The following is a 144,179-nucleotide window of genomic DNA, read 5'->3' on the forward strand; positions in this document are numbered from 1 at the left end:
TGCTGAAGCGCTGAGTGCTGCGTGAGGGATGATTGATTTGTTGCCTTGTTGATGACTGGGAGCCACAGCATTAGCAATAAAAGCTCTTCCTAAACATAAAGTGCTGCTCTCGATGCAAACCGATACCAGCTAATGAAGCCCCATCTCATTGGTGACTTACTCCTATGACATCATCAAGGTAACAGTAGGTCTGGGCGATATGGACCAAAACACATATCTAGACATCTTTTCTCAAAATAGCGCTATACGATATATAAATCTCGATCATTTTATTTCAAATTAAGTCTAACCAGAAAAAACAATTCTGGGTTAAATGTGATGATCCAATTTGATGATTACTAACAAACAGCTGAACAATGTGTGTCACTTTAGTCTTTTTCTCCTCTAAGGGACAGCATGTGTGAGTGAGTTCTGTAGTGTAAATTCTGATTTGGAACACACTCAGAAATCCATCAAACTGTGATTTTTATGCTGTTCTGAGAAGTAGTGAAAGCATCGACTCCTAAAACAAGTGTTTTAAAACACAAAAAAAAAACTCTAAAAAATATTTATATCGATAACGGCGATATTGTAATTTTTTATATCCCCAAAAAAGAATCTCGATATATCGCCCAGCTCTGGGTAACAGACGAGGGTTAGGGGCAGTGACAGTCCCAAATTAACCCCACAAACTGTTATGGGCGGGGGGGTGTGGGGGGTGTGGTGGTGACGAATTTAAGACGCGCCCACCACAACAGCACACCTGATGGTTATAACCACAGGTCACCACTGACTATAGGACAGCAAACTATGAACAGATTACCGTACAAACATTTGAATTAGTAGCCCTTGAAGTGGAGAAAAGAACAGTCGAGGAATTGAGATGCATGGCCTCTAGGAGAGAATAGGGGAGACAGAATTATGGCGAATAAAGCACAGAGGCAGGGTATGTGGTGTTTTCTCTGGCCTGTTGGGTTAGGATGTACAATCAGATTGGGCAGAGGTCCTGATATGTGTCTCAAATACACCCCCCAATGCTCCTCACGTTTCGAACTCATCAATCCTTGACTTTAAAATGAGATGTTGAGAAAAGGCAGCGCAAAAAAACAGAGAGTAAGAGCTGAAACCAGGTGTGCTTAATGTCCTTAAAATATGTACTAAATCACACACATACACACATAATCCCTTCTCATTCCACCGTGACGAAGGCTTCAAATGAGTATAATACAGAGTCTCCCTTGTCTCGTGTCAGTTTTCTTACTATTTTAAAGACGACTTCCCCTGGGAGAGGAACCACAGCCCCTGAGGGAGGAAAAAGAGAGACAAAAGGAGGGAAGAGGTTTGCAGAAAGCACACTTTGCGTGTTCATTTTTAGTTTTTTTCATCAGAGGCGGCTGATCACTTCTCCTCTGTCTGTGCTGCTGTCTGTGTCCAAGGAGGGGAGTGATGAAGGTAGGGAGGATGGTAGTGGGACTACACTTAGGGTCAAAGGTCAGATGGGGGAAGAGTTTCAGCTCTAAGTTTCTTTGCCACTCTCTCGATCCCGCTGTCCACTCTTGCTCATCTTCATCTCCGTCAACTGGATGTATCGCAGCACGTTGGTGTCTGGAGGAGAGAGGACAGAGAAAGTCAGGAAATGCAATATTTTATCATAATAGGACTTTAAAAGTTTTACATATTACACATTTTTATTCAATCACTAAGTTCTAAAAGACTTAAGCTGAGAGTTTGTACATGCTTACCATGCTTAATGGTTAAAAACAAATGTGTAAACTGTAACTTTAACATTTGAGGAATATCAGACTATATTAATAATTTATAACAACATTCTCTTTTACAATGCTTTTAGTGCAGTGTTTTTCAACCTTTGGGTCAAGACCCCATGAGTGGGCGCCCAGAATTAAAATGGGGCTGCCTGAAAGGTCGAGAAATTAGTTAAAAATAGAAATGTATTATTATTATTATTCAACTACACATCACACACAATAAATATGAAATAACTGTATCCTATACTTATACTTTCTCAAATATTAATCTAGTTAATATAAAATGTAGTATAAAAATATCTGAGGTGTCACATTTGTCTCTTTGTTCACTAACCCTTCCCTGTATTTGTAGCACACTTTAATAAACATGATCAAAAACTAATTCTAGACAAAAAAAATGTCAAGGTTTGGAACCTCTGTTTTAGTGACATCAGCCCAAAAAAAAACCACAAATGTAAATATACCCAGGATTACTTTGTCTGAAAGAGAGGGAACAAAAATAATATTAGGAAAATAAGAATTACAAATTGAGTTCAAGTTCATTTCTGTCATGATTTGAGAATTTGAGATCTATCGCTCTGCGTTTTTTGTGGATTTATTTTTAAATGTTTTTGTTGGTTTGGATTATTTGTGTGTTCTTTATTTTTCAGTATGATGTTCTGGTTCTGTTTGTAGCTCGTAGGATTAGTTTTATGTCTTGTTGTCATATATACTGTAAGTTGATTCAAGTCTTGTTTGGGCTCCTGTTTCAGTTGTATTGTTTTTAATTCATGCAATTCCTGCTTTATTAATTATTCAGCATTTGTTCCGATAGTTTCTAGTTGTAGTTTTTTAATCATTGATTGTAATGGTTCCCTATGGAACTGTGGTGCCTTTCCTCATCTTTCCACTCAGGTGTTCTTCATCATCTAATCCCTTTCCCCATTTATTAAGGAGTGGCTAATCCCTGAGTGTCTTCTTGACTCTGGCTGTTTTTGAAATTGCATACCAATGTACTACTCATACTAAGTCTGAGGTGAAAATGAGTATGTAGTGCGTTTACATTAGATAGTATGCAAAGATTGAGTATGCATGAAATACCCAGATGTATACTATATCAGGACATTTCCTAAGTATGCACAGGGGCACGCTAGTCACACTCAACCGCCCCACGATGCATTGTGAGCAGAATGTAAAATTGTCTTGGAACCAGCTTCAAGCTAAAAATCAAACATTCCCTTTTCAAAACAAAAGCATCTCTTCTTGTCTTCCATTAGTTTTTTTTTAACGCTTTTGTAAATAGGGCTCTTGTTTTGAAGTTAACTGGTAGTTTTGTCAGTAGTGGGGGGTCTCCAAAAATCTCCAAAATGTCGGCATGAAATTTGTTTTCCGCGAATTCTATGGATCAAATGACCAGATGTTGATATTCTACTTGGTCACTTTCTCACTTAATAGGCTTTCAAAAGTGGTGAATCGAAGGACATATTTAGCCTCAGTGCGCTTCAGGTTTTTGTCATTGTAGGTTCGAAATTCATCTTGGGAAACTTCGAAATATACTTTAGTGCGAACGGTCATCACCCTAATCATCCTAACTATACTTATAGTATATAGTAGACAGTATATACTCATTGTGTAGCGTATAGTACGTTAATATGCAATTTTGAACACAGACTCTGTCTTTGGATTGTCTCAGTATGTATCAGAACATATGGTTTTACTGGTTAATTTGTGAAAATTGTTTTGGAACTTCTTATTGACAAGTCAATGTAAATACAAATAACAACAATAGCCCTAAGATTGGGCCCTACCTCTCAATAAAAGATAAACAGTATATGGTTGCAATAAAGGACAGGGAAAGAATAATAGACATACTTCAAAAACAAAACAAAAAAAGAGGCATAAGTAGCCTATCCAACAAGGCTCAAAACTGGTCCTCATCTTCTTTCAAAGATGAGTCTTGAGCTGTTGTTGTGCTATTAACTGTTCCATTGATTGTAAGTGTCTGACTTTTAGTATCCATGGTGAGACCGTAGGTGGTTCAGGTTTCAACCAGCAAGTTATCATTTTTCTTGCAGTTATTGGAAGGAGATGCAGCAAAAACTTGTTATCGTGGGACAGATCATCTGGTAATATGTTCACTTTAAGTAACTTTTCTATGAATCCTTTAACTTCAGTCCAAAAGTGTTGCAAAATGGGGCAGTGTCAGGTTCTGCTTAATTATTTTATTGTGTTTTGCCCTTGTGGTCCTCTTTTAGTTATTCTGAGTCTTTGTTTATTCAGTTTTATGGTATAACACAGTATCTCCTGTGTTAACTCTTGTCTTTGTGTTTCCAGGTCTTCCTGCTCGTGTCTCCTCCTCCCACTGATGTGTGTTTGGGTTTTGAGTGATTAGCTGCCTCATGTTTTGCACCCAGGTGTGGCCCGTTCCCAATCAAGCCTCCCTCACTATCTAGCTGAGTGTTTGGACACAGTGGGACTGTGGGATCATTGTATATTCTCAATGTTACGCTCCCCATGTGCTGCTGTGTGTCTTGTTCCCTGCTTCCTGGTTTTTTTCCTTCTGCCCATTTGTGTCTTTTTGGTTTTTGAGTGCTTACGGCCAAGCCCGATCTCGTCTGATCTCGGAAACCAAACAGAGCTGGCCATTGTTAGAACTTGATTGGGAATGGGCCGCACCTGGGTGCAAAACATGAGGCACCTAATCACTCACAACCCAAACACACTGACATCACTGGTCGGTGGAGACACGAGCAGGAATACCTGTAACACAAAGACAAGAGTTTACACAGGAGATCATACTAGAAAATAGAATAAACAAAGACTCAGAATAACTAAAATTGGACCACAAGGGCTAAACACAAATAAAAACTAAATAGAACCTGATAAACAGTCCCAAAATATTTGTTTGATCACCCACAAGTCCACAGTGTCTCGAGCACATATTGTTACCCCAGCTCCCAGAATCAACAGACTTCAGTGGAGTCCTGAAAAATCGGATTTTAGTCTTCCAGTCAAACTCCTACCACATTTGACTCCCCACCCCCTTATGACAACCAGAGCAAACATTTCCCCAAGTATTATAATCCAATATCAAATTCAGTTCCCATTGTTGTTTTATATGTTGTGTATTATCAGACACATGCATTCTCTTCTGAGCTGGTCCCAGTCCTTATGTTTTGTTAATGAATTGTTGGCAAAAGTTTTCACTACATTTCCCTCAAACAGCTGGTTCACAGTGATAAGTTTACTCTCAGCCCACCTGTCTCTGCTAGAGATGGAAGAAACTCAATATTCCTACTCATGGACATGGCTCGTGAGAGGGCCACCCTTCCTCTTCATTGTTTCTGTACCTGGTTCCAGACTCTGAGTATATTTAACCCATACGTTCTCGATCTTCATTTTTTTCTGTGTCCCTGAACCAATAAATGGGAGACTGGATGTATAGCGTTATTCCCGGCATTTACTCCTCCTCCATAGAGACTCACATTGTTTCTGGAACATGAATGATCCAGGTCCCTATTGCTCATATTTGGGCAGCCCAATAATACATTTTTATGTTAGGCAGTCATTCTCCTAATCTGCACTCTTGGCCTTTTGTTCTGCCACATACATTTAGAAATAAATTTTTCTAATGATTTGAATGCAGACTATGGCACGAAAACAGGGAGGCTTTAAAGTTAATTTGTTCAATTTTAGTGTTGTAGTGTGTAGTCATTTTTCTTTAGGGACTCTGATTATCACTTCATTGGGTTTTCCTTCCCTCTCCAATCAGCCAGCATTCCCCACCATCTCTGAACTTCTGTAAGCCTGTAGTGGAAACACTAACCACTATTGACTTGAAATCTCATTTATTCATTCATTTATGGGTGCTTTTCCAATATTTGTTTCATTCTCATACTCACCTGTAGGCTCGCGGTTCTTGGCTTCACGTAGGTAGCGTAGGGCACATTCATAATCACCCAGGTGATAGAAGGCGATGCCGGCTCTATACATTGCCTTGAAGTGATCCTTCTGGTGCCCGAGCACTTTTAGACAGTACTCCTTCACTCGCTCATAATTCACCAGTTCAGATTGTAAGAGACACGCTGTAAGAGACAAAAAAAAAAAAAAGAGATATTTGATAAATAGATGCTCAATGAAATGTATCATTGCCTAAGGAAGGCAGTGAGTGGACTATGAATAGCATCTTGCAGAGCAGAGAAAAGAGAAAAAAGTCATGCAAACAGTTTGAGCCTCAAGGAGAATATACAGTATGTACAGTATATGTTGCTGTCTAAAGCTAGCTTCAGAAAGGAGAAATATTGAGTGGAATGGTGAAAAGCCAGTTTCATGGGGCATGGAAGTGCTTGAGAATTAGACAAAAGAATATCCTCCGCAAGAAGAATTTCTCTCTCTCTCTGTGTCCCTGTGAGACCCAAACAAGTCACTTTACCCGAAGCTTTCATCATTCTCTGCTTTAAAAAAAAAAAAAAGCTGTCATTCTCTAAAACCAAACATCTGTGTGAGGAGTGAGTCAGGGTCTGTTCACTGGGAGGCTGAGTCAGTAGCGTGAGCAGCAGGAGACGGCTGAGAGTGGAAACACAAAGTACACACACACACACATGCATTTGTGTGTGTGTGACAGAGAGACAAAAACAATGGCCACGTTTACATGAGAGCTTTAATTTATTTAATACATGACAGCTGGTTTTCAACCAGACTGAAATCGCCAAAAGTGGGCGGCAGAATAAAAAAAAGTCAGTCAGGATGTGTAATAATGCAAAAGAAAAAAATCCCTCTTTTTCCCAATTATTTATTTATTTTTTTTTTTCAAAAGTGGAAATGACACAGAACAATGACAATATTTGGAAAAGAGATTTGTGTTTCACATGAGCTTTCATGGCTTTCATCTAAAAGAAGTTTTTTGTAGTTTTGTAGCATGTTTTGTGTCTGAGTATCAAATACATGGGCAGAAGTTATGGCAAACGCTCATGCCCAGAAACAACCATATATTAAAAGACTAAAATCTGAGATGTACAAGCATTATCACACACAGAAACACTAAACTGCACAATTGATTGACTGGACGCACCCTTCTGAGTCATTAGGCAGATGGATGGCACGTCAGAGGAAATGTAGAGTGTGGTGAGATGCATTAGGGCGTGAAAGGGAGAGACAGACTGGCAGGGGTCTGACAAACACAGCAGGTGATAACCTAAAGTCTGAGTCATTGAGAACTGCACCAACACGCTCGAGTTCTGCAGGTTTAGTAATGAGATGAGACTCCACATGATTTCCACGACTGAAGCCTTTGCTCTCGGACATCACCCACAACAGTTTAACTCATCAGAATAAACCAAAGAAACTGAAAATCTCAACCAGTAACAGAAAGATTCTTTCATGTCCAATAATAAGGCTGTCTATATATTACAAGGTTTGGATTCTTCTTTCTACCACTACTATATTTCTTCTACAATGTAGCATTTATTCTTATTTAAAAAAAAACACAAAGACTGAAAACCAGATGCAGACAAATATATTTCAACGGTAACACTTTGCAATAAGGGCCCCTAATTAGTGTTGGTTAATGCAACATTAATTATTAATTAACAATTTAATATTATGTTAATAACCATTGAAATGTATTACCTAACATTAAATAACATCAATTTTTTAGATTAATAAGAAAATATTTCATGTCTACTGCACAGTTAATGAAAACATTAAGCATAAATAAAAGTTACATAATGTAATTCATTATAATTGTGTGTGTTAATAATAATAATAATAATAATGTAACCTTTATTTATCACCGTAGTGAAATTCTTCTCTGCATTTTACCCATTGATGGATTGATAGATTGGGGGTTAAGGAACTTGCTCAACATCTACAACAGTGACGGCCTGAGTGAGATTCGAACCTCTGACTCTCCCATTACAAGCTCGCTTCCTTAACCACTAGGGTTGAACGATTAATTGCAATTGCGATATTATCTCAATATCATAAAACACGATTTTCTAATCGCAAAGGCAGCAATTTTATTTTTATTTTTACATTTTTTCTTGCCCTGTCTTGTACTGTCCTGTTAAGTTCAGAGTGTTTAAGAAGTGCAGTCCACATGTTTACATATTTCATAAAACGTGAAGTTATTTAGATTTCTTTGATTTTATTGTTGTAATCTGTGCTTTAAAATGTACATTTTATATTTATTTAAAGTTTAAATAAATCTGAAATTGTTTATTATGAAACAGATTGATTTATTGCCTGTGTTCATTGAAAAATACATGACAAGTAATAATCGCATGTTAAATCGCAATATTGAGGAAAAAAATCGCAATAAGATTATTTTCCAAAATCGTTCAGCTCGATTAACCAGTAAGCCACCACACCCCCGTTGTTAGGTAATACATTATAATGATTAATATACTGTTAATTAATGCTTAATTGTGCATGAACTAATGCTAATTAGTTCATGCACAGTGAACAGTGCATCTAAATATGACCTAGATGTCTAAATGTAACAGATGCTACAGACCAGCAGAGTGTGAGAGTGTCATAATGGAGGTTTTTTTTTTATATGTACATGTCGGTGTTTGTGCTCCTTGAATGGCACTGACGTGTGGTGAGTGGGAGTGGTTAGCAGCACATGCTCCCTGCAGGTTTGCAATAAGCGTCATGCTTGAGAAAGAAATAAGGTACAGACACGGAATGAGATGATAGATGGGGAAAAACCTGAAAAAGCTGAGCTTCAGATGTTCAAAACATGCAACACAAACTGCTAAATGCAAACTTTCAAATCAAGCATTTGTAAGGTTGGTTTCTCTGCATGTTGCTTCAGTCTATGCTGTGTCCCCCCTGGACTTTTTCCTGCTCCTTTTCCTCCCTTTCCATCACGTAAACTGTGACCCCAGGATTCAGCTAATTTACTGCCACTGACACCCTGGGGATCAGTCTGCTGTCCATCAACTTGTAATTAGTTCTGTGGGACTATAAGGACAGCAAACCATCCCTCTCAGTGATCTGCCCTCACACATGTGCACACACTAACACATACTCATTCACTGGTGTGTGCCTCACTCTTTAACCCTGCTTTCCTTCTCTGTTACTACAATTGTCCCTTACCTGTCACCGTCGGCTCCAGTGTAAATATCAGCAGATGGAACTGAGGCTGTGTTCAAAATGATGCACTATAAACTCAATGAGTATACACTGTCTATTATATACTATAAGTGTGCTTAGGAGGATTAGGACGATGACCGTTCCCACTAAAGTATACATCCACGTTTCCCAAGATGCATTTTGAACCAACAACAGCAAAAACTGGAAGCACAATGAGACTAAAAATTGCCACCCTTGAAAGTTCTGAAAGTATTTTAAGTGAGAAAGTGTCCCTGTAGGAAATCAACATGTGGTCATTTGATCCATAAAACTCACGGAAACATATTTCATGCCGACATTTCAGAGACCCGCCTCTGTGTGCTAGTGACAAACTTCAAAACAGTTAACTTGAAAACAAGAGCCGTATTTACAAAAGGGTTACTCATGGACGACAAGAACAGATGCTTTTGTCTTGAAAAGGGGATGTTTGATTTTCAGCTTGAAGTCGGTCCCAGGACGATTTTACGTTCCACTCACAATGCATCATGGGGTAGTTGAGTACAGTGTGCCCACTGCGCATACTTCAAAAATGTCCCAATATACTGTAGTATACGTCCAGGTATTTCTCGTGTACTCCATCTTTCCAGTAGTACGTTAGCATGTGATTTTGAACACTGTGTTCATCATCAATGCACAGCTCATGATTTCTTATTTCTCACTCATTATCTCTCACTTTCCTGTTTTCTAGCTTCCATTCCTAATTGTCTCTCTGATTCAGCAACTCCACTGTAATGCTAAACGTCTGCTGTCGCTTCCACAACAATATTTAAAAGTCTCATGTTACCCAAAATCTCATATGAAAATGTGCTACATAATGAGCTGTGTGATGTATAATTCCACAAAAGCAATAAAAGCTTGTCATCAAATAATGTTTTGCTAGAAACATGTAAAGCAAATGATTCTTCTGAGTACCACTGAAGGGAAAGACTAACGCTGCTCCATATGGTGTGGATGGCTCATCATTACTCATTCTCATGGCTCCTGTTTGACTGCAAGTGTCTCTGAGGCTTTCTCAGGCTCCTCTGGAGGCAGATCAAGTATCTACACAATCACAATCACCAGCCAGGAACTCGTTTGTTACACAACTCTCATTCCTTACAATTAGTCTGCAAGGATTTAAAAAAAATATTTGTATTGTATTTTACTGGCATTTGTGCACTTGTATTAAACCCTTTTTGATAAGTGACTTTTTACTTTTAGTGTTTCTTCTTTTCATCTGTAATATTTCTTGAGCCTCTGTAAGTAAATAATTTCTCCCTGGGATCTTTAAAGTATATTTACTTCTGATTTTATCCAAACAATAACCTCCCATCATCTAATCGAATCTAATCTAATCTCATTTTATGCAATCCCATCCCAATGCATCTCATCCAATCAAATCTAATACAATCTTAATTCATGCAATCTAACTGTTATCTCATCTAATCTAATATTATCTAATGTAATGCAAAATGATCTAAATATAATATAATATAATGCACTCTCATCTCATCTCATTAAATTTTATCCCATCGTCTCATCCAATCTAATCTAATCTAATCTATCGCAGTCTAATCTCATCTCATCCAATCTTATCTCATTTCATTTTATGTTAATTTACGTCATCCCATCACAACTCATCTAATCAAAATGAATGCAACCTAATCTCATCCAATTTTATCCCATCTAATCTAATCTCATCTATGGTATCTCTCTTCATTACTTCATCACTTCTTATTTTGTTGTTTTGAGGCAGAAACAGATGAATATTGAAAGTTAAATAGAAAGTGCACTTAGGATGACACAGAGAAATTCATGTTTCACACATTTATAATTATACAATGAAAGAGTTTCTTGAGTGTTTCCTGGGCACCTAAATTCAATATTTTGTTGAATGAAAATCATAAATTACCCAAGACCATGATACATTGGGTTGTCTCACCATTTCCTAGAGGTTAACTAGAGGGGTAACGACTATATTATATTAGTGGTAAAGTGTATAGGCAATTATTACGAGCCTATGGAAAAGGGTTACATTTTATTAACACTACCCAAAGTTCATTGTATTGGCTGTCCCATCACACTGAAGTCAAACATATCCTGAGTTATTCTATTCTATGCAAAGCAAAAAACTTACGTTATTAAAGTAGAAATAGATAAGAGAGGTTCATAAATGTGTTCCGACTGCACCCATTCTTCACTTTTCCATTCTGACTCCTCATACATTGTTCTCCTATCTTAAAATAGTCGCTGACTAAGGAATTAATGATTGTATACTTAAATATTTATACCTATGAGGAGGTTATTGACTCAGTGTCTTTGCTGGGATGAAACCATTTACTGGACTCAGCAGCACATTATGGTTTTCAGAGTTTTCTCCTGGACTGTAATATAAGATGTGGGTTTTATTTGATGCCTGTAGAGAAAGAAATGAAGGGCGGTTCATGTTGCTTTGATCTATCATTTTAACTACTGTCTGCCAATTTGAATTTGTGTCCGAGGGCTAAATGAAGATCCTGGACTTTATTACTTGTAACGTTTTGAAGAAGAACAGGCTTTCAAATGCCAGATTAGTGCAATTTACGAAAGCATTAAATTGATTTGTAAGTAATATTATCTGCAGTTAAAAAAAGACAGGCCTGGTGCAGGACAATTATCTGTGTGGTGATGTCATCAGTGGACACTGTTGTTCAGGGATCTTATATCTGTTTCTGCAGCTGCTCTCACACACATCGTTACTCTGACTAAACACTCTCAAGATGGAAAATGTGATCAAAAATGATGTTTTTCATAAACGTGGGGTAATTTTTATTTTTTTTTATATTGGTTTAAAGACAAAAATCCAGCTTCCTTGAATGAGGAAATAAAAAAACTTGAAGTAATTTTTTGTATTCTGGAGTCGACCCAACGAGGTAGCCTATAGTTAAACTAGGCTACATATATAAACATATATATATATATACATTTATCCCGACACTAAACAATATGATATACATCGCGATATCAATAATTACAAGTAAAAAAATAGTATGAAATATAATGTATTTCATTTCTTTAAACTTGTGAGAACAAGTAAAAATTTACTAACTGTAATTCAAGTACCAATATTAAAAAGTGGTATGTTTAATTAAATTAAACTTTTGCTTCTATACAGGTTTTGATTCTGTTAAGTTTATTTGTAACCGCATACAGTACATCTATAAAAGTGCTCAGTATGTTTTATGAAAATAAAGTGCAATGAACTTCCAAGCTAAAATGCATTGAGGACTGAGGTAGTTTAACGAGGTTCACTGACTCCTAGTGACCTAGCGTTTACGTGCTATGCGTTTGTTAGCACAATTAAATGTTTTTTTTGTGTTAACATGATTATAAAATTGATCTGTACATTTTTTGGATCAATATGATAATCGCACTGTCAAATATTGTGATCGATTTTTTTCTTACACACTTAGAAATTATACATTTGGAAAACAATTTTTCCCTTGAATTGGAGGATCTAAACACTGTCATATGCTAGCAGTGCCATTTTTATAGTTTTCTGCACATTTTGGGAACTAATACTACACAGAGCTCAGACGCGTTATGCACACCAGATATTTATATTTGTGATAGAGTGCCACACATTTTAACGCTACATTATGACTCAGTACAAAAAATGACACGAGACAGTGGTGAATTGTCACGCTCTGTGACGCTCGGTCACAAATGTGGCCGTGCACTGTTGTGTGCCAGTGCAGATCGTTACAATACGCTACCCGGTGCCACAAGTGTGGCGATTGTTGCCAAATGGGTGAATATTTGGTTCCACAAGTACACAAATTCAATACATCATCACATCTTTAACAGTTCACTTTGCCCCCCAGTGGCATCTTGAAACGGTTAGAAATGAGGTGAGAAATTGCCTGCAGTGCGGCGTAGAAATCCTCCATGAACGCGGAAGTAAGAGAAACAACGACTTGTATTGAGGCACCACAAAGCATGAGAATCCGTGTAAAATCGCAGTGGTGCCAGTTCTTGACAGTTTTCGTAACGCTGTGTGAAGACGTCACCCCACAAACCAACTTGAATACACTTTCAGCACAAGGCACCACGATTTATCGTCACATTCGTAGCATTCACTGAAAAGTTTTTGACTGTCAAAAACTTGTCCACCAAAGCTCTGAATGCTACGCACTGTTACAAACCTTCACCAGTTACTGTAGGTTGGGCTTTTTTGCGTCTATTGCGAATGTGTCACAAATCGGAGCTCTGTGTTACCCCAGCAGAAAAACTAAAGAAATCAACCTTAGTGGGCTCTCATTACAATCCACCTTTATTTACATTTACCCATTCTGACATCATACACACTGTACATTTACCCTACTGGTTTTTAAAAAGTGTTCAATGTTTTTTTAAATGTTCCACTTTTAATAATGTAGATTTAAACACACTGAATTGTCTTGTATGAAATGTTAAAACAAACATCCTCAAAGAGGTCAGCTCTGGTCTTCGGGAGTTTTGGAATGGATTCAGATGATATAGCCCATAATAATCCCTCATTGAATATTTTGTGTAAAGTCTTTTTCTTCTCCTGTACAGCGCAGAGAAAAAATAATCTTGGCTTTGTTTGTATTTTGATAGTTTGAAAAACATAGAGTTGATTATCAGAATGAACAAGGGTTTGCACAAACTAAAGGGAAATGCAGGCTTATTTCATAATTACTTATTTCATTAAAACAAATGACTGCAGTTCCTATATGGATCACCCACCCTTGTTATTGAATGAGTAAAATCAACTCAATACTGCCTTTACCCTGCCATCACACACAAAAAAAAATAGAAAAAGGAGAAACAAGGACAAGTTTTCAATGTCAACCTCTATCAGGGCTTGGAGAACTCAGTGTGAGAGAGCCTACGAGTGAAAGCTCAGACAGCGACCAGCTTGGCTTCCTGTTATCAGGGCAGATAAATATAAACAGCAATTTGATTTATTCTGTGCTGCCCAGCCAAGCTCAAGAGGCTTTGACATGCATGCACACACAGCTTCAGTATATTCTCATTACTGGTGACTCAAGCAGGATGAATATTATGTATTTCTCTGTTGATCTGTGTGTGGGGTTGTCAGGAAAAAAGGGGTTTTCATTTTAGTTTATTCACGGCTGAAGTCTTATCTTTGACAAGCACGTTGGATTTATCTGTTATCTCACTACACGCTCAGTCTGAATCAACCGAGATTTAATTTCCGAGAACCAGCACCCACACATGCATGTGCACATACTATTCTGAAATATACATAGTGCATACAACAAATATAAAGTCATTGCAAAGCTGAATTATGATGAACTCTGAGGGTGACTACTGTCTTTGTCCCAGCCCTGACGTTATACCTTTTAGACACTAATGGAGTGTGTTGTGTTTTATTTTGTGTATTGTGTTCACCTGAGGCACAAGCAGACCCCAAATGAACAAAGGATGGATGGATGGATGGTGAGCCTGATGTGGGCAGGGCAGGCAGCTTCATTTAGGTTGCCCTGGTGATTGTATGGGTGTTGTGCAAACACCCGTTTTCAGATAAGCAAACAGTTTCCGTGAGTTTTATGGATCAAATGATTACATATATTGATATTCTAATTGGTCCCTTTCTCACTTAAAATGTTTTCAGAACTTTCAAAGGTGGAGAATCAACGGAGATATTTAGCCTCAGTGTGCTTCAGGTTTTTGTCGTTGAAGGTTCAAAATGCATCTTGGGAAACTTGGAAGTAAACTTTAGTGGGAACAGTTATCATCCTAATCCTCCTAACCATACTTACAGTATATACATTGAGTTTGTAGTGCATAGTACGGAGTGTGCCATTACAAACACAGTCTCAGATTCATGTGCTACATTTTAGTTCTAGAAAGCAACAATGATTTTACCAAGAATGAGCTCAAATTTGATTCAAGGAGCTAAAAAGGGTTACACTGCCTATAAATGATCAAACTCAACCGTTCATAAATATTCCATCAACGTGGGTTGATAAAAACAACCAGCATCTCTATACTCTCCCTTCTGGCTTCCTTCTCCTTTCTCTCCCAGATGAATGACCGACTCTTATTCACCCCTGTGACAGAGGTAATCCTTGCCTGTCAGCGCTGTGACATAAATCACGTTTCTCTGAATTGGATTTTTCAAACCAACTTAAAGTAACAGCCCCCCCCCATTCTCACATTGATTTCTAGGCGTGTACCATCACTTCCTTCACGTGAGTGTTAGGTAATGTGTGAGGAATACAGTGAGGTACAGTAGAGCAGAGGGGGGGCCGGCAGCATCCTGACAGTGAGGCAGTGCCATCTGTGACTCTGGCACTGGACAGACTCACATGAGGTCCATTCAACCACTGACATACACGCACTACAGTATTTATCCTCCATCTTTATACCTCACAGAGAGAAAAGCAGTCAGCTTCCAGGGTTCTCACCAGGAATTTTTCACAGCGTAGGTGGATCATGGGGTGTGCAAACGAGGGCGAGTCTTGAAGAGGGGTCCAGGCGCCCCCGCCCCCCACCCCAGAACATTTTAAAATTTATAACCCTCTGACAGCCAAATTTTGTGAAATAAAGCTAAAGTTTTTTTGCTACTGCCTTACTTTAAAGCCAAACGTTATTTGTTGACTTAGTGAAGGGTCATGATAAATTTGAGTAACTCATGCTTAGTATAGGTCCTCCACTAATAAATACTCAGGGACACTGTATAGACAAGAAATTACATTTTATTCAAAAGGCTGATTTGAAGACGCGCTTTTCAAATTTAAATTAAGTATTATGTGGGACCCGCAGTAATATTGAGACTGTTAAGGACACACAACATTTATATTGGATGCTGATTATGGGTTAAAAAGTGGAGGATGCACACAGTAAAGCTTTAACTGGGGCCTAAAAAAAGGCCTGACCCGGCCTGAGTCCGACAGAACACGGGCCCGAACTCGTCTGACCGGAATGAAGCAGATGTCTCTTTAAGCCCGAACCCGTTTCAACCTGACAGAATTCACATCGTGTGGATGCATTTAGAATGATCTGTTTCAAGTTATCAACATGACTAGCAGCTTCATGTACCGCTATATGCTACGTCCAGCTAAAGCACACTGTTTATATTGGACTGTGATTACGGTTAACAAAGATACACACAGGCAACATCGAGGGCAGCTAAGTGGTGGCAGGGGTACTCGGGGTCCTCAGGTAAAGACGAGAGCATCCAAGCAAATCGCCTGTACTAAATAGGCGGTGCGGCTGATGTATGTGCTTCTCGGTTCTCAGATAGTCTCTCAGATCTATGGACACAGGTCAGATAGTGGAGCCCAGAGCTCACTGTAAACATGGTGATGCTGCATTTAGTTACAGTTATGCTGTAAAGAAGTGGAACAAACTGCCAGCAGAGCTGAAGTCAGCATCAATAAGAACATTTTTAAATCAAAGTTAAAGGCACTCTTTTTCTCTACTGCGTATGACTGAGAGGGAGATTTTTGGTCATGTTGTTGTTGATGTTTGTTGATGCTTTTAAATGTTTTTACTGATGATTTTGAATGTTTTTACTGATGATTGTAAATGTTTTGTTGCCTACTTTAATGTTCTTCTTGATTTTAAGCTGTTGTCTGTTGCACTTTTTGATCATCTAAAGCACATTGAGTTGCCTTGTGTATGAAATGCACTATACAAATAAATCTGCCTTGCCTTGCCGTATGCAGATTAAAAAGAGAGTCAAAACAACATGGGCACGCCTGGAAGTCCAAGTGTTACAACGGTATCAATTACAAGAGAAAAAAACTACAGAAAAGCCTTCTACGCTGGTCGAAACACACGGAAGTGGGAAACATCACACCGTATGGGATCAAAATTACACCGTAGGGGGCCCATGTGCACAACAGCGCCGGCGAGAACCCTGTATTCTGTCTAAAACTATAATTTTCTAATTCTGATACATCCACAGTGCTTCTCCTCTTACACCTGCTTTGCTTTTCTGTTTTTATCTCATGGACTCCACCACATCCTCTAGTGACAGAGCTGGAGCGGGATGAAAGCTTTTCCACCCTTTTGTGCTTCTGTAAGCGAGCATCGACTGTTCCAGCACGTTAGCGTGGACTAACTGCTATAAATCACTTCATCTCTGACATTGCTGAAAAGCAGTCCAGCATCCAGGAATCAGAAGAGGAATGTGAGAGACTGCTTTATGTTCAGGAAGGAGTGGAGCATTGTGGCATGCTGTTTGATAATAGAGCTAAAAAAAGACAGTAATTGATATCTTTATCACTAATGGGCTCATTGGAAGGTCTTTCTATCAAGTAAGGTTTGAAAGTCAAATGCGTTGAATACAGAGAACTATTGCTGTCAGATATGTCAAAATATAGCTGCGGTGCAGCAATGGTTGGGGTCAAGCAATCTTTGGCAAAAATCAAAAATGCTGCATGAGCTGAGGCTAGAACTCATCTGTGTAAAAGACAGCAGCTGTTATAATTAATTAATAATTAATCTAAAAAACAAAAAACAGATTGCACCCAGACAGCATGAAGATATTGGTTAATTTGTTTTTACAATGATGTATTGGCATAATAAATCAAAACATCTGTGTGCATGGTTTGTGTGGGATAGTCTAAAGAAGTGCTGCAGCAAGTTTGGTGTCAACTGAGAAAATATTGTGGGAGAAAATATAGGTTTAATAAATGTTACAATTTTGCAAAATTTGGTGATTGTTACCCGTGGGAAGTATGATTTCAGAAGAAGAAGAAGAAATAGTCCATTGACCCACCATCCTGTACACGATTAATATTAATGACTTAATCAAATTCTACAACTTTTAGAATTTTAATGTTATTGCACTGTTTCCGACTGTGGACCACATAAAATGCACTAATGAACTGTTCAGCGCTTGTGTTAGCTCACTTGTTAACATCCATTAGAAGACGTTGTTCTGCAGTTCATCTTCATTTTTATCTCGCTCCGCCAGGTCTGACTCTGGCTCGAACATGTAAGGCTGGATGGACAAGTCTTCCGTTGTTGACATTTTGTAAATAACGTGTGAATAAACATTTTCTGCGCCGCTAGGCAATCGTATCTCTTCTATCAAACTACAAAAGTGGCCAAACAGGGTGGAGTTGAACCGAGTGTCACCTCTGCAACTTGGAGAGGGGGCGTAGAAAAGGGGTAGAAAAGGGGCCTGTGGAGCTATAATAATGAGGAATTCAGACCCCAGCATTGCAGTTCCGCTTTATATAGACCACAACTGTATGATTTATATGTAAAAAGGAAGGATTTAAAAGCATGATATGTCTCCTTTAATGCTGGCATGTTGAGTGAGTACTTGTCGTCCTGGCTCTTCTTGGGTTCTTAGCAGCCATCAAGTCTGATCGCTGCCAGTGGATTCTGTCACTTCTCTTAAGATTAGTCACTGGTGTTTGTTGTTTACTGGTCCGATGTTTCCACAACCTTCTCCTCTAAGCTTGGACTGAAAACTGACAACCTCATTGCACTTCATGCTCTAAGTACTGCTTCTTGTCTCTTATAGCTGGTCATCCAGAATGACCTTAAGTCCTGTTTCTTTTCAAGGTTGCACAAATCTGTATTTTACTGATGCTGCTGACATAGCAGCAGAAATTACTGGGGCTGGGGTTTCTATTTGTCTCATCACTGTTGGATAATCACAGAGAAATGATCAGAGAAACATGAGGTGATGACACATTAGTCAAGCATAAGCTTCGCAAAACACAAAATGTATACTGTACGTAAAAACAAACTTTAGTAAGTGGGGAAAAAATAACTGACATTAACATATATATATATATAAAAAAAAAAAATGTATTTCTGTATTTTTCAATGTTATTTTCAAGTAGGCTCTGACATTCTGTTGCTTTAGCTGCTTGGTTTCCAATAGACACACATTGTGCACTGTTCACATACTGTAACCCCAAGGTCGGCTGGACTGGATCATGAACTTGAGTTAGAGGGAGGGCTACACATCAATCTGGCTCTTGCCAGGTTAGCACAGTGCACACCAAGCCCAAAAAGATAAAATGTTTACCCTCAATTCTCTGGACACACTCTTGCTTCTGGTACTTGCACGTGAGCCATTTGTAAAAACAGTACGCCAGCTAAATTTTACTTGTGACTAATTAGAATAAAACACACTGCCGATGTCCGTGTGCGTAATAAATCCGTGTGAATGTCTGCATGTTTCTGCTTCCATCCATCCACTCTTTTCATATATCCATGTGTCCTAAAGGCTCTTATTAAATAAATAGTTTTGGCTTTAGTCCGGGCGGTCATCTTGGACTGTGCTGTCACCAGCGCGTCATTGCGGCAAGTTACGCATGCACAGAACAACCAGAATTAACTTAAAGTGGAATGAAGTGTTTACAAGATAGAGGAATTATTTAATTCGGAATTCAAATCGGAATAAAACAGCCACCTAATTCGGATTTAAGTTTAATTTGGAATTAATTAATTAATTTGCATTAGGAATTAAGTGTTTACATGGTCAGTTTAAAGAGGATTTAACTTTTATTCTGAATTAAAGAGGAATTAAAGCTCCCATGTAAAAGTGGCTGTTGCGGCACAAAGTGAACCACATTATAGAATGTAGAAAGTTAAAACCTGAATGAATTAGCATTTTACAGCTGTTCCTCGTCAATCTAGTACTCATTATAACCCATGATCAATTTTAACATACATAATTACTAACACTTTCACACACACACACACATAAAGAAGTGCTGACACACAGTTGCTCTCACATGTGGGACTGCATGGCTGCTTCTTCATACTGGTTCCACTGGGTAACCAGGTGGAACAGCACGACCCAGACCTGGAGCTGACTCTGCACTCAGTGGCTTGATGCTTTTTCAGCAGGTCATGCTGTTCCTACTCATGCTTTTCATTTCTAAAGCCAGTCCCTTTTTAAAGAGTGTTTGCATGCAATCTCACAACTCATAGCAGAACAACTAAAAAACATCTTATCATCCTGTTTTGTTCAATGCAAATTTAATGTAAAAAGTATTTTTAAACATGTTTTTGTAAAGATGGAAACTCAAATGAAGGACTGAATCCACTGACAGGAGCCCTTTAGAAAGAGCCTGACGACAGTTTGATGATTATTGACTAAAATACTCAGAGATAATGCAATGTTACTCCTTTACTGTTGACATGATTTAGACCTTTTGCAGTGAAGATAAAATTGTCATTATCCCAGTAATTTTGAAAAGGCAGTGGCTATCCATACGGTTGCCGTACCAATGCACCGGCATTCTATTCGTACGCAGCGCCCCTCATTGGCCAGTTTAGGTCACGTGACTAAAACTAAAACTAACCGTAAACCTAACTCTAAAAATTGTTGCGATATAGGGTTATAACTTAACCCTAACCCTAAGACGCTACGTATGTATGTAGCAACGGTGGTTGTCCGTACGGCAACTGTACGAATAGACACTTTCTTTTGAAAAAGTGAGCATCTTTATGTAGATATAGTTTTTTTTTTGTTTTTTGTTCAGTGGAACTGACAATGTATTATAACTTTTTACTTCAAATCTGTTTCAGAAAAAAAAACTGAAAGGTATTTAATGAAGTAAAATACATGTTTTTAGGCATTTATAACATTTTTTTAAAAATCACGATAACTATTAGATTTTAGTGTTGAGTTAAGAAGATTTTTTTGTTGTTAAATAAATTACTAAACATCACAACAATAATAGTTTTATGCTAACTTCAGGATATGTATAAATGTGTTTACTGTGTTGGAAAGGATTAGGAAGAAATGAACTTATAGGATTGTACTGTTCAAAAGGAAAGTCACCAAGTATAAGTAAATATTGTCTCTCTATAAAAAGCAAGGAATCTCTGTCTGTGTGTCTGTGTGTTTGTGTTCCTCAAATATCTCTACGGATCAGGATCAGACTGACCTGAGAGTTTCAACATGGCTGCTGCTTTGTTCAAGGGTGTAAAACGGATTTGTTTGGACGCCCCGCCTCCTGAGTCAATGGTGATGTCATTAGTCCTAGCTCTACAGTGATGATGTCATCAGTTAGAACATTAGAACAATGGAACATTGGTCCTTGCCTCACAGTGGTGATGTCATCAGTCCTAGCTCTACAGTGATGATGTCATCAGTTAGAACATTAGACCATTGGTCCTACTCTAGTGATTATGTCATCAGTCCTACGTCTACAGTGACGATGTCATCAGTCCTACCTTCACAGTGATGTCATCATTAGTCCTACTTCTACAGTGATGACGTCCCACCTTCAAACACAACCTGATTTGGCCCTCCATGAAAAAGCTACTTACCCTCCCACTTTTCTATAGCAATACATACTTCCTATGGGCACTGCACTAGTTACTATAAATACTACTAAACAAATTATCTTCATTCCTGTGTACGTGAAAGGAATTAAAATCTTACTTGTGTTTTTTTTACTAGGACATTGTCTACACTCACTTTATTCTGCTTTTCCACAGATACATAATCATACTCTCTATATGTACACTATATCCAATAATTTTCATTTAGCATATAGTATATATTCAATGTTAATTTGATATATATTAATATGATATGAATTTTGTTTTGTGTTCGACAAGAGAAAACAATCCTAATTCTTTTAAACAGTGAAACATTCTCACAATGTCATGTTTTTTTTTATTAAATATTATATATTATAAAATCTACTTATATACAGTAAATGTTTAGGCCTGTGTGTTCGATCCTGTCTAATCGTCAATGAGAATCCATCACGGATGAGGAATGCTCAGGATTTCCATGATGCCAAAACAATACTGATGTGAGGTTTCTTTGTTGGGTTTCTAAAGTGCGTGTGCGCACTTGTGTGTGTGTGTGTGCGCTGAAACAGTCACTCCTGTTTGAGGCAGTGGTGAGGAGAGGGAATGAGCAGTATTAATACAGCAACAGGGAAAAAACCCACTGATGGTTGCCATGGTAAATCAGGCCCCCTGTCTGTGTTAGCGGGCCACTCCTCCCCCTCCTCTCCTCTTTCTGTTCCACTGCTCCCTGATCCTCTAGCCCACATTCCTGATTCCTCTCATATTACCCTTTCACTGACTACCTTTGACTATGTTTTTGTCATTTCCACTACATCAAAAGCTTTCTCTCTTTCCCTTTTCCAACCTCCTCCTCCTTTGTTTCCCTCTCCATCCCTCTTTCCTTCACACCACAGTGACCATCCTAAAGGATGCAAACGCTGCAAACACCAGCGACCTTCCATATCTCCTGGCAGGTGGACCAGTCAGCTTGCAGTACAGGAACTGGTAATGCCGTCTCTGCATCTGACACAAAGGCAGCCCATAATTTGCACACAGAGTGAGCCTGATGTTTTAAACTGAAGGTTACATGTGATGTGCTGGTGTATGTGCCATTAATCACCGTCATCATCAATTTATTCAGGCTGTCGGCTTTCATCAGGATCTTTAGTTTATGCTTCACCACAGTCACCATCTTTATATTCTACATCAAACCTAGACAATGTGGTGTCGTGTTCAATTATTTTTTTTGGCTGTAATGATTCATTGTAGAACAGTCACTGATATCACATTAGGAGGTTAAGTAGGGGCCTATAAAATCCATTTAACTTTTTTCCAAATTATGTTTTATTTTTTTCTCCAAATTCTGTGTTTTCCAGATAATTTTTTTTTAATTCCGTTTTTTAAAAAAAATATTAATCAATTTCCGCGTTCAATGTGGAATTCCGTTTTCAGTGGTCGATTCTGTTAACGTGGATCTTATAGGGCCCTAGTTAAGGGAAGGTTGACTAAATTGACTAGCACATACAATTTTCTTATATCATGTCATGACAGAAAGAGGTTATCATTTCGGTGATTTAAAGCTTTAAAGCGCATTACATCAAAAATGTTTGAAAAAGAATCAATAATAATAATAAAATGTTTTTGTCACTAGTAAACAACCACGATAAATGGGTGAAATTGAAGTGAGATTTCTGAACCGAAAAGACCTTCCAGCATCAAAACAAGGCCATGGATGCACAAAAAACAGTAATATTTTCTGACTTTTATTTAATCTGAGCATGAGTTACAGATAGATATTCTGCTTGAAGGATTCATTCAGCAGCAGCCTTATCAATATTATCCTTATCTGGGCTGTGGCTCTAAATGTGGACTTAGGCCACCGAAACCATCATTTTGTCGGGCCACAGAATTCATCACAACACCTGTTTGTGACTACCGTCGTGTTATGACAAATTTGGTGCTCGAAACAATGATGGCTCTATGTAAATAAGGAAAGTCCATTAGCAGAAGTATTCTTACAGTTAGCTGCTACACACTAGGGCTAGGGCTGGGCAATATGGAGCAAAATTCATATCTCAATATTTTTTCTCAAAATGGCGATATTTGATATAAATCTCGATAATATTAATTCAAATGAAGTCTGACCAGAAAGACAATTCAGGGTTAAAATGTGCTACTTTTGGCTTTTTCTCCCATAAAGGACAGCATGTTTGAGTGAGTTCTGTAGTGTGGCTTGTTTAGAGGAAGGTCTGGGTTAGGACGCGCTCAGTGATCAACTAACTGAGCTTTACATGCTGTTCTGAGAAGTAAAAGCAGCTACTCCTAAAACAAGTATTTTGACACAAAATAAGCTATAATACTGTATATACACCTATTGATATATGCAATATTAAAATTTTCTATATCGCCAAAATAGAAAACTTGATATATCTTGAATCTCGATATATTGTCCAGCTCTAATCTGCATGTGCGAAATGTTATTACAGTGGTTTTTACATCAGTGTGTTCGAGTCCCTGGAGTTATGAGAAGAAAAATCAAGGAGTGCAAGAGATTTGAAAAAATATATAAATATTCAAAAATGTCATTAGCAAAAAATCTCACTTTATGAACAGAATTACATCTTTAGTAGCCTGATCAAGGTCCACATCCTTTGAGCTAATTCTGCTAAATGATGAACATGGAAAACCAAGGTGGAACATACAATATGTAGTGGGAAGAAGTGACTCAAGTGCTTTCTGTTTTCTAAATTAAAATTGCCAAATTTTGTTGATTATATTATTCTCTCAAATCATGTCTTTAGTCATAACCACAGTTTAGGGTGGACCAGGATTAAAACTACCAAGTGTGGGCAGGAGTGATGTGGTCGTATCATAACCTGATCATTTCATATGAAAGTTGTCTGGTCATTGTCCTAAAACACACATTTTAAAGCTTATAGCATTAAAAAAATATTTAGTAATCATTTGAATTACTGACGAAAGAACAGGAATGCAGATTTGGTTGCAATAATGCCAAACTGGAAGGATCAGACTTTATCTTGACTATTATTATGGCAATTTTTATATTCATCATCATATCGTCAAATGTATGTTCATGTGTACAATTTGTCATGTTTTAATACATGATGACTCCATTACTCTTTGCACTTTTGAACAGCTGAATCATGTTAGATTAAACAGTACAGATCGTATTGTACTCAGTGCAACACAGAGTCTCTGCTGAAGGCCAAAACTCAAACTCACATGCCGATATACACGAACGCACACACTATCAAGGATAGATAAGAGTGGCGCCCAATCTTCCTCATAATATACACGTCTTCATCATCCTCAAATGTTTCCACTGTTGGGCATCTGACTCCCTCCTTCTCCTCACCTCAGGGTGGAACTTTTTTTGTTATCTGTATAAAAGCTTCAGCTGTGAAACTGTTAGTTAGAGTGGGTCTTGCCTTTTTTCTCTGCCACGAGCCTTTTGCCTTTCATTCTTTCAGGATGGAAGCTTCTTTTTTACTCCTTTTTTCTTTAATTTTATAATAAATCTTTTTTATAAAATCATCAATAGCTCGCCTGGACTCCATCATTCAACCAGAGCAATAAATCATGTCTCCAAATGAGGTCAACCGCAAATTTGCCGTAACACTATGATTATATTATTTTTTGTAAATAACAGGTTAGAACTTAGATAATACATTTGAATAATTTCGTTTCATTTATTATTGAGTGAATAATTATTGTGGAGGGTGGAGTGTGGTTCAATGTATGCCTCTACAGTGCAGTGTGCAACATTAGACGACCAATCATAAGATCTAACAATGAGCTTGCTCTAAGCTTATTGGCTACCAAAAATAATCAGATTCTCTACAAAGCTATAAAAAAAAAAAATCAGTGTCAAATGACAGTGAAACTCGATAACGCAGCAGTCAGCAGTTAGTGTAGACAGAGGTTGCTTTGCTTTGGCCCAACACTGTCTTAGAATCAGCAGGAAACGAGTCACAAATACAATAGTGAACATTTTATGCTCAGGAAACAAACAAAAAATTCAACAGATCGTCATTATTAGGCTGAAATTGATTAATCCAAATGTTCGATTTTTTTCCCTCTCAAACTGCACTAAGTGCACTGGGCTGCAAAAGTCATTAGAAAAGGTCTGTCCTATAAGCAACTATACCAGTGGTTCCCAAACGTTTTGTGCCCAAGGCACAATCTGAAGGCACACCTATTGTGCAAAATAGCCTTTAAAACACGTGTTATCACTCCTATTATGTACAATATCTGTAAATGTGCATAATTATTTACTAATGCCAAATAAAGTTTGACAAAGACAACTAAATTACTCATGCAACATTTATTAACAAAGTACTTTTTTTTAGGTATAGACTTTTCCTCTGTATTATGAAGTGAGTGCATACAAAGAAATAAATTAAAAAATAATTATTTTTGTGTAGTTGTATATTGGAATAATTAGGGTCCTATAAAATCTGTTTTATTTATTTATTTATTTTTAATTTCTTTATTTAAGTAGGGACAATACATATTAATGAACATTCAAAAAAATGTAAATATGCCAGATTGTAGCCAACGGCTAATTTCCATCTGCTGTCCCTAGACAGGCTGATGTAATAAAATGTTACACTTAACAATAAGACATGGCAAGACACAAAACAATATATAAAAAGATTACATACAGGACAAAAAAAAAAAAAAAAAACATAGGGATCATAGAATACAGCAACATTACATGTTAAATGGAACACTGGGACCAGAACAACTACACACAAGAGAGAAGACAGGATGCTGTCCAAATCTGGTCGGCTCTGATTTTAGGAGTCAGTGATGATTTGCGTAGTTTTTTGGCAGTTTGGTCACTGTTTTGTGTGGTTTAGTTGGTGTTTAATGCGGCCAGGATGGGAAGGGGGGCGGACGGTGCACCTAATGAGGGGTCCCCAGAAACATTTCCCCATAAAACAATGTTCCTTGCCTCATGGTGACGGCCTTTCATACTGATTCTGTCCATTTCTGCATTCAACAGTAGATTCCGTTTTCATTGGTCGATTTCGTGATTCCGTCAGTGATTCCGTTAACGTGGATTTTATAGGGCCCTAAATAATAATGTATGGTTGTCACAAAAACCCATGGCACACCCAAACTTGCCTCACGGCACACGAGTGTGCCGCGGCACACCGTATGACTACTGTGATGTAACTATACTAACTATAGCAATGATGAGCCGACATGTGACATTTAGCTCACAGCCTTACATCGCCTCACATCAGAGCACAACACAGCAGCATGAAAAAACAGCGTAACACACTGAGGAAACCAGAGACCAAAACAGTCACTATTGCAACTACGCATCATTGAAGGGTAAAACTAACTTGTCGCACATTCCCTATTAGTGAATGAACAATCAAATGCGGAGAAGTAGTCATTTGAAAAATGGGGCCCCGGGCGTCCTTGTGACAGATTTGGGGTAATGGGCTCCATTTATATATTGGCATGTGCCAATGATTCGGTACTGTCAATCGTTGTAATATTTGACTAGCAAATTAATGAGAAATCGACTTTCGTCTTTTGGGGCCCCTTGGGGTCCTCCTGGGCCCCAAATCAAAAATTGAGCTCCGAGCGTCGATGCATACACATCCATAGATTATACCTACCAAATTTTAGCGCAATCCGTTCACGAATAACAGAGGAGTAGCAATTTTAACTAGTGTACACAACAACAACAAGAAGTAGAAAAAGAACAACAACACTAAAGTGAGTGGCGTTTTGAGTCCGATTGCCCGGCCTAAAAAACACTGTGATTAATGAGTTATATGATGTAATTTACCTTATCGTGGTTTAAACTGCACTGGTAAAGCTTTTGCTCACTGGCATCCAGTACAAAGAGTACGCAGCCTTACATCACCCCTCTCCAGTCCCCAGACCTCAAATAAAATGTTGATGTTACAACACAGTAAAGGCCTGAAACTATCATTTTAAAATGCAGTAACACAAATTCCTGAAACAGGGTTTGTAACCTTAACTCATTGTATTTTTTACCTTGTTTGTATTTTCTCAATGGGACACATTATTAATGTCAAACAATGAATCAAGATGAGTGTGGCACTAAATGTTAGTTCCATAATGTGAAAGCTTCTTGTCCATATCTGTATCATGGTTGTACATGTGTATATTTGTATTGTTATTATTGTTATTATTCTACTGCAATGTGTGGACTTGTATTTAATCCTTATCTAATTAATTAATTTCCAGTCTTTTACTAATTACGTACATTTTCTATTTCATTTATTTCTTTCTTTGTTGGTGTTTCTTCTTTTCATTTGAAGTATTTCTCGAGCCTCTGTGACAATTCACATTTGCAGCAACATAAAACAGGACCAGAGTAAGAACAAAAAGAAAAACTAGCATATTTATAGTTCAAAAAGTAGGTTTAAACTGCACTGGTGAAGCTTTTGCTCAGTGGTATCCAGTACAAAGAGTACGCAGCCTTACATCACCCCTCTCCAGTCCCCAGACCTCAAATAAAATGTTGATATTACAACAGCAGAAGCCTGAAACTGTCACTTTAAAATGCAGTAACACATTTATCTGAAAAAGGGTTTCTAACCTTAACTCATTGTATTTTTTTTTTGTTTTTTGTTTTGTTTGTAATTTCTCAACAGGGCACATTATTAATATAAAACAATTAACCAAGACGTATGTGGCACTAAATTTTAATTCCATATGAAAGTTTCTTGTATATATTTGTATTATATTTGTACATGTATATATTTTTATTGTTATGATTATTATTATTTTTCTACTGCAATGTGTGCTTTTGTATTTAATCCTTATCTAATTAACAGTACATTTTATTTTTCATTTCTTTCTTTTGTTCTAAGTGTTTCTTCTTTTCATTTGTAGTATTTCTTGAGCCTCTGCGACAAAGCAATTTCCACCCGGGATAAATAAAATAATTCTGATTCTAATTCTGAAAATGGGCCAATAATAAAATTCAAGTCCATAAGCTGATGCTGTATGTATGTGAACTCGGTGATCGACCAACAGCATCAGAACCAGCTCTAAAATGGCTCACCTGTCAGGCTGTCGTAGCACTCTATCTCGGTGTTTTCCACGGCTCTCCGCTGGTCCTCGTTCAGCTTGGCCGTGGTTCGGTTCAGGAGACTGACCTCAGAACCCGCCGTCCCGTCCACCACATGCACGCCTTTCAGCTGCAGCAAAGCCCGGTGATACTTCCCGATGGCTTCCCGGAATTTCTTCTCCTTGTAGCAGCGGTGACCCTCCACCTTGAAGTCGATGGCTTTCTGGATCTTGGTCTCCATCTCTGAGACTCCGTCACTGGCGGACGCCTGCAGGCTCCGTCCGCCGGGTTCCGGGTAGCTCTTCAGGCTCTTTATCGGGTGCTGCTTGGCCTCCATGTCTCTCAGTGGAAGCGGCTGGAGCAGGCCATGGTGCTCGGACATGAACGCGTGTTTAGTCGGGGAGGACTGGAGCAGCGTGCCGTGCATTAAAGGACGAGGGATGCAGTGGTTGCACCGGAGAGAGACGACGACGACGAGCCGAGCGGCTCCGAAACACGTCGGCTTTTATCAAAGCTCGCGGTGAAGCGGCATCCTGCGCGAGGACGGAAACAGAGCACTTATGCTAGCGCACGAGGACAGTCACTGATGCTCTCCTGTAAATCACTGTGGGGAGGCACGCGCAGCATCAGCACCACAGACAGCGCACTCACGACGCGCGGCATTGTGGGAAGAAAAAAAAAAGAAAAAGTCGTGAGGCGTTGCTGCTGCTACTGCAGTCTAGATTTCACTCACAAAAACATCCAAACCTTTCTATTTATCGCGTGTAACCAGCTAATATCCAACCAACTGTACGGAATCTGCAAATGTGTGTGAATGGCAGACATTTATTTACATGTTTATAGAAGGAAAAGGGGTAGGTCCTAAAGCCAGTTCACTACAGCCTTACAAAAGAAAAAAAAACAAAAACATTACGTCACTGGTAATGCTTTCATCAGATTACGAAAATCAAATAAAGATCGCCTAAATCTCTTCTCCTTTAAATTCATATTTGACAAAACTGTAAATAACAATTAGACTAGAGCCGATAGTAAAGAAGAGAAGCACAACAGGAGTCTGCAGCGCCGTGGACACATATGGATAAGCCTGAGGGAGAGTGCCCTCATGGGGCAGGAATGTTCATTACACTAGTGAGATGCTGAGTGGTTGACCTGAGGTGCACCACAATCATCACCCTGCAGAGGATGCGATTATAGGGATTTTCCTTTGTTTTCTTTTGTTATCCTGTCTGAACAATCGTTTTTACGCTCACCTCTACTTCCCAGTATAGTTTTCAGCACTGCATCTTCTCTTTTAAATGTTTTGGTTTGTTGATGTTATTCTTATTTCATTAAACATCAATATCTACAATAGTATCTACAATAACTAACATTTCCTGCAAACTGGACTTCAGTGACCATGATGTTATTTCTGTACATATTTATTAACAGTCATAACAAGTAACTTTCCTTCAACAAGGTCTCAAACGCTACCAGAAAATGTCGACATGCTAGTATTGTTGAAAAAGAACATATCTGAAATCTGGGTTGTGCTCTGGTTTGATAGTTTTTTATTTTTTCTGCCCAGGGTACAGTATATAACTATGCTAAAAGCTAGTCAAATAAAAACATGGTTATTTTTCAAACCGTTATTTATATTAAAAAATGTTTTCTCTTTACTGAAATATCATATAGTGAGCACAGTATTGTATATCGCCTTTGAAAAGTCTATTGGCTCAACCCTATTTTCCACCATATGATCTACAGCAAAGTTCAAAGCAACTTGGTGGAAGTATTCTAATTACTTTTTATTAATCAAACCCAAAAGTGATTTTCAAACTTTTAGACTTGCTGGTATTTGATCACAAATCCACATACATTTTGCTGCATAATTCCTAACGAAACCCTGGACTAACCATGCTGCTTGTTCCATGGACTTCTTGGGGAATTCCTATCCCTGCGACGATCATTAGCAAGGACTGATAAAGACACCAGCTTTGACCATAACCCTGAATGTTTTTGAGTATACTTTAAGACTGCAACTCTTTAACGGGGCTTTTTGTTTTATTACAGATTTAAATTAGACTGTTATCACAGGTTCTGAATGAGCTTTGAGCAGCAGTCACTGACATTCCACATATTTAGAGCGCTAAAAGAAGAAACACAAATTGACTGCAGTTTGATCTCTTATTGTTTAATTCTTATTGAAGAATTATTTGTTGAGAACTTTTCTTAATACTTGAAGTCAAAATATTTCACTGTTTCTTTGATTTTCTTTTAAAACAATGAAAATGACTTGATGGAAATGTCACCATTTTAAAATATTTACAGTGTTGCCAAGATGACTAACACAGGTAGTAATGACTCTTCATGGTGGGTTTACTGCAACCTGCAGGTCTGATGACATAAGTAAATCCAAGTAGAAAAATATTCATCAGACCCCAAGTTTTAAAAACCTATACATTGCATTTCAAATTTAAAAATAATTTAAGGATTCATGCAGTTAGAAAAATGTCCAAAAAAAAAAAAAGATTTGGCAGCAGCATCTTAATATGTAGAAAAACGGGTAAAATAAAATAAATAGCGCCTTTATGGCACCTTGTTTGACATGCCCATGCCTTAAATTCAAATATACTCTAAAACATTTTTTTTTTTACAAAATGGCAGATATGAAGACACAAAATAGCTTTCTGGTTGTGCAAAACAATACACAAATACACTGAAAGCCCTAAACTAAAGGCTTAGACACAAAGATAAACTTATTTCTTTTTACGTTAGCAAGACTTACCCCTAAAAATGTTTCTAAACTACATTTTTTATTTGATTTTAAAGCTGCACTCTGACAAAAAAATGAACATTTGCAGACTTGGATGATGTAAAACAATATTAGAACACATCCGAAAAAAAAGGGCCTAGTTGAAAGAGTGTGTTAGGTGTTCTTGCTGCCCAGTCTCTTAAACACACTGACAGCCTTAGCGTCCATCTGTGGGCCCACAGAGTCCACACAGACCACCCCAGTGCTGCTGCTGACCTTAGAGCTAGCGGGTCTCAACCTCCCCTTGGGTCGGGGTTTGCTGCTGGTCACTTTGTTATCCTGTGTGTCAGCAGATGGAGGTGACAGGGGGGTGACTAAATGTATAGTGGGGGGCTTGCCCAGTCTCTGAAGAACACTAATTTTGGCAGGAGGAAGCCCGTTAGAAGAGGAGGTAGGACCGTCACTAAGAGGTAGTTTGAATTTTCCTCCCAAGCGCCGTAGAGTGGTCGGGGCTGGTTTTGCTGGTAGCTGCTTTTTCTCCACGGAGGGAGGCCTCTTGAGGACTCCAGCATACTGGAGGACAGATCCTTCTCCATCACTCTCTTCCTCTTCACTGTTGTTTCTAGTGACAGTTTCTGCCATCAGTACATCTTCAGCTTCATCCTCTCTGTCCAGTCGACTGAAGACGCCAGTCGGCTGCACCAACAAGCAAAATAAAAATGTTATTATTTTTTACACTTGACTACGAGAATCGACTGTCTAGCCTCACCTTGGTATTGCTCGTTGTCGTTTCTGTCTTTGATTCAGCTCCAAGCCGTGCAAACACAGAAGTGCGATCAAATCCTTTAAGAGTGAAAGTGAGCATGACAGACACATAGCCAAACTTTAATTAGGTTTTGAAAATACAAATTAATTAAAAACCATTTAATAAAAAAAAAAGTTAAAGCAAATAATGAGACACAGGCCAGAAAATAGTTTGATCTACTAAAAATATTTTTCTATGAGCAACCTGAGTTGAAGCCTTAATAATTAGGTATTTCCTCGACAATTTAATTTAAACCAAAGCATCTAAAATTGTGTTTAAAAACAGATAAATTCTGCATTCAAACTATCATAATAACCATTGCTCTCATTTTGAGTCTCAGTAAACATTACAGCATTATTCTGTTACCTACAGTATTATAAATGATTAAAGTACTGATGCTAATTTAGCTGTAAGATTAATGCCACACTGTAGCAATGGGATGTGTGTAGGTCAGATGTATCAATACATTTGGCAACACTGCACTGGTTTTTCAAGTATTTCCATCATACATTCAAGCTTTTCCTGATTTCTTTTTCTATAATATGACATTACATATTTCAGTTAAATATGTATACAGTTTCAACAAAACAACAAATTTGTATGCATACATAGATGTATAATAATAAAGGGCTCTATTCTGCCATGCGTGTAAGTCCAAAAAGCTGTGCAGCGGTGCTGTTTTTGGCTGTGCGCTATTCTCTCACTGTACTTACAGTAAGTCAGTCACTGCGCGCCTCCATCCCAGTTGCGTACACTGGGTGGAGCGTCCCTGAAATGCGGGCGTTCCCATTCAAATCTGGCCTTACGCATATTCTTCCATCTGCTTAAGTTATTTTCCTTTTACGCGCTTCAAAGCATGGAATAAGTTCAGCGTCCCAAAAAGGTGAAACATTATTTTGCACTAGAAATATGGTCTTAGTTACATTTGAAGCCACACGGACTTGTGCGTCATGGAGCAGCAGCTGTGATCACTCAGCTGCTGCTGCGCGATTAATTAAAACTCTGACAGACGCAGACTTCTGTCCACGTTGGTCACAGTGATGTCCAACTATTTTCATACTATGTCCAACGTAAAGCCACAGTTTCATCCACTACATGCGCATGAGACGATGGATACCAGAAACTGTTCTCACATTTATTTAAATAAGGCTCATCTTTAGTTCGGACTCGCTCACATTAGCTCCATAAGTCTTTAAACAATTTATATTGAAAACTGCGTATCATGTAGGAAGCCACTGGTTCTGTTTCACTGCAAACATCTCTGTCTACTCTGGATTAAAGCAGGACATTCTGCGGGATTATTTCTTCATCTCTCCAGCAGCGCAACACACTCGGTCACACTTTAGAGCAGCTACCGTATTGATGACAGATGTTGACTGATGTGCTGATCTTTTGTGAATGCAGCAATGGACGAATAAAATCAGGCTTTAGTTAGTATGAGGGGAAAAAAGGAGAGATTTTAACTGTGACTCGGACAGAAAAATGCAGCCGATCCTCAGTCACACTGCAACAATTTGACCAAATCAACCATTTACATTGTTTATCAATGAAAGCGTTTCAAGTTAAAAGGGCGCTTTATCATTTCCACGGGTTTCAAAAACATTTACAAGCGTTGGGGAAACTCCATGTTTCGTGATTTCTACACAGTCCCAAAAAAATAACATCATCGCCTCCTTTGCTTCAGCCCGCCTTCATTCACACGCTACGCACTTTTGGGCTCCTTATGCGCAATGGGCGTGTCAGCAGCCTAGACCGGAGAATACACACAGGAGAGAGATGCGTAACTGCAGGTGCGCAAAAAAGCGCTTCAGTCCAGATGGGAGAATAGACCCCAAATTAAATACTCAACCAACAAATAAACAACAATAGATTAGGGATACATCGGTGCAGTTACATCTTAACGCTGACTACGATGTTGAAATAAAGCTTCTCCATGGTCTCCAGAAATTTTTAAAATTTGTATTTTTTTGTATTTAAAATATATATATATATATATATATAGAACGGACGTCTGTAAACAACAAGAGCAGCAGATCAGACCTACCTTTCTTAACCTGCTGGGCCATGATGCGGCGGGTACGAGCTGTGGTGCCCTTGGGCATGTTAATGATGTACTTTCCTTCAATCTCGGCCGTCACACGGCGTCTCTTCGCAGAGGGCAGCCCCTTGCCCTCATCAGCTGGTTGACGTACAACTAACAAACAAAGCGATGGATATTTTAGAGAGGCAAACAGACTGAGCTGTGAATTACTGAGTGTGGTTTAAGCAAAAGTTTAAAAAACCTACCTGCTTTGTTACTCTTGCTAGCTTGCATGTTGGACACAGTGACAGACAGCCGGCTGTCGGGTCGGCGAGCGGGTGTAGCTGGTGGGGATTCATGGCTAAGAGCGTTGGCTATCATACGAGTGGCAGCTGAAACAAAGGCAGAGACCAAACCTTTTTGTTTCACTGTTTGTGCTCAAATCTGTTGAACGTCTCATATATTAAGGGTGAATGTAGAGAATTTTCATTACAAAATAAGATCATATATAATACTAGAGTTATTTTCTATAACAGTCCATGTAGAGCTGAAAAGGCATCACAGCTGCCTCAGCCACCATTTTGTTGGCATATATTTTGTCAAAACACCCGTTTACGACTCTGGGCATGAATGGCCGCCACTGTCTCTTACAAGCGAGCCATTTTTTATTCCACTCCAGGCTGCTCTAGAAGGTATTTTGAATAAAATAAAATTACTCAATTAAAAATCTGGTATTGTATATGATCTTTTGATAGAGTTTGAATCAGAATCAGAAATACTTTATTTATCCCAGGGAAAAATTACTTTGTTACAGAGGCTCGAGAAATATTACAAATAAAAAGAATAAACACTAAAAAACAAAAACATTCATAATGAAGCAAAAGACTGTTGATTAAATAAGGATTAATTAATTCCACACATCACAGTAGAAAAAAAAGTTTCAAATTAAAATGCACTACAGATTACCTAACTGCGACAAAATTAATACTTGACCACAATCACAATTAATGCAAAAATCAAGAGCTAACTAATCAATACCTGGATAAACAATGGCGAACATTTGATGGATTTAATTGTAGTGGTGATACTAATTCATTTCCCTCTTTGACATGATAATATCTTACACGAAACAGAACTTTAACTGCTCCGTGTCATTATTTCGCTGGGACAGTGACTCACAGCAGCAATCACCAGAGACTCCTTACTGCTGTCTAATTACTGCAGACACTCTACATTATGATACAGCTGATGACTCATTTGGCCCCTGGCTGAGCTGAATGGGGACCACACTGCAGTGTACCTCCAATAAAGTCACAAATGAAACTAAAGCAAACAAAGCTCAAGAAAAGAGATCAGAAGAAAGGCTGGAAGAAAACATGCCGCAGACTAGCGGCTGCACTACGATCTGAACACCCATTTAAAAAAAAATGTGGAAATATGGTGATGTTTTCTAATTTATAAAATGTACGGACCTAAATGTAAAATATAAATACTTACGAGTGTTGGCTGTTTTTCGGAGTTCAGCTTTAACAGTTGTCTGTCCTGAGGAAATGAGCTCTGTTGCCATTTTGCACATGTCCTAAAAATAAAATCAATGCTTAAAATCAGAATCAAAACCAACTAATACAGAACATTGAATTAAAAAAACAACACAATAACATGAATGCGTTTAACTTCATTAGCAGAGAGATCATTTGATTTGACCTTGATTCATCAATTAGATTGACTGTCACTGCACAATACTTAGGGATGGGCAATATATCGAGTTTTCTATTTTGGGGATATAGAAAATTACAATATCGCCTTTATCAATATATGTATTTTATTTTAATTTTTTTCATGTATTAAAATCCAGCATGAAAAGCACAGTTTGATGGATGACTGAGTGGGTCATGACCCAGACTTTCACCTCAACAAGCCACACTACAGAACTCACTCACATATGCTGTCCCAAACGTGGCACATGTTGTGCAGCTGTTTGTTAATAAATGTACATGTGACATTTTGCATCAGCAAATTTAACCCTGAATTGTTTTTCTGGTGAAACTTTATATGAATTAAAAACAAGAAGACAACATAGTCGTCAACATCCCCCAACAAATTGGTTGTCATTATAACTTACAACCTTTTCCTAAATGTCCTAAATCTAACTTAAGATGCACACATAAAAAATATTATCACATCAGAATATTAAAATACTAACTATCTTAAACATTTTCTAAGAAAAGCTGTCCCCTTTGAAGATACCTCAAACAGAGTAAAAAAAAAACAAAACAAAAGTAATAACTCTGGAAAAAATAATTGTGCGCTTTTTATTTTTGAACTCCATCAAGGTATTGATACCCTGAAGCCACACACCAAATTTGGTTAACCTAACGTAAACAGTTACTGAGAAAAGCCCCTTTAACTCAGACGGATGGATGGAGCTCAAACCTATATCCCCTTCCCATATTTGTGGCGGGGATTAATCGTATATAGCCATTTTGAGAAAAAATATTGAGATATGAATTTTGGTCCATATTATCCAGCCCGAACAATGCTTTTAAAATTTTGAATTTGTCGTTGTTCATATTAGCGGGTAAACAAATAAATAAACAAAGCACCACAACAGTGTAACTCACCTGTCTGTACACCTGCTTGGCATGTTTGAGAATGGCAATGATGTCCCCAATGACAGTGATGCCGAGGTCCACCATGATGTCTTTACTGAGGTCCATCAGCATGTTCTTCTGAATCCTGCATCCCATAAACACAGCATCGCGTTAAAGGGGAGGATGAAGGCAATGTAACAATGTGAGTGAATTGCATCAGGCTTTTACGTCACCTGTTGTCCACAAAGGAAACTGCATACGTGACCGCGAGGCCAGCCGGGATTCCAGCGTCCTTAAAAAACTGAATCCACTCTGAGGTGCCTTTGGATAAAAAATAAAAAAGGTGCTGAGCGAGTCCTAACCAGTGTTGTGCTACTTACTGAAAAAAAGTAACTAGTTACCGTTACTAGTTACTTCATTCACAAAGTAACTCACGTTACTATTTTGATTACTTACACCAAAAAGTAACTTTTGAGTTACTTAGAATTAAAGAATGTATTATTTATTTTGGGTCATTTGTGTCCGTACAGCTTCATATCAGTGCTGTAATAATATAATAATCCACTGTTGATCAACTGTGCCCCTGTACTAACATTGTTTTGGATAAAAGCCTCTGATAAATTCAATGTTATTGTATCCAACACTACAGTTTCTAATCATTTACATTCACAGTACTAAACTCTGTACAGTATCAGTCTTTACAAGCACCAATCTGACTGAAACACTAAGTATTCTTTCAATACCTGTTTATTTACCCGAGACCAGCAGAAACTGAAAATTTTACAAGTAATTGTGCAATAAATAACAAAAACTGCTGTAAAAAAACCCATAAATGATGTGCATATAAAGCACAAAACAGCTGCTCCAAAATTAAAACAGTAATTTTTCAGCCTTAGCACAGTAATGTAAAGTAAGCTGTGCTTATTCCAGGTGCACATTCTGCTGTTGAAAATGCTTATGAAAATAAATGTGGAAAAACAAATTCACAGCATTTTTCTCAGCAACACAATGCTAAAAAAATCAGGCTAATAAGCTGCTGTTAGCGGTGACTCAGCAGTAGTGACAGGCTGCTTATTTACAACAACATATTGTGCAATAGTTTGGCTGACCTGTCCCTGGATAACAGTCACAGTTTATTAAAATCCATACGCTGTTGTTTCGGTGCAGAGGCTTCCCTCATGTACACCATTGCGGTGTTAGCTTAGTTTCAACGATGCATCTTTTGGAGACAGATTGGTAAAATAATACGCGTATTTCCACTCTCAGAAGCTTGTCCTGCTCTCGCATTGACTCGCCATGATTGGCACGTGATGTAAACAGAGACACGCTGACAAAGCTTCTACTTCTGTTTTACCGTGGTTGGCACGGCGTCCCGCAAAAGTATGTAGTGCCACTGTACACAGGAAGTACACTGCAGCTAGCAAAGTAACAGACAAAAGCACCATATTGTAACGGTGTTATTTCTTCAAAAAAATATTGCGTTACAGTACTACTTACTGTCAAAAGTAACATTGGTCCTAACCTAGTCCTGCCGCTAAACAAGCCACACGACAGAACTTACTCACATGTGCTGTCCCTTATAGGAGAAAAAAAGGCAAAAGTGTCACATGTTGTGCAGCTGTTTGTTAATAAATGTACCTGTGACATTTTTCATCATAAAATGAAAGCCAGAATTGTCTTTCTGGTAAGATTGTATTGCGTTAAAAACTATTGAGATTAATATCGTATAGCGCCATTTTGAAAACAAATATCGAGATATGAGTTTTGGTCTATATCGCCCAACCCTACCAAGAGCATGCTACTGTGAACTGCTGCCATTTCTCTGTGCATTTCTCCTGGACAAGGCGTGTCAAACTCGTTATAGTTCACGGGCCAAATACAGAACAGTTTTATCACAAGTGGGATGCAGATTTTGAAAGAAAACAAGTAATTTGAACATTATTGTGCCCTAGTTTGCACTTTTGTTTACATAAAATATAAAAATATGTAAGAAACCGACCATATCCAACAATACGTGAGAAATATCAGTCGAAACAGGATCTTCATTTTAAATATGTGATCAATTTTTGTTTAATTAGGGGAAATATTATGTCGTAATTTAAGGAAAATGTAAGTATATTGTAAAAATGTTGGGTTTTTTTCAACTGTTTAACATTATAAATAAGCTGTGGCTATGGATACATTAAACGTATCCATAGACTGCCACTCTATGCATACATAGCGCCCCTCATTGGCCAGTTTAGGTCATGTGATCGGTGCAGTTGTATTTTAGCGCATATTTATTTTTAGCTACCTCGCTAAACTCTAACCCAGGAAATACCTTAAAATGTTTATTTTTGTCGGATATGTATTTTTAAAGGTGGAATTTGCCGTGTTAAATATGTTAAAATGTATGTCAAAAGTGGGACTCAAACCCATGTTAGCGGAAGGAAGAATCCTTGAATGCGGCGCCTTAGACCACTCGGCCATCCTGACACGGTGAAAATAGGCACATTACGCTTCTGTAGAAAAGGTCCGGAAACTTACCCATAGTCCCGGGGGCTATTGCTACGTTTAATGTATCTCTAGACACTTTCTTAAAAATAACTGTAATCATGGGAGATAAGCACCGGAAAATCTGTGAGCCCCTCCAAAAAATGTTGGGTTTCATTTACACAATGATTCATGTTTTCTCTGTCATTTTTACTTTCTCCTGTGGGCTGCATTGAATGCTCCAAAGGGCCGGATTTGGCCCCCGGGCCATCAGTTTGACACATGTGTCCTGGACAATTTTTTTCAACCATCTTGGTGAGATTCAAATATTAAACCAACATTAAACACCTCCTTCTGCAGCTGAGAAAAACTACAATAAGCAATGCCTTGGAAAAGCTACGAGCTGCACACTGAGAGAATGTATCATTGCATAACAACTGTACGTTCTCATGATAACAGTATCTGGCAAGATTTAGCGGTACATTAGACTCAACACCATTCTGGTTGAATGCTGCTGAGGGTCTGGGTATCATTGGATAATCCCAAATTCATCTGTAAACCAAAATTAAATAACCGTTTTTCTTCCTCTCCTTTTAAAACAAAAAACGTTTGGTAGTATTAGTGAAAGTGGTCAAAGATTAGATCCAATATTTTATATTACAAAGTATTTATATCTTTTGACATTTCTATGAACAAAAAAAGTGCCACAATAACAATTAGAAAAAATATCAGGCACATTTAAAATATTGTATATACAGTAACTGACATTATGTAAAATAGTACATTAACAAGTTTTAAAATCATAATTACAAAGTAAAATGTTAAAATCAACATATATGCTTGTTTTTTTTAGACAACAGTCGCAACTATAGCACAGAGGAACATAGACATCACCTGAGCAAGTTACTCATTGTGTGTATTCACATCATGCAAAGGTCCCTTACTGTAAATGCTACTTGTCTCTCATTCAAGGCATAAGCCACAATAAAAGCAAATTTCAATGTTACTGTCACCAATAGAGACAAACAGTCAAGCAGATGAAGTGGAATTTCAAAAGATGTCATGGTTCGCCCTTTCTAAAATGTATAAATATTCATCTAATATCATCCTTGTTAGTGTTTGAATCAAGTGTTAGTCAATATATTTAAAATGTACAATATGTCAGAATTTCTCCTACCACTACTTGTTGTCCCCTCACACAATATGCACATGGTGACATGGAGCATTACTTCCAGGTTCCTTGGGAAAACAATGTCAGAATAATCCTGTCTATAATTCAAAGCCACACTGTTGCAGTGTCCTTTTAGCCTCTTCTGTGTTGTGTTAATGCAGACTTGACTCATACAGTCAATTTCCCATCTGTGAACTTTGACCAAGGTCTTTCACTGAGTTGTTACAGTAATTTAATTTCCCATTTAAAGTCAGCGATACATTGATTATTGCTTTAAAGCATATGAATGTGCATGTCCAAAAATTAATTTTGAAAGACTATGTTCATTTCTTTTAGTAGTTTGTTGAACAAACACTCTTCACAACATATAAAATTATTTCCTCTTAACTGATATACTCCAAATTCTGCTGACTCTAATACTTTTGGTTGGAAAAACACTGAAAAATAAACAACCTGCACTCGGCCACTAACATCTTCTTTATCCTTTGTCTGTATTAAATTAAACTAGACAGAAAGTCGGTTTGGAAATACATGACTCTGATTTGGAGGGGAGTACGTTTCAGAAAGAGAGTTGTCCCCTTGTGTATTGAAGAACTTAACTTTAACTCCCACATTGACTGTTGTATTGGTTACTATGGTTACTGTTTGTGTTCCTCCCTGTGTTAAGTGTTTATATAATGTGAGTCCATGTAACAACTGCACAAGCTGGGGACAAGTATTGTGTCTATACTCAACATTTCCTGGACTTCATGAATGGAATACAAATGTCTAGTTAACTTAATATCAAAGTACACACACAGAAAAAGTATCTTGGCTGTCCTGATCTGGTAACTCAATACCAACAAAATTCATACACCACAACACATTTGTCACATTACGAAATGTCACAAACTATCCTCAAGTACAATTACAGTCACAAACCATTTCTCTTCCTGGGAGACCTTGGGTGACCTTGGTTCCTGTGGGTTGTTGCTACAGTTGACCTGCTTTTGTTTAGCATCATTGTAGGGGGCGTGGTTAGGAGAATTAAGTGTAAGACACAATTTGTACCAGCAAATGTCGCCTTTCGGTAAAGGTGATACTCATTATTGGTAGAAACTTTCACGGGATGTTTGGTGTGTTGCTACGGAGAGCACATAGGCCCTACACCTTTTTGACTGCTGTATGCCATGTTATGAAGTAATAGAGATTTATAATGGATTTGTTTTATGGTTTTCTTGTTTTTTGTTTGAAAAGGAGAGGAAGAAAAACGGTCATTTAATTTTGGTTAACAGATGAATTTGGGATTATCCAATGATACCCAGACCAGACCCTTATGTAACTTAAACCAGCCATTAGTCAACAACATAAACTGCTATATGACTTATTCATTGTTTGCGGACGAGCTCGTTAAAGCCAAACAGAGAAAGCCAGGCTGGACACAAACTGGTGCAGACAGCTGCAGGTTATTTATACCAGTGATGAAACATGTGGTGGCTGCGGGTTGAACTGAGCCTCACAATAACTGCCAGGACCAGAACTAACCCGGACCCCGATGGACCAGGCTGAGACGCCTCAATTAGTCACATATTACACACACATCAGCACGACATTAAAGCGACTAAATACATCTCATGAATCACACTGACTGTCATTGAACACAGAAAAGCAAACAGTCCCCGCGCTCTGTTAGCGTTCACTGTTAGCATCGTAGCGCGGTGAGGGTGAATGTTTGCCTTCTGTAACCCCACAAATTAATAGCAATTAACGATTGAGTCCTAAAAAAGATGGATATTAAAATTGAAAAGCAAATACTAATCAATTCAATGAATCACCTTCCATGCCATTGCTAGCCGGCAGGCCTTACCTGTTGTTACGGACGCCATGTTGATAATAAATGCGACCTGACGTCACTTCCCCCTGTCGCTACGTGTCGTGACGTAGAACGTTCAGAGGGAAGTGTCAGTGCCAAAAAAAGAAAAAGAAAAGAAGTGTCAGTGCCTGTCAGTACATACCATACGACGTTTGTTAAATATTTTAATAGTACACATTTAAATATGTTACTGTTTTGTGGTGTTTTTAATTGTTAATTTATCCTTTTTTAAAAAAAAAAAAAAAACGGGTAAAAACACAACATTGACAATTAAAAACCAAACAGAAAATAAGACAAAAATCCAAAATAAATCGGAATTTATTCAAAACAAAAACTTCAGATTTTTTTATTTTATTTTTTATAAATAGCTGGGTTTCAACTTTTAAATAGTACACGAACTGCCGTAACATAGGTCAACCGGACTTCGCGCACTTCGCGCATGCGTTGAAAGGATCGGAAACGATTGGGCACTGACAAGTGGTCTGCACTCATCTTTTTTTTTTTTATTTGTTTGATGAGAATGGATGTCTTTTTTCTTATAGAAGTTTTCATAAAATCATGAAATAATTTCCATTAACATATAATGAGTTTAATTAAATTCTGAAGGCCATTCCTTCAGGCACAATTTAACTTTTCAAAGGTCACCTAAAGAATCAAATATGCAAACCAAAATTCCCTTTAATGTTAAGTGGTGTAAAACTAACTGATAAAAAGAGTAATAATAAACATATCAGAAAGGAAATAATTTTTTAGAATAAAATTACACCCAGAGGCAAACATTTTGAAAATATAAAGTAGGAAAAATAAGCTTGGTTATGCCCCTTTCAATTTTGTATATTTAATAAAATCAGGGAAGTACATTTAAAAATTTTGCACAACATTAATCCCTCTAACATGAAATGCAGTTTTTGTTATAATGAAGCTAAAATGATTTTTATATTTGTTTGACTATTGCCCATATACGTTACTTTTCTGGAATGCAAATAGAACATAATAGAACATAATAGAAATAACGCCAAAAGATGTTATTTTTTATCTTTGAAAACAAAAATAAATCAGTCACTTTCATCATTGGTCTCATAATCTTAATTATATATTCATAAATCAAAATTCTCAAAATCCCTTACAAATTTTCAACACTGAATATATTTTGGTCTATGAGATTTATTTTCAAACTCAAGTTGCTTATTTGTTCTATGCTTTCTTTTTAAAGTGCAATGACACAATAAACTGAGTAATTTTCAGTATTGAACTAGAAAAGGTGTGCTGTTCTAAAACCTTTGACCAGTAGTGTATATGTTATTAATAATTAATTTTTGAATTGTCTGAAATGTTAATTGTAAATGTTGGCCGCTAGAGGGCGACATAGACCGTACTGTACATTCACGCCAACGCTGTGTAGCCTTGATAGAATGTTCTTTCTCTCAGTGTGATCTTGGGATATTTCAGAAAACATTTATAAAGGGTTTTCTTATCTGCCTTATCTTAAATATAGGCAAGGATTTAGTATTATTAATTATTTTAGCTGAAAAAACTGATTCCGTTTCCTGTAAGCAGAATCATTAAGACAGGGCTTTTATTATTTAAACTTAAATCAGTATGTATTCGCACATTTATTTATTTGAACAAGAATACATTCTCGATTAAAACTTACTTTTAAAGAATTCAAAGTCACTTTATATTGAGGTTGGCCACATTTTTCCACTCCCCAAGGTATCATGTCTTGTTTAAATTGGCATTCATATTTTAAAAATACTATTTAAATTAGATTTATTTTGTAAAAAAAAAAGAAGAAAAAAAAATGCAATAAGTCCCAGATCCACATGAAAAGTTTGAGTGAATTAACATGAACGGAATTTGTTTACACGTTTTTATAATAATTTTAATAATTAACCTACATAGTGACATAAGTACAAGTGTACTTTCTTGTCACAATAATATGGGGAAACATGACAAAGTTATGAAGAAAAAATAAATAAAAGTCCAGAGATTAGTAAATAAATCATTCACAAAGAGGAGACATGTACTTGATACTATCATGTTTATTAATGCAGTTCTTCACAAAGTGGGAATAAATTGTATTTGGTCAAAACATCTTTATAGACAGACAGATAGTCCAGGTTTACCCATCGATAAAATTCAGAAGAAAGACCTTTATGTAAATTGAGCAAGGTGAGGAAAAGGGACTCAAGGCAAAAAAACATAAATAAAAAAATAAAAAGTATCTCAGAGGATCACAGAGCTTGGACTGCAAATGCCAAGACGGCAGCTCTGTCACATTTGAATCCTTCAGAGAAAATACACAAATATGCATTCGGATACAAATCACATAAATAGTGCTTTTTTTGTGCCAAAAAGCATGCAACCTTGTTTTAAAAATATTTGCATTAAAGTTCTAAAAGGTGCAGCTTTCAATGCTTTCAATGACTTGTTCATCAGGTGTCATTGGACTTTCACTAGAAATAAATCAAGCCATTCAAACACTTTTTTTTTTCCATATCTTTTCACATCCCATTGAATATGCTACACATCTATTTATTTGCACAAATTAGCAATTAGAGGCAAATAATTGGCATATAAGTAATGGCTTTCTGCACAAAAGGAGCTTTGCTGGTCATTTTTCATCAATGAAAATCCTTTTTTTGGTAAACTTTTTCCTGTTTTTTTTAACGACAAATGTCTAAAGGATTTCATATGTTTGAAACATAAAGCACAACAATTAATACTGTAACAAATGTGGATAATCAAAGCAATACATCATCACACTGGATACATAGTAGCAGTCAGTTGATGCTTTGTGATTTTGCTACATGATGTTCATCCAAGAGGATAATAAGTATTGCATTTCAGAAACAGAACAATATGCAATCAGAGTCCATATGGGACGTGTGGAAAAATAGAATTGCACAACAAACATTGTCATAGAAAAATAGGAAAAGCTCTCATAGCCATTGTACAGTACAGTTAATATTTCTCCTTTTTCTTTTTATGTCACCTCTACCAGTTCATTAGCAACTCATGACTGATAGTAAAACATACAGAGAAACTTCAAGTGAATCCAAAGCAACATGATCAGATTTCAAATGTCAGTTGAAAGTGTTTTGTGGTCATCAGGGCCAAGGTAAAGTGAGAAAGCCCTCCAACATTAGTTTATCGCACTTAAAACAGATGCAGGAAGTCATTATTCAGTCTGAACTTGAGCCCTCCAAGCTTCAGCTGCTGACACATTACCGTCACTGATTTCCATACAGTAAAAATAACTATTATTTTGCAGATCTGAAACCTCCACAATGTGTAATCAATGGACCCCTTTTGATGATAGAGTTTAGTAGCACCGCAAAAAAACCGTAAGAGAAAGATTAGATATGTTTAATGCTTATTCCGAATACCAGAACACATCTTTATCTGCGTTTGGAGCGAATTGGAAAAAAGCAACTCCAAAGTCTGTACAAACAAGGTCCTTATTCAACATGAAAAGAAGAAAGTCAATGAGGTCTGCCCAATAATCTGAGCACCAAGAGCCACAGTATATATAACAAGCATTGATACAATTCACTCTTTCATTCTTTTGAATAAATATATATTTTAATCAAAAATAGATTTTTATATCCAGGAAACACAATCACAAGATATTTTTCTTTAATAGGGCAACACATATTCTTGAATACGAGAATAGATATACTTTAGCGTGATGGTCTCATCAATCAAAGCATAAGCTAAGGATATCCTTCAAAGGCATCGGGATCAATAACAATCGATTTTGTCACCTCGGAATATGTTCACAATGGAAATAAGTACATATAAGGGGTATGAAATGCTTTATCACTTAACAAGCAGTTGAGTATTTATGCAACATGTAACATTTTAATATGTGTACATTCAATAATCAGAGTTGTACTTTTCTTATTTTGCACATAAGGCCAAGTGTCAGTAGCTCTGGGACAGACCTCACAAAGAGAAAACAAAGAGGGACAAAAAAACATTGTACTGCAACCTTCTAACGTCCTCCGTATAAACATACATAAATGTAACTTCGATTGTGCTGTTTTTGTTTTTAAAAGCATAGATAGATACACAACAGAAGCTGCAACATTGTGCTTCATTTATAAGTAACATGTACTTCATATGTTATATAATACGTCTATATATATTTATATATTATTCGATATACATGTTATATATGTAAGATGTGTATATATATATATATAATCTCCAATAAAAAAATATAATTTTTTCCTCTTTTTTTTAAACATTTTTATCATGTTCTTCATTGACAAAAATATCCCATTTAAATCTGCAGACATTCATAATACATATTCTTTCATACATTTGTTATCTTGTAAAAATGTGTATTTAGTGCACAACATTCCAGGAAAGTTGCCAAATGAAAATACAATTAAAAAAAACAATAATATTAATGAAGCAATACAATGCTATGAAGTCCATTAGTAATACTATGCTACAACAACAACAACAACAACAACAACAACAAAAGTTTAACCCATTGCAACAATACAACAAGAAACAAAGGTCAATTCAAAACACTTAAACACACATGAACACAAACAATAGAATTTATAACAGCTGTCACTCAAACACACGAGGAAAACTAACTTTACAAATTCACAGCCAGAGAAAAATACGCTCACTCCACAACAGCATCGTATGATCTCCCTCTCTGTATTTTGGTCTTGTTTTTGTTTTTTTTTTGTTTTGTTTTGTTTTTTTTTCTTCTCAACTCTCCACAACAACCTCCATCAATAAAGAAATAAATGGGCCAGGTGTCAGAGTGGACACACTCTTAATAAACGCACCCTCGCTGCTCCTCTGCTGAGAGAATAGGGGGCCACACAGAGACCACCGAGCCCAATATTTAGAGGTTGGTTGATTCAATACAAAAAAAAAAAAGGTCTCTTGCGTAAATAAAGGCATCGGTTTATGTCTGACTGATCTTCTTCACCTCTCAGGCTTAGTGTGCTGCAGCAAAGTGTCTGTATCTTCACTTTACAGACATGAAAGCAATGATGTGATGTAAGCCCAGGCTAATGAAGCTCAATGGTAGCGTGGGGTGGTTTTGTATTGAGCTCATCCTTCCACACAGGTAGCAAAATAATTCAGTCTCCTTTTTGTGCTCCGTATTTGCCATTTGGCTCCATCTTTCATATCAATGTTTGTTCTATCATCTTAGATATCAATGTTAGTGTTGGTGTCATCTTTGATGCAGCCTTTGTCTGAGTCGAGTCGTGTTGCTTTGCTCTTTCTTCATTCCAGATTTCTGGCACAAAAAAATATTTTCCCATCCTCACATTTTTACCAGCCTGACAGAAGATTTTCTCTTATTTTTAACTGTGAGACGAAACACGGAAAAAAACGGCTCAGCGAAAGACAGTGGCATCCATCTTGCATTTTATGTTCACTGAATGTGCGTCTACTCATCTATGTGCGTATATGTTTAGTATTTAGCTGCTGAGCAACGTGCTCCGAGTAAAGCTCTTCTGCTCTGATGGTGTTGCATTCATGTCGTGTGAAAAGGGTGTAAAAGGGGCTATTGTGGCGCCGGCCTTCACTCAAGGTCCCAAGGACTGCAGGGGGTCTTCGGGCTCTCGGGATTCGAAGACTTCAAAAGAGAGGGAGAAACATAGAGACAGAGGAGGAAAAAAAAAAAAAAAACAAAGATGGTAGAGACGAACCTCATCACATCACAGGTAGGCCAACGGCAGAGGAATAGTGAAGAAAACATGAGGAGAAAGCACACATTTAGTAAAGATTGTGATTTCCAACTTGATACGTCCAAGAAGCAAATGAAGAAGCGAAGGGAGGTCGAGCGGATGAATAGTTAGAGACGAGAGAGCGGCTGGTAGTTTGTCACCACAAGGAGGAAAAAAAAACACAGAGAAAGTCCCCCCCCCCCAATTCTGATTAGCACAAATACAGTCAGCAAAAGGAAGAAGGCAGAAAAGGATGATAAGATGAGAGCAGCACTGAAAAAGTAGCAACCGACAGAGGGAACAAGGAGGGGGCATTTGTGCTTGTCGGAGTGTTATGCGAAAGTTATAAGGAGACTTTGTAGGTCAGAGAACTTATTGTGAATCAATCATCAGCAAAAATAAATATATATTTTTTTAAACTAGATTTATATACACTGCTTTTTTTTGCTGAATAAAAATGCTTTCATTGTTGCACTTTTAGGTTTGACTTGGTGTGCAACTCATGTATGGCTCCTTTGTTAAAATAAGCACTTTCACAGAATGTGTAAACCTAAACCAAATCTGTTAGAAATGATTGGCTGTTTGATTGTAATTGAATTAGTCTTTCTGGTATTGAGCCTTTAGTCGTCTCAATCTCCTTTGGAGTTAAATGTGATAGTTCGTGTTTGTCGGACAGTCAGAGTGCCAGCAGTGAAGGTGAGTTCAGGGAATCAGATGACTGCTCGCTACTGCTGTTCCGCTGGTTGGCACTGACCCCGCAGGCTCCCTCTGGGTAGGTGAACACAAATGAAGATGTGTATGAGGTGTTGTAGCTGCCAATGGCTGCATCGTCATGGTTACCACCACCACCACCACTGCTGTTGACCATAAGGCATGGCCCACCAGGTGCCGGCTCGCTTGAGCCATAGAAAGAACTAGAAAACTCTACCTCCTGCATTAATCCTGGCTGGGGCTGGAGTTGCTGTTGCTGAACCGGTGGCTGAGACTGTGTGGGAGCAGGATGGGCAGAGTAGGCAGGGGGCAAATAGAAAGAGTCTTCCTTCACAGTCAAGCCCACAATGGATACGGGATGTTGTAAGGTCTGGGGAGGGAGCTGGGACTGAATAGGCGGGAGCTGCGACGTGCCCTGGGATGGGTCCTGGTATTGAATCTTGCAGTTTGACTGATGGGCCACCAAGACAAATTCCAGGCGTTCCTTCTCCTTTTGCAGCTCAGAGATTTCAGCCTCCAGCTCAGCCTTTTCCTCCTCCAGGATGTCTGTCTCCTTTAGACATAAAAAGAAAGTTGAAAGAAAGATGGGGAATGAAGTAGAAGGTGGGAGGATAGTGTAGAGGAAGACAGGAGATATGCCACAGAAATAGAGACGAGGCATCTACTTTAGTTTTTGATGGGGTGGATTTATCTGTCCCAACAGAAATCCCTTCACTCCTTGTAGATGTGTGAGGTGCATTATAGAATAGCTCTTTAATTAGTGAGTGAATACTGTGTGCACATTACTGTCTCAAAAGCACCATAATTGTTTTAACTGCCGCTAAACACTCTATAAAAACCATCCTGTCTTTTACAAAAGCAAACAGACATGTATTATCTCCCCCACAAGGCTACTAGAGGTAACATAAAGTATGTTATTAGGATCATAACTCATTCTTGCTGCTAAAACAGGACGACGCTCACCGACTGCAGTCTGTCCGTGAGTTCTCGTCTGCGGTTTCTGCATTTTGCAGCAGCCAACTTGTTCCTCTCTCGACGAACGCGCCTCTTTTCTTCCTCCTCAGGTGTTAGCTAGAATAAAAGAAACACAAGTTGGCATTAGGACAGGATGATGAAACTTTTGGCAATTGTTGAGGGGCTGGGTTCCCTTTTTTTTAATTCAGTGGAAGAATAGATGTCTTTTTGTCTTTGATAAATTATGTGAGTAATTGGGCACCAAGTTGTTTGTGTCACCTTTACTTAGTTATTAGATTCACAAATACCTTTTTACTCATTTATTTTCTTGAAAGCATTGTAAAAACTACTTAGAATGAATGACTTGAACTCTAATCTACACATGTGCAAGATGCAAAAAAACAAACCATTTAAGCACACAAACTTACTAACACACCAACATCTCCATCTTCACTCACAGACTCGTCACGTGTGCGACGGTTGCGGGTTCTGGACTGGCGTATAGGACCAGGGGCTGGCCCTGGGGTGTCTGAATCTGGCGGAGAGAATCCAGGCCCAGTAGAATAACTGGGCCCTGGCATGTCAAAGGGATCAACCAGTGACACTGGCTGGGTCATGGTTGTTGTGCCAGTAGTGCCACTTTGTCCAGAGGCCTGGGAAGAGACGAGAGTCGGTTGCACCAACCACTGCAGGTCCTGGCTGGTTGTGATGGCGGTGACAGTGGGCACAAATGAACCAGGCATCTCACCTCCAGCACTATTTCCTGGCCCGCTACCCGCAATGCTCAAGCCAGCACCTGTTGATGCACACTCCTGGCCAAAGGACACAATATATTAAAAGGTTTACTTAGGATTTCAGGATTACGTTTATTATTTCTCATAGAGTACTACAGTAAAGGTACAAGACATGTAGTTGTGCACGATCAGGCTTTGATCTGGTGAAAGGCATCTGTACCATCTGATTACCAACTTTTGTTCTTTGGGCATAACCTAACCCCAAATATACACCCTGGGCCCACACTATGGCTGCTCTCAGGGTATGCCTTAGAATGCAGAGAAATGTCATATCCATGTAACTAACAATATAGGAAATAATATTAGAATAATAAAAAGTAACCAATGCCTCTTTACAATTTGATTTGACCCACGACTAGGAGTAATAATACGTTTGTACAAATAATTCTGCTGGTGTTAGATGTTGAAGCAGGAAGACATTTATTACATACACACAGTAAAATACACGTATTATTTGATATGATGGTAAAAGAACATATACTGTAACAGAACTAAAAACAGTCAAAAGAAGGACAGCGTTAAAGAAGTTAAGATTGTTAAACCTGTGTACATTTTTTCTTATCAAGAGATATCTGAGGCACTTCTGTCAGTATGCCCCAGGGCAGCTATGGCTACAATGTAGCTTACCACCACTAGTATGATTGGTGTGAATAAATAATGGTTTGTGTAAATCACTTTGAATCTCCCCAAAAAAGTGTTATATAAATCAAATTATAATTATTATCATTTTTATAAGAAGCTATGAACAGATTTACTGTAAATGGGTAGCCTGAAACACTCGTTATCCCAATATTTTACTGAAAAGACAAAACATTATTTGGTGTTTATTCTCAGTGAACCTTTTTTTTTTTTTTTTTTTTTTTTTTTTTTAAATGATTGCATTTGTTTTTTTATGCGTCACGTCCAATATGTTTCATTAAAAACCAAATCTCTGGCTTTTCGTATTCACTTGTGTCTTGTACATTTTAGCGGGGGAGGTTCAACTTGGTTAATATTCATGACAAAGGGTGTTAAAGACACCGAGGCAGACCGCTCACGAAGCACATTCTTCAACCAATCACATCTCTAGTTGAGCGCCTACTCCTCCTCCCCCGCCCCGCCCCCGGTGTTCCCCTTGGCAACGCGACGTACCGCTCCAAAATAGAACACGTATTGACGTCACGGTACGGAGAGCATTGGAGAGGAGGGGGCGGGGCTAGCACGCTGACGGAGGAGACACCGCGAGCCTTGTCATCCGTTTTTTGCAGCGTGTTGCAAACTGAGCAATAAGTTAAGTTACTCAGCGGGAAATCCATAGACTATATTTCAAATTAAAAAGCAAAATGGTGATTTACAACATAGACTATTGCTATGTAATGAAATGCAGTTCGGATTTGGTGGATTTACCCCAACATAGCGGTCTCTAAACTCATTCCTAGTGTTTTTCGAGCACTTTCAATAAAAATGTCAACTCACCTGCGGAGCACTGGAGGTCGGCGGGCTCCCGAAGGAGTCCACGGAGGAAATGTAGTGGGATTCTATTGATGGAGACGAGCTTCCACGGGATCCGCTGTCTGGGTCACCGGGAAACCCTTGGTACATTTCCCCGGAGGGACCAAGAGAAGACACCGGGAGGAGTGCGGTGTCACCTGCAGCGACACACAGGGTCACTATAATATATATGTATAATATATAATAATATATATCTTAATATGGGAAACAAGTCGACCAGATGTTGTCTGTAGTTTTTTAGCGGTAAAACTAACCTCTTAAAGTTAAAGAACCCATAAACTCCCGTCATAAAGCGTTTCTGTCATATATTTTAAAGCTTTAAGTGAAAATTATAGTAAATGTCATCATACCGGTGGGAATTCCTTTACAGTTTCCCGGTAGTGTGCTCTTGGTGTCCTGCCAAAAGAGTTGCATGAAGGCTTATTTAGTCCAGTTCCCCCCGTTCGAGAGTCCTGGTGTAACCGCTGAAAAAGTCCCTTTTCTGTTAAATCCTCAGAGTTCTTCCTTATAGTTGAGCGAGTTTCAATTGAAAAAGTAAGTTGAGAGAACGCAGGAGGACGATGCACAGAGGCAGATGCACTCCCATGAATGAATCAATGAGTACAACCGGGGAATTTCTAGCCTCGGGTTTCCGCTGACGTACATGCCCATATTTGGTATAATGTTGTGTTTGGTATCCTTGGTGACGTTGAGGGATTCCCTCTCCCACTGAAATGGACCAGCAGCTAACCTCGCCGACGGATGGTGACGTTTTTTTTTTTTTTTTTTTTTTTTTTTATAAATCATCACATGTAAATATATTTCTCACCGTCTGACAATTTATAAAAGGATATCTGTGAAGGTTTTGGAAAACATGAAAATATCAAATGAATGCTTTATTTTGTTTTACTTTGGTTTTGGCTATCTTTATATAACATTTTTTTTTTTTTTTTTTACATAATTTCAGCAATTGGGGTAAGTTTATATACGATGGGAAGCGTTGATCTGAACTTTCATTGTTTTTTTTTCTAGTCTCCTTTTTTCATTGTTTTTTTTCTAGTCTCCTTTTTTCTATTTTTATACAGTATTTTATATTAACTAGATTTACATTTGAGAAAGGTTTTCAAATATTAATTGTGTGTGATTTGTAAAATAATAATAATAATAATAATATATATAAATATTTTTTTTTAAATTAACATTGGTTCCCTACCCCAAGGTTGAAAAAGGCTGGTCTACGCTACCTTTATTTATTTATTTATTTACGTCACACATAAACGTGAAGAAAGCCTTGAGCGACATAATGCCACAAGATATATTTGTTTTTAGGCTATTAGCTGTATTTACGCAACATTATGTTTGTCTGAGGGCGGAACCCTGTCATCTTAGGCAATGTGAGGGAAATCCTGTTGAAGTTTCTCAGGACACGCCCACGGGATTCCTCAGCTTTGAGCGCTCCAGGTCTAATGATAGGAAAGCTTTGAATTTAAAACTCCTCAAACCTGCTTTAACGGCAAAGCGTAACAGGCTGAGAAACACACATAACACCACCTATAGTAACCTGGCTTTGCGGTATTTGTTATTTGGTAAAATAAACCTGATTTGTGATTGCCAAGAAAACATTATGTGTATGTGTATGTGTATGGTAATGTATATGTATATATATATATATATACACCCCCTTTGTCCGAATACTATTAAAAAACTACAGAGTATAATAATGGAATAAATAAATGATAACACACATTTTTAAAATAATTTAATTTAGTGAATAAGTGGAATGAAACAGTACCGGTCTCAATAGTAGATTTATTTCTATAGATTTGATCATTTCCGGTGATCTCCTGTCTGGTTTAAACCAATATGATCATATTATGTTCTGATCAAGATCATTTTCATCATCAATATTATGATTATCACTTTTCACAAAAAAAATAAACTTTATAAAACCCAATTTATTTTTCAATCCTTTCACTTGTACATTTTCCACTCTCTCTCAAGGGCCCCCTGTAGCGCCACCGCGTACCGCTCGGGGTACACATACCCCCATTTGAGAAACACTGAATAAATTAACATGACTACGTAAACAACCGATAATTATAGGCAGCAGTGACGGTAATCGGTGGCTGTCATTGCTAAAATACCCCAAACGTGTACAAGTGATTCATTATGCCTACACACGGGCAGTAGGAATGTTACCGGTGGGAGGCATGGCGTTGGAAGGCCAAATTCGGGAAGATTATGGGTGGCAAAAGCGTGAATGAAAAATTCCTAAAATACAAAAAGCCAACGTTTTTGAATAGTGAGGTCATTAAATCAGTCACAGGGTGATGCTGTGAAAGGCCAGTAGCTGCTGCTGCTTGTGTGTGTAGAAGGTGAGAAAAAGAAGAAAAAAAAAATCAAAGGGAACGTTGTAGATAAGTTATTAGTCAGTGAGGCGACGTCAGAGAGGATCCAACGAGGACATTTTGTCCCGTACAGGCTGCCGTTACCGGCGCCGTGCCGCTGATGACTAAACTCATTCAACGTAAGAAGGTATAATAATGATAAGATGAGGGTAACTGTGGCAGCAAAGCGGTTAAAGCTTGGTCAAAGAAAGTATGAAAACAACAAACTACATACTTAAAAATGCAGAGATAAATATAAAATGACACGACGGTAGGACAATTAAACACTATATAAAGAATGACTTGTTCTCAATGTGCTATTAAAAGAGGCAGACCATGTGCCGCACACGAGTTTGCTGCTACGTGTGTGGCGTTCGGTCACCATGGAAACGCCGTTGCCTCTGACGCAAAGACGTATAAAAGGACGGACTTTTTTTTCTTCTCTCTCTCTCTCTCTCTCTCTCTCTCTCTCTCTCTCTTCTCTCTCTCTCTCTCTCTCTCTCTCCCCTACTAACGCCGCTTACCAAAAAAAAAAAAAAAAAAAAATGTTATGTCGCCTAGCAACGAGTTTCCGTGGTAACCCACAGGGTGACAGACAGCAGCACACAATATGGCTTCCGGATTCTTTCTGTCTGAAGAACACAGCGACTGTGGTTGTAGTCTCAGACTGTTTAGACGGAATAAAGGCTGTTGTTTCTGAACGTTTGTGAAGTGAGAGAGAAGGATATGAAGAAAAAGTTACCGCTGACTAAAACACGGACTGGTTTTAAAACTGAGACCGAGCCAGAGAGAGAGAGAGTATATCAATATGTGTAAAATTATGTACATAACCTGGACTTTTACAACATTTATAACTTAATTGTAAATTGTGTTCTACATATAAATATAGTGAAAGCCTAATTTATTATTTTATTTTAATCTTATTGTTTTGCACAAATTATACAACATTTAATCTTTTCGTGTGTACATGGTTCTCACACTTGCTTTGGCAATGTAAACCTGTTTTCTCATGCCAATAAAGCTGTTTTGAATTTGAATTTGAATTTGAGAGAGAGAGAGAGAGAGAGAGAGAGAGAGAGAGAGAGAGAGAGAGAGAGAGAGAGAGCTATAGCTACTGGTTGAAACACACAGAAGACAAATGACTTCATACTCTTTGTTTTTCACTTGTCTTTTCTTTATTGAGCTGCTCCTCAAAGATAAGATGTCCGAATAATTAAACCTTTACACAAATGGACATTTGACAGTATTATGTATGGGCTTTTGCAAAGTTTAAGGATGAGGACTTGGTAGCATATATTGGCAGATTCATTTAAAGCAATATATCAGTATTTTACACCATTGTGTTTGGTACCCTGGGGTTGCCTGGGGTTAAAATGGGGTCACCTGAAATGTCTAATAAGTGATACAAATTTTTTCAAAATTATTGATTACATTTTTTCTTTTTTCTTTCTTTCTCTCTCTTTTTTTTTTTTACAAATTAAAAAAACACACAACCTTAAACAACTGTATTATATACTTTCACTTTGTCAAATATAAATCTAGTTAATAATAATAATAATAATAATAATAATAATAATAATAATAATGGCATGGAGCACCAAAGAGTGAATGGCAGTCCATGTCATTACAATCAGAAACCATTGCTTTAAACCAAGGTAAATAAGTACAGTAAGTGATGTAAGACATACTCCTTAAAGTTTAGTCTCTGTATTTCACCAGTCTACATTTCATAACGCCGAGTAACTTGGTGAGGTTACGTAAGAGTTATTTTTTTTGTAAAATACATTTAACACGTTTGAATGCTTCACATTTCTAAATCTTAGCGTCTACATGGAGACTGAAGTGAGCTGTGAAGTCAGAGCTGCAGTCCTTTCTTGAGATTGTTTACATGTTGTGGTAGCTTAGACTGCTGTCATGTAAAATATAGGGCAAACAAACAAACACAAGCAGGGCTTTCTAAGTCCTCTAAACGTGCTTTTGTTTTGCTTGCTCCTGTCTCTTAGCATATTTTCGGGAAGCCACTAACTTACACTGTGCTCATGAGGCCAGCCCCTGTTTCCTTTTGGAAGGCGGGCCATGTTTGTCTGGTCTGGCCCAAAATAGTGTTACCAGGCAACGATTAAGCCAGTCCCAGTTGAGAGTAGACATGTTTACACCCCTTCTGGCTTCATGTTCCCACAACATTGCATAACTTGCAGGCTTTCCCCAATTCACAGAGTCATTTGATCAGTCTCTCTCCGACAGCCAACCAGACTGTCTCATTCTCATACTGTAATTTTTCCCTCAGCCACTTAACCGCTTCAGTCCATAGTCTGTGTTGCTGTTAACTGTTACCACAAAACTGCAACCAAGGGTTGTATTGCTGAAAACAACATTACTGATCTTTCATACACTTTGTTTTCCTTTGCAATCTCAAGAAGTATTTTCATCTAAAGTCAGTCAATCTTAAAAAGAAGTGGAATCTTACGCATTGTTAATATTGACACTTGGTTAAGAAATACTTGGGTGTGTAAGTCTTGTATCTTGTATTTCTGACTGATTATCTCTCTGAATTTTTGAGCAAGTGAATCCAAACAGAGATTAGTTCCGTTATTCATACAGTAGTTCTGACATTTAGACATAAGCTGTTTGTGTTCTATGTGACAGTGTTCTTACATGGTCATGTTAAATGTTTTATTTAGAACTGCTTTGTCTTTTAAACCCTAAAAACTAAATGATATGTGGGTTATATGAAGATAGTTGAGGGTGGATGGATGCATGGGTTTTTCATCTGTTCACAGCGAAAATAAAATAAATGCTGAATTTTATTATTTTTGCCTTATTTGAGTTAATTCAGATGTTTTCTACTTGCTCATTTGCTTGCTGTTATTCCAATAGGTTTAATCTCAAGAAGTATTTTCATCTGAAGTCAGTCAATCGTATGTGGAAAAGTTCAAACATTACAGTTTTAAACATGACCTGTCTATCCTGTTTTGACTTAGATACATTTTATTAGAATTGAAAAGTAGTACACAAACGTCATAATTTGTTTGCATTTATTTGCCACTTCATTTGTAATCTCTGTTTGGATTCAGTTGCTCAGAAAATTCTGGAAGGCATTCAGTCAGAAATACAAGATACAAGACTTACACACCCAAGTATTTCTTAACCAAGTGCCAGTGTTAACTGTGTGTAAGATTCTACTTAGAACTGACTGGTTGGAGCTTTTATTTTAGCCAATGTCGTGTCATCCATCAGATGAAGGAGCAACTTAAAGTTATGCTTTATTGAGGCAATTCGAGAGTATTTAGCACACAGAACTCTGTGTGTGGTACTTTTCTGCTCACGTACCGATCTCCATCTTTACTGTATTGATTCAAGAAAGATGCGACGCCTGTATTCTCATGGAAACCACGTAACTTGTCATTTAAAAGCCAAAACAAATTCCCATGACCTCCAATGAGTGTGTGAGAAAGCTGGTTTATATTTACACTTGTGATTTCCAGTTTTTCTTGTTCTTCTCTCTAATGCGCATACAAGTGTTTACGTTTGTGTGCTTGTGTTTATATAGTGTAATCCCTCTGGCTCAATAGGACAGTAACGAGCTTGTGTGTTTACATGAGCTCACGCACACGCACTGAGCGCACTGAACTTTAAATGCACATTCATCCGCGTATGCGTCATAGACTCGGCTTTCTTTCGAGCCAAAAGAAGACGAAAAATAACACACGTCATTCCATTTTAGTTAGCATAGCACCATCAGTGCTTTACATACAGTATAAATGTCCTTAAGACTTAAATTAGCATGTAAGGCTATATTTGACCATGGCACTGTACACCTCCACTACATTTAGGCCCTTGACAGCACTTGATGACGTGGCCTAAATTAAAAACTGCTTGTCAGGTTTGTTTGAGCGTGTTGAGCACATGTGGATCACGTGATGAAATGTTTTTACATTTCATTTTTAGAATAATTCATTTCTATGGTATTGGTATCATCCTAAGCTTTGAGAGGATCAATGTAATTTTTTGTTTTTGTTTTACAGCAATACATGCCTCTAAATACCACTTTTATAACTACTTACAGCATCAGAGCAATCGGCTTCATTTGTTTCTGCTGTAAAAGCATCCATGAACGTCAGAGCTGAGTCGTAGGGAAAAAAAAAAAAACGTGGATGGCTCTTTTTGTATCTGGCACTGCATGGAAGTCAAATTCCTAAAGTTGAATGCAATCAGTGCTTTTATAGTATTCCACAGCTCCCAGTGACTCAGACACAAGCAAGCGAGTCAATTCTGTCCTACTTTGAGCAGGCCTGCTGCCAGTCAGGCAGTATTTTTGCCACAAAAAGGAATAGATTTAGGCACACGTGTGAAAGAGAAAGAGAATTGAATTCAAGCAGAACAATAGCTGAACGTAAATGTAAAAACTATACCCATGTTGGAACATTAGGGCCAATGTTAATGGGTTCATTTGATTTAGTGTAAATCAAATTTTTAAATTAATTCAATTAAAAAAAACAACAACAACTTTAGTCTTTAAATATACTACAGCCAGATACCTCTGGGATCCTACAATTGAAAGAGTGAAAAAGCATAAATTAGTTCTGTTATTCATAGTTCTGACAGTTATAGACACAAGCTGTTGTTTCAGTTCTATGTGAGAGTGTTCTTACATGGCCATGTTAAATGTTTTATTTAGAACTGTTTTGGCTTTTAAACCATAAAAACATTTAGTTCCTCTTCAAAAGCGAGCAATACGTTACATTCATAATAGAGGATATTTGGACCCCCCATAGCCACTATTCAAAGCAGAAATTGCAGCTTTTCAAACAAGTAAAATAGCATTTAAAGCACAACAAAAACTTCTCCCTAAAAATATTCAGAAATTGTTGATTGAAAAAGCTGAGGCTTATAACTTAAGAGACAAAATGACCTTTTGTTCACGACACGCACGGACAACAAAATAAGCTTTTGTGTGTCGGTAAGCGGTACCAGGTTGTGGAACAGTTTGTGTGTTGAAATAAAATAAAAAAGTCTGAATTTAAAGCAATTTAAACATAAATACATAAAGTTTATCTTCTCGAAGCAAGTGTTAAAGGGATAAAATTGTAAATAGGTGTGATTTGTCTATGTGTGGACAGGTGAATGCATAATGGATCACATGAATTGTATAATTATATAGGTATATATCAGTGAACTGTATGTCTATATATATATGTATGTGTGTATATTTATAGTGTAAATAGGTGTATATTATAAGAAGATTATATGTAAAGTACTACATATACGTATATACTTCCTCCTATTCCTTTTTGAGCATGTATAGCTTCATGAGCAGGATTTCGCTTTTTGCCTTGTTTGATTTGTTTTAATTAGTTTTATTATCATTTTTTGCCCCTCATTGTGAGCTACACTGCTATTGTGACATGTTCAAAATAAAAAAAAAGGAAAAAAAGAAAATGAATAAATAAATTATACATGGTTTATATGAAGATAGTTACAGAGGGTGGATGGACGCATGGGTTTTTCATATGCTCACAGCAATAATAAAATAAATGCTGAATTATGCTGAAATGTTTTCTACTTGCTCATTTGCTTGTTCTTATTCCAATAGCTGGTTTAAAAAAAACTCTTTTTTCCCCTTTGCTTGTAATCCACCGCTCCTTATTTCCTCCATCTCTCTCACACAAAGGCTGCCATACTTCATTTTTTTTAGGAACCATTAAGTGGGAAGAATAAAGGGAGTGAGTGAGTGAGTGGGCAGAGGAGAGGGAATGATTGAGGATATGGAAGGACAGAAAAGTGTTTGTTCCCTGCTCACTTCAGGCCAACAAACCTGCCAGCGTGCTCTCCTTCATCACCCGCACCTTGTCGGCCTTCTCCTCCTACACACTGATCACTCTTTGCTCCTCAGCCTCCTCCTCCTTTGCCTTTGCTCTGGTGCTCTTTGCTGCATCACTCTCCTCCTTCCTGTAAGCTGCCTCTCCATTACCCATTGCTCTTTCATTTCCAGGACCACACTTCCTGCCATGTTTGCTTCTTGCTTCGGTGATCTTGGATTTCGTAGAGGGATCCACGTCCTCCTCCACTCTCCCCCACGTGTCATCCCAGTTGTTAACACATGAGAGAGTTGTTGAAAATTCCTCTGAGGACACACAGGTGAGCAGAAATTCAACACATGACATGAGACCAGGTTTGGGGTCAATTCTGATTGTAATCATGTAATTGTAAATTAATTGCAAGTATGGCATAATTATAATTGTAATTGTAATTGAAAATATTTCTTGCTGTGGTACTCTTAATTGAATTATTCAGATGATTTACTTTATAATTGTAATTGTAATGGAAATTCTTTGAATTCTGTCACTTAAAATTTAATTAAATGCAAAACCTTTGTATCAAAATTTCCCGCTATCTGTCTGTTCTCATGAGAATCATTTTGCAGTTATACATACAGTATATATAAAAAAAACTGAAATCAAAGGGTTTACTGACAAAAAAAAAAGGCCCAGACGCCCACACCAAAAATATTCAAACCTATATTTTCATTGATTAGGAAGCCTAACAAGGTAACCCAAGAGATGAAAAACCAATTGAATGATGGATCATATTTTTTTTGTGTATTTCACAGCTGATTTACAACATGGGTCAAAACTGATTTGTTATTATAAGAGATGCTAACAGAAAGCGAACACAAGAGGAAGGTAAAGTTTTATGGGGTGATTTATTAAAGGCTCAGTAATTGTGAAGAAACGTGATTAAACTTTAGTGATTGAGGACGTAACTGTAATCGACTTCCAGGGGATAAATAATAACGTCATCATAACTGAGATGTAATTGAACATGAATAATTGAAGACGTAATTGTAATTGAAAAATGGAAGTGGCCCCAACGCTGCATAAGACTTGCATCATGACTGGGAGCTATGAGCTTGTTCAAGCTTTTTTTTAATTTATTTTCTTTAATTTACAACCTGCTATCGCTTAAAGTCTAAAAATAACTGTCTCTTAGTAATGTACTGTAATTAAAACTGCCCTTGTACCTTTTTACTAGCTATGCCCTATATTTGTTCAAAAGATATATTATGACAAAAACCTCCACTAATACTAAGACTAATAATCTTTACTTGTGTGTCTATGATGGACCACTTAGTAGAAGCTACACTGCTAAGGTTTTACTAGTTCAAGAGGTCAAAATTATAATTGTTAGTCGATTAGGCCAGAAGTCATGGAATCCTGAAATCTGCAGCATTTGGTGTTACTATCTTTCAAAAAGTTCAATCATTAAAGGTTACACCCCACAATAATAAACAAGATTTAAAAAAACGACATATTTTGGCATCTTTTTTCCAGGACACACTTTTTTTTTTAAATTTTTTTTTTTCAATAAAAAATAAAATAAAATAAAATAAAATAAAGATCATTTAGACACCATCCTTGCACTTTAAATTCCTCTTGCATAATAAGTAGTATACATTGTGTATACAGTATATACATTTGTCAAATAATTTAAAATCTTTAATTAGTTCAGGATTTATTTGATCATTATCTTTAATACATTTTGAGTTTCAAAAAATGTAATTACAAATTAGTTTAATTCATTTGAGTCACATGTTTTAAACATCCATCCATCCGCTTGATCCTTTTTTTAGGGTTGCAATGGTCTGCTGGTGCGTATCTCCAGCTCTCATTGGTTGTTAGGTGGGGTACACCCAGGACAGGGCACCAGTCCATCGCAGGGCAGGGTTTAGGTTGACTGACAACAACTGGCCATTAAAGCCTATCTTATTTGACCTATATGGTCTTGGTAAATGGACTTGATTTTATATAGCGCTTTATCACCACACTGAAGCAGTCTCAAAGCGCTTTACATATCAGCTCATTCACCCAATCACTCTCACATTCACACACCAGTGGGACAGGACTGCCATGCAAGGCGCTAGTCGACCACTGGGAGCAACTTAGGGTTCAGTGTCTTGCCCAAGGACACTTCGACACATAGTCAGGTACTGGGATCGAACCCCCAACCTCTCGATCAGAAGACGACCCAGTACCACCTGAGCCACGGTCGCCCATGGTATATCATGTAATATTACACAAGTAGACCACATATTATTATAATAAAATATATATATATATATCGAGAATCATTAAACATGTACATGTTGTTAAACTTTCCTTTGTGCCAAAAGATGATCGTCACATGAGGGTTACCATTTGAGAGTGACGTGGGAGGGTCTCGGATATGGGAAGGACGTACATTTTGGAAGCATCATCAGCAGTGTTCCTTCAAATCAGGGGATGTTTCAGCCTTTTTAAGACTAAACACCTTCATCAAAGGTGGCCAGCCTGAGCTTGCGTCCCATAACCGTTTCCCACTCTCTCCTGTGTGGAGCTCACGAATCATGTTCTCACACTATACGGACCGACACTCTGATACGATCTGACTGCTCACACTGTATGTATACTCGACACGTCGGTATCTTGTTTCTGGAAATGCAGCGTACAAATTAGAAGAAGAAGAAGAACATTGAAGCGTTGCCATTAAAACAGACGAAGAAGAAGAACCCGGAAGTGGAGAGACACTCGCAAATCTCAGCAAAAAGAGCTTTAAAAAAGAAAAGATGGCGATGTGATGGACCAGGAGCTGACTGGACAGAAGTGGGCAGTACAGTTTGTCAATTTTACAGCAGTCCTATGGTGTTCAGGCATGTGCAGTGTGAGAGTTTACGGTAAGCCGGTCTGTAGCACTGCTTCAACTGTGAGATACTGTCACGAGGAGCGACTGGATTTCAAACATGCTTGATTTCCTTACGACCATACGATTGCTGATCGGGAGCTGGTCGTGAGGTGTTAATCACTTCTCGTGACCCCATGTATACTACACACGACACACGATTTAGCAGAGACTCGGCCTGATCCCAAAAATAGGCACACGAGTCAAAAATCGGCTCAAAATGGGCCAAAGATTGCACAGTGTATGCCTGCCTTAACACTTGGTTGGTGCCCTTTGATCTTTTCCTCTCAAGGAAGTGTCTCTTTGATCACTTCCTTTGAAGTTCTCTGATTCCTCCACTGGCATTTCTGATTTGACTGGTTACTTCGTAAGAAGTACTGGTCAATGCGATTCCCTTGCCTCTGGTCTCTCAAACAACCTCCCAAGGATAGACAACTATATGTCAGTCTTATTTCATTAGTTTATATCTGTCACTGTTAGATCCACAGGCATTCAAATTCTCCCGAATCATGGCTCTCAGTTATCAGAATGATCATTACTATTGTACAAACCTCATCCAAAGAAATGTGCATAGTCATTTACGGACCAAACCAATGACCAACATTAGGAACCCTAAAAATGAAAAATGTTAAGGAATCTGAAACATGCAAAATACTGTAAGGTTACCAAAGAAATATTACATTTATGTAACATTGCTGTTAGTCAATCTTGACCAACCGGGTCAAGACTGTCAAACTGTAAATAGCAACACCAGTGTGCGGTACAGCGAGAAGATTGAAAAGGTATAGTGCATCATGTAGATTAAAATAGTGCATTTTCAATGTGAAGCGGCCCACTGAAGGCATTCACCACTTGTAAATAAAACACGCACAGTAAAAACACCCTACGTCAAATTCCAGCACACCCTCTCGTCCTAAAATACCACAGCTCTGACGACTGCGATAGTGCTGCTCATCAAATTTATGCGTGAGCAAGCCCAGGCTAAATTTGCAGCCGAGGAGCTTACTTACGCAATCCTCCCTGGTCTCCCTCCTGTCTATTCAATGGCCTATAAAAATCTCACAGCTCCAAAAGCGTCTCAGCCTCCCTTAGATCCTCAGATCTCACCTCTACTCTTTACACTACAACTCAGACATAATTCCTACATCCACCCCCACCACCCTGGCACAGAAATACCAGCCAAGACTGTCAGAGCCTCATCACATCCCACAGGACAGCTGAAGGCGAGAGAAGGAAGCAGGTGGAGGGATGAGAGTAACTGCTGCTGACAGAGACAAATTAACAGAGAACATGAAGACTCAAATGCAGAGCCAAGACGGACGCTGTTCATGGTTTAATCCTGGTGGATCGAACATAAACTACCTTTAATTTGATGGATGAATGTGTGTGAAGTTACACTTTCAGTACTACGCATGAATTTCACATACAAATCAAATGTGATAATTAGAAAAATTAGAATGAAATGGAAGCAAGGGACACAATTCTGAAACGTTGATTTTCCCCCAAAATGTGCAAATCACTGTTGATTGTATGTGTTTCCAGCAGATATCAAAACAATGGGGTGCCGATTGGAAAGTTGCGCATGCTAAAATAAACAGCAACTTTTTTGCAACATTTAGCAACAAACCATGTTTAAAAAACATGAATTTATTTATGTTACTTTTAATCAGATTTTCAGCAATAATTGTGAAATTTGTGATATTTACTGTTCTCATAAAAATACAATGTCAATGTTAAATCTAAATGTTAAATCTAAATGTTAAATCTTAATGTTTAATCTAAATCTAAATGTTAAATCTTAATGTTTAATCTAAATCTAAATGTTAAATCTTAATGTTAAATCTAAATGTTTAATATTAAATCTCAATCTAAATGTTAGGTTTAAATTTAAATGTTAAATCTAAATGTTAAATCTAAACCTAAATGTTAAATGTTGAATCTAATTCTAAATGTTGAATCTAATTCGAAATGTTGAATCTAATTCGAAATGTTGAATCTAAATGTAAATGTTAAATCTAAATCTAAATGTTCAATCTAAATGTCACAGATGAAACTAAATATTTAGCTAATATGCAAATTCACCAGAATTACCAAAATAAAAACTCTTTTAGACTGGCTTTTCACATTAGATTTAATATTTTAAAAATGTGTAGATAAAAAAACGTGGTTTGTTGAATGAGAACTTGCTGTTTACTTTAGCATGTGCAACTTTACAATTTGTGCCCCATACAAAACAAGTGATTAAAACTTTTGAAATGTGCTTTTCTTCTTTATTGTTTTACTTTTCTTAAAGCCACCGGGCACAGTGGTGTGGCGTTACTCCTTCTGCCTGACAGCAGGGAGTCTCTGGTTTCTATACTGTGGTGGATGTGAGTTTGCATGGTCTTGTGGGGGTTACTTATGTTTAGATAATTTGAGGTTCTGTATTGGCTCTAAGAAGTGAAATTATATTGTCTGTTTCTGTGTGAAAACCATTGATAGACTGATGTCCTGTCCTGGTTGTACAATATGTAACAGCTGAGCCAAGCACAGACATTGGCTATTTAATAGTCAGATTTATCTCCAGTCATTTGAAGCCAATACATGACAAAATGTACAAAGAGCTGGATTTCTTTGTCACACAATAAGGATTAGGATAGTTAATCTGTGAGGAATAATAAAGAGGAAGATGCAAACAGACCCAACAACAGAAAGCTATAAAGTCCACCATCAGAGCAACCTGGGCTTCCATTGCAGCTCAGCAGTGCTGCAGACTGATTGCCTCAATACAACACTGCTACATGTACTGAGTGCTTTACATCATCTGTTGTCCAACATTATTGTGTTTGAATTGGGTTAGGGGTAATATTCAAATTCTCTCAAATATAATAATACATTCTATTTAGTGGCGCCTTTCAAAGCAGCTAAGGTCACCGTACAAACTTCAACAATAAAACACATTAAATACTTTAAATTTGAAGTTATAAAAATGGTGGACAACATAAAAAGATTGTGTGTAGTTTTTCAAAGGGAGTATGCAAGATGAAACTGATGGGTTTTAATTTTGGTACTGAAATACGGGTTTTATTTATTCAAATTATTTAATTATAATAAGGGTTGTAATTGAAAGAAATACACACTTTAAATATGTCATTGAGTGCCATTAATTGCCATACCAGCGTGCCATTGCCTGATCCCATTAGATCTCTGAAGCTAAGCAGGTCTGGGTCTGGTTAGTAGTTGGACGGGAGACCACTGAATTCCAGGTGTCACGGTGGGGTGGCAGTCACTTCAGTGGTATCTGTCTTTGTGTCCTTGGGCAAGGCACTTCACCCACATTGCCTAGTATGAATGTAGTATGTTGGTGGTGGTCGGAGGGGCCGATGGCGCACCTTGGCAACCTCGCCTCCATCAGTCTACCCCAGGGCAGCTGTGGCTACAACAGTAGTTTACCACCACTAAGTGTGGAGTGAAAGAATAATCCCTTAATTCTGTAAAGCAACTTTGAGTGTCCAAAAAAGTGCTATACAAAATTGATGCATTATTATTATAATTATTATATTGGTGTCATTTCTTCAACTGAATTACTAAAATAGATATTTCTATAATATTTGAACTTAATGAGATGTATCTGGGCTTTATGGAGGTGTAGTGGTCCACACCTTCCTGGAAGCTTGCTGTGATGAGTTTGCATGTTCTCCCTTGGTGCTCTGAATACGTTGCCTTTCTCTCACGATCCAAAAACATGTAGTGGTGAATGAATGTGTGAATGGCTGTTGGTCTGTGGCCCTGCAACAGAATAGGAAGGGCGTACCCTAACTTACACACCAAGTGAGCCGGAGATAGAGACGGCAACCCCGAGTGCAGGAAAAATTGGGTATGGATAATTGGTGGAGATGCATCTGTGAATAAAAAAACAGGTAGATGTGAACAAGATGCTTGACACCACAAGTAGAACTCTCCATCTGCCCTGTTTCTGTTTCTCCCTCCCTCCTCTTTTGTCTTCACATCTCTCTGTTACAAAGTGAATGGATGGTTGCCGAGGGCAACCTGTGTGTACTCACCTAACGAGGAACAGGAAGTGGTGTATGAGTAAAAGTACTATTATTAGCTGCATGTGTATAAAAGGACATTCACTATATAGTGTATGTGTATGTGTGCCAGGGAGGAAGAGGAAGTGCAGGCTGTGAGACTGAGTTATCACAGAGAACAGTATGGGGGAGAAAAGTGTGGGGTAGATGGAAGGAGTCAAAGAACATAGTGATGGAGGGGGTGAGTGCGTGTTGACGCTGTGCGTGGCGTCAGTGCGATAAGAATAGAGGTTTTGCGTGTTGCTGAGACATCACCCTCACACCCTCCATGGGGCAGCAGGCCCAGTACTCACTCTGCATGTGTGTCACCCAGTGCATGTGTTCACACACGTTTCCACAAGATGATGTGTGCACGGGTGAGTAAACTTTCTGGTTCGCAGAGATTGTGTTAAGCCATGTAATTACATATTGTGTGCTTATGTCGTATACTCCCACATTCTTAGGAAAGTGTTGCTTAGTTTGAAAGAGCACTTCAGAGAAAATAACTGAATTGTAGACAAACTTTACGCTTTCAGATATGTTTATTGAATGACAAATTCACCTTTATGCTTGATTACTCATGTATGTAAAAGACAGGAAGTCAGTGCGCTACCACCACTGCTATTCTCAAACAACACAAACTTTTCAATTGGGAGAACATGTTAAAGTATGTAAATCTGTCTTTTTCAAAATCACCCATGGTCTGTCCTTTCCTCCACCTAATCAATTTGTAAATATTAGAAATGCAGTAAATATTAGAAATGCAGTTAGAGAAGCCTGCACCACCCCAAAGTGAATGAGTGCATTTGGCCAGTCGTCCTTTGCATTTCAAGCTGTCACTTACTGGATTGTATTACCTGTAAATATTAGGGACACACCCACATATATAAAGTTCATTTAAAACCCTAAGAAAATTGCTTTTGAGTAATCCGATCTGCAATAATCGAGCAGGGTCGGGCCAGATGTGTGGTGTTTCGGATGGGCTACAAAACCGCCGTTGTGGGGGCCCTGGTAGCTTTTCACCAACCAATTAGAAAGGGTTTGAAAAAACTGCTACTTGACTTCAGTCAAAGTCAAGTAGAAATAACCCTAACCGGTTGGATGAAATACCGATGAAGACCGGACGTTAAATTACAATTCAGAAGCAAATAAGAAAAGGGTGTTTCTGTTTTTGAAGGGGGTGTACCTGCTTACAAACTAAAACGTCACTTTTTGCTGTTGGCCGGATGATATTGCAATAATCAGCCCTGATAGTCAGGAGTTCTCTTGCATTTTATTTATTTTTATTTAAAATATACATCAAACAATAATGAAACTGACTTATAAATTTTTAGGAAGGTGAATTATAACGTTTTATGCTGTTTTAAAATGTGACATTTTTTTTTTTATTGTGCTAATGTTGATAGAGTTTGTTTTAAAGGTGACTTTTAACAGTTGTCCAGGCTTGGACATAAGATGAAAAATAGCCATTAGGCTAACTCATTACATTTACTGTAATGTTGATGAATGTACATTGTCTCGGTCATAAACTAAACTAAATAATAATAATAAAATGTAATGATTCATAGGCATGGTAAAGCAGCTAGTACTACCTATTTTCATTTAATGTCTGTAAAGGTTCTTAGTCATCCAGCTCATGTTAACTCTGGCAACTGGACTGGGAGTTTTTCTTACAAAGGTTTTGCCTCTCATTCAAAAGGCTTAATTAGTTCTGAAACTAGTTGGAAGTCCATGTTTTATTGTGTAGAGTTGATTAGCCTTCATGAACCTATTGTGTAGCTCAACAGACATTCTATGGTCTATGGCAGGCATGTCAAACTCCCTTGATCTCAAGTGGGCCGCAGATTTTAGGTGGGAATAAGAACAATTCTAACATCAATTGTGCCATATTTTTTCATATCAGTCCCTGTCGGATCTTCACCTAAAAAATTATTGATTTTGAAACCAATTTTTGTGTCATGTAGACACATTTTGTGGAATTGTTTGTAAGAAATTGGAAGATTTGTGGAGAAATCGAGAGTTCTTTTCCACATTAAAAATGACTGTAATCATGTGATATAAACAAAGGAAAACTGCAAACCCCTAAAAAAATTGAAGAGTTTCATTAAATTGGTGAATTTGGGATATTTTACTGTCTCCTGCAAGATGAATTAGAAGCTCTCGGGTTTGATACATGTGGTCTATAGTGTACATTAGGGTTTATTCAAGTACGCATTGAAGTAAGTCAGGACTATGTGATCAGACCTGAATCTCAATGAAACAATAAAACATAGTCATTTGTTTTGACAGGGAAAGATGATGGTGGGGAAAAGGTAAGATTGAACCAGTGGAGGCGGTGTGATCCTTTGGGACCTGATGTATCAACAATATCTTAAAAACCACCAACCTACACTCCAGTCCAAAGGTTTCACAGAGCAGCCAATAACATTTAAAACACCAACTCACTGTCACAATGAATTCTTTACAAATCAGTGAGAATTACTAATTTTGGGTTGCTTGTGATGTAGGAACTTACTCCAGTTTACTGAAGTTATTCAGCAATGACTGAAGTTATTCAGTCATTGCTAAAAGAGTTTTAACAAAAGGAGAAAAATGAGGGACTGGTTTTACACATTTTGCATTGCATAGTAAAATTAATTGTTTAATCCAGCTCAAATTAAAGAAATTTGCTAGAAAAACTCAACATCAGAATTATATGAATTAGTTAATTTCAATTTGTAATTGGTTTTTATCAGGGTTGGGGTTAATTCTAACTATAATTGTGTAATTGCTAATTAATTACAAATCATGACATAAGTAGGGGGCCAAGCCCGCGGGGCCAGGGAACTGCGTATGTACAACCGCGTACATATCAAAAACCTACTTTTTCGAATTCCTCTTTGGGGTTTTGTCCAGTCAGCGTGAAACTTAGCACGTCGAGTCTTCATTTGGACCTGATCTGCAGTTCAGCAAAAAAATTTGTTCGGGCAAAATATTAATGAGTAAAGTTTTCTAGCTTCCTATAAAAGCGCGAACTGTTGCATATCTCGGTCAAAATAATTGCTAACACCACCAAAACTGAGATCCATGGTTGGCATGACCTTGGGTCGCTCCTGGGACTGTATCTCGAAGTTAACTGCATTTGGTCAAAGTGGGCGTGGCTTATTACTACATAACATACAAATAAACAAACATTTATTTCAGCTGAAGTGATATGTTGAGGGCTGTGAAATTTACAGGGTAACCATAGAAGAGCACACAGATCACCCATACCAAAAAGTGCACCACTAGGTGGCGCTATAATGGGTGCAAACGCCTTTTGGCCTGTAACTTTCACACTTTAAATCACATCTTCCAAAACTTCATATTCACCTGTTCACAGCAAATAGCACGTTGGCCTGTGTCCTGACGCTCGCCCCAAGCCCGTCATCCTTCGTGACGTACTTTCACGGGCTCCGCGAAACCTGGGGGCCGAGTCGCTCGGGAAGGCTTGGCCCCCTTTCATAACTGCTTGCAGTTCTAGTTATATTTGTAATCATAATTGAAAAACATGTTGCTGTTGTAATCATAATTTATTTGTAATTGAGTTCAGATAGTTGGCTTTGTAATTGTAATTTGACTTTGCAATTGTAATTTGCATGAAAATGTACAATGTCATTAAAAAACAAACTGTGGAACCATGTTTTATGGCTTACACTTATGTAGTAAACAACTATTAAAATTGATTGATTGATTGATTATACTTTATTAATCCTCGAGGGGAAATTCAGTTAAATATGTTTCATATCAAGTTTACCTGTCAGTTCCATAAGGACCATTTTACTATTATATAAAAAAATTTAATCCAAGGGTATACTGACAAAAAAGGCTCACACGTCCACACCAAAAATATTAATATCAATTTTTCAAAGATAAGGAAGCCTAATAAGGTAACTAAGGGAGGAGAAACAAATTATGTAAATGGTAGATAAGATTTGTTAGTGTATTTTACAGAAAGCTTTATTAAGTTATTCATTAAAGGCTCGGTATTTGTGATTAATTGTGATTGAACTTTAGTAATTGAGAACATAATCATAATTGACTTTCAGGGTGAAAATAATAATTGTAATTTGAATTGTATTTGGAAAAAATGCAGGTCAACGTAATCGTAATAGAGTTGTAATTGAACATGGATAATTGAAGACATAATTGTAATTAAAAAATGTAATTGACCCCAACCCTGGTATTTATTATATAGTTCCTTCCTAATTAAAAAAAAAAAAATCACTTTTTTGGGATGTGAAAATTAAATCTGTGTAATAGGTGGTTATATTGTAATGGCTGTTTGGTGTATATGTGTGATAATATAATAGCAACAGGTCAACATGTAATGATTCATAGGTAAAGCAAGAATGCAACAATGACTCAGTAAAAATGAACCGACTTAAAGTACATTACAGTTTATGAAGGATGGTTGTTGTTGTAAATAAAAGGCTCATTTCCATCCAAATGGAGTAAAATCATCTTCAATCACACCATCACAAACTGAAGCAGCCACTATGGAGATAAAACAGAGGGTAAATAACTGGGTTAAAACACTGAACAGAAAAAAAACACATGGAGTCATAGTTAGGTCAATACTCACAGCATCTCTTCCTCTTTCTTTCACCTCTTTGTTGGTCTCAGACTCAAACAGAGCTGTGAATAAAAAGGCACCCGTGCATTAGGGTTAAAGGTTATTGGACCTGGAAAGCATCCTGATGGTATTTAGTAACAGTTTGAATTCATACACATTGTTTTGACACAACAATTTTCTTATCCATCAATATGAAAAGATGTAGTGTACTCCAGGAACAGGTTAAAAAGCTCCTGATCGCAGAGTCGTGAGATGTTGTTTTTGTAATAAAAATACTTGTAATATTTGAACATTTACACATTATAAAAAGTAGTCCAGCAAGTGTAAATAAATAAATAAATAAATAAATAAATAAATAAATAAATAAATAAAAAATAAATAAATAAAAAAATAATTAAATAAATAAATAAATAAATAAAAATAAAATCTGATAAAAAAAAACAACAACCAGCCATTGCATTGTGTGATAATATGAATAATACTGACTTTTAACAGAAACTCAAATAGATTTTCACACTAAAATCAACCTGGTGGAGGTGATCCACATCTGTAGCCACAGCTTCTTTAGTAGGCAGGGTAGCTTGTTGGTTTTAAATTCATTTATATTTTTTAAAGAGGTGATATGGGTGAAGTGAACATGGGCTGGAACCAATATCCAACTATTGTGTGTTTGTTAGTGTGTGTGTGTGTGTGTGTGTGTGTGTGTGTGTGTGTGTGTGTGTGTGTGTGTGTGTGTGTGTGTGTGTGTGTGTGTGTGTGTGTGTGTGTTACCGATAAGCTTGCGGAGCCTGGTGACACATGACACAAAGCCATAGAAAGGCAAGTGAAGCTGTCCAGATGCAAAGCGCTCAGTCAGCATCTGAACCAACTTGTTGTCAAACTTCATTCCTGGAAAATAAAAAAAGAAGTAAAGTGCGAAACCAGCCAGAAGTGCATACGTGGGCGATTAGTGCTCAGGGGCCACATGCGACCCTCGCTCTCATTTTTGTGCGGCCGCCAAAATATACGCACAAAATGACTATGAAAAACAATGCAATAGAAACACACAACACAACAAGAAAAAAACACAAAATGAGAAAAATATGAAAAATGACGGAGAATTTTGCAGTGACAACAAAAATATAGAACATGATTCATGACACACAAAATCACAGAAAAAAAAACCTCAAGACAACAACAAACTTGCACAAAATAAAAGACACAGTATTCTATTTCCTACACAAAACTATAGCACAACATAACACAAAGGGCCTGCACTACAAAGCTGGATAAACATATCTGGGTATCTCTCCATTAGCGGGTTAAGCCAGCAGTTTCCAACCAGGATGTGTGGGTGATCACATAAAAGGGGTGGAGTTTGCTGCGTCTGACCAATCACAAACATAGAGAAACCCTATAGAGCAACTCACATTACCATGAGGAACAATTCTTAACGTGAATAATTCATATCCATAATCCAGGCCAAAAGCAACACTTACTAAAGCAAAAGCAGAAAGGAATGCTAGCAGTACATTGTAGACTAATAACACGCAAATTTGTGAGATTATGCAATATTAATTTATTGGACAATAAATGGACACATCGATCAGTTTCACTTGTGTGTTTCTATTCATGTATTGATGCTTCATTCATATCGCTCAGTATTAAGCTTTATTATGAGGTGGGCATTATTTGTATTTTATACAGCCTACATGTATATCATAAAATACAAGACTCTCCCCACTTTGCGTATAGCAGCACAGCTGAAGCTCTCAGCTTTGTTAACAATGTGTATATATTGTATATAAAGAATGAATGAATGGGGCTCCATTAGTTGACAAACACAAGTCAGTCCTTCACATGAAAATCTACATCTTTTCTATGGGATGTCATTGAGTAAATGGAAGCATCACAAGTATTCTTTCTCTCCTGTCAGCTGATCTGTTTTCCAGAACTTAACCTTCCCCCGACCAGGCAAGCCGTTCAGCGTAAGTTACCAAGGTGATTTACCCCAGTAAGAAGTTAGCCAGTGTTGTAATACAGGATACACGGAATACCAAAACACACAGAACAACAACACACAAACCAAAAACAAAATGACAAAAACCCTTTGTTCTTTTTTGTATTAATACTGTAATTAGTCATTATTCTAATTCACTGTTTTTCAACCTTGAGGTCATGACCCCATGTGGGGTCGCCTGAAATGTCTAGTAACTGATTAAAGAAAATTATACAAAATAAATAATGAAATAATAATGAAAATTTAAATTATATTTTTGTAATTTAAAAAAAATATTGATTCAAAAACTAATAAATAAAAATGTCTCTGGGGTTGCCAGAAAGTTTGTTGGGAACCACTTTTCTAAATGCTGATAATATGGCCTTCGGATCAAATATACAGTAACATTTTTGGCCTCTAATGTCACCTTTTTAATAGTGTGTGTGTGTTTGTGCGTGGGTCAAGCTTACCAATGATTTCCAGTGCAGCACTGAGTTCAAAGGGGCTCATGGTCCCAGAAGAGTCTTCATCAACCTGAAAAAAGATAGACTAAAAAAAGCAAGCAGGATCTGTCACACCCTCTGTTAATACACACAAATACACACGTACACACACACACACAACACCTGCAGGTTGAGCAGATTAGTCAGCAGAGCTTCTGCTTGGTCACGGCTCACAGTGCATCGCCCTGCGGTCTGTCAGCAGAATTAAGGTCATCTCAACAAAAACAGAAGCCACAAAGTCATGAGGACATGTGATAACACAGAACAACAGCAGAGCTGTAGAGATTCAATCAACAGACTTTCCAATTCTATTGGAAAGTCTGAACTGTAAGTGAATTGAACAGTTTGAATCCAAAAAGCAATGAAGAGAAGGATACTTCTTCTGCAAAGATCAGTTGTCTGCAGGTCTCCAGAGGCAGATGGTAATCTTGAACGAGAACTGCAAAGTTGAAAAAGAGGTGTTAAAACGGTTTGCACTGGGTTTGATGCGAGAAAGTTTTACCTCTTCAACAAGTTCATTACAATAATACTGTCTGACGGTGAGCTTCTGTCTAGACTAGTGACCTCTGAGGCTTCAACCTCTCCAGATACTGAGGGAGCATGTCACCACTATGCTCCCCTCTAGTGGCTAGAGGAGATAATAAAAGCAGCAGCAACAACACCAACCTGCATTCAACAAGTTCATGGTCTCTGAAGCATTCAGCCTGTCATCCTGCAGCAAAGACAGAAGAGTGTAGATTAAAAAAAGTTCATAAACACATTTAAAGTAAAGGTTAAATTAGTTTTCTTACGGGACCAGCTTTCTCATCAAAGGTTTTATGGACTCTAATTCGATCCGCTGTGGACAGAGGAGCCACCATCACCTAAGAGACACAAGCCATTAGAGGACACGATCAATCCTTTATTTATCGAATCTTCTTTTTTTTTTTAATAAGCAAGCAACATGTTTTATTAAGTCTGAACTCACAGGGAGGAAACCAGATGAGCAAATGAAGTCATGAGTCCTGAAACACAAATATCACAAATATTCAGCTCCATATGTCATACTTTTCCCACTTGACTACTGTCATTATTTACATGTATTCATTCTATTGTAAAAGCACATGTATCAATGCATCAAAATACAAAAATGTATATGCAATAGTTGGCGATTCTGCTTCATACCCAATGGTTATTTGTTAGGGACCAGGCAGCGTCAGCTACCGGACACCGTTTGTTATCCTGAGTGCAACATTTGTGCAACTTCCACCAAAATGTAGCCCCAATACTGAAGAAAATTTGGTACATTTAAACCTGTTGCAAAATATAAAGTCTGTTACTCCGTTCTTATCAAAAACTGTAAAATTTATTTGTCGTAACTACTTTTTACAACACATTTTCATCAAAAAAAGACATCATTTTAGATCATGTCGATCATGTTTGGAAAATATCAGAATGTTATTTCAGAAACTGAATTTTTTACAGAATTTTAAATTTCACTCTCACATGAACAATTAGAGTTAATACAAAAATTGCATTTTTAAACATCAATTTTAAGGCCAATTATTCATTGTTTAAAACAAACAATCAACATCTCCATGCTGAGTAGGTGCAATATGTGAATTTTTAGATTTTTGTCTTAATAACTACATTTTTGACAGCCGTGACTGGCTTAGTGAATTAATGAAGCTACACGTGACATTTTAATGTTCTAATTATCACAGTGACATAGTTATGTGTTAATTAATACATTAATTATTTACTGCAGAATTATTTCTTACTAATTAACTTAGGGATACAGAGCATTGTCTCTTTCTCCAGAAATTGGGAGTTCAAGCTTCAAATGATGTAAAACGAACATTAGAATGACACCTTTTTTCCTTCTTCCTACAATATAACATGTAGTAGAGGGGTAGCCCTCTGACTGAGGGGTTGTGGGTTAGATCCCAAGGCTGTGTTTTTATGTCGAAGTGTCCTTGGGCAAAACACTGAATTCTAAGTTGCTCCTTATGTGGCAGCTCTGTCCCATTGATTTGTGAACGAGCTGATCTTGTAAAGCACGTTTCCGTTACTTTGTCATAAAAGCACTATTTTAATCTAGTCCATTTTAACATTTACCGGTACTCAGAATTGCCTAAAATTGTGTTTCTGCTAGAGCTCAAAAACATTTTTTGTTGTCCGTTTCCCTGAAGACTCTTAATTGACTTTGGTATGAATGTGTATGCGTACGAGTTAAGAACACGGTAATGGTTGTACTAAATGTACTGAGTGTAGAAACCACATGTAGGGAACACAGTGTCATCCTGTTAGTCAGAGGAAATCTCAAAAGCGTACGTATGATGGTTTAATGGAAAAATACTCTTGCTGGAATATATGGAGCAGTGAATAAGAAATACAAAGCTGTGGAGTTTAAACTTTAAAGATGCATTTCTTTCTTACCCCAGACTGTTTCCAGTCTTGGAGAAAATGCGCACAAAAAAATCTCCAGGTTGGTTGGGTCGAAAGGTGGACGCAACAATAATGTAGTTACCCGGATCCAGATGAAGCTTCCTCCACGAAGCCCTATTAGACAAAGTCAGTTAGATCCTGCTTCTTATGATCAAACTCTGGTAAAGTCTGGAGAGGAGTTAATCATAATGAACAACAGATAGAGCTTGAGATGACTCAAGCAACCTGCAACATACACTGCACTACATGTATTATATAAATAAAATAAAAAATAATCTTATAGGTGACAGTTTTGGGAATATTCCAAAATAACAATATAAATAAATGTAAAACATAAATGTAAATATTAGCATCAAAGCAAAAATAATACAATTAAAAAGCAACACCTACACACACACACAACTAGAGTTGCAGAATTCCTGATATTTTCCAAGTCCTAAACTATTCATGGGAATTAACATGATCATCCGAAATATCAGCATCAGTTATTTAAAATGACTCCCAATTTTCAGTTAATTTCCATAAAAAAATTCCATGAAAATTTATTTAATATATATAATTAGGGATGTAACGATTCACTCAACTCCCGATACGATTCGATTCACGATACTGGGTTCACGATACGATTCTCTCATGATTTATTTTACAAAATGGGACTGTAGACAAATTTTTTTTTGGGGAAAAAACTAGAAAATACGGTACTATTATCCTTTTATTTTTCATTGTCAAAAGAATTCCTTGATAAACTATTCAAAACAATGCAATTTAACTAAAAATAAATCTTGAATTAAATAAAGGAATAATACAAATGAAAATGAAGCCTATTAATTTAAATTCTCGTTCTATAATAAACAATGCAAAACTGCATAATAGTTATTTTTCTTTTTAAAAGTGCAACTGAAAATGTATTTTGTGCCTTAACAATTGGACTTTAAAAAAATAAAAAACCGTGATTGCAATGATTTACGTCATATTTGTTTGGACCAGCAGAGGGTGCTGGTTGGCATGCAGATATCTTGCAGTGAAGAAGAGAAGCTATGCTAGCAGACAGAGCTAATAGAAAAACGTGACTTTTACAGATATTCAAGTAATATTACAGATATTCTTTCGGTGCTAAAGGGGTAATGAATCATTTATTAACATATTTAAGAGTAGAAGGCGGCCAGAAAGAAAGTATTAGCAGACTCCGCCCGCCGCCTACACTCTGCTGGTTAAAAAAAGTACTGCGATTTAATTTTCAGAAAATCCATATCAACCGTGATACCTATGAATCGATTTTTAACTGCCTTACGATTAATCGTTACATCCATAATATATTTTTGAATATTCACAAAATTCCCAAGCTTAAGTTCCAGTGGAAATTTCCCACCCTTTTCCAACCCTAATTACAATACAACTCAGTTCACATGATGCTAAATACAACATCTTCTAATCAAATACAAAGCAAATAAATACATTTTAAAAAGTTTATAAATAAATGAATATGACTATAGCCTCAAAATTCATTATGAATTTGAATCAGTTAAAGTTTTACAATGAAAAGGAAAATCTCTTTTAACTGCAGTGAGGAACAAAATGACAGAACCAAAGATAGAAGGCATCTGAATGGATTGTATGTGAACGTGATCCTGTGATAAATTGGCATTGTGTCCACAGTGTGCCTGCCTTAAATCTGATCTGAGCTGGGAAATGCAGGGTAAAACAAGTTTTCATGAAATATAGCTCGTCTGATTTATTGATGGTTTATTGCTATACCTCTTAGATTTGTACTTCCCAGATCGACCCACGGGACGGTTTGACATGAAGAAGCTGCGGTCCAGACACATGTCCTGCAGCTGAACAGAGACCACATCAGTGAGTTCTGACAATTAATGATATGAGATGATATTAGAGGTTTACCTCAGACTGAACCTAAAGGGAAGAGAAGGACAAAGACAAGAGTGTTTATCAATAAACTGAATAAATGTGGTGCATTTGGATCTGAATAAGTGACAAGTCTGTTTCTGACCCGGTAGATGTGGAAAGCGATGTACAGGAAGTGGATTTTATTTTTCTGTCTACGGTTTTTCTGCAGCAGCTCCACCAACACTGTGCACTGCTTAGCTCTCTGCTTCTGTTTCTCGGTTCTTGTGCTCATCTCCTCATCTTCCTTCCCATCCTCATCCTCATCATCCTCATCCTCATCGTCGTCGTCCTCTTCCTGGTCCGGCTCATCCTGCTCCTGGAGAACCAGCTCAAACTGGGGATTTTGCCAGAAGGTTTCTGAGGAATAGAAAAGGTACAGTTTAGATGATCGAGACAAACTGAGCAGGTGCTGACTGTATGATTAAAGGAGTCATAATCTAACTTCTGTATCTGCGGCTGCCACCAGCAGAGCTTCCTGGTATCCAGCATCCTTCATGTTCACTAATGGTCCAGGTAGCTGGCTTTGCAGAAGCGTTTTCCTCTTCTAGAGAGTCAGGATTAACGCTGCAGAGCTCTACGATGTCAAAGAGGCTGCTGAAGTTATCAGCACTGATCCTGATGGAGTAATCAAAGTTGTATCAGGGTTTAAAATGCTGCCAGGTTTTCATCTCTGTGATCTTTCATAAATACTTTACCAAAACTCTCCATCTTCTTTTGATTTGAGCTCAATCCTTTCCTTCTCCGATTCGTCCACACCCTCCCACTCTTTTCCCCTATGGTCACCAAGAAAACCTCAGCTGGTTAGTCTGTGATTTGTTGTTATGTTTTTGGTTTGACAGACAGAAATCTCCTTCACTTATCACTCCAGGGGCCGCGGGATTCAATGAAACCCCAAGGATTCCTCAGCTTGTACAGCAAAACTTCCTCTGATGCTTTCTTCACCTAAAATACAAGAATCCTCACATGAAGTATTTTAATTAAAGGGTAGTTTCTCTTTTTTAACTGTGACATACAAATTATTTGTTCAAACAGACATAATCTTTATTTATTACTGACTGTAAGCCTAGAATTTAATTGCAATCGTAACACATTTTTAAAAACCGTGTCTTCCACAGTCCATAAACACTCGTTAGGTTGGTTGGCGTCTCTGGGCTTTAGGAGGGAATGAATGTTCACACATCCATTCACATTCTATTCCAGTCCTACACTGCCATGCACCCAATGTGAGATGCTTTAGGTACCAGTAAACCAGATGACATCACTTAGTTGGTTTTAAAGATGATTAAACCTGACGCACTAGCTTCAATCATCTGAACACTATTGAAAAACTGGAAAACTCAATTAAAGCTACATTATGTCCGTTTTTTGGCTTCATTTGGTAAAAAAAAATCCATTATTACCTTTGAGCATATTGGAATTCAAAGTGTTCTGAGTGGACACTAATTTTACATCTTCTCTTGGCCCTGTATAAGACGTTTAGAAATCCAGGGGCGTGACGCAAATTTTCAGCCAATCAAAGATCTTTTTACAAAGTGCTCCATGAGCTGTTTCAGGGTGTTACTACTGGCTGCCCGACTAAAGTCGATGCGCGTTCATGTTCTCTGTAGTGAAAGTATGGTGGACAATGCAGCAGGAGAAGTCCTCGTTGCGGCGTTAGTTCACAACGGTTACACAGGAAAGCAAGCAGAAAAAGGAAGGCCCACGTGGAGAAGCAACAGTTTAAAGGCACAAACATACTCAGGCGGGAACAAACTATTCAGAGGTCCGCTTTGAGTTCTCACGAATCCTCATGACTGCTCGGGGTCTGCTCCACATACTGGGTTCAGAGGGAGAGTGAGAACAGATGGGATAAATTGCATTTAAACCTAAGAGAAACATATCTAAGGTGGAGAGAACAGACGCAATTAATTTAAATTAATTTTGCAGTCTGGATGCCCGAGTGGTGGTTGTCACATTGTGGGTAGGAGCTCACAGCAGCAGCCTCTGTTCAGAACAGTAACTATAGTGATACATTCATGTCACTAAAACAACAGAAAACTCTCCAATAACACAAGATAAAGTCCCTACATTTGTCACTAGTTTCTATTGAGAAAAAAGTCACTAAGATCTCCAAAGTTGTGCGCTTTCACGAGAATACGGTAAGGGACGATAGGGTTCAAAACAGGGAGGGGAGGGTGAGCGTGGTCATTTCTATACAAGTCTCACAATTCTATATATTGCAGCTTTAAAGACTTCCGTCCAGCATTGGATAATTGTTGGAATCTCTGTCCTGCACGTCTGTCTCTCTCTGTGATACAGACCTTGTCGGTGTCTGTGATGGCATAAGCATGGCCCTTTATCAGCCCAGTGTCTGTTACTTTTCCAACCTCGAGGTAGTTCTGGGCCTAGAAAGGTTAAGAGCAAACTCAGGTGACTTTATTTAGTATTTTGTTCTTGCCTTGTGTGGACACTTGGCGGTTTTCAGGGCTTATACCTGGATGAAGCAACTGAGAAGGCTGCCTCGGTTCAAGGCTGCTGTCAGAGAGCGCCAGCAGACCCGAGGGGTACGAGATGAGACGTTCATTGAGTATGCGATGCCTCCTGTAAAATCCTCCATCCCCTCTGAGATGTTGCCACCCTTCAAGCTCCCATAGGACCCCATTAACCTGCACACAAGAGGTACAAAGTCTCACTCTCTTCACTGGTTTTGCATTTCTGTCACATCACTGTTGCTACAATCCCACACTTGTCAGATGAATTGTGGGTGATCCCAGACATTAAAACTATTAACACTTCAAACATATGCTGTGTGTTGCTACTGACTTGGCATAGGCTTTCTCCACCAGGGCGCTCCAAAACTCATGGCGGGTGTGAGAGTAGCTGAAGAGCAGACGGCCTTGGCGTACTGGAAGCCTGTCATCCACAACCACCTCCACCCACTCGCCATACTGCCAGAACTGCATGGAACAAGTGAGAGCATTCAAAGATGGAACGGTGAGAAAAGAGCAGGGTTGATTGCAGTAAGTGTGAGGAAGAGAAAGAAACAGGAGACTCTGGGTAATTGTATGTCTTCCCTGAATTTATTAGGTTTCTGTCAGTCAAAGTCAATGTTTGATTCTGGACAAGTCATCAGTCAATAAATCACAGGGAGAGACACTCAAAAAAAGTGCAAAATGCTTGGCTCAGCTATTCATTGAACTACCGTTACTGCTGTCAACATATGCTGTGTGAAGTACCTGTATGTGTGTGACTCTATGACAACAACAGCTGTCAACAGGCCTACACTGGTCCTTCATGGCCCTAGGGGCAGTGTGTGTGTGTGTGTGTGTGTGTGTGTGTGTGTGTGTGTGTGTGTGTGTGTGTGTGTGTGTGTGTGTGTGTGTGTGTGTGTGTGTGTATCCCAGGAGTGTTGTCTGCCTGCATGTCTGAACTGCTTGCTCATCATCCCGTCAGGTTTACCAAGATGAGTTACCAACGTATCCGCTCTGCCTGTTCAGTCATGTCATATTCTCACTAACAGCCTGTGGAGCTTTGAGAAAAAAGCCATTTGTTTTTATACAGGTTTGATACCAGTGGTAATTTTATCCTTAGTTTTCTTTGGTTTTAGTAAAAATGCAGTCAGCAAAAATTAGGGATGTAACGATTAATCGTAAGGCAGTTAAAAATCGATTCATAGGTATCACGGTTGATATCGATTTTCTGACAATTGAATCGCAGTACTTTTTTAAACCAGCAGAGGGCGCTATCCGGAAGTGTTGGCGGCGGGCGGAGTCTGCTAATACTTTCTTTCTGGCTGCCTTCTACTCTTAAAAATGTTAATAAATGATTCATTACCCCTTTAGCACCAAAAGAATATCTGTAATATTACTTGAATATCTGTAAAAGTCACGTTTTTCTATTAGCTCTGTCTGCTAGCATAGCTTCTCTTCTTCACTGCAAGATATCTGCATACCAACCGACCACTGTGTTACCACCGCCCTCTGCTGGTCCAAACAAATATGACGTAAATCAGTGCAATGACGGTTTTTTTTTTTTTAAAGTCCAATTGTTAAGGCACAAAATACATTTTCAGTTGCACTTTTAAAAGAAAAAGAACTATTATGCAGTTTTGGATTGTTTATTATAGAACCAGAATTTAAATTAATAGGCTTCATTTTCATTTGTATTATTCCTTTATTTATTTAATTCAAGATTTATTTTTAGTTAAATTGCATTGTTTTGAATAGTTTATCAAGGAATTCTTTTGACAATGAAAAATAAAAGGAAAATAATACAGTATTTTCTTGTTTTTTTCCCAAAAAAATTTTTTGTCTACAGTCCCATTTTGTAAATGAAAAAAATCGTGAGAGAATCGTATCGTGAACCCAGCATCGTGAATCGAATCGTATCGGGAGTTGAGTGAATCGTTACATCCCTAGCAAAAATCTATTTTTGTGTTATACATGATAGATTTTGCAAAATGATTTTTGTCATGGAAGAATAAAGCTAATCTCAAATAAGATTACTGGTACAACATTAATAAAACACTGGTGCTGTGGGAAACTGAGACTTATGTAGCACAGGCTAAAAAGTTGTAGAACAAGTAAAAAAAAATATGTGGTAAGCAACAAAGTTAATCACTTTAACCACTGAAGACCAATTCTGCCACAACTGAAAATAAATAAATGAATCACTGAATACCTGAATATTTGCCATAAATTCTATTTAATGCAAAACATATTTATTTATTATGTTTTATGTATCTATTATTTTATTTATGCATGCACATTCACACACACACACACACTTATATGTAATTCAGATGAGGTAGTTGAGTTGTAACACCACTCTCTGCCTTAATAATTTAAAAAAAATCATTAATAATAGTTTCCATATCGTTGTCTCTAGGTTGTAGAGTCCGTTGATGCTGTTAAAATGTTGATATTTGGCGGCAACTGAAATGTATACTTCTAATTTGTACTTCTGCATAGATTTCATGTAATTTAATGTAATCGTAAATCCCATAATGCCTATGGTTTGATTGATTAATCTTACATTTTCATACTACAAATAGTTGGTTAAAGTACCAGTATTTCTTTTGAAAGCTTTGCTCACAAATATCATGTTATCATGGTTCCATTTACTTAGCTCCTAACAGTGTCTTTCTACCTCTCTTTCCAGACGATACATACCCTAAAATGAAAAATCCCAGCATATGGATCGGACAGATTTTGATTGGGTGGCACCACCTTCACAAAGAGGGACGGGTGCATGGTCAGACATGACAGGGAGGCCAGCAGCCAGCAGTTACCTGAGTAACAAGGGACACACAAGAGGGAAAACTATTACTGTTTAAGCACAAATACTTGAGTACTTCTTGTTCCTGAGGTAGGTTTTACACACACAAGAATCACACAGTAAGACACATTCCTCAGAGTAAGACACATTCCTCTAGTGTTCCTTTGGAGATGTGACTCCTCCTCTTAGCATCTGTGTATGATAACACATTGTGTTATGTATTATTATTATATAAAAAAAAAAACAGATCAAAGACTTGTAAGAGAAGAAGATTCAAAGTGATGTGAGGCTGCACACAACCTGCGGCACAAACCAGCAACTCAAAAATCCCAGTGGTGCATGGAGAGTTCTGCAGAAAAACAGTTCAGAGTTTACCATTAAATGGAAAAAAGCTTCAAAGTTTCAAATCCATCTTGGGGTGAATAAACACGTGTGGTTGGGGGAGTAAGACCCCCAGCAGATCTGAGGTGTCACTCTTCATTTCCTCTTGATGTTGGGCATTTATGGCTGTGTCACGCAAAACTTAGTCATCATATTTCAATGGGCACAAAAACAAACAGGAAAAACGTGAACTATGTTAAGTTCCTGCTGTTAGTAAAGTAGACTTATTATTTCCAACGTGTTTTACAATAACACTTATTGTTGGTGTCCTCGTGCACTCACCCAGTTGTCCCTGACAGATGTCAGTGGTCCCAGTGGTGCCTTCCACAAACACAGCATTGTCATAGATTTCCTTTATGAACAAAGTCAAGACAGAACAACATGAAAAGCACACACACAAATAATACTTATCACTATGTATTCAGAACAAAATCCTGAAGAAGAGAGTTCCTCTTAGGGAGTTATTTTCATGTTTTTTCTTGCACCGTCACTAATAAGGAATGGGATGTCAACAAGTACACAGTGTTTCTGCTTGTTTCACAGCCACACCTGGATAATTCACACAGATACAGACATTCCTCTAAATGTACTACAACAAGAGCAGAAACAAAACACAGGACTTGGAGGACATGTTGTTCTGATTATTTTCTTTTTAAATCAAACTTACATTGAGGTGATTATTATCACTTCAGCATGAAACAAAGGAATGACACCTACCTTTGGTCTCTTCCATTCTGTTGCCTTTTTAGGATCAGGATCTTCTGGCATGCCAATGGACTTCTGTCCTGCCTCAAAGGTCAAGTCAGAGAACAGTTCTCCAGACTTGAGATGTTCCTCCAGGAGAGTCTTATAGTCCTGGTCCAAGAACTTAATGGGGTTCTCAATGGAGCCCAGAGGTGCCTTGTTCTTGACGGTGTCCATGCTGCCAGAAATACTGGTAACAGATGTTAAAATGTGAACATCAGCTCTTTAAATGCAGCTGGAGGCCCATAGTTCACACCCACCAGAGGAGAACCTCCCCAGCCTGGTCATGCCCTGAAAGGTATGCGGAACACCTGGGAGCTTTGTCAGAATAATGACAGAGCCAAGTCTGCATTTGATCTTCTTTTAATGTATTGTCCATCATTACAGCTAAATATGTGGTAAAAGAAGTGTCAAGAACATACAATAGCTGCGGGTCCTTAAGAAGTTATGCCCGTCAACAAGTTCATTCCCACTTTTTTGATTTCACTTGGGTGAGTTTGTTTCACTTGGTGGAAAATTACACCCAAAAGTAGCACAATGGGGCATTTCTACAAAATTCTAGCTCCTGAAAGCCAGTGTGTAGACAAAGCCGACACACCGGACCAGGGCCACAACTATACGCAACAACCATACTTGCGCTAGTAATATTATTCCTTTCTTAGTCACATAAACAAAATATACAAAGACTGATCGAAACATCATACACAACAGTGACAATTAAGAACCAAACAGAAAATAAAACTGTATGGAAGATCATAAATTCTGCCATAATTTAAAATAAATAAATACCGACATATATGCCATTAATGCTATTTCTTAAGGTTTAAAATGTACATTACATTTTTAAACTGATGAATAAGTCTCTTTCTCTGTTCTGCTCATGATTTCTGCCTAATGCGATGTGCAAAACTGAACAGGCTAAAGTAATATTGCACACTTTCTCTGGGGCACAGAGCAAATTCTGTAGCTTTCCATATTTGATGTAAGTTTGCTTTAGTGTCGTGCATAAATCTGTTTTGTTCTTTTTTTTCTTACTTAAACTGGATTCAGAATAAAGTGTTCACTGGTTTTCGTCTGTCAGGTTGGTAGGGCTGATGTATGGCTCCCTCTAGTGTTACACTAGGGCAGTTCCTCTGGAGAACACAATGAAACCTCAGAATCAGAATCGGTTTTGATTGCCAAGAACATTTACATATACAAGGAACTGGGACATTGAACAGTCCATATGCAGGGTGAGAGGGGTCGGCCACGATCTTACCTGCACACCTCAGGGTTCTGGAGGTGTACAGGTCGTGGAGAGATGGTAGATTATAGCCGACCAGTCTCTCTGCAGAACGAATGACACGCTGCAGCCTGCACTTGTCCTTTGCTGGGGCTGCAGCGTACCAGACTGTGATGGAGGATGAGAAAATGGACTCAATGGTGGCAGTGTAGAAGTGAGCCATCATGGTCTTTGGCAGGTTGAACTGCTTCAGCTGCTGCTGGAAGTACATCCTCTGCTGTCCTTTCTTGATGAGGGAGGTGATGTTCAGCTCCCACTTGAGGTCCTTTGCGATGATGGTCCCCAGGAAGCGGAAAGATTCCACAGTAGATCATAAATCATCTACATACACACATGAACTCTTAGTGCTAAGATGGTTGATTACAGACTCAGACAACAAGCAATGGATGCCAATGCATTAAAGAACTACTCAACACAAATAACAAAGTCAGCTCAACTGAAAGACTTTATGTAACTTTTAATAGTAGAAATCAGAGGCAATTTAGCAGCTGGATAGGTGATTAAAAGCACTTGTTTAACAAACTGTAAGTGGTTTTAAAAGGTTAAAGGCATCTAATGGTTTTGATCGTGGCGTAAACTTACCTGGTTTAACTTGTCTCCTTCTTCAGCTGGAAGTCATACGTGAATCCAAGGGCGGACTGGCATATGGGGACACTAGGGGGCCCGGTGGGCCTGCCGCCAGTGGGCCGCTGGGTCGGACCATGAGAAAGAGAAAAAGAAAGAGGGAATAAAACCTGTCAAGTATCCCCTTTTGGCCGGGAAACTCCCATATATTGTCCCGTATTAGTATTTTCCCATAATTATCCCATATTTTAATGTAATATTAATTAAAAGATAAATGAATAAAAACATTCCTCTGCCTCTAAACTGAATGCTGTCACTAATCAGATTAGTGCAGACAACAGAAACAAAACACAGAAACAACTCAGAAGAGATATGGAAAGATGAAGACGTTCCGTCATAAAAAACAAAGAACTCGTGTAAATACCTTGGAAAATGGGAGAGTTTACCTTAAAGAACAGCAGGAAGGGACACAGTTACACGTTTTGTAAGATTTGTAACTGAGATTTTAGCGTCTCCCACAACATTTCAATGTCAACAAAGGTAGGCCTACCAGATTCTAATCACTTCTAATCACTCCCTGGTGAGTGCTATGACAAAATCCATCCACCGTAATGTTCCTGGTCTACTTAGGAATAACTCCATACCCTCCAAGGAACTGGATTATAGGGAAATTCTCTTTTTGTATTTTTTCACGGAATTTCTTCAGACATTGCAAATGTAATATGTTGACAATTTGAGTGGATTATTGCATTTTTAATACTTGTTCTGGCATCAGATTTCCTGAAGATGGCGCCATAATCCAATATGAGCATTGGCTCCTGTCATGGTATTTTCTGCTGACGTGAAGTCTTCCAGACCTTGTCCTGCACGTTTCATATGTCTCCCTGCTCCAACACACCTGAAATAAATGATGCAGTGGCATCATGCAGCGTCACAGAGAGTTTGATAACAAGTTACCTATTTATGATCAGCTGTGGTGGACAAGAGGAGCATTCCAACCATGCAGAACAGCCTGTCCTGCATGGTTTGTCTTGGGAGTAGATGAGGCCTGCACAGCCACTCCCTCGCACTGAGTGACAGGAGGGGGAGGGGCGAGTTTGGCTCAGCTGAAGGGGCCCAGTCAGGGAATTTGCGACGGCAAATTGTCACTGCAACTTGTCATTTCTCTGTGCTCTTTGTGTCAAATTTGTTGGCCCTCGGGTGGCTCCTGGTGGCTTTGGGGGACCTCAGGCAGCTGCCTGCCTTATGGCAAGCTACGCCTCTGAGGACAGGCAAGAGAGTGCAGCTGCTGCAGCTGGACCCCTTTCGACCCTGGTACCCCTGCCTTAGAACAGTTGAAATAAGTTCCATTGTGCACAACTTCTTCCATTTTTATGTTTGTTTTCACCAGTGCATGTTGTAACCAGTGTTAGGAACGTTAATTTAAAAAAGTAATTAGTTATAGTTACTCACAACTTGTTCAAAAAAGTAACTGCGTTAGTAACTAAATTACGCTATAATAATAGTAACTCATTACCAAGGAAAGTAACTATTTGAGTTACTATTAAAAAAAAAAGAAGTTGCTATATGTCAAATAATTCACATTTTTTAATTGTGTCATTGTGAGGTGCTTCATTAATTTTGAGTTGCTTACAACGGATGTGGACAAAGTCTTCACTCCTGGATATATTGAACACTTCACATACACGTTCTTGCCTTTGACCACAATTAACTTAAAGTACTTTTTGTATCGTCACCTTAAAAATGTCAACTTTTCATCAGATTGCTCCACGCTCGCCATCTCTGCTGCTTCATCAAATCTGTAGTGGTTTTGTGTGTGTGTGTGTGTGTGTGTGTGTGTGTGTGTGTGTGTGTGTGTGTGTGTGTGCTGGCAAGTTGCCTTAGCCAATCATAATCGCTCACCTTGTTTTTAACCCTCCTCCTCACAACAGCTGAGTCAGAAGCCGGGAATGCTTTCGGATAAAAGTTTATTCAATCAATGCATGTAACGTGCCGCATTTAACGTTCAGAAACGATAACGGCGTTATAACGGCGTAAAAAGTAATTAGTTAGATTACCCCGTTACTGAAAAACAAACGCCGTTACTTAACGCCGTTATTTTAAACGCCGTTATTCCAAACACTGGTTGTAACTATAGTCTGTAGATGTACAAGCATTCCTAACTCATGTGCAGGAGATCCAACAAACCTGGTGACCATTAGAGGTGGAATCTGTTGTTTTTTTGACAGTCATATTTTAGTCATCACCATGGGTTGGCTGGACTTCAGGAAACATATGGGGAAAACAATGAAGGATGTTTTAAATTAGTTTGTTTTTTGTTGAGCAGGGGAATTGCTTTGCCCGATTTGTTGGAGTTAAACCAACAGGTACTTTTTAAGAGGTTTACCTATTGTTAAGGCAGAGATTCCCAATATTTATGACCCAAAATTGGGTCGCACACCAGTTTTCAGTGAGTTGTGGTAAAATATACTTTGCTTATTTATATTTTGAGGTGGTTTTATTTTTGAAGCAATGCTGACTTTGTACTATGAATATTAAGGACTAAAATTAAAGCTGATATCCAGAGTTTCTGAGAAATCTATGTTTATGTATGTTTCTTTTGAAATTCGAAAAAAATACCTAACTCGTCTTTTACTATGGTTTGCTGCCTGTTGTCATTCATATAAATGAATGTATGTAAGTCCCTCCTTCATCCTGTAGACCTCTATACAAATGGAAACGATCGCCGAGTGCGCCCAGCCAATAGGCTTCAACTTCCTGGAGAATGGGGGGCAGAGGCAAGGCTGACAGACGAGCAGGAACAAGCAAGGCAGAACAAAGCAGGAACAGGAGCCAAACGAACAAAGGTTCTCATTGAGAGCTCTGAGTAGTTCAACATTCTGGCCAAGACTGAAGACCAGGGTGCTGCCTTCATGGGGCTGCTGATTGCCTCCTGCAGAGGGAACTTGGTGGCAATCAAGCCACTCACTCACAGCACCACTAAAAAGAAAAGAAAAGAAAAGCAGGGAAACAGCGCCCCTAAGTGGTGCTAGAAGTGGAGGGCGTGACATTCGGTGAAGATAGAGGCTGAGAGCCTCTTCTTCTTTCTTTTACGCATCACATTGTTGCTGCATGGAAGCCAGCGCGGAGCCAAAGATCTCCTCCAGAACAACGGGCATATTCAGGATATCTCCCTTATCACTCTCGGATATCGATCAAAATACAGTTTGGATCTGACAGGACAAGCACATGTTTTTTTTTTTTTTTTTTAAGCATGTGACGTCTTCAGTCCTGCTATGTGCACAATTTCACCTCAGACACTTTAACAGTAGCATAAGAAAAAAACATGAATGCTGTTGTTCAGGAACAACTGGCTTTATTGCACCAGTGTGTACCTCAGTAATAGTGCTGTTACAAATGAAAATGCCTGTATTAAATATTTGTCACATCACTCTTTGATGTCCCGTCTGCGTTCTATGCATGTTGACACGAACACAGCCTTAAAAAAAAATAACAATAATAAAATCACAGCCTCCAGTGTTGAGGAACGATGTTGAAGCTGCTTTAAAGTACCACACATGTCCTAGCCGCTCACTGTGAATATAAAAGAGGAAGGACAATCAGTTACCTTGCTACAGCTGTGCCTTAATGTCCTGCAGAAGCATTCCCTGAACCGTCCTCCCATGTCCCTCCCCCTCCATCTAAACTGACCCACACAACACAGTATATTAGTGATATAATGAGAAATCATAACATCATATATCCATCTTCCATCCTTTCATCCATATCTATATCTAGGTTTTACATGAATAAACTTAAGACAGTTAAATGAAACACTGTAGCTTCCTTAATGCTAAACAGAGGGACAGAAAGGTTACCAACATTGTGTCAGTATTTAATTTCCTTAATAACAGCTTTGTCATAGTTTTAGTAAATCATTTTAATAAACTAAATTAGGAGTCAATGGTTGCCCTACCCTTGAACACCCTCACTTTTAAAATTGCTAATCCACCACTGAGTCCCGACTAGTCCATTTCTGGATTGAAGAAGCCTTTTGGATGTGAACTGAAATGCCTTCAAGAAAAACTTCAAGCCCAGTTGCCTCAAATACCAGACCCAACACGCTGAAAACCTTTACAGATACTGTATGTAAAAGAATAACCTTTGATAATCAGTTACCAAGAAAGTCGTAGCTAAGAGATTGATGAACATGATGTGCTCAGTGTTTCATTGAAGCCATTGTTTGACTTTAATGAGATTAAACTGTGAAGCAATCAAAGCTGAATCTTTACAACACAGTATGTGTTGATAGCCACCGATCACGTTTAGCACGTACAATCAAAGGGATATTAAATCAATGCTTAGAAAGAGTAACAAAATATGTGATGAACACAGAGAGGAAAAGCCAGCTGATTACTATTGAAAGGTTATTTTAGTAAAAAAAGAGGAACAATCTTCTTGTCTTTAAAAAAAGCTTCCTTGTGCAACTTAGGTTTTTATGGTTCAGCTAAACCGTTTTTTTTAATTTCTAATCCCCTGCTTAGCACCCAGTGTAGCACCGACAGACCACCGCGACCCTAAAAAACAGGAACAAGCGGGTCTGAAATGGATGGATGGATGACTATATGTAAGGGAGTGCTATATAAAAAGATTCATTGGTAAAACATGACCATTTAAAAAAATAAGTGCAATTATTGAATTTATATCATGTTCAAATGAATAAAGCTTAAATGTGTTTTCCTGTTGAGATTAGACACCACTATTATTGCCGTCATTTGTCTGTAACTCTAAGGCAGTGGTTCTCAACCTTTTTTGGGTTGTGACCCCATTTTGATATCACAAATGTTTGGTGACCCAAGAGACATTTTTTTTTTTCTTTCTATGATCAGTTTTTGATCATGTTTATTAAAATGGGTTACAAACACAGAGTCGCCAGGATTAGTGCAGTGTCAACTGTGCCACTTTTATATTGCATTAAATTTGAAATAGAGTACAAGTATAGGATATAAAAAGAAGAAGAATTTAGAACAAAGTTAAATATATCTTATTTTTTAACATATAACTAGACATTTCAGGCAACCAGATTTTAATTCCTGGTGACCCTACATGGGGTCCTGACCCCTAGGTTGGAAAACACCGCTCTAAGGTCAACTCTGCAGATATTATGGTAATAGATCTTTTTTCCCATCACACCTCAGACAGAATATGTGAAAACTGTTTTTGTGTGTTTAGTTTAGTCCACAACCGAGGATATCTGGTGCAATTTCACCATGTTTTAAAAAGCATTTTTTGTGTGTGCATATTTTCAAGGAAGGTGTGAGTTAGTTTAAAAAAAAACATCCTGTTCTTCATAGGAAGTGTCCAGTGGAACATTTTACCAACCACAGTGAGGGAAGCCTCCCAGCTTTAATACTTTTAATAGTCATTTAAAGCAGTGGCTCAGATCAACCCAGACTTGTGACTATAATTGACTTAAACTATTATTTTTATCCTATGGCCTTGTGCAATGCCTCCGTATTACCTACGCACTACAGCACTTAAAAATATTTTTTCTAAAAAGCCCATCATGTTCATGAAATCATGTTCAAACTTGTGAACATAGTTGATTAAACTATTATTATTATTATTATTATGCACCTTAGGGCCATGTGCAATGCACTATAGCACTTTAAATAAGTTATTTCATTTTTAGAAGATAATGAAACTCAATAAAATGTAAATTCATACGTAATAACTTATTATTCGATACTCTACCCAGTTGGTATCAAAATTGAACACAGAGATGAAAAATTAAGTTGCTGTATATGTTCATCAGAAGATATTGATCATTCAGAGGACAAATTGAGTCAAAATGATTTGCTTCAAAACTTATTTATTATTAGCGTTTTTGCACATTTTCACTGAAAAAAAGAAAATACAGTGTTACACACTGTCATCATAAAATCAAGTGCATCGAGTAACCATTGCAACACATTGAGAGCATTGTAACCACTGAAATATTGCACAATACACAAAAATATTGATTAAAAAAAGAAGAGAAAAAAAAAGAAAAATTATTATTATTATTTTTTTTTTTAATCAAAAAAAAAATCGGCACCCAAAAAATTGCGATATATGGTGATTTTTTTTTCACATCCCTATTAACCTTGTTTTATTGTTAAGAGTGAAATTTTTTACATCAGCCTGTCTCGAGACAACAGATGGAAATTAGCCTATGGCTAAAATCTGACGTATCTACATTTGTTGTATGTTCATTGATATGTACTTTTGTACTGTCCCTACTCAAAAAAAAAAAAAAAAAAAAAAGCTTGGTTAAACAAACTATAGAGTGATGAGTATATGCCTGAATGCCAGGGGAGCCGTGCACTGTGACTGTTCTCACGGGATGGGGTGCGTTGGTGCACCTTATCCAGGGGAATCCTCCACACAGAGGGGGCTTTAGACTGTCTAACCCTTCTGTCTGACCCCTGACACGTGCTCCGCTGGGCCTCAGAGCTTTCTATCTGCTGCTGTCTGCCTATGCAAACCCCCTTTGGCAAGATTCTTTCAGGTCTGGTATATAAAAAAAAAACAAAAACAGCAGGACATAAACATGGCACATGTTATCCAACATCTGGAAGAGCGTGAAATGAGCCCAGCTGAAAAAAACCAAAAGCTGACAAAGTGTAGCTGAATCACAGTGTAGCCATGTAATTATTACACTTTATTGAATGTGGGCCTACTCATTAAAAAAAAACACAATGATGACCAATTATGACTATACATTTGTAGGCGTCGCATAATGGCTAATAAACACACAATGAACAGGGTTTACGCATGGGCAATTGCAAAACCTGCATATACACCAGCCTGATCTTTTCTGTAAAGTTTTATTTCAGAACCATAGCTAAAAGAAAGCAGCCAAAGGAACAGCATTCATCCACAGAAGATACCCCGGTTAACCCAGTAGATATTTAACAATATTAGGCTAAGATGTTGACTTCTGGAAGACAGCATGAACATTTGTACATGGGGCTTTTAAGTACCGTATTTTAATATGTGCTGATGACTGAGAAATAAATCAATGTTGCAAATTATTATTCAACTTGATGCATCACAATTTCACTCCTTCCATCTTCATTCCAAATTCTGAGTGGGAACAATATTGAAGTTATATGGGGGTTGTCGAATTTCATCAAACACCATGATGGTGGCCATATTGGATCTTGTTCTATATTCAAGATATAGTGTTTTAAGCCATTTCATCACAATCCTTGTCCTCAAAAACCTACATTTTGCCAAAAAGATCATGTTTCTACCTCAAACAGAACCAAAGATTGAAATTTGCTAAATGGATGGCAGCCATTTTGGATCTTGCTCTGAGCATAATTTAGGGTCTTTTAGGATATACAGTATTATTTAATATCATTGAACCTGAAAACCTGTAATTCACCACTGAGATCATGCTTCTATATCAAATAGAACCAAAGTTATGACAAAATGGCCATCGTGGATTTCTTGATTTTGAGTGGGAACTGTTGGTTTGCCAGCTTGGATCCCATTAAAATGGGTTTAACTCAAAAAACATGTACAAAATGTCATGATTTGTTTCAGAAGTCAACATCTTTTTGACATATCTGCTGGGTTAGGTGTGATGATGTCGTCTGTAAAGTAAAAATGTAGAAACCCTCTCCTCGCTCAGAGAATAGCTTATGTCTTAGGTCTTTCTGTCTATAGCAAACAGTTGCTTTGTTAAAAAACATTTTCAGCCAAATCTTTAACAATTCAAAACCTATTTATCATATTAATTAGGTTGAAAATGTATAGATTAGATTAGATACACTTTATTAATCCCTTGCTAAGGCTCCGTCAGAGAAATTATATAAAAAGAAAAAAAAAACAATACGTGCAAAGGATTTCAGTTTATTTACTTCAAAAGGTAATGTCATCATGTTCCTAAACTCTGTGATTAAGATGGCAGTTTTGTGATGTAATTCAGAATGTATAAAAAGAAAAATGGGAGGTGTTTGAGATTGGAGGCAGACGATGGATGGGATGCAACGCGACTACAGCGGCACATGGTATGAGAAGTAAACCATTCCCGTGTTGGCTTTACAGATGTACGATAATCATTTGACAGCATTACACTGTCATGTGAGAAGCATCAGATTATCCAACCAACAGGGCAGCAGCTCAGGCCAGCGGGAATTATCGGCCACATTAAAGGGATTGTAGATGGTCGCACACCAACGTGGGGAATGCAGAAGGATGGCAGGGAGAGGTTCAATGTAGGAGGAGGGTTGTAGGTCGAGATTAGAAGCTTTATTTTTCATTTTGCGTGCATAATGTCCTCTGTCATGATAAAACCTCAGTTAAACCAGAAACAGGGCAAAGAGGGTCTTCAGTTTATTACTGAGAAAAACAAGTTAAACTTTCAACTTCTTGTCAGTATGAAGACTGATTTTACTACTTTTCTAACAGTCTTCTTTAATCTCAACAAATGCCAAAATGACTTTAAACCAGCTCAACAGTAAACACAAGCTTATTGCTGTCAATATAGGAGGCCTAAGATATTAAGACTTTTATGAGAAATGCATTTGTGGATGTACTGGGGATTTACTGGGCTAAATCTTTAACGTGGGAAGGAGAAAAAATACCAATGCCTATGAAGATGTGACTGACAATCTTTGGATGTCACAATAAAATGCAATAACCACCTGTGGACAGGACATGAACAACATATGGGCAAACAAGTAATGCTTCTGTTTATGTACAAAATAGTTCCTTTAAAAATGTCCACATGGGATGGCAAAAACTGTTAAATAGCTCAACGTCTACAAAAAAAGCATGAATAAACTTTTTCCTACACATGTAAAATATATAGATCACTGAGAATATATAAAGAAAAGAAAACCTACTTGTACTTCCTTCTTTAATAGATATACCAAAGAAAACCGTTGATGTTCTAACCCCAAACCATGTCCATACGAGCCCTGTTCCTGGGATTGTTATTGTTGATGAAGTCAGAAACTGTCCAGCAGAGGAGTTTGTTTGTTTACTTTTAATTTGTTAAATGATAGAACATTTTTTTAAATAATCATCTTATAAATAACTTGTAGGTGTCTATATGTCTGTTTGTGATGGGTTTTTTTCAATCCTGATTTAAATTTAAATTTAACAATAATAATAATAATAATAATAATAATAATAATAATAATAATAATAATAATAATAACAAACTTTATATATAGTGTAAATAAATAACTTTGAAATGACTTTTCTCACTTCATTGTATCCATCTGGAAGATCTCAATACAACAAGTGAGATCACACCCCTCAACACCCTTTTTTTGTAAATTTGCTTCCAGAACTTGTCGACCTCTGCTCTCGTAAGGATCTGTTTCAGCCAACACTACTAATGGGAACAGGACTAAAAATATACAAGTCTTGCACACACAATGTACTAGTACAGCAGTTAACAGGCCTCTGAGGATCATGTCAGTTACATACAGGCATACTGGGTTTACATGTACGCAACACTTGCAAACTGTGTAAGAGAATAATAGCTATAACAGTCGTTTTCAGATTCCCATCAGGCAAAAACACGTGATTAAATAAATATTTATTTTTTTATTTATAATTATTATCTTATTAAAGTGATAACATATTGGCTATAAGATACATTTAAGACTATAAATGATATATACCTACATCTGCTGCCTCTACTTCCTGTAAAGTGTATTGTGTCTTAGAGCACAATGACATTTATCTACATACAGGAATGTAACAGACAAGCAACTTGTTCTCAAACTATGCAAAGTTATTTATATGCACAAATCTGGGAGTATTAAGACTCAAAATCAATTCTCTGAAAACCTGTTTTAATTTATGTATTTTATTTATTGTGTTTTTTATATTATTAGTGTAGAATTGGATCACTCCAGCACAAAGATAGTAGGTCTAAGATCAGCCGGCCATGTTCTTTTTATGTGGAGTTTGCATGTTCTCCCACATTGAAAAACAAACCAACTGATTGCCATATTGCTTCTTAAAGTGTCTAGATAGGCTCATAGGGGCGAGTGTGTGTGTAGGAACTGAATAAACGAATGAATCATGCATGCCATCGATTTGCCACAACTTTGTCCATGAAAACACCAGAAATGTGTTGGGAAGTCACTTTGGTGACTTTAGTTTTTGGAGGCAAACATAAGGAATAACAGTAAGAATGAATTAAAAACACTTTTAAGCATCATTCCATGGGACTACACATGCCATAATTCAATGATCAAAACTTTTCCGACAATGTCAACAAACATGAAAATGCATTGATCTATGAAGCCTACGTAAATCCAGCAAGTTCTTTTTGAAACATATATTAAGGTTTTATTTATTCAGACAAATGTTTTTTCAGGATATTTACTTTGATGTTTTGACTGTCAACTGTCAGTCCTCTTCAGTGGCATCTGCTGATCGCTTTGATGTTTCAAAGAACAGAGCTAGGTTTCTGCCTCAGCTCTTTGTTGTATGAAGTTATCCACACAAAGAAACCCAGTAATCATGAAATGAGTAGGAGGTAGAAGATAAGAGACAGAGAGAGAAGGTTGGCTGGAGACAAGAGTAAACGTGAGCTCCTGCTTGTTGTACAGTATTGTATAACTTTCAAAGAAAGGCTGAGGATGAAGGGGGAGGTAGGGGGGTGGGTGTGAGGTGAGATGGGCGTGTTGATCTCAGCAAATCAGAGTCCTCACTGGCTCAGTCTGGCTTGTTCTGCACAGGCCTGAATGGTCCCTGTGAAGGTCCTGTGTGCAGATAGTGTTCAGCTTGTGCTTTAAACCCCTCCCAGTTGCCCACACTCATATGCCTGCAGTGTACTGTACCACAGCTTTCTAAGTAACCTCCTGCATTCCTCAGAATTACTTAGAACCTTGTACATACAGTATGGCATCTACAAACTTGTCCACTCAGGATTTTCAATTTAAGATGCAGTATATGGTTCTGTTCTAACAGTGTGTGCAATACATACCAAAAAAGAAAGAACTCCATCACTATGCAACTGTAGTTTTAAACTGTAACTTGAGGAGTTCCAGGGTGTGAATAAGGAAAAGAAACAATTCAGTAAACCGACAAAGCCTGAAATGAACTCAAACGAATGCACTGATTGTGTCTAAATTCTTCATTCTTCTGCTTTCCTTTACTCGGGCCTGACTTTTTCTTTAGGAGTCTTATTTTTGTTTTAGAGATATTCAGGGTTTTAAATTAACACCCCAACCCGCCAATTGCGGGTAAAAATTAACTTCGGCGGATAACATTGTAGCGTTACTAGCCATTTTGGCTGGTGAAGAATGAAACAAATACCACTGCCTCTGTTTGAATTGGCAGGGTGCGGAAACGATGCGACAAGTCAATGTTGCCAGATTGGTCAAGAAATTTGAGGGTTTTTGTGTGTGTTTAGATTTTTAAACGTAATGTTTATCTGGCAACACCGCTGGTTGTACTAATCCTACATTTCCCATGAACACTATGTTTTGACGTGTCATTCAACAATTGGCTACGTGCTTACGTTAGCGTGATTGTTATGGTTTGGTATTGGAGAAAACAAACGGAACGGCGCAAAACAAACAATAGGGTCTGAAATGAAGTTGTAAAATGAGTTAGAAAAAAACAAACAAACATGCAGTGATATTTATCGGGTGTTGAAAAACCTGAACTGCAAAACAGGAAGGCTGCTGCCGACACGGGGAAATTAAGGTGAAAGAGGATCTGTAAAGAAGAAGAAATTGAGGAGTTTTAATACTAAATGGATGTATTCGACCATTTGTTCCCCTTTAAAATGTGCACTATACAGTTTGTGGGGAGTGGGATTTGTTTACGTTTAGATTACTTCCAGGGATCCAATTTTCATCTGAGTTAAGTTTGTTTATGAAGTTATGAGAATATACTTTTCTGACACATCCAAAGGTCCATATTGCACCTTTTACGCATTGCTACAACATTGTTTTTAAATTAAATGTTTATATGTTCACCATTTTAATGTATTCCTGCAATCCTGCTGGTGATCTAAAGAGTTCATTTAAAGCCCTAGTGATATTAGAAATAAAGGAATGCGAGTTTGAGCATTTGTTGATTCTCATTAATATTTTATAGTTTATTGAGGTTGTAATGGTAATGGTATATGCACATTATATATATATATTTTATAGAGGCTGATATAGATGATTATATAGGTATATTTCTCCTCCCTGCATGCTTAAAGCTCTGTGTTTCCTCTTGTTTTTCCTGCAGACATGTTCACAAACATGTCTCGTTCTCACAGGAGATTTTCTCCACTAGTGTCACATAACAAACTTCTTGCAGGTGTCCTGAGCTGGGAAAACCTTATTCCCTTTTCTCCGTTATGGAATTAGCCAATAGCAGCCTTTCTGATCAGTTTTTCTTTTTATCCTACAAGAAATCTGTTTAGCGACTACCACTTCTTCTCTTCCACAAGAGAGATCTGTACCATTTTTGTTCATGCCAGAGCTCTGGAATTAACTCCACAAAAGATACTTTAGTCCATCCTGACTTTATTTCATCAGACATATATTGTATGCTCGAAGATTTCCATAACAAGTACAAACTGTTAAAGAGAATTCAAAGGTGACGTTAGTAGGAGCCTCTCTAGAGCGGCAGCAGAGGAAAACAAGTGAAAACTGTTCTCGTTGTGTGCTATCAATCATTCCCTGTCTGATACAGGTCCTTTTTTTTTTTAATACACAACATCAAAGCAGGTCATGGATATGCACTGTACTGCTTTGTGTGTAGGTGTATTTCTTAGGGCAACACATTTTATCCCTCACTGATGAAAACAGGCTAAAAGACACGGCCAATATCAAACTACCGGTACTGACGATACAAAAATTGAAAGAATGATCCTTTATCTGTATATAAAGTGCTCTTCCTTCTCCTGAGATTAGAAATTACCCAAGAAAAGTAAAACAATGCCTTTAATTTAATGTTTAGCCAAGAAGCACAAAGGCACATTTTGGATATCTCCAAGTGCAAAGGGTTTAAAAACAAAAGATCACACAAGTTAACTGAACTGCGTCTGTAAATACATTACCTATGAATGCAAAACATGTGCCTCATGTGAGCACAATGCTTCTTTGAGAGGAAAAACATACTGGTGGAGAAAGTGGTGAGTATAAAAAAAAAAAAAAGAAGGTTTCCAACACATGGCACAGTTTAAAGAGAAATGGAGGGTTGTGCACAGAACGTGGGACGACAAAAAAGATGCATTGCTGTGTGAAACGATCTTGTAAAGAGCTCCATTATTTTCCACACTAAAGCTCGTGGTTTTGAATCAAAGCATACAAGTCTGTAATGTGTCGATTTATATTCATAACATTATAAGCCGCCCGTAATACCTACAAGAATAAAATGTAAACAAATAGTACAAATTAAAGAAGTCAGTGAATGGATAACAATGAAGACACCTTTTAATGATTACATGATATTGTGAAATAAATTACATAAAAGTTAAACTCAAGAAACATCATGAAGTTAACCCTCCTATTATCCTCAAATATTACACATTTTATCCTTGGGGTCAATCTGAACCTGGGGAAATTTGCCAAGTTTTTGTGTCAGGCACGTTTTTTTAATTTGTTGAATACATAAATAACCACTTAATAATCAAATGAATTCATTAGAATGAATTTATCTTGAATAGTTTTCATACAAATCACTCACACAAATTTACTGACAACACTGATGACCACACGGGTATGAACCTTATTGGTTGTGGCGATGATATGACCTTTCCAGGGATGTAAGGTCACACATGGGTTACACGCAGACAGACAACTTTCACATAGCTAAAACAGCTTGGGGTCAAATTGACCCCAGAGGAACAGAAATGGGCGCAATATGTGTTCAGCACATTGAAAAAAGATCATCATGATATCATGAACTTAGGAAAAGTCATGAACTATTGTATAAACATTGAATGGGGTCAAATTGACCCCAAGGATGATAGGAGGGTTACATCTTTCCTTCAAAAATCTGACCTGCACAGTTTGATGCAAATCTAAAAGTCGAAGGTTCTAATGATGCTTTGAATTGTGATGATAGTAGTTTCTGGCACTTGAATTCAATTAAAGGTCAGCCTGGAAACTGAAGGCAGGCGGTCGTAGACATTGACAGATGTTAAGTAGACCATGTGAATGTCATTACACCGTGTAAATCTGTAAATTTACACGAGGAAGCTCCTCGTGCTCAACACAGGCTCACAGATAAAGACAGGGTTTAGGAGTCAGACTCTTCAGTCATTTCAAGATTGAGTAAAGCCTTAGTTATTTGAATGTAACAAAGGTCTTTTCTCAACTTTTGTTTCCCATGCTGCTTATATAGAAGTTAAAGCACACTGTGAGCATTGAAACTGGACAAAGAGTGCTTCAAGTATAATATAGCGTTGGACTGTGACTGTAAAAGCTTTTTTTTCTCCAAACATTTCATTTTAGAGATGTTGATTTCATAGTTCATTAGAATATGAATCTTAAGCAGGGGTGGACTGGGACAAAAATTCAGCCCTGATGTTTTCTATCCAAACCCCTACATTATCAGTGACACCACGTAGAAGCCGTTATTAAGTCAGTAATGCTCAACATGTGACTCTTCATGTCTTACTTTTAATTATTATTAGCCCAGAAAATCTTAAAAGGAGTATGTTTTTAACCCCTTTTTACCTATTTACATCTTGCAATGTTTTTTTGTCCCATTCTTGACCCTTTTCAAAAAGTTTGGAGTTTTTTTTTTCAGATTTCAGCTACCTTTTGCAAATAAATATCCCTCTTTTCCTATTTGTTGTCCATTTTTGCAAGTTCTTTTTGACACTTTTATTTAAATTTTGTTCTTTCTTCACTTTTTTTGACCACTTTTCATTAAATAAACTAACTTTTGCCCAATAAATACCACTTGTTTAATTTTTCCCTTCATTTGCCTCTTTTTGTTCCACATTTTTGCCCTTTTTCACTATTGTTTGCCACATTTTACCCATTTAAGCTTCCCTGGTTCCTCCTTATTTGCCCATTTCTTGGCCACTCTTTAATGCTTTTTGCCAATTTTAGTCACTCTACACTCTTTTCTTGCCACGTTTTTGCCACTTTTGGACCATTTTTGGCCACCTGTTATCATGTATGCCTCTACTCGCTGATAAACAAAAAAAAAAAAACAAAAAAAACGCAGCGGACCGGACTGGCCCACTTCGGCTGTACGGCCCACCGGGATGATGCCCATTATGCCAGATGTTCAGACCACCCCTGGTCTTAAGTGTCTCTGCAGCCATTCCCAAAGCAGTGTCTTAAAAGGATTTTAATTAGATTTGAATAAAGTTTTACTCTAATTAATCAGCAGGTTTACCATATTAGAATGTGATGTTCAGGTCTGGATAAAGTAAATGCAGCATGTTGTAGTTCAATGGGTTCGTGGCTTGTTGAACATCTGCATCATTACTATCATGCAACATTGTCTTGAACTATAACCCGAGGATTTAAAAACAAAAATTTCCCTGAGGGGGAAAAAACACAACAGATTTTGAAGGCTTCATTTCCTTGCTCCAAAATTTCTTTCCCATTACTGTGCAGCATTGACTTGTCATCCTGACTCAGCTATTTTCCCCCTCATCTTGTAGCTTTTGGACATGCCTCTCTTTGCATTTATCTTGTGGTTTGAGGAAAGATCCTAAAGTAGAAAGAAGGATATTGTTGCTTGCAGACAGGCAAAGTCTTGTTTGTGCTTCAAGTCTGCTTGATGACTGTAGCCAAAGCCAAATAATGGACAGGGCATTACTTTATCTGCACAGTCATTGCAGGTATTTGGTTTCTTGTCTTTCTCCTCCTGTAGAAATTTCAGGGGTTTTTTTTAGCCTCATTGACTTGCGCTTGTAAAATTCCTGAAACCTGAGAAAGCTCTGCTTCTTTGTCCAACATTTGTTCTTTCCAGGTCCAGACGCCACGTGACTTTCCTATTTGTGCAGTGTTTTCAGGTGCGCCAACAATCTGTGATCTCGAGCTAAAGGGAAAGAAAAAGTCATAGTCTAGTTGTTGTTACTTAAGACAGTGTAATCGACAAAAACTATGGCGAGAAGTTTTAGCCGAGAAAATGAACACTGTAAATATAAAAAATATATTGTTTATTCATTCATTATCTGAGCTTTAAATCTCTGTTAATTTTGTCAAGTGAATTTGTTGCTATAGGAACTAGCCATCTGACCGAGCTATCTCTAATGCAATAACTGGACTTCTGCATATAATTGTTCTGTAGCTGTGGCAACATATTGATGGCATTAAAAAATACTCTTGCAAGAGGACAATGTAAGGTAAAAATGCTTTATACTTCTTTGTCGGATTACTATATATTTTTTGTGTATAATAACTGTGATTGAGTGATACCATTTCCAAATAAAAACATATCTTTCTGACTATTTTACAAATGATTTTGTACCTATAGAGAATACAGTAAATGAATGTATTCAGGGAGTGCAACACTAGACATCTATGTAAGAAATTAACAGCTCACTTTTACTAAATGTTCCTATTCCAACATATGCTAAACAATGGTTATATATCAGTTCTTTTCAGATTTTCAGAAGGAAAATGTAAGTGTGACAATCAAATATCAACGATGAATGAATAGAGAATATTTCTCATAAAATGGTTGATGTTTGCATTGCTTAGCCTCGTCATTCAGAACTTGTCTATTGTTCGTATTTATCCATAAAATTGTGTCCCTACATCATGTGCACTGAGCGTGTGCTGTGTGTTTTTAAAGATGGGGCCCTTTGCTCGGTTCACCCAACTGACGATGGGACCTTTCTCACAGAGCATTTCACAGAATCACAGCGATTCCTCCAATCACTCACACAGTCAGAGAGAACAAAGAACAAGCTTGAAATAACAAACTGGCCTCTGAGAGGACAGCTTCCTACCAGCCTGAGCAGTGGCCCTGTGGGTATTCTTTGCTGTTAAAGGTGCTTTTCCCACAGGTTTCTGCCAGTGGGACGCCTTTAAAAAAAGACTGTTTATTGTTGAGTGTAATATAACGCCCGTACACTAAAAATTGAATCCCTTCACCCGACTGTAGGGCTTTTGTACTCCTGCTGACTTTTCTATTGTCACACAGTTTTAGAATCAACCTTTCATTTTCACGCACCACTTTTATTCTCTAAATTTGTCCTGAAATGTTTTCGAAGTGATTTCATTAATCCAGCAGAGATCGAGTGAGAAGCGCACGCAGAATCCACAAAAAAAGGCATCGTTCTCATTCACACTTATCAAATATTAGGCCGATATTTTTGTTGCAGTTTGTTGTTTCATGTGCAGTATACGCTCTGATGTGCAACTGTTACAAAAACTTGCATCCTGTGTTGAGTTGACACTTGAGAAGAGAGCAAATAAACTCACACAACAGGGTATCGTCAAAGTCCAGCAGCGGCGTCCACAGCTGTGCACTCAAAGCCTTTCTACCTCTGCTAATGTGCTCCACTTTACTGCAACATCCCAATAAAAGAGAGTGTTCTGGGAGGAGATAGAAGTAGCATTCATTCCACTTTGTCATGGCTATGAATATCACCATCCTTGATTGATTATTAGAACTTATTTCAATATTAACAACACTTAAAGCTGCAAGCTAAAGTTTTTTTTTTTTTTTTTTTTTGTTATTTGGTCAAGAATCCATAATCATCTTTGAGCATATTGTAATCCAAAGTGTTCTGAGTAGACAATGAGTAAATGAGCTTTAGAAATATAGGAGCGTGACCTTGGACTTCAGCCAATAGGAGATCTTTCTACCAACAGGGCAATCCCATGAGTTATTTTAAACATTAGTATTAGCTGCTCGAGCTGCTCGTCAAAAGTCTATGTGCGTTCAAGATCTGAGAGTAGGGAAAGTATAATGGCAGATATTCCAGCAGAAGTCTCCGTTATGGCTTTTGGCACAGCGGTTACACGGCAAAGCAAGTGGAAAAAGGAAAACCGAGGTGGAGAAGCAACAGAATAAAGGCACAAATGTGTTCAGAAGGAACAGACTTCGCAGAGGTCCCCCAGTGCGGCGAGCTGCGCGTGATCTGCTTTCAGTTCGTGCACAGTCTGCCCCACATAGCGAGTCAGAGGGAGAGAGAACATAGACGAGATAAATAGCTTGTAAACCTAAGAGAAACTTTATCTAAGGAGGAGAGAAGACACGTAATTTATTTGCAGTGTGGATAGAGTGTGTGTCTGCTCTGATCAGCTGGGATTGGCTGCAGATGCTGGTATGTGAGGAGCGGCTGTTACTGTGAGACTCTTACTGTCCTCACAGCAACGAGTGATATGTGCTTTCATGTCTCTAAAACATCAGAATACTCTCCAAAAACACAAAAAAAAGTCCCAACATTTGTTACTAGTCTCTATGGAGAAAACAGTCGCAAAGCATTCCACAGTGTGCACGTGCACGCAAGCGTTCAGAAGAAGACCAGTGAGTTTCATTCAGGAGGGGATGCGGGAGTGTGGAGCGCCTCACGATTCTACAAACTACAGCTTTAAGGGGCTGAGAATCCACACGAAGGACAGTCAGAATTGACTGAAGTAGGTCTAATATCCTTAAAACACCCCATAAAGGTTGAACAGAAGATGTTCTCAGTGAGCAAAATGAGTTTCTTGTAATACTGTAAATTTTAAGGACCAATTCAGTGATATTCCTGAATCAAGTTAGTAAATACTGCTTGTTTTTTTTTTTTGTTTTTTTTTAAACATTGAACATACATTACAATATGCAGGCACAGTTGAACAGTCCTACTTCTTGTTTTATAATATTGTAAATGTGTTCATTTATTAAGCAAAAATTCTGAATCAAGTAAAAAAAAATACTGCTCTTCATATAATATTGTACATTTAGTTACTTATTCAGTAATCATTTTGAAGCCATTGATAAGCATTTTAAATGTATCAAACACTACCCTATGCCTTAAGAGGGATATTGTTGTCTTTATAACAATAATAATAATAATAATAATAATAATAATAATAATAATAATAATAATAATAATAATAATAATAATAATTTGGCATAAGCACCACTGTTTGGCTCAGTGTAACACCTTTATAATAATGCTTAAAATACATAAAAGGCATCTGAAACGAATCGATGCAAACATTGTGATATCAGCAAATATCGTATATGTTGTTGTCCAAAGAACAATATTATATCGTCTCATCATCAAACTTGTGATATACAAGACATTGACTACTATACATAATCTATATAATTATTCACATTTAACCTTATTTAACCTTTGTAGAAGCAGAACACATAAAAGAGATATTTACAGAGATGAATCATTGATAAATTAAGTAAACAAATACATTTATGATCATGAACAATAGATTTCACTGTCAAAACATGAACAAATAATAAGCTTAGATTTATTTATTTATTTTTTTTACTGTTAAGTGGTATTATGGAAAGCTGTCACTTCTAGACTTATAGACACTTCTTTTCAGCCTCAACCTGCATCTTTGATATACCATAAAAATTCACATTTTAGTCGATTGTACACTGAGTTTTGCCAGGAAACCCAAAAACCCAGAGGACACATCCTTGACTTTAACAATAATTAGGCAAATAATTTAAAAAGTTGTCCATGTAACTAGGTGTTAATAAATGAAAAAATAAATAGTACACTTATATTGCAATGTTGTGTGAATAGTTTTAAGGTTTGGTGAACAGGACTTTGCTGAGCACAAAAAACTGACTTTTTCAACCTTGGGGTCGTGACCCCATGTGGGGTCGCCTGACATTACTGATTAAATTTGTATTTTTTGTATTTTAATTATTTTTTTAACTTAACACATCGCATACAATAGACATCAAACAACTGTCTTCTATGCTTACATTTTATCAAATATAAATCTACTTGAAATAAAATGCAGTATAAATATATCTTGTCACCTTGTGCGCTAATCCTGGCTTCGCTGTATTTGTAACACACTTTCCCTGGGCTCGCCAGAAATTTGTGATTTCAAACTGTTTCACTGCTGTAGTGTGACTAAATAAAATCATTTAATTTGATTTTTGTCTTTTTGTTTTTAATACTTCTGTTTTTATAATGTTGCTTGGTCATTTGTAAATCATTTTGGTCACCTGTGGGCTGTTTGAAAGCACTACATAAATAAAAATGACATTACATTTTAATTTCCTTTGTTATGCCAAGTGCAGAAGAACAGATGAAGAGCCTTATCTGTAAGCAGTAAAGGAAATTAGGCCAGAGAGACTAGATTAGGATAGTTGGAAGGTGTGCAGATGAGAGATATAGTGAATTAATGTCCAAATATAGCCTGAAACTGGAAAGTAAAGCACCAGCTTTTAGATTTCTACTCCCCTTAAGGTTCCCCCAGATTTCACAAAAGTTCCTGTCCAAGACTTTCCCTAAATTGGAAGGATAACTGCGTTTGAACCCTTTAGTACATGAATGGGAATAACGTTCTGAAGTTTTTTTTAGGAGAATTTTGAACACAGTAGGTATCAGTACAACTAAGTTATTGTAGTCTGAACATAAGTGTACAAATATTTTCATCCTAGCTTGGTTAATTTGAATATAAACAGATACAATTATGTAATGTGTATTGACTTGAAAACAAGATGAGAGCAGAGTATAAGGTGTTACCGACATATAAAAAAATCTTTAAAAATATATGTATTTTTTTAGGATTCTACAGATGTTTTTAGCAGGCAATGTCCAGACCAGAGAGCAGTGGCCTAATTTTCTTTTGGCACACCCTTATATGGCGTTTTTTTTTTTGTTTGTTTGTTTGTTTTTTATACTAAGTACTTGATATTTAGATTATTGTTATAATATTGTTATTATCAAAATAATTCATAATGCTTGCATAGTGGTCTTCACCACGGTTTACTAAAGAGAAAATATGAGCAGAATATTTTTATTTTTTTTATTTTTTTTTTGCATTACATTTAATTTTTATAAAAGGGTTTCACATACACATAAAAAGAACAACGTAAATAAAAGTCAATTTAAATATACATCTTAGTAACTGGTTCAAAATACAAATTCCTAATATTATTAGAGTAAGGCATTGCACAACAACTAGATAAATATAAAAGGCTTAACCTAAATACATTTAAAAAATAAATAAATAAAAATTAACAAACCAAACAATAATTGACCTTAAAGAGCTGCAGCTTGAAGACTTTGGTGCAAACCGTAACTTTGCTACAAAAAAGAGCAATAAAGCAATGAATCTCTGTCTGTCTTTGTGTCTGTGGTTCAAATAACGTTGGTGAACGTAAATTAAAGGGTCGCAAGACATATTTCCTACGGGCACTGTACTGGTAATAAATAAATAAATAAAAAACCATATTTGATCATCTTCTCATCAAAGATAGTCATGTTCAAAAGGCGTAAGAAGAAGTGTAAAACATTTCTAGTCCTACCCACTTGTATTAATTATTTAATAGTAGAGTGAAAGTAAAAAGTGTCCCCCAAATATAATACTCAAGTAAAGTACAGATACTACAAATAATACTTGTCTTTGGCAAAGAGACAAGGTTAGTATAGTTCTAAACTGTGCAGATGAGAGATACAGTATAATGATTAATGTTTAAAGATCTGAAAAGCCTTTAGATTCCTGACTAACGAAGACACTCATTGTTTCATTGTGCAGTGAAGGCAGTGTTTGGGTTGCACCCATGGGCGCACCTATTACCTACAGCCAGGTCACACTTCTTCTCAGGTGTCATGCAGAAATCCAGCCCCCATCTGTGACGTCACACGGGGTGGGGCTTGCGCTGCTCAGTTGATAAGCAGGATGCAAACACTGGAACATTGTGGAAGTCGGAGCGCAGGGAATTTCCTGCGCGGTTTACTTTATTATTATTATTTTAAACTTATTTATCAATTGTATTAACAGAGCTTTATATTTACTATTTGGACTTTTATGACAGTTTGAGGAAAGTGTTTGGACTTTTAGGATAATATTTCAGAGTAGTTTTTTTTACATTTCTAGAATGGCTGAGAAAATAGACATGGAGGAAAGTAAACCGCCCAACGGAGAGGCTCACCCGGACGAGCCGATGTCCAACGGGCTGAGTGGACCCCGGCATCCAGAGCCCCTGTCCCAGCGGGTGATCCGGATCATGAGGGAGAACATGCTGGTCATCCTCACCGTGGCCGGGGTCATCGTCGGCGTGCTCATCGGGCTCGGCGTACGCAACGTGGACCTCACCATCACCCAGAAGATCTACATCGGGTTCCCGGGTGAGCTGCTCATTCGGCTGCTGAAGATGATCATCATCCCGCTGGTGGTGTGTAGCCTGGTGTCCGGGGCCGCCAGCATCGACCCCAAAGCTCTGGGTAAACTGGGCGGCTGGGCCATGCTCTTCTTTCTGGTTACAACCCTGATCGCCTCCTCCATCGGGGTGGTGATGGCTTACATCATCACACCCGGAGCCGTGTCCGTCACCAAGCCGGCAGGCCTGGATGAAGAGGTGCCCGCACACAAAGAGGTCATCGACTCTTTCCTGGACCTGATCAGGTGAGCCCACCCTCACCCACCCACCCCTTCTCCTACTCTCATAAGTGTGCCATGTAGTTTTCTACCATCCATTCAAACACATATACTACTTTAAAGTGGACACAGAGCACAGATGTTGTCTATTTGTTCAGCAGTGTGTGTGTGTGTAAACTCAGTAGCTAGTTGCATCAGCTCCTTTGTGATGATGATGATGATGATGATGAACGCATTAGTCATTAATGCTCCACGCGTTTCCCCCAAAGAACACACACACCAACTGACACACAGTATTTCATCAGAAACTGACCAAGACTTCATCCTGTTCCTGTTTCCTACACGTGGTCAGTTAAGAACACGTGTTCCAACTGTTTCCAACACGAGGGGGACAGACTGTGTTTGTTTCCAGGGCTATTACTATTATTAGTGGAAAAAATGGAAAATATTACAACCAGCGAATACAGGCGATTTATTATGACGCCCATTCCTGTCAGTGAAGAAACAAAACAAAAACAAAAAAAACTAGGAAAAGTAAAAGAATATTAATAAAAGAATATGCTTCCATTTTTTATCATTTTTTTTTTTGGAAGGAAAACAACTACATTTTAAATCTAGAGTAAACTTACATTCAACATGGTTATTTCTAGATATTTGGGGGAAAAAAGCTAACTTTAGTGTTCAACAAATGGAAACATGAAACACATTTTTTCCCCAAAGCACCGCCTCTCCATTGAGCATATTATTACTTTACAGTGGGTAGCCTTACGTAGACATGCAGACAACCCACGGTGCTGTTCATACGTTACCGGAAGTCTTATGACCATTACTTGCAGACAAAAAGTGGCTGAACAAGCGATACACGTGTACAAATTCACAGTGGCAAGAAATTCAAATCCACTTCAGAAGGTTACGGTTAGGGTTAGTTGGTTCGTAACGTAGTTTAGGGTTAGTTAGTTTGTAAAGTAGTTTAGGGTTAGGGTTAAGATTAGTTAGTCCATAACATAGTTTAGGGTTAGGGTTAGTTAGTCCGTTACGTAGTTTAGGGTTAGTTAGTCTGTAGCGTAGTTTAGGGTTAGTTAGTCTGTAACATAGTTTAGAGTTAGTTTGTCCGTTACGTAGTTTAGGGTTAGTTAGTCTGTTACGTAGTTTGGGGTTAGTTAGTTTGTCCGTTACGTAGTTTAGGGTTAGTTAGTCTGTAGCGTAGTTTAGGGTTAGTTAGTCTGTAGCGTAGTTTAGGGTTAGTTAGTCTGTAACATAGTTTAGAGTTAGTTTGTCCGTTACGTAGTTTAGGGTTAGTTAGTCTGTTACGTAGTTTGGGGTTAGTTAGTTTGTCCGTTACGTAGTTTAGGGTTACTTTGTCCGTTACGTAGTTTAGGGTTAGTTAGTCTGTTACGTAGTTTGGGGTTAGTTAGTTTGTCCGTTACGTAGTTTAGGGTTACTTTGTCCGTAACGTAGTTTAGGGTTAGTTAGTCTGTTACGTAGTTTAGGGTTAGTTAGTCTGTTACGTAGTTTAGGGTTAGTTAGTCTGTTACGTAGTTTAGGGTTAGTTACTCCGTAACGTAGTTTAGGGTTAGTTAGTCTGTTACGTAGTTTAGGGTTAGTTAGTCTGTTACGTAGTTTAGGGTTAGTTAGTCCGTTACGTAGTTTAGGGTTAGGGTTAGTTCGTTCGTAACATAGTTTACGGTTAGGGTTAAGATTAGTTTTTCCATAACATAATTTAGGAATCTACGTATTAATGGCAAACAGAAGTACTGGCTAATGAGGGGCACTACGTACGCATGGATATCACAACAATTACGTATAAATACGTAGCATGTCCGTGCCTTGGTTGCCAACCAGCGTAAAACTACACAGAAGAAGAAGAACGTAGTTTAAGAATCAACGTATTCATAGCAAAAACAGAAGTACAAGTACGTCGCGTCTTAGTCACGTGGCCTATCACGTGACCTAAACTGGTCAATGAGGGGCATTCCATACGATTCTGAAACAAAGCATTTAGCAGGTACAGTACATAGTACTAAATAGATTGTTTCATACATAAGCTGACCCCATGAACTGAAATGCACCTTTTTTTGTTACTGTTCTCAATTTGGGTTTTTAGGAATATTTCTATTCCTCGCAAGTGATAATTAGAAGACAGTAGTTTATTGAGCAATAGTACTGTTAGTTTGTGGTGAATTTGTGCAACAAGAAATTGCCTAAAAGGTACGAGGAAGGTTTTTCTTTAAAAACATACCAACATAGTTATAAAATATGCTTGTTCATGTGGTCGTCCCACTGGGGGTGAAGATGAAGGGTCATTAAACGGTGGGCATCTGTTATCTCTGTCAACAGCAATCCAGTAGATTACATGTTGTGAAAAGTTAGAGAGCTGCACCTCCTGCTTTTTGCAGATTTGATTACACCAGCCTGTCTAGGGACAACAGATGGAAATTAGCCGTTGGCATGTTTACATTTTTTTGAATGTGCATTAACTGTCCCTACTTAAATAAAGAAATGAACAGAATAAAATTAAATAGATATTGCCACACGTTTGCGCTGAATCTCGTAATTTTTTAAAAGGGTTTAGGAGAAAACAAACATGTTCCTTCAACACCTAAAGATCAAAATGTGCTTAGACGGTTCACGCTGTTCTTCTTTAGTGTGCCTAAAGACGGTTAGGAAATGACACTGTCATGACACTATAGCATGATTGCTAACATGCCACACATTTGCAAGTCTTACATAATGCTCTGTGCTAAGTATGGTGTTTGGTTACAGTTGCTGCTCTCTGCCTGGCCTCAGTGGACAACACCTGTTAACATCACAAAACAACTTAAAAAGTCTTGATAACATTTGAACTTGGTCTTAGTTGGTGTAACAAGATTACATTTACTCCTTAGCTGTGAACAGGTAAAACTATTTTTACCCTTTTAAACATTCCGTGGTTGACCCTGTCCTGCTCATTATTTATTCCCCTACCATTGGACTGTTGGCTAATGCACATTTTCACACTGTGTGTTACCCTAATAGGACAGAATAGAAAGCCCGTGCCTCTCATTAAAGCGAGTCTGCTGAGGTGGGGGTCCTGGGGAGTTTTGACACCAACGGCGTTGTTGAAATTACTGGAGGAATTGTTCATCAGAGTGTGTGGTGTGTGTTACACACTGACAGATACACGTCAGATCTGATTTTCAGTACTTAACATCCGTGTTGACATTCCTTATCTCCTGTTTGTTTTCCTCTTGGAAAACTTATGCTCTGGGATATTAATAGTGTTTTTTTTCCACCCTACACGTAAATTTCCCTTCATGATGATTCATATTACTTGAGTAGACCGGGTTGATTCCTGTTCCTTCAAAGGTTATACTTTACATGAGGTATATTCATTATTTAAATGTAGACAATCAGAAATACTTTATTTTTCCCAGGGGGAAATTACATAACGTACATAAATACGTAAAATACTGTTAATTAAGGGATAAATACAAGTGCACAAATTACAGTTGAAAAAAGTTAGTTCGATAATAATAATACAAATGTACAAATATAATACAGATATATACAACAATTAAAAAGTTGTCAGTAGAGGTGTCCCGATCCGATATTGATTAGAAAGAATACATAGAACACAGATGGATTTAGATTAACTTGTGACTTGAACTTTAGTTTTTCAATCCACCCTATGAGTAATGTTTAATGTCTCAATGTTTACCTTCTTAGATCTGATGAAATATTTCATTTACATTTGCAGCTAAACATAGCTCTTTAAATACCTGTGTGTGATGGTCTGACTGCATTTATTCTTCTAAATGAAACAGAACCAGGTATTTTTTTTCCTACACACGACAGTAACAGGATGCTGCAAAGACGTCAGAATATGTGGCAAACTTCCATTTCCAGGCAGTCATGACAGACTATCCACACCTACGTAACAGCACAGTGTGCACACCTTGTTTACATTCCACACATTTATTGTACCTTTGTTGCACAATAGCCCAACCCACTCAATTCATGTGTGTGCCAGGAATAAATGAACAATCAATATGAGGTTATAACATGAGGTTAGTTTGGTTTTAGTGTGTAGTAACAGGGTTGGGGTCAATAACATTTTTTCAATTACAATTACATGTTCAATTACAACTCAACATTACAATTACAGTGACCAGCATTTTTTCCAATTACAAATACATTCTCAATTACTAAAGTTCATTTACAATGTTAGCATCTTTTATGTAAAATAAGCTAAAAATACTAACTATCATCTAATTTGTTTTAGTTCGGCTTCCTTATCCATTAAAACATTGGTGTTCATATTTTTGGTTTGCGTCTCTAACGCTTAATTTCATTTTTTTAAATTGTAAAAATGATCCTGAAGAGAATGAGAAAAGTTGTTATGAAACACATATTTAAATAATTGCTAACTATGTATGGGTAAGCCATAGAACTGTATGGTTCACCAGTTTTGCATTTAATTAAACTGTAATGAGCAGTTTTTGTAGAATTTCCATGAAATTTCCATAGAATTACAATTACAAAGTCAATTATCTAAACTCAATTACATTTAAATTATGGCTACAACAGCAACAGATTTTTTTCAATTATAACTACGCCATAATTGTGATTTATAATAATAATTGACCCCAGCCCTCGTGCATACTTTGGATTGGAGGCTGTACAAAAGCAGTACACAGCATTGGTTTTAATCTGAGGCTGTCAAAACTAATTCTAGAATTATGCAGCAAAGTCAAAGACCCACATTGTGCTTTAATCTATTTTAATTTGGAAGATGTAAATACACATAAGTATCTAATCCCAGTCTGCAGTGTAGCAGTGGTGCTGTCGTTCAGCGACCATTCAGCCTGTTCCTGTCACATGACATGTAATCCTGATGCACTGGGCTTCCATTGAAAGGAGAAGGAATGGTTACAAAGAGCTTAGGAAGTTAATACCTCATTACTTTAAATCTATTACCAAGCACTGATTACACCCGTATGTGGGCCACAAGGAGTTCATGCGTTCTTGGGTTTATACTGGTAATGTGCACTTGGACTAATTCATGTGACATTCCCTATATATTATTACGTAAGTGTATTAATATACTTTTTTCACCTAAGTAGAAGCACACCATTGGCACAAAGGGGGAAAATGTAATAGATTGTGAAATTTTCTCAGCTATTTCCACGTGATTAAAATCACAAATTTTGTTTAAATGATCACCGACAGGAAGCAAAGCATAACTTTAATCCCAATCTGGGAATGTCACAGTGTTATGATGTGAATGTGGTGCTCAAGCATCTCTGTAAAAATGACTTAACAGGAGCTCGTCTGTGAAAAATCAAGGCCTCGACTAGGGCTGGGCAAAAAAATTGATTTAATCGATTTATCGAATTTGTAGATAAAAACGATTTTTATTTAGCAAATTTTTAAAAAAAAATATTATTATGTGTTTAATTTTTTTTCCATCACAATTTTTTTTTTACTTTTTCGTGTTGCGTCCTTGTGGGTTACTTACCGTAGCGCGATGTGAGCCCGCCCCTTCTTTGTTTACATTTGTTTACCCTTTGAGTAGGCTACTGTATATTTGTGCCACAGGCATGTTTAATGTTTTATTCGCACTATGCTGAGATGCGAAGAGAAGAGTTAATTTTTTATTTTTTTTTTAATTGTAATGTTATATGTAGTTATCTGATTTCTTGTTTTATGCATTTTAACTCTTGAGAACAATCACAGCAATAAAGTTGCACTTTTGATAATATATTTGATGTCTGCAGTCATTTTTAAGTGCATTGTAAAAAAAAAAAAAAAAATCGAAACTCAAATTTTTCTTTAAAAAATCTGGGATTTTTTTTTCAGTCTAAATCAGGTTCAAAACATACATGTTTTCTTCCTCTTTGTTAATCTTCATTGTAACACAGCAGCACAACTGTTTAACACCACTGTTTAGTACAATAACAACACTGATTTAACCCCGACCATATTCCTTCATTTGTCATTTGCACATTGTTGGTTTTTTATGTCGCTGTTGTTTTGTTTTAAATTTTATTTTATTTTTATCCATCCCACAGTTGAATACTTGCACTATTATCCAATGTGTGAATTTCCCCTATCGGGATCAATAAAGGTTTATTTTATTCTATTATATTTTAGAAGTTTAAGTGATTGTGATTTTTCCCTCCACAGAAACATCTTACCTTCTAATCTGGTTTCAGCTGCCTTTCAGTCAGTAAGTGTTTTAATTTGGATGTTTATGTTTTTGAACACACATGTCCTGCAAAATCAAAATATTTGCATATGTATAAAACTAATGTTTTTTCCCCCTTTTTGTCTAGTATGCAACAGCTTATAAGTTGGTCAAAATAAATGGAACAGATGGTAACTACACAGTAGAGAAGGTGAGTGAAGTAAAACAATGTGGTTGTACACATTCCAGCTAAAGACAGATTACTTATTGTCATACTCCTTTATTCTAGTGGATAAAGGATATTCAGTTGTTCTTCTGTGTTTGTCTGTTGGTCAGGTGCCCATCGGAACAGACCAGGATGGCATGAATATTCTGGGTCTCGTTGTGTTTGCGATTGTGTTTGGCGTGGCGTTACGGAAGCTCGGCGAGGAAGGAGAGATCCTGATCAAATTCTTCAACTCTTTCAATGAGGCCACCATGGTGCTCGTGTCTTGGATCATGTGGTAAGGACACCCACATGTTAGCAGATTAGAAGTGTGTAAAAGCTGCTGCTCGGCAAAAAGGCTACATTGAACTCGCACAAAATGCTTCTTGCTCAGGGGTGTCAAACTCATTTAATTTCAGAGGTCAAATACTGGAAAATGAGTAATTTCAACATTAATGTGCCCTAGTTTACACTTCTAGGTATAAATTACATGTGAAATATGAGGCAGACTATAGCCAAGCATTAATTTCACTTTCATTTCTTTGATATTATACACAATTTTTCAGTTTAGTTGAATAATTTGAGGAAATTTGCAGGATTTTGAGTTATTTTAATTATTTTTTCATCAATTTGAGATTAAAAAATGATTGTGAGTAATTGTGTATCCATGGATATTTGCAGGGGCTACAATACTTACAACTGAATTATTTTCTAATTTACACAATGATACATCTTTATTTTCTCCTGCAGGCCTAATTTGATGCTCTATAGCAGGGGTGTAAAACTAATTTTAGTTCAGGGGCCAAATACGGAGCAGTTTAATGCACTTCAAGGTGTAAATGGTAAATAAAGAATGTAAGGCAGACGATATCCAAGCAATAAGTGATGTCCTTGATTTTGAGGGGGATATAGGTTTGAGCTCCGTCCGTACAGGTTAAAGGGGACAGCTGTTCTCAGAAACCATTTAATAGGATAACCAAATTTGGTGTGTGGCTTCAGGGTATCAATACCTTGATGAAATTTGAAAATGAGAACTGCGCAATTATTTTTTTACGGAGTTATTGCCCCTGTGCTGTTTACTCTGTTCGACGTGTCTTCAAAGGGGACACCTTTTCTTAGATAACGTTTAAGATAGTTAGTAATTTCATATTCTGATGTGATAATATTTTCTTATGTATATATCTACAGTAAGTTCGATTTAGGACATTTCTGAAAAGGTTGTGAATTATAATGAGAACCAATCTGGAGGGGAATTTGATGTTTTGACTTTCTCTTGCGGGCCGAATTGGATGCTGTAAAGGGCCAGATTTGGCCCCCGGGCCTTGAGTTTGACACGTGTTCTGTCTGAATCTGTGTTATGGAAGGTTTGAAATGTCTGGTCTGTGTGCTGTGTCTGCAGGTATGCACCAGTGGGTATCATGTTCCTCGTAGCGGGCAAGATCGTGGAGATGGATAATGTTGGCGCGCTGTTTGCAAGTTTAGGGAAATACATTGCGTGCTGCATGATAGGGCACCTCATCCATGGTGCTCTCGTGTTGCCGTTGATATACTTCATCTTCACACGGAAAAACCCCTATACCTTTCTCTGGGGGATATTCACAGCCTTGGCAACGGCCTTTGGAACAAGCTCCAGGTAATAAACCGCCTCCTCTATACTCCCCTGACTAAACGCCTGTGTTCTATTAGCTTCTCACACATGTTCTGCATTCTCATTCTATCGTTCCTCAGCTCGGCCACGCTGCCTCTCATGATGAAGTGCGTAGAGGAAAACAACGGCGTGTCTAAGCACATCAGCCGCTTCATCCTTCCCATCGGAGCAACAGTAAACATGGACGGAGCTGCTCTCTTCCAGTGCGTCGCTGCAGTTTTCATCGCTCAGCTGAATGAAACCTCACTAAACTTCATCCAAGTCATCACCATCCTGTGAGTATGAACGCCAATAAAACACAGACTGTCTATTAGGGGTGGGACGCTGCACTGAGCTCACAATATGATACACTGCATTGATACGATCCGATATTTGAAAGATAAAAAAGTGTTTTAGATGAATTAAGGAATTTATTCATTTATAATTGTCATATTTATCAAAATGAAATGTTTGGCTTTTCAAGTTTCAAACTGAATATAATTTTTTTTTTAATATGAATAGAATAAATGTTGATTTTTTTTAAAGGGATCCTTCTCTATTTTTACAAATGTGGCCTAAATAAAACCTTTGAAATGTCCTTATTAGAAGATCTATGCCTAACAAAACGCCAAACCATTTCTTAACTTTTAAAAATGGAACAACTTTACCGTTTGAAATGACATCATCGAGGCCATGGAGTTCTATAGGAGTGAAGGCATTCAGAATTATTTAGTTACTTTTTCAGTCAAAATGACAACTTGTGCTTCTTTGTGTTCCTATGAAAGTTTTTAAAAAAAGTCCATGTAAACCTCTTTTGTTTACCAAAATTTGATAAACAAAATCTGTGATCTGAAAAAATCTGACAACAGTTAAAAATTCTAACAATACTAGATATTACCAGCAACTCACAAAATGACAACATAAACACACACAATAGGAGAAAACTATACAGAATGATAAAAAGAACAAATTCCACAAAATGACACACACTAAGAGAGAAAAAGAAACAAGATCACTACAAAATACACAAAAATAACAGAAACAACCGAACGACACCCAAAACACACACACAGAGAATAATTTAGATAACACCAACATCACACAAAATGAGAGAAAAATATACTGAATAATAAAAATAACAGACAAACAACAACAAAATGACACAAAACACACAAAATTATGGTAAAAATGATCTTGACTAGAACATTAACTGAGTTTTGGTCCCACACCAGGTGGAAGATGACTGTAAATGATAAAAACTATTAAATAAATCTATTCAGGAGGCATTTCCGTTATCATAGTTAGTTTTAATTAGTTTTCTAAGCAGAATGTTGAAGACCCACTGTTTTAGAACAATAACGATAGAGGTTAAAGAGAGTCGACGTGTGAAATCCTAAGAGAAAAACAATTCGGTCCCACCCCTAGTGTTCATATAACTTTCTGTGTTGTTCACTGGTTTATAACAAGTGTTTGTTCTGTGTCAGTGTAACAGCTACAGCGTCCAGTGTGGGAGCAGCAGGTATTCCAGCTGGTGGTGTGCTGACGTTAGCCATCATCCTGGAAGCTATAGGACTTCCCACAAGTGACATTTCCCTCATTCTGGCTGTTGACTGGCTTGTGTGAGTACAAAATATTAGCCTTTTTTTTTTTTTTTCTTTAAATTGTAGAAGAAGAGTACACGTCAGGGTTGGAGCCAATTACATTTTTCAGTTACGGTTGCATTTTCAATTACAATCCAATTATGATTAAGGCAACCAGCATTTTTTTTCAATTACAATTCATTTTTATCCTCAGAAAGTCAATTACAATTACGTTTTCAATTCATCACAATTTCTGTGCGTGAAATAAATAACCTAATTAAGGTTAACCTTTCTCTTGTGTTAGCTTTCTGTTAGCATCTCTTATGATAACGAGTCCTAAATCATAAATAAAAACTAATATCTATAATCTAATTTCTTTCCTTACATAATCAATAAAAATATAAGTTTTAATATTTTTTTGTCAGTATAGCCCTCGATTTAATTTTTTTTTTAAATGGTAAAATGTGGGAAAGCTTGATATGTGTAAAACTGTACATAGAACTGTGTTAAATTCATTCATTTTCATGGAAATTGCAAAGTTAATTATCTAAACTCAATTACAATGTAATTACATTTATGACGGGAACAGATTTTTAAAATGACAAATTTGTGATTACAATTATAATTGACCCCAACCCTGCTACACGGTAACTGTCTAGGAGGCGTGAAAATTCAAATATGAGAATGACTCATCCATTTTGTTCCTCTTTAGTGACCGAACCTGCACCGTGCTGAATGTTGAGGGCGATGCGTTTGGAGCAGGGCTCCTGCAGCACTTTGTGGACCGTAACTCCAAAAAGGACGGCGTGGAGCTTAGCGAGGTCAGGCTAGACAGTGACCTGTCGCCTGCTGCGCCCGAACACTCGCCGCTGATTGAGAAAAAACCTGCGAGGGACAGAGCAGATGACGGGAAGTCGGAGTCCATTATGTAAACCATGCTTTTGCATTATCAAGACTTAACTTTTCACACTCCTATGAGCTGTGAAAGAAGGATGAACTTGTATGAGGAAGGATGAATCTGCACACCAAAAAAACGATATTGAACACTCTTCAACCTCAAACTGTTTTCAGGGGAATGGCTAGATACGCACACAGGATTTTGAAAGCACATGTTACCAACACATAATAATAATAGTGATGTGTCCAACTTTGCTGATCACTTAAAATTCAGAAGTTATTGTATAATTTGGTTGTTTATTACTTTAACTGATCACCTAATGCTTTTATGCAATTTTAAATTCTGATTCTGTTCAAACTGATCTTGATTTGTCATCCTTTTTAAATGTTACATGGGTTTATTGGTCCATTTCTAATGTTGTTTGGGATGCTTTCACTTTAGTATTTGAAAACACTGGCATTAGTCTAACTTTAAAGGTAGACAAAGACCCGAATAAGTGTTTTTGTCTTTTTTACAGATTATCTTGATTTTTGGACTTTAAAGTGAGCTATACAAAGTTTTTTTGTTTTTCTTTTGTGTCAAATGTAGTTTCCTTAAAGTGTAAGTACACCCTAAAACCACTTTTTTCTGCTGAATGTAGCGTTTTTAGTTGTAAATGCCCTCTATGTGTTGAACACCTGCAATTGCATTTTAATTTTGCTAATAGCTGAGATTAGATCAGTGACGTCTTTCTGGAGCAGTTGCATCGGTTGGCTCCGCCCCTCCTATAAAAGATGGTAGGAGGGACTAATTTTCCTCTTCTCACAGCCCTCAGTTAGCATTGATTGACAGCTCCATTTGGAACTATGCAACGCTGTGGGGGTGGGGCTGCTAATACTGGGCGTGTCCTAAATAATCTAAGAGCAACGCCCATAATCAAGGCATTTTATTTTTTTCCCCTAATGGCAGGTCAGCTGGAGGTGTACTTATACTTTAATATACTGCATGAAATGCATTGTCTACAATGTACAACAAAAACACAAATAATGGTACCTTTGATGATGTTTATTTATTCAGTAGTTCCGTTAAATATGCTACTTTACTGGGAAAACGCAATATGGTTTTCTCTTGAATCTACATTCACATATTGAAGCACTCGAACCAAAAACTGCAAACAATCTGCAAATCACATGACGATTATTTTCTGTGACTTGTTTCATTGTGTTTCCTTGTGTCAGCCTCTTACATACAGATGAGTCTCATAATGTTGTGTGTTTTAGTTTTTTTGCGTGTGTAAGTTACAATCACATGTCAGAGAGCAGTCGGTGAGAAAGTATAAACTGATATTTTAGGTAAACAATAGGAAAACAGTCAAATACACTCTAAGCCTTATTTTATTGTCTGTATGCAAGGTTGATAATTTTGATACACAATTTATATTTATTTCTTAAATCTAAATCCAAAGATTTTGTAGGCAATTGTTTCCTAATAGCAACTCCTAAATGTTCACTTTATGTTTCTTTAAATCAACTTCATTGGGGCTTTAAAAAGAAAAGGCTTTAATTGTTTTTGCTTTGAACAAAACATGTGCTTTTATTGAGATATGGATTTTGTTGTGCGTCCCACATTGTATGTGTATGTGTCATTGTGTTCACATTAACTACGATTAATACAAGTTGGGTTATTGGTGTATCCAAACCTTTTAAACACTATATTTTCAGTTACCTCGGGTTTACAATCAAGCTTTCCGTTTCTTCTGAGGTCTGTTATAAACATTTTACTGGATGTTATGGTTCAATCACGTCTTAATGTTCACTCCTTTTTGTCCTTCATTTTTCCTGATTTGTGCATATGTTGTTACATTGCCTTGAAAATCCTACACAACAACAACGCCTTTGTCAGGGTCAATCGTAGTATCATATTGGGGCTAATATGAATGTACTGTTATTAGGGTTTAAGCAATAAAGGCCTTTTTTTTTTTTTTTTTAAATTACTCCGCTGCATCTTTCGTGCTGTGACTGAATGTTTGTCTTGAGGCCTCATCACAGTAGCCATTATCAGCTGTATCAGTGGTGTCGCGTTACAGTCACCTTCAGATGGAAGTGCAGCAGCACATATGGTGGAGACATGCTCAGAATATACAAGGATCCTTTACATGTTTGTGTCCAAAAATAACCCCCACAAGTTACAACCCTTGGTATATACCAGGGTTGTGGTCAACTACAAATAGGTTTTCAATTATGATTGCAATTACCAACATTTTTTCCAATTACAATTATTATTTTCTGCCTTAAAGTAAATTACAATTACGTTCAAATACAATTTTACTAACTTTTATTTATATAGCGTTGGGATGATTGCATGCATGAGTATGACGTTTTATCATCTTCACATTTATATTTTAGTGCATTTATTATAAAATCTTATGTAAAAGCCCAACTAGTGACAATTGAGTTGGAATTTAGCAATAGCTATTAGGGATGACCTGATACAACGTTTTCACTTCTGATACGATACCGATATTACAGTCTTGGGTATTGGCTGATACCAATCCGATTTGATATCAGCACAAATCTTACATATGTTTATTACTTATTTTGTTGTGTGGAATGTTAGAAAAGGTTTGATCAAGTGATGTCACTCAAACAGAGAACAATAGTCAGCAACAGAAGGTATGAGAAAAACTGACCCATTTATTATTAACCAATTGGTTACATGTTAACCTTCAACATAATATTTACAGTATTCTACAACTGAATAGATATAATATACATCGCAGATTTTAGATGCGGTCCGATAAAATCCAATATTCGTTTTCTGGGTGATATCGGACCGATATCCGATATCAATATGGGGTCGGGACACCTCTTTGTACAAAACGTCAGTTACATTCACAGTATTGTTACTCTGTAAAATTGTAATTACAATTACAAAGTAAATTATCTTAACTCAGTTACAAGTGAATTACGATTCCAATGGCAACAGATTTGTAAAGTTACCATTACGATTATAATTACGCCAAAATTGTAATTAATTATCAATTACGCGATTACAATTATAATTGACCCCAACCCTGGTATATATCTGATTTGATTATCAGGCCTTTTATGAACACTGGTTGCTGTATTTGTTTGTGAATGTTTAAATCTCAAGGGAAAACAATAAGAACAGCTGCACAGCTTCCATTCCACCTTTGCTTAGACTCCAAAAGCTACTTTACATACATGTGTTGGGCTGGTGAAAGACAAGCAAGTGACGTCACATTCCAGTTAATCTGCATTGTTGACAGTCCGCACAGTCATCATGACTAAGGGCCACAGTAACTAAAGCTCAGTGAGTTGTGCCATCTAGTGTTGAGCAAGGTTGTAACATATTCATCAACTATGCACAGCATTTATTTAACAAGGAATGACATGGTAGCAGAGGTGTAAAAAGAGTACTACTGATGTATTCTACTCAAGTAGAATTACTGGTACTTGATTGAAATTGTACACAAGTACAAGTAAGTTGTACATAAAATACTCAAGTACAAGTAAAAAGGAGCTCAATTAAATATTACTCAAGGTAAAAGTTACTAGTTACTTTCACCCCCCACGTTTATTGTTGGTAATAAATCCTGCCACTGTTTCATTGTGTACAGTAAACATCTCATGTATAAACTTTATAAGGAAGAGACCAAATCTTGCACAATACTTCATTTATTTCCCACAAAGGCATCTGTATAAAACAAAAGGTTTGTCAAAATTCAATTATTAAAAAAAAAAAAAAAAAAATATATATATATATATATATATATATATGCTGTAGGTATTTAAGTATTTGCACATTAACTCTAAAACTGAGAAAATAACCAGCATTTAATGCTGCTTTGGAGCAGTGCATTATGTTTAATCTGATTGATTGGCTATTATATAATGTATTTGATTCTTGTCTGGTTATTTCATTTTTTTTTATAGTTTCACAATGTCCGTTGATCATTTTAAAACAAAAAATAGATAATTTACTCAGTAATGGTTGGGTGTAGAAATTTAAAGAATTACCTTACTTCTTTTAAAACGTACTTGAGTACAAGTACATTTTCTGATGTAAAAGAAAAAACACTCAAAAAAGTACAATTACCCATGAAAGCAACTCAATTACAGTAACGTGAGTAATTGTAATCCGTTACTTTCACCTCTACATGGTAGAGTGTCTTTTTTTAGGCAAGTGTAAATAGCTCAATCCTATTAACTACATTTCAATGTTGTTTTGATTGAAGTTATCTTTTTTTGTTTTGTTTTGTGCCATATTATGGGTAGTACATTTGTGTTTTTGTTATTCAATAAAAAGGGTTTTTTATTTTTATTTTTCATGATTGAACAATGAAAAGGCACAAGTCTACCTCATCATTAAATCATTTAATGTTTGAGTTCATACATTTTGTGCAGTTCCTATAGCTCATTAGCCACAAAAAAAAAAAAAAATTACAAACAGTACACAGAACAATATGTAACAACTCAACACCGATGTCTCGGTCTGAGTTTGTCTCCGTGACTGCTACGTACTTAGATTACCTGTGCTAGATTAGCCATGGACAGAGATTGTTGTACTGATTTTAAAACATGTTTAAAACATCGCATCAGTCGACCAAAATAGCAAAAATTCAAATATATGCGCACGCATATATGCGCACATACAATCTCAGTACGACGTGAACTCAGTACATCCACATCATACAAACAGCTTATACCCTGATTTAAAATGTATATGTATTGTATGTATTGTTTGTTAAAAAAAAAAAGAAAAAAAGATTGAAATAAAATAATTAAAAATAAAAACAGCTTATACATTTTACAGAGGTCTAATGTTTTGGCAGCCTTTCATTAAGTAACTTGGCAATACATTTAAAACCAAATTCTACATATTTCTGGAAGAAAACAAATGAAGGGCTTTTCTAAGTATATTTAGAATTTAGGGATTAAAAAATTTTTTTATTAAAAACTAAAGTAAGCCTCCATCACTGCGACTTCCTGTCCACTGACTCCGCCCCCTTTACATGCTTCCATATATAAACCCCAGCTCGCCCCCGAACCCCATTCTTGCTCAGTGTCTGAATCTTAGTCATCAGTCGAAGGACAAGCAAACAAAATGGTGAGTAGCTGCTTAACTGATGACGCAGTTGCTGAAATTCCTAGTTTTTCTTTTTAGCTTTTCCTATTTTTCATTTTTATATTGAGTGGATAAATTAGATAACATGCCCCTTCTTCTTCGAGACCTCAACCGTGGAATATAAAGCGTATACATTAAAGAACTACTTTAAGTATGTCGACTAGTTTTAATACAACAATTGCGTTTAAGGTTTGTTTGTTTAAATTGCGACGTACAACACGAGCAGTTAAGGTTAAAGGTTGGAACCGGTGCAATAATTTACAAGCCGTTACCCCACCACCGCCCTTTGCCTATAACCCTTTGTTATATACACGTGTCCTGGGTAAAAGTTAATTAATGTATTTTTTACAATGGCTACATTCCTAATGACGTGGTGTTGTAGGATAGATCTCAGGTGAAAGTTACTGTGGCTGAAATGGGGTTTTTAAAATACTAGTGGTCAGTTACAGGAAGAATGACTCGGCAGCCATTTTGCAGCAGTTTTTGCTTATGCTTTGTGCTATGTGGCGGGAAGAAAAGGGCGTGTCACTGGCTGATCTTTTCAAACGCCCAATCATTTGAACGCATGCGCGTAGACTGCGTCATTTCCGTCACTCGCAATCCTTATGACAGCTCTTAAAGCGTGATATTTCAATGTAAATCGACCGTAGGAGGTTTACAAAATGTTTTATTAGTACTTATGTAAATATGTGGCTGTATTTATGTTTTTTTTTTATTGTTTGAAGAAAAAACACCGTTAGACGAGTGCTGTGTTGTAGCCTAACTGCGCCCCCTGGGGGCACAAATACTCCATGTACTGATATGTGGAACTACTCACCCTGTGGTATCACATTGAATAGATATGTATTATTTGAACACTCTTTAGAGCTTTGTTGTTAACTGAGCACTTGATAGAGACTTATAGTAATTAAATGTAATACATTATAAACAACGGTTAAAGCCAGTATAAGTTCAACATTAACAAACATTTTATCTCTAATTTAATAAAGTCAAAAGTTTTATTTGCCAAGTGCAGTTTAACACAAAAGCTAGATATTAAAACTGATAAAGTGGTAAAAATTTCGTGTTTCAAATATAATCATCACATTAACAAAATATACATACTGATCAGAAGACAATGACAGTCAAAAACCATACAGAAAATGAAATAAAAAAACTTCAAATCTTGTGCTTGAGGTGTGTCATTTACATATTGATTTTAGTTATTATTTTATTCCCTATAAACAAAAAGCTATGACTAAAAAATGTGACTAATTTTTCTCTCTTTTTTTTTTTTTTCCTTCAGCGTGAGTGTATTTCAATGCATGTTGGCCAGGCTGGCGTCCAGATGGGCAATGCCTGCTGGGAATTGTATTGCCTGGAACATGGGATCCAGCCCGATGGCCAAATGCCCTCTGACAAAACTCTCGGGGGTGGAGACGACTCATTCAATACCTTTTTCAGCGAGACTGGAGCAGGCAAACATGTGCCCAGAGCCATCTTTGTCGACCTGGAGCCTACTGTCATCGGTCAGTTATTTTAATGGCCATACAACTTAAAATAATGAAGAAACCTTTATAGATTTGTACAAATGTATTTTTACAATATATTTTAGTTCTGACAGAATTAAATTGAATATATGTTATATAATATGTATAATTATACCGCATATAACTATTAAAACATTACAATTTCTAGTCAATAAATAATTTTTTTGTCTTTTCCAGATGAGGTCCGTTCAGGAACATACCGTCAGCTGTTTCATCCCGAGCAGCTGATTACAGGAAAGGAAGATGCTGCCAACAACTATGCCCGTGGGCACTACACCATTGGGAAGGAGATCATTGATTTGGTCCTGGACCGCACTCGTAAACTGGTGAGAGTTGGTTTAAATTTGGCTGGGTTTGTGTATGGTTTACATTTCTAGTTTTAAAACTCTAGTTTTAATCTTTACAGGCAGATCAGTGCACAGGCCTGCAGGGATTTCTCATCTTCCACTCCTTTGGTGGAGGCACAGGCTCCGGTTTCACCTCCTTGCTGATGGAGAGGCTTTCTGTTGATTATGGTAAAAAGTCCAAGCTTGAGTTTGCCGTCTACCCAGCACCCCAGGTTTCCACCGCTGTAGTTGAGCCTTACAACTCCATCCTGACCACCCACACCACCCTGGAGCACTCTGACTGTGCCTTCATGGTGGACAACGAGGCAATCTATGACATCTGCCGCAGAAACCTGGACATCGAGAGACCAACCTATACTAACCTGAACAGACTCATCGGTCAGATCGTGTCCTCCATCACAGCCTCTCTTCGCTTTGATGGCGCTTTGAATGTTGATCTGACTGAGTTTCAGACCAACTTGGTGCCTTACCCTCGTATCCACTTCCCTCTGGCCACCTACGCCCCGGTCATCTCTGCTGAGAAGGCCTACCATGAGCAGCTGTCTGTGGCTGACATCACCAATGCCTGCTTCGAGCCAGCCAATCAGATGGTGAAGTGCGACCCTCGCCATGGTAAATACATGGCCTGCTGTCTGCTGTATCGAGGTGACGTAGTACCAAAAGACGTAAACTCTGCCATCGCTGCCATCAAGACCAAACGCACCATCCAATTTGTGGACTGGTGCCCCACAGGCTTCAAGGTGGGCATTAACTACCAGCCTCCAACTGTGGTTCCTGGAGGAGACCTGGCCAAAGTGCAGAGGGCCGTGTGCATGCTGAGCAACACCACCGCCATCGCTGAGGCCTGGGCCAGACTGGACCACAAGTTTGACCTCATGTACGCCAAGAGAGCCTTTGTCCACTGGTACGTTGGAGAGGGAATGGAGGAGGGAGAGTTCTCAGAGGCCAGAGAGGACATGGCTGCCCTGGAGAAAGATTATGAAGAAGTTGGCACTGACAGTGTGGCAGAAGAGGATGAAGAAGGAGAAGAATACTGAAGGGCTTCATCATAACTGCACATTCCAAAAGTTAATTTTTCATCTGCATTGATGTAATAAAAACTAAAGTTCTGGAATGTCAGATGTGCTTGTAATCATTTGCAGCATTCTCTAGTGGCTACTCAAGTAATTGTTTCTTGTAAATATTCACGTTTTAGTAAAATGGCCTAGAGTACCTAATTTAAATAAAGTAAAAAAAAAAAAAGGTTGTACCTGGATAGCAAGTTCTGTGTATTTAAATTTTCAATCAAACTTTAATATAGAGCAAATCTCAAAATGCTAAAAAAAAATAAAAATTTAATTAATAAAAACCGTCACTTAATTGAAACAGAAAATTAAACCAGTATTTAAAGCTGAAGCTTCCAAGGCTTTATCCTGAGAATTATGACACGGCTTATTAATTATAAACACAACCACTGCCCTTTAATAAATATTGATAAATCATACACAACTCATTGATTCCCAAAAAAGATACACACTTAAACTGCTTTGTTAGAAGATGCCAACTTTAATGCACGTCAGGCAAATTTTTTTTAAAATGAGTCACGATTGAAGAACTGACAACAGTCAGGATGTGCTTTATAATTAAAATTGACTTTCCCCCCCCCCCCGTCCAAACATTAAAACTACAAAAACAGATTCAGAGCAAGGCAACAGTTACAATAAATAACACTTGTTAGGACAAAGTTTTAAAGTTATTCATTGTGCACAATACTTTAAAACTTGCTGAACATTATACAGCTTTTAAACAAAAACACTGAGTTATTTAAACATCTCACAGCCGTGTTGTAATAAATACATGAATTGATAACAGTGATAGACTATATGGCATATACTACAGAAGATATTCAGCCATTACTAACAGGCTGAAAATGTTGCTGTTAAAATATTTAAGGGTGTTTGGATTTGATATTAATATTAGCAAAATAAACCTAAATAAATGGAATTATATTTTTCTGCACTGATACAACCACTAATTCAGCACCTGTATTCATTTTAAGTTTTTATTGGATTTATTGAATACAATTTTTTAGGGTCTTCTATTTTTATTTTATTGTAAAATGTTCTTATGTTCAAGGTTATAATTTTTTAAATAATGGTTCAGTTTCTCTCATACCTACTGTTGCCATTTTATTTTCTGTTTCAGTAATATCTCTTGATCAAGCATTTTCTAACAGTGCACACTAGAAAATAAGCAATAAATGTATGTATGATCTGTGGTGATATTGTATCGATATCAGCCAATATTCAATGCAGCAATATCAGCATTGTGTTGTAAGTAAAAAAAAAAAAAGTTGTTTTTTGACAGCCTAAAAGTAATTTTCCCCAACAGAATTATAAGGCTAACAGAATAGTTAGTTAATAAAATTAGCCAAACACACACACAAATATGAAAATTATACCAAAACATTAAAAAGTCAAAATTCTGAAAACCAATGATTAAAAACATAAGAAATGGTTCCTAAAAGCCTGTGACACATATATAAACATGTAACTCAAATAAGGAGGTATTCATAGTGTGACCGCAAACATTTAGGGGTACATGCATGTATAGACTTTGGACTTTCAGGAGCTTCTGTCTCCATCTATAGGTTGTTGATGTATTGCTGTCTATTGATATAGTTTGAGGAACTCCCTCCAGGTCCAGTTCTTTTGCTTTTCTTGGCTACGTATCTTAAGTCTTTAAAGTAAATCATAATTTGCTTCTGTCAAGCCTTTTTTTTCCAGGATTGGGGTATTGCGGGTTCTCAATCACACCTTCCCCAAACTTCAGTTCCAAGAAGGACTTGTGGTTGTTGGGGCCATATGCAGTTATGCCAGCAAACTGCATTGGCACAAGTGGCTGCAGGAAGTGTTCTGGGAATTCTGTGTCTTGTTTATGCTCCGTCCACGTGTCTTTGGTCATGATGCCATTACGAGAATAGAACGGCCACAGGTCTACATGCAGGTGGTTGGCCTCGCTGTACTGAACTCTGTAGAAGTCTCCCTCCACGGCACGTTCCCATACATAGCCATTAGCATCCACCAAGGATCCTGAGTCCAGGTTCTTTAGGTGATCACAGTTGGGTATATCATCCAGGTAGATACCTAGGTCAACATCGTAGTCCCATGGGATGATGTCCTGATGACGGGCTGCACCTAGCAAAGTCCCTCCCTCTAGCCAGTACCGCACTCCTGAACTCTCCAAAATATTTATAACATACTTAGTGGTTTCTCTGAGTGCTCGGAGACAGCATGGTGGTGTCCAGCGATCCAGGTACAGATAGTCCGGCGTGTTGTCCTGCACGGTGCTGAAACAGCGCGGAGTCTCTTTGCTGCAGCCGAACCACTGTTCTTTTCCATCGGACATCACAAGACGCTTTAGACCGAAACTCCGCAAAAGTTTCCCTGCTGCTTCCTTCAGTCGAGTATCAGCTTTCCATTGGTTGTGGGCAGAGCTGAAGAGTGGCCGATGGTTTGCAGATAAACAGGGGCTTTCAAGAAGTTTCACTTTCCAGCCTCTCAAAGCCGTTTGGACAAAGAGAGAGGAGAAGAGTGGTCGCGCCAGGGGCATGGAGAGATTAAAAAGATCCTCAGTGCGAATAAGAACAACTGCGTCACCCAGCAAGGACGTGCACACACTCCCACTGCTACCAGAAGCTGCCGGGGAATACGTGGCTGTCCATTCCCTAAGATTGACTCGCAGATGGAGACACTGCACTGCAGATCGAGCCAGTACAGGTGCAGCTACCAGCCTCACAGGACCCCCACCCTCACCTTCCAACTCCCTGATCAGCCGCTCAATAGCACGGGGGGGCTCTAGCTCCACGCCGTCGGGCACCAGCAGCACAAACTCTGTCTGCACGTGAAACTCCGGCCTGTGCGTTTGTGGTGGTTGGTCAGGACTGGGGGAGAGGACCAGAAGTTTCGCCCCATCTGGAAGCACCAACGGAGGGTACGGAGCCTTATCGGCGATGGCAAGAAATGGAAGATCAGGTCTTTGACGCAGGAAAGAATTAGCCACATCACCGACATAATTCTCAAAATCTTCAAACTCTCGTAGAACAACAGTCACACGTTGGCCTCGGCCGTGGCCCTCTGCTCCACCTGCCCCAGGGTCCCCACCAATGCCTACGAGAACCCCAAGACCTGAGGCCGGTTGGGCACCCCTTCTCGTGCTTCTACTTAGTTCTTTTCTCTTCTCCATCATTTGCTGTTGAGCTTGGGACACATAGTAGAGAATGAGGAGGTTAAGGATGATAGCGCCGGTTAACAGAGCCTGACAGAAACTGACACGCATCGTCACTCTTTTCCTTTCTAGTTTCTCCTTAGCGACAAGTTAGGTTCTTATCAAGACAGCAAGTAGCAGGAGTTGACTCTCCATCCATCAAAACATAGGACAAGCTGAAACGAGCAGAATTAGAGCGTTAGCAAGTGTCAGAAGAAAATGGCCAACAGACGAGAAGAAACAACTGTGATTACGTCAGAGTTTGCAGCAAAACTTCTACATTTAATCTGCTTTCCCTGAACAAAACAACTCATATTAGCAGAAAAACCTAAATAAGCAAAAACCCACAGAAAATGTGAAATCATAAACAAAACAATGATCACAAATAAAATGTATGTAGATGAGATCAGTGGTTCCTCACCTCTTTTTCTTCGCATTTTTTGTCAAATCATTTGTACTCCCTTTATATCATAAGTACCCTCTCAATAATTTCAGATCTCTCTTAAACCCTAAATGTGTCTTGAACTTTGGTTCCCTAAGGCTTAATATAGTTGAGCTCTCTTAGTTAAACTACAACTTTAGTGTGATTACTTTAATAGTAAGTACAGAAAATACAGTCTCATTTGTAAAATGTAGCTAATTATTGTCTCCTATTGTCAGAAGTGTTAAGAAACGACCTCAACAACATAAAATAATCCTGTTTCAATAAATTCTAAGAAAATATAGTATTTTATTGAACAATAGAACTGTTAGTTTGTGGGGAATTTGGCCAAAAAGGAACTTTTTCCTGATTATTTTTAAATTAATTGTAAAAATTTTCTGAGTACCCCCTGGAATGTGCTCCGGTACCCCCAGGAGTACACGTACCCCTGTTTGGGAACCACTGGATTAGAACAAGAAATAATACAATTTGGCCTCGACGGGTAATTATCAAAATACCTAAAAAACTACATAATCGAGGTCAAAAATAATATGATAGTATACATTAGGGGTACAGTCACCACATAGTGTGTACGTTAATTGTTTATCACTAAAACAAAACATTGTGCTACATTCAATAAAAAAGTCAGCCTCTTACCTTAATAAGAATATAATAACATAATCTGAGGTTATGTACATTAGAGCTGTGCCTCTTTTAAACAGGGTAAGGGTTATGGACAAAATAGAACATCAAAAATAAATAATAAATATTATCATTTAAGATTAAAAAAAAAAAAAAAAACAGTTTTTTTTTAAAGTTAATAGTAAGTTCTACAGTTACGAGCATGAGCATATGCATATTTACGAGAATAAATACATTTAAAAATGTTTAATGATGCCATCTACCACACTAGCGTCATGGTTATTTATGACAGTTGATTCATTAAGCATAATATCACTCACCACAGTGTTTTATTCTGTGTAGGACAGGGTTATAATGATGATGATGATAATGGAGGACCAGCCCACCATGCAGCGGGTTTACCCAGGTAGCATTGACGTACACCGCAGCGACTCGGCGGTTGTAAATACACGTATTTGCCTGCATTGTGAGCCAATAAATATGTAGAGGACGTTGAGATAAACTAGAATATATTTTAAGTTAAAAATATGAATACCGCTACTTTGATGAGCATGTGGGTGTTACATTATCTCTTTGCGGAGCCTTAACGCAACCAACCAGGCTGCACAGATGTAGCATGAAGCAGCTACGGGGTAAGCGTCAAATGCTCTCAGCAAACACAAGCACTTCCGGTGTGTGATATTCAAAATAAAAGAGACATCGTCGTCATTGTTAAAGCAAGACAAAAAATTATAATGGGCAATTCATTGGTTACCAAATGAGGTTATAAACCACAGATTAAAAACTCCTCGAAATTATTTCGACTTTAAGAACACCAGAAAAAAAGTTGGTCCAAAATTCAAACATTTATAGGGATGGGAAAAGGCACTTCCAGAAAAGTGTCTTTCATATGGAAGAAACCTGGAGACTGCACAGAAACTTACAATGGATGCAGAAAAATGGTGCTAAAAATGTGTTGTGTCCAAATTTGACAATTTCACAAAGACGTCTTACACAATCGTCTTAAATAATTTAGACAGTCAGCAATTTTAGTGTGCATATGTATATATTCAGTTTTTATTGTGCAATGTCCTTTCTTGCACAATTGTTTCCCTCTTTCTCTCTGTATTCTTCCATTTTTTTTTTTTATTGCGCTATTTATTTATCTGTTTAATTTTCGGCTGCTACTAAAACACTGCAAATTTTCCCTTTCTGGGACAAATAAAGGTTGTCTTATTTAACATATATCTCTGGTCTTTGGAGAGAGCAGACGTGTTTTCATTCGCTCCAATAACACGACCTTGGCTACAGCTGGCTACAGCTGAACAGCCTGAAAAATTGGGCCCAAGACTGAAAGAAAATGGTGAAAAAACCGCAGGGAGGCCCTTCAGAACCCAATTCGGGTTTGGAAGAGGTCAAGGAGATGATACGCGAGGGTCTACGAAACCTATCTGCCGAGATAAAGTCGTTGGAAAAGACGCTGGAAAACTCACTGGAAAACCTACAAAGCGAAGCAAAGGTACTGAAAGAAAAGAATGAAAGAAATGCTGAAGAGATAAAACTGTTGAACGCCAGGGTTGAAGAGTTGGAACAAAAGGAAAGAGAGAAAGATGTCATCATCACAGGCCTAAAGATAAAACCCAGGAGTTACGCGAGTGACGAAGAAACAAAATCGATTGAACAACAGGTCATTGACTACCTGGAGTTGAAGGACATTGTCCTGAACCCTGACAACATCAACTCCTGCCATCTCCTGCCAAAGAAAAATGATAACAGAGCTGTAAAAATAACCTTCACGAATAAGAAATTCAAAGGACAACTACTGAAGCAAGGAAGAAAGCTGAAGGAAACGAAGGTTTTTATTAATGAAAGCCTGACAAAAAAAAAATGCAAGCATCGCATGGAAGGCACGCCAAATAAAAAAAGGAGGAAAGATTCTAAAAACGTGGACAAGGAACTGCAGGATTTACATCACACCACTGGGAGAAGAGAACGGAAAACCAATCCTCATCAAAACGATGGAAGACTTGGGAAAATACGAAGGATCCACCTAAACAACAACATTACTGATGGTAATCGTGGATATGGACCCAGATCTATATAAACGCTGAAACAAAACTCAGACTGTGATTATTTTACGGAGACTGAATTAAATGTGGAAACCAAGAGTAAAAAAGGTCTGTCATTTATTCATTTCAATTACTAGGTGGTGGGGTGATTAAGGATTACATTAAATTTAAATTCAAAGTGTTTATTGTCATATGTGCAGTTACAAACACGTTTTCCTGTACAATGAAATTACTACCTTGCTTATGAACTAAGATATAATAATGTGTTTATACAAGTTAAATCTAACAGTGGAAAATACAACACTGCCAATAGAACTAACAACAGCTGGATTAACCTTGATGTAGAGACAAAACAAGCTGCAAACTTGTGTGTCCAAAAGAGACATTCCCGAGTGGTGACATTATGGATGAAAAGGGAAAAACCTTCCAAACACCTTCGAAAGAGGAACTATTCTTGAACTGGAGGAATGCTAACAACGTCTGGCAGGGAACAAGGCCAACACAAACAACGATAAAGAGGAGGAGGAATAAAAAAAAAAAAAAAAGACAACACTGACTACAGATGAGAATACACAAAAAAGGACTGTTCAGAACAACTCAAGAATGTTTGACCAGAGAGACATGTAAACCCATGTAAATTTGCGATGACATGTAAAAAAAACAAAAGTGAATGTAACCATGTCGGAAATAAACTGAATAATAAAAAAAAAGAAATAATAATAATAATCTTATCTTATCTTTTCTTATCTTATAACATCGAACAGGTCAGAAGAGCCAACCGAGTTAGACATTTGTTCAGACCAGCATTATTTAGAAATTATTTGCAGATTTTCACAAGTAACAATAAAAAAGGGTAACAGGTTATGGATCATAGCCTGATTTCACACAAAAAAAACCTATTGCTTTTTTTTTTTTTTTGACTGGCGTTTTACATCAGCAAATTTAACCCAGAATTTTCTTTGAAGCATGAAATATCGCATATTGCCATTTTGAGAGAGAGAGAGAGAGAGAGAGAGAGAAAAAAAGATGTGAATTTTATCCATATCGTCCAGCGGTAGTTATGTGCTTGTCTTAGAGTGAGTGTTTGAGCCAATCTGTTTCAGAATAAACATATTTTCTGTGCAATAACTTGATGACTGAGTGTGTGTCATTTACAAATTCACAAGATGCGAATAATCGCGTTTAATTACGGTCAGATTTGAAATTGAGTGTGAATACATTCAATTGATTTTCAGGTCTAAATATAAACAAAGGAAGTTAAATAACACCTGATTTGTGTTGACTTTACTTCGTTCAAACAGCCCTGCTCACAAAATGGCAGGAAGTTGCGAGCCTGAGCTCCGCCATAGGTGTGCGTTCACAAAGCGCGGCTCACTTTTTGCCACCGTCACTGGGATTTTCCAACTAACACCAGGAGGAAATTCCTCCGCCAGGAAAATCCAGGTTATATAAAATAAGAGGGTCATATGCAACGCTTATTATTATTCTGAGTAAACCCCATTAATTTATGTGTTCACATTCTGGTTTTCTTGATGTGGTTTAAGAAAAACCGTAAAAATGGGACATTGTTGAGCGAGCGGAGCCCGGTGTTAAGGACGTGAGTCTTGGAGGTGTTTTAAGATGGAGGAGCCACAGAGGAAGTGTAGCCTTGTAGCAGCTGAATAGTAATTCTGCTCCATGTCTAGGGAAAGGAAGAAAGAAGCCTCGCTCGTAGTGAAGTGCAGCTGACCTGCTTGGGGTGGACGCGGTGGGGCTGTTTGTTATTATTTTCCTTTTACATTCTGCGTGTTTCTGACTGCTTTAACCTGGCGAAAGTCTAACTGGGTAAAATGGAGGCGGACAGGTCCGTCGGAGGACCAAACCCCAACTCTGGGGGCGGCGGAGCGGGGAGAAACCCGAACGGGCCCAAAGCAGCACCGGGGCCCGCGACACCAGCGGCGAGCACCGGGGCGATGGCAGCGGCGGCGGCGGCGGCGGTGGTGGGTGCGGGACACGGCCTCGGACCGTTACAGCCCCGGGAGCAGCAGCAGGACGGGGACTCGGGAATGACGCTTCCTGGGATTCTGCACTTCATCCAGTTCGAGTGGGGACGCTTTCAGGCCGAGAAATACCGCTGGGAAGCAGAAAGAGACGAACTGAGGGTAAGAATTCATCATGAACACCGTGTGTGCAGCTTTAGAGCAGATCATCTAGTGCTGGAGCGTCTGTGTTGTGGCTTTGTTATTATTATACTCATTCCTTCTTGTCAATCTGCTCCAACATAACACAATGCTAACGGGCTAACGGGCATTCACGCAATGGATTTATCAAAACACCATATGTATCAGCTTATTCACATCAACTAACTATGGAACACCGTTTACCCCACTAAATAAAATAAATCACTACGGCAAGTCAAAATTACGAGTTAGTAAAATCATATTTATCAGGTAAAAAGAAATAGTTAAGAGTTAGTAAAATCGTAATTATGAGATACAAACCGAGCATTTGCAGCAGTCTACACACACTGACTGCTAACATTCTTAATTACACTTTGAATAATAATTAATTAAAACGCGTATTTTGTCTGTTTTTTTTTTGGTTAGTTAGTTCTCAGAATTCTACAGTACACAGTATAGAAAATAATAGAAGTATATCTTTATTGCAAAAATGATTTCTTCACATTTTTGTTTCTTTGCAAATATATATTCAAATAATTTTCTCATAATTATGACTTTCTTTCTCATAATTATGACTTGTCATAACATAGTTTATTTTTTATTTTTTTTTAATTAAATCACTACAGCAAGTCATAACAATGAGTTAGTGAAGTCATAATTTTGAGATACAAACTGAGCATTTGCAGCAGTCTACCCACACTGACTGCTAACATTCTTAGTTACACTTTGAATAATATTTAATGTAAATGCATATTTTGTCTTTTTTTATTTTATTTTTTTAGATAGTATAGAAAATAGTAGAAGTATATAAATCTTAATAAAGTCTTCAGTGCCAAAATGATTCTGTCACATTTTTGTTTTTTTGCAAATTCACATTAAAAACACTTTTCTCATAATATTGACTTTCTATCGCATTTCAATTCAACTATCGGATATTGGATTCAGAATTCCGGATTTTTCTATGTATTTCATTTTATTTTTCTCCCCAAAATTCATTTTTTATTTATTCTATTCAATTGTAGAATACTGTAGATATTATGTTGAAGGTTAAAATGTATGTAACCAATTGGTTATTAATAAATGAGTCAGTTTATCTCATACTTACTGTTGCTGACTATTGATCTCTGTTTGAGTAACATCACTTGATCAAGCCTTTTCTAACATTCCACACTATGAAACAAGTAATTATTTTTTTTTTTTATTAAAGAAGGGAAAAAAACGCTGCAATATTGGCATCAGATCGGAAATGAAAAAGTTGTATCGGGACATCCCTACTACTTATGATTTTCTTTCTCATAATTCTGACTTTACTAACTCATAACTATGACTTGCCATAACAGTGTTATATTTTTTTAGTGGTGGAAACGGACTTCCATAACGAATCCGTTAAATCACTGAAAATCTTTGTTTTCATCCACATTAACCGTCACAAACTAATTTTATCACACATTAGACCCAGACTCCGTAGACCACAAGATCTGATAGCAATAGGACCACAAAGACGAGCTGGTAAAAAGTGAAATTTCGACGGGATGCTTTCTGTCTTTTCAGTATTTATTCAAGTATGAAGAATAGAAACGTCAAAAGAATAGTCAAACAATGAAAACAAACCAGGAGCTTTCATGCCTTAGATCAAAAGATGCTGTGGTTGGGAAATGATATTGTGGGTTTCTAGTGAAGTTACTGCAATAACAAATATTTTGACACATGAAGTTAAAGTTTTAACGCAGGACTCGGTCGCTGACAGCATTATTTATTTATTTATTTTTAGTTTAATACTATTTGCCGTCTTGAAAAAGTAGATGATGGTTATTTTTTGGCTTTTATCATCTATCCTCTGTCAGCATCCTGTTTAATACTTCTGGAAAAAGAACAAGTGATTAGATTTTGTGAATGATCCGCATCAATCCATTGAATCTGGATTACTTGAAAAACAAAATAAAAAAATACCAACCTGTCATCATTGGCGAAATTTCAAAAATTCCTATTTCTGTTCATAATTGACTGACGTTGATACAATTTGACTCATAATTCACTTGCATTTGGTTCGTCTATCACCTCACCAAGTTTCATACAAATCTGGATGGAAACCACAATTCTGGATAAACTAGATAAACAGATTTTCCTCAATATCTTTGTAACGTTTAGGTGACAATGCAATACGGGGGATTGTTCTGGCATGGCGCAGGTCTGCACGCCACTCTCTGAATGCTTTCTAGCTGGATATGTGACACGAGAGCTTGTTCCAGCTTACTCAGGGCGTGAGGCTGTGTACGCCCCAGACAGTTTGCCAAACACAATTAGATTCTGTGTTAAAGTCAATTTAGAGACTCGCGTTAATCATATGAATTACACTGTTTGGAGAAGATGACAGTTGTTAGAGAAAACTAATGGATTCCACAAACATTGAAACTACATGGAACACCAGGATATGAATGATGGGAAGCGGTAATGCTGATAAAAAAACAAGGTCTACACTGAGATTATTGCTTTTTTGAGGTTTTGACAGATACTTGGTGATAGTTGAATTAAAAATGCACATTTTAATATAGAATTATACATTTAGGTTATTTTTACTTTAATAATATAATTAGATAGTAGCAACTAGGGCTGAACGATTAATTGCATTTGCGATATTATCGTGATATCTTAAAACGCGATTTTCCAATCACAAAGGCTGCATTTTTTTTTTTTTTGTTTTTTTTTCTCCTTCTTGTCCTGTCTTGTACTGTCCTGTTAGGTTCAGAGAGTGTTTAAGAAGTGCAGTACACATGAAACGTGAAGTTAGATATGTTGAAGAGGTAAAGCCACAGATTTGTTTGCTTTATTGTTGTAATCTGTGCTTTAAAATGTATATTTTATATTTATTTAAAGTTTAAATAAATCTGAAATTGTTCATTATGAAATACATTGATTTATTGCTTGTGTTCATTGAAAAATACAAGACAAGAGGCCCTTGAAAAAAATAATCGCATATTGAATCGCAATCGCAATATTGAGGAAAAAAATTGCAAATTAGATTTTTTCCAAAATCGTTCAGGCCTAGTAACATATGTATTTTACTTGTCTTTGTTTAAGGAGGTCAACCCCTTCTTATTGGGTTTATTTCTAAATCTAGTTTGTAGTGAAGAACATTATTTTTCATCTGTATGCCTTGAGCTTAACATACTCACTGGAAAAAAACAAACACATCGCTCTTTTTTTTTTCTTCTTCTATCTTTGCCCTCAACGCAAACCTATTTAGCTATAAATAGAAATAGGAACTTGATAAAATATGGATGAACAATAACAAAGCGGCTGCTTTTATAGCCACAGTGAAGGAGTGGGAATGGAAGGCACAAAGTCAGTACGCCAGATACGGAACGCTTTCTGCTGAACATTGTCTGGTTTTGTGGGATCAATTAGCATCGTGTCCTGTTGTGAGAGAAAAAGTGGCAGGCTGCAGAGTTGACCTAGCTTACATTTCCACACCCACAGGGCACAGGCCTCTGGCTTTTGTTGCAGAGCTCCCAGCATGCCAGTCAGTTTGCCCTCTGGCTAAATTCATGACTCTCACAGTTGTAATCTGCACAGCCAGCTATTATTATTTGCCATGTGGATAATTATTGGTTTATGGCTAACAATGATAAATGTGTGAACTGTTCTAAAGCAGTAAATGACAACTATCATCTTTCCAGTGTAGGACTATATTACGGATGTCGTTGTATTGTGACTGTGCCGGATGATATAGCACATGTGCTGTCTGTGTATGTGTTGTGAAACACCACCTGTGGTATTGCGTCTCCTTTGAGAGGCTTGGAATGTAGACTTTTATTACTCGGGGCAAGGTGGGGCATCCCATTCAAACACAAAACAAGATGTCTGTCATTTCTTTTTATTGGTTCTTTTCATACTTTCCTTCATTAGTTTTACCATTGTACTTGAAATGATTTCCTGCTACATTACCACCAAAACTAGTATTTCAAAGGTTCTCCCTCTTTTCTGTATCTCTTTACTGATGGATACAGCTGATGATTAAACCAAGATTTTATTGTATCTACATTTCCACTTAGGTGTAACACTGCTCTCCCTTTTTATATCCTCCCTTTAATAAGAGATTTCTTACCCTTCCTTAGGGAGGGCTGGTGATGGTCACAATTAACCAAATAACAAAACATGCATTGCTGTCTCATAATGATTGCACTTCTTGTAGTGTTGACCTTTGACAGCATGTGCAGACAAGAGGAAAGAAAGAAGAAAAAAAAAAGTAGCTTTTGACCTTATTTGGTGTCATTTTTTTCTTATTTAAAAAAAAATGTAATTTAATAGAAATGGCTCAACCTGGCAACAACAGTGCTGACAACACGCCCCCATTCAATTTTGTTAATGACAATTAGTGAAACATCTTATTTTATTTTTTGCATGTAAAACTGTAGAAAATTCACTTGCATACATTATCTAGCTTCCAATTTTCCATTTCAGTGTTTCCCCAATTGGCTTTCTCTAATTTGATGTCATTACATGTACACTAAACTTCCCCTATTCTTGCCAGAAATGCTTATTAGGGTTTCAGTTAATGGTTGTTGATGATTGTATTTTTGTCATGTCATTTTTAGAAGTGGGATTGGAACCAGCATGCTTGACTTTTGCCACCTTTTTGCACTAATTCACTTCCTGAAATATCTATATGACACAGGACAACACGTTAACTAACAACCACACATTTTAAGAGTAAAAATGTCATTAAAATGTGTAATATTCTTCTTTCACAGGTATATTCCGTGTCCAATAGCTAATGTATTTTCATTTCAGGAAGTGAGTTTGGTGATTTCCACTTGTTTTTTGCAATCGTTGGAAATCGAAGCCCCAACATATCGCACGTCCATTGTGTCCCAGAGTGCTGTTCTTTTCTTTTTCTCTTTGTTAATATATGACATTTGTCACTTTTGTGTGTGATATGTTCATTCAAAACCACTGCTTTGGCTCTACATGTCATACACACACTCACAGTTCATTACACTGTCCCAGATAAGTTAATTGCTCTGCTTGAATAATCATAGATTTTCTCAAAGGAACATGCGGATGAAAAGATGGTAGTTAGTTTCCCAGTGGTGAGGTAAAGCTGTCCTCTCCAAAGAATACAGTAGCAAGCACAATAAGGTCAAAGCTAAATGATCAGATTTCATATCCTACAAACAAAACAAAAAAAAACCTCATACAACATCAGTAACACTCAACAAAGTAAGCCTCCTGTTTTTGGGCTTACTTGTGTGTGTATATGAGTTAAAACGCTGGTTTTTGTTGTGTGTTTATTTGGGTGTGTGTACAGTACCTGGGCAGCTTTGTGTCTAACATATCCCAGAAGACAATGTGAGAGTTTGATGTTTTTGGCTCTCGTGAGCAACTGTCCTTTAAAAGACGGGCAGAAGCTTTAAATGAAAGCTTTAAAAAATAAAAATAAATACAAATAAAAATCTTCTGAGAGTCATACAGGGAGGCAGGGTGATGATTATCTGTGTTTGCAGACAGGGCGTAGCTTGTCTGTGTGTGAGTATGGGTAGTAACACGTGCTCAAGATATAATTTACATTGTTCGCATTAAAAACTGAGCTGTATTAAATCACAAGTGCATACTGGTTCTCATTATTATTATTATTATGATCTTTTGCAACTCTGGTCAAAGGATTTATTTAACTCATTGTTTATATGATTGTGGCATAGCTGTTGCTTAATGGTTGGCTTGAATGGGAGTTGGAAAAAATGAAATAAATCCGTGCGGTACTGGATCGATTAAAATCCTAATTGTTTTGATGTTTCTGAGGCATTTCAAATAATGAACAGTTGTTTTTCCACTCTTTAGAAAGTGTTTAATGTGGTCAGTGAAAGTGATGTTTTAGTACAGCATCTCAGACATTAAATGATTGATGATTCATTCACCTACAGATGACCTCATATTCATCTGCTCCTTGTGTCTGTTTATTTCAATCGATATGATACAGTCTCTTCTGGATGTGAGGGAGTGATTAATTTACCAGCTGAACAGAGTGCATCAGAGTTGGGGTCAATTACATTTTTCAGTTACTATTACAGTGACCAGCATTTTTTTCCAATTACAATTAAATTGCAATTATTTTTTATCCTCAAAGTCAATTACAATTATGTTCTCAATTACTAAATTTCAATAACAATTAATCACAATTACTGAGCTTGACATAAATAACCTAATAAAGTTAACCTTCCTCTTGTGTTAGCTTTCTGTTAGCATCTCTTATGATAAGTGGTCTTAAATCAGCTGTAAAATACAATTAAAACAAATATATATCATCTAATTTCTTTCTATCTATTGGTTATTTTTGTTAGGCTCCCTAATCATTGAAAAAATAGGTTTCAATATTTTTGCTATGGACATCTGAGCCTTTTTTGTGTCAGTATACGCCTCGATTTATATTTTTTTTTAAATGGTAAAATGTGTGAAAGCTTGATATGAAACATTTTATTAAATGTTAACTAGATGTGTAGAACTGCACGTTGAACTGTAGCATGATTCAATGTTGATTCATGATTCAGTTTTGCGGTAAATTACCATTTTTATAGATATTTCATGGCAATTACAATTACAAAGTCAATTATCTGAACTGAATTACAATTTCATTACAACTAGAACTGCCAGCAGTTATGAAAGGGGGCCAAGCCTTCCTGCACCACTCGGCCCCCAGATTTTGCAGATCCCATGGACCCCCTGTGAACGTGACCCCCTATGAATATGAACCAGAACTTGAACTTGTCTCCATGGAGACAATGGTGTAATCAACAGAGAAACCATACAGTGATGATGTCGTAAGAGCCAATACACTCCCAGCTAAATGTGTTGACCTTAGTTATAGCCCCCCCTGCTGGCGGACATATGTAAATTTTTGCGATCGAGGTAAGTGCAGGGGTCTGGACCAAACCCTCCAAATTGCATAACCCTCCCATGCACGGTTTAGCCTGCAGCACCACTTTTACCAATGGAAAAATAATCAGAACGATTACAATAGGGTTCCACAGCGCGTTGCACTGGGAACCGTGTATACTAGGTATACATGCGGCTCACAGGTCCGTGAGCTTGGCCCCCTAATTATAATTACGCCATATATGTAATTAAATGTTAATTATAAGATGACAATTATAATTGGCCCCAACCCTGGAGTGCATGACTGTGTGATGGACCTTATTCCTGTGCACTGTGTATCCTACTCTCCTTATGTTGGTCTTCATTGCGCTGTAATTATACAGATATACAGTACAGTGAGTTAAATTGATAGCTTCTGCTTGAGTGACAACAGTGTGGAAACTGAAATGTTTGAAGACATGTTACATAATATCTGTTATCGACAGCTGGGATGTTTTTGATCTTGGTCTGTTCTCCATCTGCGTTCAACTATTTATAGTGCTGAGTGTATAATGTACACGCAGCCTTCTGGAATCTAAAGCCTCCCACATAATGACACTGGCCAATCATCACAACAGCTGAACCGAGCTCATTATCTATTCAAATATGGTAACATTTACACTAGTCAGAGACATCAGATATGTTAGTCACAGGGATTTGGAATAAAAAGCATTTAACAACAGAAGTCCAAATGACTTGGATGTGTCCAACTGAATGGATGAACAAATGTTTGCTTTGGTGTCTGTGTAGAACTGCATAGCCATGACAAGTAAATGATAGAGCATTACATAACAGTTCATGCATGGCTAAGCAGTTTTTGTGTTTCACTTGTCTACTCAGGGCTAAGTATACACAGTTACTTGCTCTTCACATGAAAAAGACCAGACTTCTATGTTTGGGAGATTGGGATAATCCATTCCTCAGTGTTGATGATTTGCTTGGCACTGATGTTAAAAAAGACACTGCATTGATAAGGAGCATTAAGGTTTACCTGGGAGATTTCCATGCTCTCATTTACTACCTGAGTAATGCTGTTGTGTGTTGGTAAGATTGACTGCGAGAGCAGGAGCTCGTGTTTTGCACGATGAGATGGCATTTTCAATCTGTTCCAGTCCATCAGAGCTTGTGTTAGTGCGTGGGGGCAGACTCGTGAACTTACAGTAGAGAGCAGCATGTAGATGTGGAACAAGCTGTGTTAAAGCTTCTGCACCACTTGGTTTACAGAGAAGAGGAGAAATTATTGTGGTTACAATTAATAATACAACACAAATCATCCATTTGTAACCCATTAAACTTAGGTTTATGTTAACAAATCTCCAGCGGAACCAAGTTCAGAGGTGGCAGCCATCCGCTTCGACTGGTTGGGTTTAGTGGACAGAAGGAAGAACAGAAGAGGATAGAAGGATAGACCATCCAATTGTCCCAGAGTAGTTGAGCTGTGAACCAATGATCAGTCCATCAGAATATCTGAACCTAGATTACTATGGTCCCATAGAGGTATTGTGTGACTGCTTAGAAAAGCTAAACTGCTGGATGA

General features: G+C 37.5%; 8 protein-coding genes across 13 annotated transcripts in view; 3 read left to right on the top strand and 5 right to left on the bottom strand.

The window, feature by feature from the left end:
* Nucleotides 1-502: 502 nt before the first annotated feature.
* ttc9b (tetratricopeptide repeat domain 9B) lies at nucleotides 503-28,804 on the bottom strand. Its single transcript, XM_028463917.1, has 3 exons — nucleotides 28,177-28,804; nucleotides 5,627-5,809; nucleotides 503-1,584 (listed from the first exon to the last, which is right to left on the bottom strand). The coding sequence occupies exons 1-3, from the start codon at nucleotides 28,607-28,609 to the stop codon at nucleotides 1,496-1,498; spliced, it is 705 nt and encodes a 234-aa protein (XP_028319718.1). The 5' UTR covers nucleotides 28,610-28,804; the 3' UTR covers nucleotides 503-1,495.
* A 1,532-nt stretch (nucleotides 28,805-30,336) lies between these two features.
* Nucleotides 30,337-41,884, bottom strand: c13h19orf47 (chromosome 13 C19orf47 homolog). The gene is made up of 8 exons (XM_028463916.1): nucleotides 41,819-41,884; nucleotides 36,563-36,650; nucleotides 36,360-36,474; nucleotides 35,236-35,317; nucleotides 34,005-34,130; nucleotides 33,763-33,912; nucleotides 31,683-31,756; nucleotides 30,337-31,609 (listed from the first exon to the last, which is right to left on the bottom strand). Exons 1-8 carry the CDS (start codon nucleotides 41,835-41,837, stop codon nucleotides 31,088-31,090), a joined length of 1,176 nt encoding a protein of 391 aa, XP_028319717.1. The 5' UTR covers nucleotides 41,838-41,884; the 3' UTR covers nucleotides 30,337-31,087.
* A 2,402-nt stretch (nucleotides 41,885-44,286) lies between these two features.
* On the bottom strand, nucleotides 44,287-52,103 carry fosb (FBJ murine osteosarcoma viral oncogene homolog B). 4 transcript variants are annotated; one of them, XM_028463913.1, is made up of 7 exons: nucleotides 51,833-52,100; nucleotides 51,447-51,619; nucleotides 49,626-50,009; nucleotides 49,207-49,314; nucleotides 48,461-48,796; nucleotides 47,515-48,300; nucleotides 44,288-47,441 (listed from the first exon to the last, which is right to left on the bottom strand). In XM_028463913.1, the coding sequence occupies exons 1-6, from the start codon at nucleotides 51,894-51,896 to the stop codon at nucleotides 48,235-48,237; spliced, it is 1,131 nt and encodes a 376-aa protein (XP_028319714.1). In that variant the 5' UTR covers nucleotides 51,897-52,100; the 3' UTR covers nucleotides 44,288-47,441; nucleotides 47,515-48,234. The 4 variants fall into 4 exon arrangements, with proteins under 4 accessions (XP_028319713.1, XP_028319714.1, XP_028319712.1 ...); XM_028463912.1 differs by having other exon boundaries at nucleotides 44,287-47,441; nucleotides 47,515-48,796; nucleotides 49,656-50,009; nucleotides 51,833-52,103; XM_028463911.1 differs by having other exon boundaries at nucleotides 47,515-48,796; nucleotides 51,833-52,102.
* An 18,902-nt stretch (nucleotides 52,104-71,005) lies between these two features.
* capn12 (calpain 12) lies at nucleotides 71,006-84,817 on the bottom strand. Its single transcript, XM_028464826.1, has 22 exons — nucleotides 84,374-84,817; nucleotides 83,939-84,008; nucleotides 83,170-83,288; nucleotides 80,822-80,955; nucleotides 80,493-80,664; nucleotides 80,320-80,403; nucleotides 78,876-78,961; nucleotides 78,715-78,792; nucleotides 78,462-78,634; nucleotides 78,123-78,376; nucleotides 78,014-78,025; nucleotides 77,870-77,949; nucleotides 76,106-76,228; nucleotides 74,655-74,691; nucleotides 74,479-74,550; nucleotides 74,354-74,399; nucleotides 74,065-74,126; nucleotides 73,811-73,879; nucleotides 73,655-73,733; nucleotides 71,978-72,094; nucleotides 71,216-71,268; nucleotides 71,006-71,127 (listed from the first exon to the last, which is right to left on the bottom strand). Exons 1-22 carry the CDS (start codon nucleotides 84,575-84,577, stop codon nucleotides 71,101-71,103), a joined length of 2,151 nt encoding a protein of 716 aa, XP_028320627.1. The 5' UTR covers nucleotides 84,578-84,817; the 3' UTR covers nucleotides 71,006-71,100.
* A 23,216-nt stretch (nucleotides 84,818-108,033) lies between these two features.
* Nucleotides 108,034-121,158, top strand: slc1a5 (solute carrier family 1 member 5). The gene is made up of 8 exons (XM_028464828.1): nucleotides 108,034-108,766; nucleotides 114,905-114,947; nucleotides 115,054-115,116; nucleotides 115,242-115,408; nucleotides 116,510-116,743; nucleotides 116,839-117,033; nucleotides 118,222-118,356; nucleotides 119,030-121,158. Exons 1-8 carry the CDS (start codon nucleotides 108,240-108,242, stop codon nucleotides 119,247-119,249), a joined length of 1,584 nt encoding a protein of 527 aa, XP_028320629.1. The 5' UTR covers nucleotides 108,034-108,239; the 3' UTR covers nucleotides 119,250-121,158.
* A 3,056-nt stretch (nucleotides 121,159-124,214) lies between these two features.
* LOC114474478 (tubulin alpha chain-like) lies at nucleotides 124,215-127,264 on the top strand. Its single transcript, XM_028464830.1, has 4 exons — nucleotides 124,215-124,324; nucleotides 125,628-125,850; nucleotides 126,049-126,197; nucleotides 126,278-127,264. The coding sequence occupies exons 1-4, from the start codon at nucleotides 124,322-124,324 to the stop codon at nucleotides 127,253-127,255; spliced, it is 1,353 nt and encodes a 450-aa protein (XP_028320631.1). The 5' UTR covers nucleotides 124,215-124,321; the 3' UTR covers nucleotides 127,256-127,264.
* A 571-nt stretch (nucleotides 127,265-127,835) lies between these two features.
* On the bottom strand, nucleotides 127,836-132,158 carry fkrp (fukutin related protein). The gene is made up of 2 exons (XM_028464827.1): nucleotides 131,847-132,158; nucleotides 127,836-130,639 (listed from the first exon to the last, which is right to left on the bottom strand). The coding sequence occupies exon 2, from the start codon at nucleotides 130,533-130,535 to the stop codon at nucleotides 128,949-128,951; it is 1,587 nt and encodes a 528-aa protein (XP_028320628.1). The 5' UTR covers nucleotides 130,536-130,639; nucleotides 131,847-132,158; the 3' UTR covers nucleotides 127,836-128,948.
* A 2,787-nt stretch (nucleotides 132,159-134,945) lies between these two features.
* The window catches only part of strn4 (striatin, calmodulin binding protein 4), a 19,946-nt gene continuing 10,712 nt past the window's right edge, over nucleotides 134,946-144,179 (top strand). For all 3 annotated transcript variants that reach the window (XM_028464529.1, XM_028464531.1, XM_028464530.1), the window contains exon 1: nucleotides 134,946-135,715. In XM_028464529.1, coding sequence (XP_028320330.1) covers nucleotides 135,404-135,715 — 312 coding nt within the window. In that variant the 5' untranslated portion in view covers nucleotides 134,946-135,403. The remainder of the gene's footprint in view (nucleotides 135,716-144,179) is intronic.

The sequence above is a fragment of the Gouania willdenowi genome, chromosome 13 (genome assembly GCF_900634775.1).
Source record: "Gouania willdenowi chromosome 13, fGouWil2.1, whole genome shotgun sequence".
Classification (NCBI taxonomy): domain Eukaryota; kingdom Metazoa; phylum Chordata; class Actinopteri; order Blenniiformes; family Gobiesocidae; genus Gouania; species Gouania willdenowi.

Bases quoted from the DNA above. Each gene is read 5' to 3' on its own strand.
- ttc9b (XM_028463917.1), bottom strand. From the start codon at position 28,609: ATGCACGGCACGCTGCTCCAGTCCTCCCCGACTAAACACGCGTTCATG. The intron at 5,810-28,176 runs GTGAGCCATTTT...TGTCTCTTACAG, and splicing joins GTGCTACGACAGCCTGACAG to CGTGTCTCTTACAATCTGAA. The intron at 1,585-5,626 runs GTGAGTATGAGA...TCTCTCCTCCAG, and splicing joins CAAGAACCGCGAGCCTACAG to ACACCAACGTGCTGCGATAC.
- c13h19orf47 (XM_028463916.1), bottom strand. The intron at 33,913-34,004 runs GTAGGTTTTTTA...TTTGTTTGTTAG, and splicing joins TAGCAAGAGTAACAAAGCAG to TTGTACGTCAACCAGCTGAT. The intron at 31,610-31,682 runs GTGAGGCTAGAC...TTGTTGGTGCAG, and splicing joins CGACAACGAGCAATACCAAG to CCGACTGGCGTCTTCAGTCG.
- fosb (XM_028463911.1), bottom strand. From the start codon at position 51,896: ATGCAACTCTTTTGGCAGGACACCAAGAGCACACTACCGGGAAACTGT. The intron at 49,315-49,625 runs GTAAGTTTGTGT...CTTTTATTCTAG, and splicing joins ATGGAGATGTTGGTGTGTTA to CTAACACCTGAGGAGGAAGA. The intron at 48,797-49,206 runs GTGAGCGTCGTC...TTATGTCTAAAG, and splicing joins TCACGGACAGACTGCAGTCG to GAGACAGACATCCTGGAGGA.
- capn12 (XM_028464826.1), bottom strand. From the start codon at position 84,577: ATGGACACCGTCAAGAACAAGGCACCTCTGGGCTCCATTGAGAACCCC. The intron at 80,956-83,169 runs GTATGTATCGTC...TGTTCCATGCAG, and splicing joins CTGGGATTTTTCATTTTAGG to TTCTGGCAGTATGGCGAGTG. The intron at 78,377-78,461 runs GTTAGATTATGA...TCTATTCCTCAG, and splicing joins TGGCAGCCGCAGATACAGAA to AAACCTTCTGGCAAAATCCC.
- slc1a5 (XM_028464828.1), top strand. From the start codon at position 108,240: ATGGCTGAGAAAATAGACATGGAGGAAAGTAAACCGCCCAACGGAGAG. The intron at 114,948-115,053 runs GTAAGTGTTTTA...CTTTTTGTCTAG, and splicing joins TTTCAGCTGCCTTTCAGTCA to TATGCAACAGCTTATAAGTT. The intron at 115,117-115,241 runs GTGAGTGAAGTA...TCTGTTGGTCAG, and splicing joins GTAACTACACAGTAGAGAAG to GTGCCCATCGGAACAGACCA.
- LOC114474478 (XM_028464830.1), top strand. The intron at 125,851-126,048 runs GTCAGTTATTTT...TGTCTTTTCCAG, and splicing joins CCTGGAGCCTACTGTCATCG to ATGAGGTCCGTTCAGGAACA. The intron at 126,198-126,277 runs GTGAGAGTTGGT...TAATCTTTACAG, and splicing joins TGGACCGCACTCGTAAACTG to GCAGATCAGTGCACAGGCCT.
- fkrp (XM_028464827.1), bottom strand. From the start codon at position 130,535: ATGCGTGTCAGTTTCTGTCAGGCTCTGTTAACCGGCGCTATCATCCTT.